General features: G+C 39.4%; 3 protein-coding genes across 7 annotated transcripts; all 3 read left to right on the top strand.

Annotated features, from left to right (window-relative positions):
• Nucleotides 1-6,715: 6,715 nt before the first annotated feature.
• Nucleotides 6,716-76,733, top strand: cspg5a (chondroitin sulfate proteoglycan 5a). Of its 5 annotated transcripts, none has more exons than XM_079240124.1 (5): nt 6,716-7,211; nt 31,307-32,285; nt 49,738-49,926; nt 63,721-63,877; nt 75,696-76,733. In XM_079240124.1, exons 1-5 carry the CDS (start codon nt 7,115-7,117, stop codon nt 75,861-75,863), a joined length of 1,590 nt encoding a protein of 529 aa, XP_079096250.1. In that variant the 5' UTR covers nt 6,716-7,114; the 3' UTR covers nt 75,864-76,733. The 5 variants fall into 5 exon arrangements, with proteins under 5 accessions (XP_079096250.1, XP_079096252.1, XP_079096251.1 ...); XM_079240126.1 differs by having other exon boundaries at nt 63,721-63,799; XM_079240125.1 differs by having other exon boundaries at nt 63,724-63,877.
• Nucleotides 76,734-96,302: 19,569 nt separating this feature from the next.
• On the top strand, nt 96,303-101,754 carry elp6 (elongator acetyltransferase complex subunit 6). The gene is made up of 7 exons (XM_079240155.1): nt 96,303-96,543; nt 96,686-96,764; nt 96,846-96,916; nt 99,060-99,184; nt 99,294-99,501; nt 99,578-99,733; nt 101,551-101,754. The coding sequence occupies exons 1-7, from the start codon at nt 96,490-96,492 to the stop codon at nt 101,674-101,676; spliced, it is 819 nt and encodes a 272-aa protein (XP_079096281.1). The 5' UTR covers nt 96,303-96,489; the 3' UTR covers nt 101,677-101,754.
• Nucleotides 101,755-102,782: 1,028 nt separating this feature from the next.
• On the top strand, nt 102,783-133,321 carry scap (SREBF chaperone). Its single transcript, XM_079240162.1, has 23 exons — nt 102,783-102,913; nt 108,396-108,596; nt 110,098-110,218; nt 110,538-110,695; nt 110,992-111,212; nt 112,492-112,597; nt 113,988-114,160; nt 115,564-115,690; nt 117,304-117,416; nt 117,497-117,591; nt 117,805-117,903; nt 119,652-119,864; nt 120,276-120,661; nt 121,784-121,933; nt 124,739-124,940; nt 125,488-125,603; nt 126,232-126,781; nt 127,008-127,093; nt 127,700-127,782; nt 127,896-128,062; nt 131,592-131,672; nt 132,218-132,424; nt 132,843-133,321. The coding sequence occupies exons 2-23, from the start codon at nt 108,475-108,477 to the stop codon at nt 133,086-133,088; spliced, it is 3,822 nt and encodes a 1,273-aa protein (XP_079096288.1). The 5' UTR covers nt 102,783-102,913; nt 108,396-108,474; the 3' UTR covers nt 133,089-133,321.
• The last annotated feature ends 1,837 nt before the right edge of the window (nt 133,322-135,158 follow it).

Below are 135,158 nucleotides of genomic sequence, written 5' to 3' on the forward strand. Positions count from 1 at the left end.
AATTATTATAACCATGTGCATGTGTGTGCACATCACACTTGCACTCAGAGAATTGCTGCTTGTGTGTCTGTGTGTGTGTGCCACTAATTGTGCATGAATGTCATGAAAAATAGAGAAGGCTAAAGTAGGTCAGAGGTTCACAGCACAACGGGAGATGGTAGATTCAAAGAGATGCAGATCGGCTCTTCTCCTCCCTTCATCTTTTGTCATCTCATCATAGTTATTTGCCTTCCTTACAGTCTTACACAAAACATTATTTTTTTTGTTCAAAAAGATAAGACATGAGTGGACTCATAAAATAACACTGCAGTGATGAGACATTTATTTTCACAATCTTGCTGATTCTAAGATTCACTCTATGCGCTTTGCATTCATTTAGTTGATGCACTCATTATAATTTAAATATTCTTGCTGGAGATGCCAAAGTCTGTTGCTTTGTGCAGATTTACTTTATGAACAAGCCAGATTGAAGAAGCAGGTTTTGTGTAAATCAGTAACGAAGTGACTTGCATGTGGGTTAAAAATAATCATAAAAGAATGAAGTGGCAGGACTATATAAACATAAATTAACAGCAATATCTACCAACCTTTGTTTTTGCCTGTTAAATCACAAAAATACAACTCCTTACATTTTGAAATCCACTTCCATGAGAGTCCTGACTAAGATGGCTCAATCAGAATTCAATGCACAGAAGAGCATTATTCATACAATGCATATTCATTCTATGAAGATAAGCAAAGAAGAAACAATATGCATTACAGACCTAGAGAAAGTAAAAATATTAGAATTATTCATCAGGCATTGCAAGAGAAAACATTAGTTTTCACATTTGCATTAGGTTTTCTTACCTCCATATGTTTATGCATGTTTATTACTGAGTATTTCCAACTTTTCCTATCAACATATATCATGATTAAGCCAAACACTAACAGAGAAACACCATAAAATGACTACTTTTTGTCCTCCTGTAGAACTTAGAGGTGATTACAAGGATGAGACCTTTTTGATCCGTTCTTGAGATTAAAATCGAGCAAGACAATCAAGCAAAAAAAAAAAAAAGTTAAATAACAAAAAACACTTGAAGCTTTTGGATTTGCAACTAAAACAGCCACTTTGCCACCTACAAGAAATATAATATGGACTCCTAAAATACAACAAAGAAAAGGGACCTTAAAGTTTTTCCTTTGTGCAACCCACCAGGCACTTCACAAACACGTATAGGGAGTACTATGAGCCGCGTTTCTTTGTGGAAATTCTTATGTCAGATGCTCCACAGGGTGCAATAATGCAGTGTTTTTCCACATAGAAACATTTTAATGAGCAGCAGCACACCTCCTGTAAATTATGTGCCATATTATACCTCCAGCGCAGTTAGTACGCAAATTATATAAATATCTTTTGAAGTAGGTTAGATGCCAGCTCTGCTCTATATCTTGCTGTTGCATTGAAATAAATTTCTCCCTGAGGATTGTTTGTTTATGCTTTAAGACTTTTGAGGAAAGCTTGTAATTAAAAAAGTGCCACCTGACATTAACATAGAATACTGTGATTAATGTGGGACGTGTATTTATATATTCCGAATGGTGATTTCCATTTAGTTTGTTTGGCACAATCAGCCAGACAAGCTGATCCCACTGGAATATCAATCTGTCTCTACATGAATATATAAATAAAAGGTTATTTCTCTAGCAAAGGTAACTTAGTGCTCTACAGTAAAGCAACCATAACCCCATTATTAAGAGGGACAAATAACTGACTAAACGCCAAATTTACTTTTGTGCCAAGATTTTTAGATAATGTAGGTTGTGAAATAACCGAGATTTATATTAAGTCAGACTGTGGTGTAATCGATCCAGAAGGCTTATTGAGGCTCTGAATGATAACTTACTGCATTCACACTCAATGGTTCACTGTCAATATGAGAGATATAAACTGCATCTATTGCACTGGTTTCAGTGTAACTTATAAAATTATGTTATGTTGTCTTTCAGATCCACTGATGAAAAAAATAAATGCTAGTGAGATACGAATAGTCATATAGAAAGCACATATAGAGGCTTTTCCTGGTTGCAAATTAAGGGAAAAAAACTTTATTTTTTTTTAAAAACCTTTGCAAAATTATTTTAACTTTTATCTACTTTTAGGAGCTAAAAAGACTGCTCTTTAAAGAACATTTCCACACAGATTTGTCCAGTTATGTGCCACAATTCAGCACTGAAAGTTGTATCCAAGATTATATCGTGGGATAAATTGTTTCTCAAAATTTAACAAAGGGACTTTTGCAAGGAGAGAAGAGGACAAAATTTTAAAAAAGTCAATGCCTCTACATGGCAGAACCTGTCTGTTTTCACATTGTTCTGATTTCTAATGTAAAATGAAATGCTCTGCAAAGCAATGACAGCGCTCACCTTTTTGTCTTCTTGGCAAAGCAGAGGAGGTGAAGTAGGGAAGTAGGCTCGATTACCTGCTCAAGAGCTTGCAGAGCAAGCCATGCTAACGAGGAGGGGAGGAATGAAATGTTAAAGTATTCTGCAATGCCGTATTTATGAAACCATGTAGAAAAAGAAAAGGAAAAAAATATACATCTAAAAATAGCATAATGAGAATATTTACTCCTCATGCCCTTTCTATAGGTTGTATATAAATATTCTTGACCTTTTGTAGGCTAGAACCACCTTGATGGGTTGTTCCAACTATTACTTACAGAAGGAGGTGCGCTTGGTTGCGCTTTGGCATTGGGTGGTGTCTGTGTCAAAATTGTTATTAAACTTAGCCAAATGTGGTTTGAAAAAAAAAACAAATCAGTGGGGTATCATTAAGCTTTATTATAAATATTGCATGTATCAGAAAACGGCGAGAAGAAGGAACAAGTGACGATGGACGTAATAAGAGGTTTTCATATTTTAGTAAGCATGTCATAATTCATTATCAGCAGGGAGTGTGTGTGTGTGGGGGTGGGGGGGGGGGGGGGACTATATGTTTTGGGGGTTGCACAACAGTGACTGGCCTTAATCTCTGTGTTGATGAGCACTTATGAACACACATCTACTTATTATTACTGAAGCGGCTGGCCTGAACTGTCACAACATCAGCACATGACCCCGACTAGGATTGGATCATTGCAAAAGGAATTAACCCCAACATGTAAAATGGTACAATTCCAGACAATAAAGATGTTTGCATATGCTGTGTGTGTGTGTGTGTGTGTGTGTGTGTGTGTGTGTGTGTGTGTGTGTGTGTGTGTGTGTGTTGGGGGTGAACAATGAATATTGAGGTCAGCTTGTTTTAATAGAAGACAAGCCTCATTATTGATTCACATCAACCACTTTGTTGCTTGTTAGCAGCTTTTTAACTGTGTCTAAAACCAGCTTCTTCACATAGCTGCATTGTTGCAACCAATTTTGCAAAAGCACAAGAAGTCATTTAACCAGAAAAGTAGTCAAATATTTTGGGTGGCCAACTGGTTAAGCCTTATCTTAGTATGTCAGGAGACCAAACTGTTGAAAGTTTATCCACTTCAAATATTTTGATAAGAAAGGAAAAAAGTTAGCTTAAAGGTGAAGTGTGTAGGAATGATTGACATCTAGTGGTAAAAATGTGTGTAGAAATTATTTCAACTGCATAACACAGCTGCAAATGGATGGTGGCCATCAGTGGCCAAAATTCCTCCAGACATGAACATGTTTTCATCTTCAGGTGGATTCAGTGGCTTCAGGTGCAGCGATGGCAGCACTCCTGGTCCTATGTGTGCACATGCAGAGCTCTAAATGTACACCTGCCAACCTGCCAAATGCTGGTTAAAATTCAACTGGGCGTGTATAAATGTAAACTAGAGCTAACTGTGGTGGGGAGAGCCGAAAGCTTCAGTTGCTCCAGCAAAGGAGACAGGATTTTAGTTTGATTGAACACCATATGGATGATATTGTGTAAAAGATGGAATGGAATTAAATGATAAAGTTATGAATGGAAACATAGTGCATATAAAAGATGGACAGAGCCTCCGTGACATCACCTATTGATTTCTGAAAAGCTAACATGCAGATAATTGGGCGGTTCCCACCATCACCATCTTGGCAGCGTCACTTGTGCTGTTGCTCCCAAAAAAATACAGAAATGGGCAGAGTTAGATCTGAGAGGGGGGCTGTAAGTGTGGGGGTGGATATTGATGTCTATGAAACTCCAACCTGCCTGTAGCTAAGAGCTAACTGAGCTAAACCAGAGTTACCAGAAGCTAGCCAGCGAATGAAGATAGGGACATGCCCCCAATATGCCAAGAGTTTTAGATTAAATTATTTCTAAATTAGTCTATTAAAAAATTAATCACTCCACCCACAGTTGTCATGAAGGTACACCTGATCTATTAGACCCAAAATGTTTTTTTTGTACCACGCACATGTTTATTTCTGCGGTGAAGTTGGTCTTTTTAACATGGAACTCTATGGGAATTTGTTTTCGCTGGAAGTTACCATTTGCACTGAAACATAATGTATTCTGGTTGACATGGTTCTTCATGCCTGCTTTCCTATTCTGGGTTAGCTTTAGGTTTAAGTGCATATGAAAGACATTTTTAGGTCCAATGAAAACACAGCATGCTTGTTCATGCATCAGTTCCACTTTGTCTACTATGTCCCTCATGTTGATGATGCTTCCTGTAGAAGAAAGCTCTCCATCCTTCTGAAATCATGACAAATTACTTGGAAATGATGATAGATGCAAAGTTAATAGAGGTACCAAAAATGATAAATGAGAGAGAATAATCCCTAAGGGTCAGCTTTCATGTGCAGTATAACTAGCGATGAAGTGACAGAGTTCCATGAAAAGCTTTATTAAGTTCCACATACTTATTCTCTTCTTTCTGAATCCCAAAAAGAGCACTGAATGTAGTGACATATAAAAAGATAAGATGTGGAGTGTGATAGGTGAGTCAGCTTTGGCACAAAGTGCAACACAATGAGAAAAATGTTGAAGAGGCAAATATGTGATTTTTGCTACATTTGAAAGGCACCCACATGTATTCAAGGGCAGAAGACTCAAATAAAATGGGTCAAAGAAAAGGTCCATAATGAATTACATCTCCTCGCTACTGTGTCCTGTGTTGCTGTGAGCTCATGTTGGCACACAGTGGAACATTATCAGTCTGGTAAAATCAAATGAAAGCTGAAATGAACCTGAAGCTGACTTGTACGAGTTTTATTAAATCCAAAATGATTACACTGATAAGTGTTTAAAAAAATTTAAAGAAAATTACACAAAAGAGGTCTTTTGGCTGAATTTTTGGGGAAAAATGTGTTTTCTGGTTACATATAATATCCCCAAAAGCTGAAAGCGCACAAATTCAATTTTACTTAAATGGAAACCACCAAAATGTCCTCTTGACCTACTTTTCACAATTCACTGAACACATTTTCTATTTCGCTAAACATTTCATTAAAACAAGCAAACAAATCTGACTCTGCTGCTTCCTCATGCACAGAGAGAAGCAACCAGCTGCAGCTGCTAACATGTGTACATACGTTACCCACATATACATTCTCTTTCTCTCTCTCTCTCACACACACACCGCTCTCTTTTCCTTTATGCTTTTATTTGTGTGGAAGAATGCCCACGACCCCCACCTCGATTACCCCTGGGGCTCTTGGGCATTCATCACCATGTGCATCCCCCAATTTACCCCTACACCATCAACCCCCCCTTCACCCAGACACCCTCTACAACTTCCCTCCACCTACCCCTCCCCTTTTTTTCTTCCTTGTGTCACAATGTCAAACAAAGCCGGTTGTTTTGACGGCATTAGCCGTCACAATTTTTTTATTTTTATCATTATTATATGATCTAAATCTGCTTCGTCCTCCTGACTGATGGAGGGATGAGGAGAAGTGTCTTTTTTTTTTTTTTTTTTTTTTAAAGCAAGTGTGCTCTCTTTCAGTTGAGTTATGGATGAGCAAAACCTTTTGGGAGAAGGAGGTATAGAGGTGGGGAGGGAGGAGGAAAAGGTCAAAAGGGTTCAGGAAGGAAAGAGGAGAAGGAAGAGAATGGAGGAAAAGTGTTAAGAATGGTAAAAGATTGTCAGTTTGAAAGAAGGATGAGGAGGAGAGACAAATCAGAGAATATCATTCAGGGACAGAAGAAAGAAGAGATTCTGGGAAGAAAAGGTTGGAAAATAGTTGTGCTGGAAGAGTTCAAGATGTTTGGGATTGGATGACATTCTTTTAAGAAAAAATAACAATAATGGAGAAAATAGGAGAAAACGTGGGCGTGAAACAGTCGAAAATAAGAGGCTGAAAATGGAGAAAATGTAAAAATTAAAGGCATGATCGAGATATATAAGAAGAATTTAAGCGTTAATGTGAAGAAGAGAGGAAAAGGAAAGTGATGAAAAGCTGAAGGGATTATAAAGGACTGAAATGGGACAATGGAAAAAAAAAAGTAGATCAAAAGTCTTGTGAAGAGCAAAGAAAAGTATAATTATGTATTCTGATAGAAGGAAAAAGGGGGGGGTAAAATTTGGGGAAAAGGGAAGGATGGAGAGGAAGAGGAGGACTCGGAGGAGGAGGGAAGCGTCTTGGGAAAACGAGGGAGGGAGGACTCGGAGGAGGGATGAGGGATGGGGAGGGGGGCGTGGGGGCACATCAACAGTCCTTTTCTCCTCCTCAGATGATGAGAAGGCTGCCGAGCGCGCTGTGCACCGCCGTGCGTTTGTCTCCCTCTCAGCCACAAAGTGCCCGAAGCACCGACCCGTTCCAGGCTCAACCCGGCCAGCCCGCGCAACGGCGTGCGTCTGCACCCCCAAAAGTCCTCCCCGCCTCCACCAGCTCCCCACCCTCGCTTCCCTTCGCCGTCTCCCATCGCAGATTTGTGGTAATGGATCCGTAACCCGCCTCTGTGTGCTCAACTGCGCGGAGTGAAGCAGCGGCGGAGACGCAAAGACCAAGCGGCTATGGAGGAGAAGCGTGGGGAGGCTGGAGTCTAGACTGCCCGCAAATCATCACACCCACCCGTCGGGAATACTTTCAGCAACATTTCTGAACTCTTATTAATATCATTAGTAGGAAGAGGATTTTATCCCCCCCACCCCCCAGTCAGATCGTCTTAGAGTAACATTGCCCAGCAAGGATGCAGAGGAAGGAGGCGAGCGTTTGCGCTGGATGCTGGAGACTTCTGCTGCTGTGGTGCGTCCTGGCTCTGCACTTAGTCCCGCTGTCAGTTCACGGTAAGAAACTGCTCCTCACCGTGCACTTCAATCATGCACGAACATCCACTTTAATTGCTTAATTTTTTACTGCTGCAGCACATCCCCTCAGTGGATTCGGAATACCTTAACACACTCCCACAGAGCAGCCAGAAAGGAGGTCAGTGAGGCTCAGATTGTAGGTTAGGAAGCACTTCACGCTCAACAAATATTAATGAACCCCTGACTGCAAAATTGATTGAATTTCCTAACAGTGCAAATTGATAATGAATGTCATATGATAGAACCTGTCAAGAAATATGGATTAAGTACCTTTTTTTTTTTACATGTGCAAATATTGTCCTGATGTAATTCACTATGAAATTTAACATTCCTAAGGAATCTTGTATTGACCCACATGTGGCACAAATTGAACGATTAAGTCACTGAAGACTCATCTTTGAACACTTGTTCCCAGTAGAGGTGTTATGGAGATGCCACGGGGAACAAAATGGCATGAGCCAAAATTAGGTCAGGGTAAAGACGCAAGTAGACAATATAATTCTTTATGAACACAATAGGAACCAGAGGCAATAACAGGATCTGTGTAAACCCACTGCACGTGTTGGAGACGCAACAAGACATGGTGAAAAGACATCTTTTTTTATATTGTTAATAAGCCACATGGTCAGTCTGCTAAGAATTGATATGTTGGGCAAATAATTGAAATATCTTTTAAAAATAAATACACAGTAAAGTCACCATCAAGTCAACGTTGAATAAGACGGGCAGTGTAAATCAATGTATAGCATTTGGGGGGGTTAAATACTGTTAAACTAACACATCTTGAAGGAATACCAATGGGAAGCCTTTGAGAATGTGACCATAGTAAAAAATCAGGTCATTGTATCAACATTTAGAGCTCCGCAGATATTCCACTGCAGGAATATCATTGGACAACTGTAGATTTGTGACGGTGACGGCGTCCAGTATGCAGTCAACCAGATCCCTGGAGGCGCACTGGGATCCCTGGAGGTGCACAGACACTATTGTCGCACAAAGGCAAGGATTAGAGCTGGGCAAAGATTTGAGCTGGGGGGGGCTGTTGATGAATAATTCATGAAGGAATCGAAAAGGACATTCTCATACACGGAGGGGGGGGGGGGGGGCCCGAGAAACAACAGAATAAATGTACAAGAAAAAAAGAGAGGGGGAAAAAAAAAGCTTTTCTTAAATCTGTCTTTTTAGTCTTTGTCTGAAATTCATTGTCCTCATCGACTACGTTGCTGTCAGATTAATGATGCAGGAGTGTGCATGAAATGAACTCAGTCTGCTGGTATAATCTAATATAATCTGGCTGATTCTTTTCAGAGCCCCGTCTGAAATTCATGGGGCAATGGTTGTATTTTTAGAATACAATCATTATTAAAAACTGATCCTTGAGACCTGAAGATCAGTTTTTTTTTCTGTCAGACAAACAGCTGGTCAAAATCTTCTGATTTAACACCAGATTATGCCACTGCATTCACCAAACCTTATTCCAGTTTTCCCCTCAAACATGATGGAAATGATGGTTTTTATTTTTTAAAAGGCAGGTGCATGGCTTTCTCATTGACTTGAGCACAAAGTGGAGTTTTTAGAGCTGCTTAAAATGCGAGAGGTCGTCAAGGTTTCATGACTATTTCGCACTTTTTCACAAAGCACATCCAGAGTGACCCATAAAGCAGGTTTCCCACTGAAATGCAAGCTGCAATTGTTCTGTTGCACTGATGGAAAAATACAGAATTTATTTTCATCAGCACATATACAAAGTTTTCTTTTCTCCTGCCTCGTGTTTTATTTGTTTCATGGATAGACATTAACATCACAGATTTACTGTGGAACTGAGGGTTTAACTTGTCATGAAGCCATATTCAAAAGTTTTTTTTTTGTCTTTGTGTGTCATTTTAATCATGTTGTCACATGCAATAATACTGTGACTTTAACTGTAATCCAGGCCTTCACAATAAAGGTCCATATGTGAAGGTGAAGAGACGTATTGATGTGTCATTTAGAAAGAATCAAGTCATATTAGAGGATCAAACCTTGCTTTCCTCTGTGGTGTAAAGAAATCCACCTGCCGGTGCTTTTAGAGCTCACAACAAAGCTTGTAATTAACATAATGTGATGCAAATATTTCTTGGATGGGCACAGTAGGTGTCTGGTTTGTGGCTTTGATGGTTTCTCAGCACCATAAAGAAATTCCTCAAAACGTGCTGCAGTTTCGTTAAATATTTGTTCACTAGCTTGAGACAGTTGCAGTCAGTTCCATCATTTCAGGGCGACAGCAGGAATAGCCTGGTCCTTTTTCAACATCCAGCCTTGACTTCTGAACAGCTGAAAGCAAATTATCAGATCTGAGTGATCTAGGTATGATTATAAGACAATTTAAAAAGATATCTTAAACTGTTTTACAAGTCAATCAGAAATTTTTACAGTTAATTCCTGAATTAATCATCAGTGGACAACAGCTAACAATTACACACCACTCAGCAGCTCGGTGTATCTGGAGAGAAGAGATGCACTTGGAGATCATAAAGACATTTTAGATGGAAATTTCTGCATGTAAAATAACATAAGATACCTTCATATAACCATTTGTCTTCTTTTAACTGTTATAGGGGTGAGGGTGGTTGTGGGTGGGCGTAAGGGCACTGTGGATGCATGTGTGTGTGTTTTATCTATTTGATGTAAAGTACTTTGTTTTTTTTGTTTTTTTTTTAAGCACAAAAAGTGCTATAGAAATAGTCTGATTTGATTTGAATTGCATGACAATAATAGTAATAATATGGCATATAAAAATTTTATTTTAGCATAAAATTTTTTTCCCCACTTGTCTTTGTCTTTGCTGCAGCAGGGATTTGCTGTCAGTTCAAGCTCAGGTGTGTGTACAGTAGAACAGAAAGAGGTTGGCAGATCTGGTGCAGACCACAACCTCAGGCTAACCCTTCATCTCCCTCCCATCAGCACATATACACCTTCTCGCTTCACCGGTGAAGTGTGGCGGCGGCAGCTTGCCCCACATCTGTGAATGATGCTCGGACGCCCAAATCTAACAACCCTGAACTGACAGCCTCCAGCCACAATGCATTCGCTCATTTCAATTGTTTTTCCACCGGTGGCCATTTGGAGTCCCCCTTCCGGTGTGTGTTTAGTACTGATGTCACACAACCGTCCCTTGTTTTCTCCCCTCCCCCACAAAGGGTTGAGATGATGGATGGTGTGGGGTAATGGTGCCCTGTCCTCATTTTTGCACTAAAACCCGTGGACTTAAACCTTCTCCCTCTCCGTGTGTCTTCTCTTCTGGCCTGCTGACACATATCTGCTACTTGACATATTCACTTTGATGCACAGCTGGTTAATCTTTAAGCCAAATCCTCCCGCCATGACTCCACTAACCCAGTCCAGTTTTTTTTTTTTTTTTTTTTTTTTTTTTTTTTTTTTAAATGGCGAAACAACAATCATAAAAAAAATTCACTCAGACTTCATCCACCTCCTATTGGTCTCCATGGAAACCCCACACATCCACCAATGCTGGCCAGCAGCACAGTGTCTTCATGTCGCCACTATAATGTGTTCACAGTATGGAATGAATTAAGCTCCAAATCTTGGTTGGATTTTGGCACATGATCATGTTTTTTGCCAAGAAGGATTCCTCTCCACTCATTAGCCACTGATGGGTGTGTGTGAAATCAATTGGTATGTGTGTGTGTGTGTCGTTGACAGTGGGTGTAGTCCATCACTCCCAGCTCTAATTTGATGATGATGTCATTACTCGTTCTGGTGTATTCATTATTTCTGCACAATGATTCAATATTCTCCACTGTGTGTTTGGTTTCCAGCAGATAAGCGCTGTCTGTGCCGACATCGCTGCCTCACATCGATGTGCAACATCGTATCTTACTTCTTTACCACATGTCAGATCTCATCCTGGTGCCTCTCACGTTAAGTTTAAACCCTGCTTCTAAACCTAAACAGAAAGGAGAAACATTAATGTTTGGTTGACACATTTTTACCTCTTTCTTTGGCATTTTAAGCTTTTGACTTCACAAACCGAGTCATGAAGAGCAGCCAGGATGGACAGATAATTGTTTCAGATTGATGCACTTTTTCATGACAGAAACAGTTTCCTGTGATCAGAATAAAGTTAGTTGATATTTCACATATCCTGTACTTGCTTTAATAAACCTTATTGCATCTTGTGTTTCTGTGAAGCCGGATGTCAGAAACTAACAGAATTGTAACGTAACTGCGTTTTGCATGAAGGATTTAAAGCATGTTAAGAAAAAAAAAAGCTGCAACATGTCACTGGATGACAAATGAACATATTCAAGACATCAACTTGTGTTTGAATTTTGCCCTGTGCCAGACGCACGTACTCTTTTGAAGGTGCATTGCATCCTAATGCAGCCAAACTGCCAGCAAAGCTGCTTCATTCACATATTTTTTTTTTATTTTCTCCAGGAAGGAAGTCTGTTAAACTGATCTTAAGAGTCAAATTAAAACTGTGTTAACTTGTGGTCAATATCAGAGCAATTTGAGACTGCTGCTCTGCTATAATTAAATCCAGATTTTTACACACAGTATAAACCGACATACCATTTAAGTTAAAGAACATCTATGCAGTGCTTTTGAGTATAGTTAGTTATGATGATAGTACACCACCATGACAACGCTGCACACTTGTTGCTGCTGTTTGCAGCTGATTGAGCAGAGTGGAATCAGAGAGAAGTGCTCTTTCCAATTTAAAAGCATGCAAAGGTTGCTTGATTAATAGCTAAGGGGGTCTAATAATTAGCTAATTATAGCATCAAGTCCATCAAGTTAGCAACACTGTGTGAAGCCGCACACTGTGTGATATAATCAATTTGCCAAAGTTTTATTCTTTTCATCACAACAGGAATTAAAATCGCATATTTACTAAGACGACAGACCAAGGACATTGGTTTAGTTAATGTATGCAATGCAACAGGTTTAACATAGTCTCTCTTAGCACGCAGCAAGACAGGTAGAGCTGGGACAGTAGCAAGGCTGGAGAAAGTAAACCTTCTGGTGCGTCAGAAGTCACAGAAATATGCAGTTAATCTCAAAACTAACATGCAAAGCGGAACAAAATAATCACAAGAAATTAGGAGGAAACAAGAAAATACAGCCAGAGGACTGTCTCTGCACGTAGGAAGAGATGATTGAGGTCATATAAATACATTTAAACTCTCCATGCTTTTTATATTGATTGTGGGAATGCGTGCTTCTTTAAAGTCATGATACATATTTCCATATATGTAGATAAAAGTGTAAATTTGAGGGAATATGTGGTCTGATTTTAAGCAGTGTTCATGCAAAGATACAAACTATTGATGGGAAAAGTTTATAAGGCGTCAGGGTGTATTATTCACAGCAGCGCTTACTGTGGAAACTTGACAGCTCTTGTTCAGAAACACTGACAATGACTTTGACCAACTGTGACACTTTGTCTCCAACAATTAAACATGTGATGCGAAAAACATTGAAGCATTTTTAGTTCTTTTAACAAAGGAGGATGAGTTTGCATCAATGTTTAGTGTAATAATGCAATACCGTTGATCTGCAAACTCCTTGCCTATTGATCTCACATAAAACAATAACCTGAATTATTTCTGCACTGAAGCATACAGCAAGATTAGCTGTTTGTCATATGCATATTTAAAAGTGATCCAAAATAATAACTTTTTAGCTATTTGTGCATTGAATAAACAAACAACCCCCACTTAAGTTAAGAGTACACACTTGTGTAATTTGCTATATATTATTAGTGTACCTTCCTTTAAACAGTAAGTCAAGCAACAAGACTAAACAGTTCACCCAATACATGATCAGAAATTAAAATATTTGGTCCCATTCCAGGAATATACACCACAAATGTGGATGCATTTCTTCCTGCTCTGAGGAACGAGGATGGACAGAACTAACTTTTAAAGTATGAAACTTGGAATTGAGGTTTTAAAGGAGATTTTCTAATATGAGAAGCATTATTAAAAACTTTAGTGATCCTAATCTCATTTGTAATATCCTCCCACTGCAGGCCCACATTAGCATACATAGGTGGCTTCAGGCTTGACCTGACCAGCTGCTGCTGTCATGAAGCTGCACAGTGAATCTATGGACATTTGTTTGTCCTCATACAGGACAGTAGCAACTCTGCTTATTGTTTTACATTACTGTTACATAAAAGAGAGGTTTTGCTTAAAGGCAACCAGTAGTCCATTAAGTTGTTACAGAGATCTTCAGACACTGCCTGAGATAATATAGCCTTAATATCTAATTAGAATATTTTAATACGTGGAGTTACAGATTAAGTTGATTTAACTGTTTATTGCTGCATAGGCTTTTACTGCATATGCACTGTATGGCTTTTAACCCACCTGAGAGGTGATCTTATTTGTTCTATTTGCTTTTGTTTGTATTGAGTGTTGTATTTCATTTTCTTTTATTTTATGACAATATATTGATTTTATCTGTTTTATGCATTTTTTGCTGATATTTGATATAATGTACAGCACTTTGTAGCTGTTGTTAAAAGGGCTGTATAAATAAACTGATTTGATTTATATGCAAGCAATCTAAAGCTGGAGTTATTTTCAGAGGCCTGGTGCATTCTTTTTAATCTGGTGCAATGAATTGAGGTAAACAAAGTTGTGTTACATTTGGACTGCGACGTGTTAGACCAGGGCTGCTCGAGTGCCACAATCTTGCAGGTTTTGCATGTATCCCGGTTCCAACACACCTGTCCCAAGCTAATCACTCCATTGTGCAGAGCTTCATTGGCTGTTGGATGTATTTATTGGAGGCTAGGTGTGTTTGGAACAGGGATACATTAAAAACCTGCAGGACAGTGGCCCTCAAGGACCAACTTTAGGCACCGCTGTGGTCAGACCATCCGGCAGCTAAGAACAGTCAGAGAAATTTTCAATATCTTAAGCAGTTTCAGATAGTTTGAAAAGCTGGAAAGGGACTCATTTAACACGTTTTACAGGCCGCCCTGCACATTTTCTCCTAATGTAAATGTCTTCCACATTGGAGCTGCATTGGGCCACCTGTTCTTTTAAAATATTTATTCCCAGTGCAGTCTGATTTGAATGAACCTCCTACCTGTACAGAAGGAGACATTTGTCCCTCAGCATTACTCATCTCACTATGTTTTAAACATGAGATCCAGTTAAAACCCTCACACTGAGTGAGCAGATGCTGCAGAATCATCCACCTACACTGATTGTTCCTTGTTCTGCACCTGTAAATTACCACCCACACCTGACCACCAATTCCAGCTAAATGTGTTCATTGATGGCAGTTTACGTAATCTTGACCAGTAAAGGGACTAGTTTATTGCACAAAAAAGACACAGGTTTGGAGACACCATACGGCATCTTCGTGTGTGACTGGTTTCATACGTGACCAGTGATCGATGATGTTCTTTTAGTCACTACTCACACAGTCTGAACTATTAAATCAAAACTCTTGTATTTCTTTTAAAACTTAAAACGTGTGACCAACTTTTTGAATAGGTGTCCTTCGGCACCTTTGCTCATCCTCTATGCTATCATCCTTGTCACTGTGCAGGTGCTTTTTGTTACCTCTCTGACTCACAGGTACGACAAGTGCTTACGCAGGTTGTCCTTGGCAGTGGTCTCCCGGAAGTTGTTTTTTTTTTTTTTTAAATAGTGTTAGGAGAAGGTCATAAAACAACCCTGACAAACTTTCATGAGAGCATTGTGGTGTTCATATCCGTCCTGACTCAAAGAGGATGCAGTATGTGGGCTTTTTAGCAATGCTGAGCTGGCATGTTCCCAAACTCTGGGTGCCCTTGAACAGAAATTTACATGTTTCTGTGCTTCTGTAGGCAAAAAGTGTTTGTGCATGTGAGAAAAAAAAAGAAAATATATTAGTAAGAGGAAAAAAAAACACATCTTTTTGACTCTGTATGTATGGTAGCACCTGGCTTTGCCAGTGTCTGCTTCACAACGGCCGCTTCTACTGCCTATATGCCTTCAAATGCTGGTTTTAAATGAGTTACGTAGGTGCTAGACTTCCTGTGTGTGTTTGTGTGTCAGTGTGTCCTTGGTGAAGCGAGTCATCGAGTTCATACTCGTGCACAAGCTTTTCTTTTCTTGTCTGGCTGCACATGCTCGCTCTTCTACTGCAGACTGTCACATTAGCATTCAGTCGGCTCATCACAACCCTCTGTGAACAGAACGCATGCACACCTGTCATGGCAGCAAACCAGGTTAAGCAGAAAGACAGAAGTCTGGACAGCTCAGTGTTTCCTTTGTCTGATGCTATGTGTTCTTTCTGTGTGTATATGCACATGTATGCACAGTATACGTTCTATAACATGCGTCTTTACATGCAAGTCAAATGGGAGTCTTTTCTTTCCAGTGGCTCCTGTAATATCTGAACTTTGGGATGGATGGATGGATGGATGGATAGATCAATAAAGTAACTAACAAACTGCTAGTTTGTCAGTTAAGCTTATCAGTACACTTAATATATTAAATAAAAAGCTTGTCCACAACACACATATTACACAGAAATATGAACAAAATACACATGTGTGTATAAACAGGGTCTTAAATCCTCTGCAGGTATGGGCTTTTAACAGCGTCCTTAATCTGCTAACTGATACTTTATTCTGAGGTTCAGTACACATGCCAGTGAGAGCCGCAGTGTTTGCTTTATACTCACCATGCCTGCAAAGTTAGACAGAACAGATTGGTTATAATGACACACTCCTCATAATGAGCTCAATCATTGCAAAATGTCATGTTCTCCAACTATTTCTGATTTGTTTCGCAAGCACTCTTTGCTAAAATGACTGAATGAGTTCAGTAGTTGATGTCCCAGATCAGCTTGCTGCTGATTGTGCTGAAGAACGGTGAATTAATTGTACTGTATGGCACCTGAATAATGGTGAAGACAGAAAAACATGGAGTGGGAAAGTTGAAATCCTGCTACTTATTCAGGCTGGTTGATAGCATTTCCTGTCTAATTCCTCTGAAATACAGATTATACATCAAATTAAAACCCATCCCCCCTTTTCTGAAGTGTTTTTTTTTTTTCGGAGGAGGGGCAATGTGACTGTATGCACTGCTTTGCTAAATAAACTCAATAATAAATATTGCAAAAAGCCAGTTTCTACATCAGATTTTCTTCTTTTGGTTTTGGTTTCTGCATTTTTAATTGAATGGTTGTTTAAAAACGAGAAAGGAAGACATGGTGTGTAAATGAGGATACAGGCATAGCATACACAGGTACTTACATAAATACACACATTTATTTTAACCTTCAAGTGAAGAGGTAAAGGCTTGTGTATTTATTGTGTGTCATGTACATATATGTGTGCACATGTCCTGCAAATAACAATTAACACCCTTTTTTAACTTTATTAAACCATATTTCTTCAGATAAGCACAATATTATGCTGTGTATGTGTTTCCTTTAGTGTATTTTATGTGGGTGCTTGCAGATCTTATTTGGTTTGAAGTGCTGCATCAACTCCAGCAAGGCTAACAGTGTTTCCATGGCTACACATCCTTCCTCCATCCCACCACCTGTGGAGTCAGAAATAAAAGGATTTATGTGATGGAAGGAGAAAAAGGCAGACACTTCGAAAGCAGAAAATGAGCACTAAAGAGAAAGAAACGGAAAACCAGAATGAATTGTATAAATGAAAAAGCCGATAGGTTGACACTGTAGAAATATGCAAGCGTGGAGATGAAAGGATGGAATGGCAGGGAAAATAGGAAGGGAAAAGAAAGGTGGAAGACTGGTAGCAGCTGCCAAATGCAGACCTGTGCATTTCTACTTCATATTGACGTTAATGAGCAGCGTTGAGTAAAGACAGAAGCCTCTTCTCCTATTCATTAGCGTGAGTGTGGGAACAGGAAAAAGCATGAGGAATGTGTCCATTTCTCTTGAGGGTCATATGTTTGAAACTCAAATCAATTAAAATGAGTTAAAGAGGCTCTCGCTCATCCATGTCCGTCTGTCTTGCTTAAGGTCGAGTCAGCTGAATCGTTTTTAAACACATTTGTAAAATCATCTCTGTACATCCGATGTGCATGAGCTCACAATCGCCATGGTTATAAGAGAAACCTGGAACAACACTATTTCCTTCACTTTCATCATTATGTCATCAGCATATGGTGATATATTCATGTAAATTAGACTTTAAGATGAAGTCACCATGCTGTCATGTAGAAAGTGACAGCTCAGAGATCCTACTGGGAAAGTTTGGTGTTCATATGGTGTTAACTGGAAATAAGAGCTGGTCTCAGTGTAGTTTCTGTAATCACAGATTTGCTAACTTGTGTGTTGTAAAATACATTTGTTGAGTGTTTTTTGTGAAATCCATTTGTATGTCACAAATTTCTATCAAATGATTTTTTTTTATTTTTTTTTATTTGTATTTTTCTGGAAATTGGGGGCATTTTAATAATTTCATATTATCATGACATGGAACAGCCCTGTGATGGACTGGCGACATGGTCAGTCCCTATGACTGCTGGGATAGGCTCCAGCTTCCCTGCGACCCTTGGACTAAGCGATTAAGAAAATGAATGAATGAATTATATGATGTAAGAATGTTTTGTCCTTTTCAATGCACTTCTAGTGCTGTGCAAAAGCCTTTAAGACAATTTTTCCATTATGCATTTCAATGAAGATGGGAAATGGTTGTTAGGAAAATCACTGCAAACATAAATGGGAAATGTAGTATCCAATAGATTTTATACATTTATCAAGCTTTACAGTCAAAATTTGGCAGGATCTTTTTTTAAACCACAGTCTAAACTCAGACAAGCTTTATTGTAATTTCTTAGTCTTTAGGAAGAGTTCTGTGGTCTTCCTAAATCACATTCAAAGCTATTCTTTGCATGTGGCTGTCTTTTGTTCTGCTCTCTGTCACGAAGATCTCTCATTGCTTCAGTGATGTTGAGGTACAGGCTCTACAGACAAGTCATCTCTCCATTAGACCTGAAAGTGCTGGCCATCTCTCACTGTCTCTTTCTGCCACTTTGTATTTTTTCTTCCTGTCTAAATACTTCAAAGATTTTCTTTCTGTCTTTATTTTTTTTCTAAGAGTAAACTGCATAACATGTTGATATGTCGTTACATAACAGCTGTTTGGGAATTATCAAATAAAATTTTAGGCTCATGAAACTGATATTTGCAGTTTTGCTGCAGGGGATCAAGATTTTTGTTATTAACAAAGTGCTTTAAGATATTATTTCAGACTGGTTCTTCGGACAGACTGGTTCATTACTTGAGCTATATGCATTTATTTAACCCTTCATTGGGGAAGTGACTATTTTTGATCACTTTGTTTTCATTTATATTCGACATGAAATGATTTTTTAAAAATGTAACAGCAGAATGGAGGTCTTGGTAAACCAGAATGACAATTTTAGGTTAAAATTTCTAATTTCAAGGTATTTCATTGAGTGCCCTAAAGGGTTAAGGTTGAATTATTCATAGATCAGTGTTAACAAAAGGAGTAAAAAGAATAACATTTCCTCTAATATTAGCTAGGTACTGGAGTACCTAGTTAGTACAAGAACTGGACTGAAACTAAGTAAAGAGCAGCCAACGTAGAGGTTAAAGGGTTGACTCCAGACTTTTGCACAACACTGTAATGGCTTAAACATACAATGTTATGCATGAAAAACTTTACTCTCTGAATGTTTTATTGCAGTCTGATGTTCATATCTACAATTTTTGAATAAGTAACATTAGACATTCTTCTCTAAAGTTGTAACCTTTAGAAATTAAACTTTAATGGGAACTCCAGGATAATAAATCCAGATGTTGGACTCAGTCTTCAGAGATCCACGGTGAAAGATGTAAAGATATCAATTTCTCACTTTCTCTGCCGCACATTTATCATATTATGACTTAATATCACACATTATGTAGTTTTATGTGAAAAGATTGCACAGTCTAGTGTTTCAACAGGAGTGTGTAAGGCTTTGTTTGTTGTCCACTGTCCAACCCCCCCCCCCCCCCCCCCCCCCCCTTTTTTTTTTTTCAGTCTGGGTCACTAAACTGGCTGGAGGACCTGAATTGTCACAACCAATCAGGTTCCTCTTTATAGTCTGTCAGAGCCAATCAGTGTGTCTGTGGGTGGTTTAGTGACTCTCCAAAATGATCTGGGTTAAACAAAAGACGAGGCCTGGGGGGCGGCGGCACGCCAGCACTGGCTAACAGCACTTGGCCTTGAGGCGCCATCATTCCCAGTCAGTCGGACATGCACACACACACACACACACACACACACACACACACACAGTGGGCCCTCATCATTACAGCCATGCACACCCCTCACCAGAGAAGCTGGAAGTCACCCCGGATACCAGTGGGTTGTGTTGGCAGAAAGACAACACATACTCACGTAAACAAAAAGCATCATGAACAGGCAGAGGAAGGAATCTTCTTATGTAATACTGTTCATCTTCTCATTTAAAGTCTCATTTATTCTGTCGGCTTTACCATATTTGGATTTGAACTGGTCTCTAAAAGAGCCTAGTCTGAGTCCAGAACCATGTATCCACTGGTCTCAACCCAACCCCAGTCCTGTAGCTATGATCTAATCTGCCAGGTCTCTGGCTCGAATTGGAAAGAAGCCATTGTTGGTGCAGCTATTGGCTTGAAGTCCCAATTTCTTCAACACACACATAGAAAACTCTCCATGTTACAGCTCATGTATTCCTTTTATGGAAAAAACAAACAAATCGGCAGAATTCAGAGCATGAGAAATTCACTATGAATTTAATAAATTCGGCATTTACCAGGAAAAGCAGAGGCTCAGAGTTGACTTTTCTTATTGGGAATTTAACTTTGGTTTTTCTCTTTGTTTTAGCTGAAATACTGAGGCAAAACAGATTTCCTTTAATCTTTGAAAAGGCATTTTATTGGTGATATCAAAACGGCTGTATGGTAGCTTCAAACTCAACACATGACACTGTTTTATTTCATGTTATTTACATGGAAACTGCTGATGCTCTGACATAGACAGTCTTTCGTGCAATATAGATAAATAAACATCCTCTTCATGTGCATAATATTGAAAAAAAGTTCTTGACCACTGAAGCAGTTGTGTATCTTAAAACCAAGCTTGTTGATTATTATCCTCAAAATCAAATGAACTTGACTACTTCAGACACATTGTTGCTCATTTTTATATCATTAAGCCTGACTTTTAGCACATTTAATTACAATACTTGTTATGCGTACAGCAAGCATACTAACTTCCTACAGTTTGCATGAGATGGCGTTTTCTACCATCACTCAAGCTTTTAAACACAAGAACTTTAAAAAGAAAAAAACTAAACAAAACAAAAAAAACCCAAAAACACAAGAACTATTGAAAGTGAAGCTGCTGTGTTCTGCAGGAAGTTTTGGAGTTGTCATAGAGCTCCCATTCTGCTTAAAAAAAAAACTGTCCCTCAAAAGGTTTCTCTTCGTTAATCCAATTACGCTAATGAGCCATTGAAAGGGAGACAACTCCACCTAATTGGAGCTCAGTCCAGCGGTGCGCTGCAAGGATTCTGTCAGACAGAAACTACCTCGGTCTGAGAAAATGGATCACCTCAGCTCTGATCGTGTGTTCTGTGTTGCAAGTAGTTCCACAGTAAAATCGTCCCTGATGTTTGTATTGGTAATAAATAGTCTGTTCATATCTGTGCTTGGCATGTTTTAGTAAATCCAGTCTGCCACCACAACATCCAAGGATATGAGCTGACATTGATATGAGAGAAGAATTTAAATTGATGTGAATGTAAAGCCATTCAGTTAAAGCAGTCAGTATTATTACTGGCCATCATCTTTCAAAATGAAAAATAATTTAAAAAAAACGTCAACTTCTGAATTTGAAGCTGAAGACAAATAAGCTGCTCTGACAACACGAGCGGTTGCCTGGACCGCTTTCACAGCAGTTCAGTAAACATTCAGAAATGACCCAGAAGAAAAATAACTGGTGTCCAAAACTTACGAAACCCTGTCCCACTTGGAAAACTGTTGAACTCTTTCATAAGAGAACCTATTGTAGAGTACTGGATGCTGGAAACTATCCAGAGATCCACAACAAATCGAGACATTTTATGAAAACATCACAATTTCCTTTTAAGAGTTTATTCAGATGTCGTACTTATAACTAATGGTGGATCAACACCATAAACACTAAATCTGAGACATGATTTATTGCGTTATAATACTCATACTTAACAAAGTTTTACATCCGTCAAGGCAAAAGGTCATGTTTTCAGCGGTGTTGGTTTGTCTGACTCAAAACGTTGTTGACAAGTTTTGATTGAATTTTCAGGGAATTTCAGAAAGAGAATAAGGACGAAGTGATTGCATTTGATCCGGATCACCGTCTTGGTCCAGGAATTTTTTAAAGGATTATTTTCTATGGGGACATAGATACACTTTTGCTATTATAGCTTTTAACTAAAAAACTAGAATGATTGAGCGTGCAGAACCCTGTCATGCCATGGGGTCAGTCACCTGAGAAAACTCCAAAAGGCCCAACAGACCACCCAGTTACCAACCCCATGCCAATACTCTGATGCAGGGATCTCTAAATCCTGTCCTGCAGGTGTTTAATGTTTCCCTGCTGCAACACACCTGATTCAAGTTAAGTTCATACAAGTTTGTTGATGAAATATTCATTTGAATTGGGTGTGTTGCTGCAGGAACATGTCCAATACCAGTTTGGAGATATGCTCTAATGTGTACTTCAAGCAAATATCAGCATCTATTTTCATCATGAGAATAGATGCCACAGCCTTTAAAATCAAATCAGACCAAATCAAACTTTATTTATAAATCATGCAACCAGCTTTAAATGCTTTAAATAATAAAATACATTTCTGCATATTAAAATAAAGCCTTCATACACCAAAGTATTTATTTAAATACACATAACCCATAAAAATCTCCTTCACACATGCATTCAGAGAAGGAGCAATTACACCCACCTTCTATCCTAAACGAACATGAATTAGTTATTGCGTCTTAACTGAATGTAGATAGAAAATGGTTAATAGAAATAAACATCTGGCTTGATAGGGCTGTGATGAAACTGTATCTTGGAGATCCATTCAAGCCAGGAGCAAGCCCACCTGGCTGCCATAGAGGACACACCCACAGGGGCAGTCAAGACCCAGCCAGGCTTGGGTCCACACAGCCATAGAGCTGCAGTGCAGGACCCGCAGCCATCCCTTAGAATCGTTGACCCTGGAAACACCAAGATGAAGCAAATGGCTATAATAGTCATGCAGGAACTGAAGGAATTTACATTTTCTGTGAAGACTGTTATCTGGGTTAGCTGTTAATGATGTCATCTCATAACTTTCTGATGAGTTAAAAGCTCTAATGACAAAAGTTTCCCCTTTTAAAGAAATTTCCTGGATCCACATGGGGATCCAAATCACTCCCAAAATAGATTAATTTGTTCCTTGTTCAATTTCTGACATTTCTTGAAATTTGAATCAAAATCTCTCCATAACTTTTTGAGTAATTTTGGCATTTGGCAGACTGGCAAACCAACGCTGCCAAAAACATAATCTTTGCCTCAGCAGAGATGATAATGCCCACAGTTATTGGCAAAAAAAAAGAAAAAAAGAAATTACTTTGAATGTTTCTAGACTTATTTGTCCTAGCAAAGCTTTTCTTTTATTTATTTAAAATGTGGCTTTTTCAGTTCAATCCAATCCACCTTATTTATAAAGCACATTTTAAAAACAGAATGTCACCAAAGTGCCGCACAAAGTTGAATATCGCAAAATAAAAATAACACGAAATAGTAATGTCGTTAAAATAATAAAAACAGGTAAAACAATTAAAAATATATGCCCAAAAAAATCATTAAAAGGAACAATAAAGCAAATAAGACACATAGGACCAAAGACCAGAGGTTTTTGGGTTCCAAAACTGCATCCAAGAATGATGAAAAAGTAAAATATTACTTTAGGAAAGTGTCAAAGAAATGACATCTTTGATGCTTTACAGCCTGTTTAGTAGATTTCTACACTAATGATCAGAGGTTTTGTCACACGTGCCTGGAAATAGTCTCAAAGTTAACAACTTTGGAAGATCTGTTCTGCTTTTCTGCTGTGTTTGGAGAAATTGGTAAATTGTAAATCCATCTGCTGATTTAAGCTGAAATTCATAGAGACTGACTGTGTCCCAGGTGGAAAGAATTTTTGACCTATATTTGTTTTTCATTGTTTTTCTTAAAGCCCACAAGGCCTGAAAAACGGCATTGACTTTGGCAGAGTGTGGTTACCCAAAGAAAACTCAGATCACACATTTAGGCCACATCTGGCCTCAAACATTTGCCTTACCCAAAGTCAGGACCTGTACCAAGACCACACAACACTTGCTTGTGGCTTGACTTAGTCATAACCGCTAAAAGTGATGCAAATAGGACTTGAATGCTGTTGATAAAATGATTCCAGTCGACTCGAGAATTTTTCTTTTTTTCTATCACAATCAACATCACTTCCTGGTTTGAAAGACCTGAATTTGACCCAGTCTTGGTGAAAGCCATGAGCGTAACTTGAATATTTTAATAGAAAACAGAATTCTGTAGCATGGGATTGTCATGTTATCGGCTCTTTTTTCATGGCCAAAAACAGTCATTATCATGATAGGAAAAAAAGTCTTAGTTTCTTTTTTTTTCTCTATTTTTTTTAGTCTTCTTTTCTCTTTAATTAACCACAGAAAACTCAAAAATGTTTATAAATGAATATAATTGATGCTGTGTGTCGTGCTCTGAGCCCATGCATCACTCATTTTGCACAGATGTCTCAGTTTGATGTTAGTGATGCTGAAAACCCATCAGAGCTTGCAGGTGGATGTTGGGGTGGTGGAGGGACAGAAGAGTAAACACAATCATGTTTGAAAAGCAGCTGCAATGATGACATAAGAAGCTAGCAATTAATCATGCGTGCAAGGCAGATAGATCATCCATACTGAATGGATAGGTTTGATTTGTGCCATGTAGAATACTATGCAGATTGCATCTAAGCAGTTGGAGATGCCTGTCTGAACTGGCTCACTGGTATCTCTCCATTAACAAGACAACTGGACACTGTTGTTATACAAAAACACTGGATCCAAATTCCTGCATGTTTTCTGTGAAAATAACATAAAAACATCTGAATAAAATATTGCAATATTTTAATTTTAAAGAAGCAGAAAGCATATTTGTGTGCAAATTCCCACCATGCATCTGCTTTTATTGGTATTGAGGTGCTGTCTATGACTGACAAACCAGCAGAAGACTGAACAGATCAGTCAGCAGAACAGAGATAAGAAGGTGACTCTGACAGATTGACATGATAAAAGGAAAAGTCCTCCAGTCTTTCAGGGATCAAGAAGTCTCCTCATGCTTTCTTTCTTTCTTAATCCAGTTTCTTATCTCTCATATTACATGTTGCCATCTCTCCCACATCTTCTTTTTTTTTTTTTTTATCATTTTCATTATTACCTTTTCCTGTTGCTGATCACCACCCCGCCTCTCCTCCCTCTGTCATTTTCTCTGGGTTTGTGGAAGTTATTACTGTTTGCTTTCCAGCTTTTACTTGTTTCAGGCTTTTCGCATCAGGAGGAAGAGGAAGGAGAGTGGGTTGTTTTATTGAAGAGTGAGTGTTTTGCCATCCGGTGTGTGTGTGTGTGTGTGTGTGTGTGTGTGTGTGTGTGTGTGTGTGTGTGTGTGTGTGTGTGTGTGTGTGTGTGTGTGTGTGTGTGTGTGTGTGTGTGTGTGTGAGTGAATGTAAAAGGTAACTTATTTATTTTGGAGTGTATCATAGATAAGTATTGAGCATTTAATCCAAATTTTGGGAGAAATAAACATTTATCAAACACTGAGTACAATTATTTTGTGTATTCAGGACATATTTGTGTGTGTGTGTGTGTGTGTGTGTGTGTGTGTGTGTGTGTTTGTTTGTAAGAAAGAGGGGCAAAGAAACACAGTTATTTTTGCACATCATTGTCTGGCTGGGTTAAACAGCACTGGACTGTGGGTCTGCAGGAAGGATTAGCTTCAAACATGCATCTTGGTGTTGCTGCATCAGAAAACAAAATCCTCACTTTCACCTGTCAAACACTTTAAGTTACATTCTGTCACCTGGCCATGACAGAGAGAAACACACATCCCCGCATACAAATACTTTCATTTACTAGCCTATGATGACTTTCACACACTACACAACTTTATAATCCAGGTTTTTGTTTTTTTTTGTGAGTGTGTGTACAGCAGTGGTGATATATGCTAATCTCACACAGTTAAGAATGGATTCATGCGCCTTTCCACATGAAAACGTTGTCTATCTCACACAACCACTTGTCATTCTTGATACCTTAAAAACACCCTCTGGGGGAAAAAAAATATTTGTATAGAAGCATGCTTTAAAAATGTTAAGTTCCAACAAACTATGTCCTATTTACATATAGCTGCACATTGCTGTGTTCTTTTTTTTTTTTTGTCCCACTAACCCAACCCACCCTGCGTTGGACGACTGCTTTCATCTGATTTTAGTATTTCACTGGAAAGTAAATGTATAATAATAGTATAATCTTTTTAAAGTCATAGTCTTTGTTTCATGATGCTCCAGAATATCTTCAGATGCTAGAAGAGGTCATTAGGTCATGCTTGCACCTAACCTGTACAGCTGTGGAAACAGATGAAGCTCACAGTGAAGTATTGTCTTGCTGAAGTATGCAGCATCTTCCCTGAAACAGAAGGCCTGGATAGATGTGAAATCTTTGCATGATTATCAGGATTACAACATGTTTGGTTTATATTTAACATGTTCTTTGTAGTTTCTGTTTTTCAAGGGATTACTATAAAAGTTTTTATGGGGGAAAAAGTAGTTTCAGTTCTCTGAAGATGCATGTCATCAAGTGGAAGGACTTTTACAAGAGACGTTTTGTGAAGAAGAGGAAATTGCTAAAAGAAAACGTAGGAAGAAGCACACTCAAAATGACCCACAATGCAACCTAAAAAGTAGTGAGCATCGATGGTCAGTTAATGGGACCATATAGACCACAATGCATTGCGGGCAGGAGCTCAAATTAGCGCAAGTGGCGATCGTCAAAGCAGGTAAAAAGAAACAATGATTTTGTATCCATTATTAAACAGATATGCAAAAAAGAAAGAATAAAATACATTATAAGGAAATAATATACTTTTATACAAGTTTGGATTGGATTTGGAATAATACGTCATGGTTGCTGTGGCAACAACCGGTAGTCACTTGATCTGTGACGAAGAGAGAAAATGGACAACTTTGTGTTTGAATCACCAGAAACACCAGTGCACCATATGGTCTGCTATATATTGTAGCCCATTGTAAATGAGGGGAGAGCGACTAGTGTGGATGTTCAGACACAACCGGTAAGATAAATTTCCTGTTTTTTTTACTTTACAGTTTGTCCTGAAATTAGACGTCACATCATGGTCATACAACCTTGGTTGCTTGGTGGAGCTTGTAAATAATCAACTGTGTAAATGGAGACTGACTGAGGGTTGAGGAGTTATTTAAAGATTAAATTCCCGGAGGTTTGTGATCTGAGCTTAACAGCCGCCTGAGAAGATCCTCAGAGATATCCCCACATATGCCATTAGGAGCAGGCTATCAAGTAAAGCTTCTTACAGGACCAAGAGTGCATTTACTATCCACTGCAGGGAATCATGTTGGAAAACTTAACCCCATCCTCTGACTTAACTGTTTGCACATAAATAATTTGATATATTCTGTCAAAGTATGAGGAATCATGCAGCCTGAATAAATTATTTTCCATTTTTAATGAGCAGAGATGATTTCTCTGCAGATAAATTTGGGACTCTTTTATATCCTTGTTGTAATTGCCAGTAGCTACTTTTATTAATTTGAAACTTTACAACCGTCCGTGTGGCAGTCTGTCTTTTACTGTCATCATTATCCTTCATTAGTGTCTCAAATCCGCATTATATTCTGACTCATCAAAGACATAAGCTTAGTTACGACCCCCTTTAAGGTCTCTTTGAAAAGGGCACAGGGGAGTCAGATAAATAGAAATAAAACAGTCCAGTGTTAGGAAAATGTTTTCAGCTGAGAAAAATGGATGAAGATAACCTTCTCATCTTACTAGTGGACCTTCTACATGTTGGTAATTGGTTAATATAAACTCCCATCTTCTTTTTGAAAGACTTGTTTAACTTCACCACCACCCCTCTAACCTGATAGCGAACTGTTTAATCTTACTCATGATGCCCAGGGTAATAAATAAATTGCTATTTATTTTGTGAGAGCGGTTTTGGAAGAGTAGTCATAGATGTGTCAGCTTTTGTACAGCAGTAGCCTAGACTTGAAGGACTACAGTGGTCCCTGGAAATAATGGTTAGAAAAGGCTCAAATAACATGACAGCATGGCCCCCAGACACCTCGAACACCAATCTGATGGAATCTGATTCCATTTGTGAAGAGGAAGTTAATGCCTAAAAGCCCCCCTTCCCAAACCACATGGCCCAAAGGATGCATTGCTAAAGACCCTGTTTCTGACCCTGTCGCCAACTTTTAGATGTTCTTTGTCCATGCCCTGGATGGTCGGAGCCATTTGTCTGAAGAAAGCTGTATAGAAAGCTGTTGAACCTTTAGTGACTAAAGAAAATCTTCAAACTTTTTTTTAGCTAATCTCATAGCAGCCATTTTTCTTCCCACTGCACAGAGGGAGACGTGGAAAAGCTTGTCACAGTATAAAGAGCTGGAATGAAACTTCTGCATGTAATGAGTTATCTGTGAGAATATGTTGCAGTGAACACTTGTAAGTTTTCAGCAAACAAGTTAGCATCAGTCATCTGCAAACAACGTGAACCACAGGACAGGCATCGCATGTGATTATCAAAGTTCGGTTGAGTCTGGAAATTTAGTTTTAGTCCAATATGCTGACCAGCAGAGTGAGGTGGACAACAGGTGTTACGCAGTAACACACAGCCTACTTGTAGCATGAAAAGTGTCTGATTGACTTTTTGAGGAAAAAGTAAACATTACCTGAGTTTTCAATCAAAAGAACGATGATGTTTTAAGTTCAGGTTTTGATGACTGGAATCAATCTAGAGGTGTTCTGCTTCAAGCTTCTATTCTATTCTATTCTATTCTATTCTATTCTATTTGTTTTTTAATTTTGTTTTCCCCCTTCCTACCCAATAATATCACAGATGTTAAAGTACAAAGAATTAATTCCATAATGTTTGTTGCAAAGAACTCTGTTAAGTTCTCCAACTTTCCAACAAATATAGCCATACTGTGGAAGTGCTGCTTGAAGAGCTGAGTCTTCAGCTTGTTCTTAAAAGTAGACAGGGACTCTGCAGAGCGGACAGAGTTTGGGAGATCATTCCACCACCGTGGCACAACAGAAGAAAAGAATCGTCTTATAGGATGAGAGCTAAATGAGAGATGTAATATTTATTGAAACAGATTAGATGTGTTTTGGTATTTTTGGGCATATTTCTGTATTGTAGGTTTCTTTATTAACTTGACAGATGATTACTAGTCTCCTCAGGGACATCGTTATATATTTAGGTTACAGCTTTCTAACAGCTGTCGAGACATTGTTGTGTCTGAGTGCTCCTGAGACCACCACCTCCCCCACCTACGTTGTACCCCCAAATCCCTCCCCTCTCCAGCCCTATAAATCCCTAATCCCAGCTACTTGTCATTTAAGTACATTAGTGAATTATTCTTTTAATCCAAAAGGGGGGCCGACCTGAAGCAGCTTTTTCCATGACTCACCTCGGATGAAGTAATCGATCAGAGGATGAGTATACAACCAGTAGCATCTTGTTTTAATTTGTTTCACCCACCAGACTCCTTGACCTCGCCTAGCTCATCCTGTAATGCTAAAGAGTTTAGCACGTGAAGTAGCTCTGTGGTGTTGGAGTACTGCTGTAGAGTAGTGAGGCTGGAAATGAGTAAATTCAGCCACGTGTTTGTATTTATCACCACACCGCAGGTTTTTTTCTGTCATTCTTCGCTAATATTTGTTGTTTTCATCCTTTCACAGTTGTACCTCTCATTTAGTTTTGGACATACTTGCTAAGATGCTACTAGATAAACCTTCACCAAGCATGAATAAATAAATAAAGATGCAGGTTGAGTTTATAGCGCTCTGCTCAACAAGCTTGTTATCGACCCCCTGATCACTGAATATTTCATTTCAATTACTCAGATGTCCTGGTGGTTTAAGGATTGGTTTATTTTTTACTGCTGGCTGCTCAGACTTTTCATGCAGTTTGAAGGGGTATACATGTTTTATTCTCTCTGAACAAATGTTTTGTACAGGTGTTAAGAAAAAATGTGAGCTGAGACATGACAGGACCTGTGCATGCAGATGAAAAACAAAAAGAAAGTAAATGGGAAACAGTTAAATTGCAGTTTTTCTGCTGATTTGTCCCAATTGTTTCAATAACAAGCAACAGATGCTACTTCTTTATTTCTGCTCCTGCTTTGATTGACCTTCAGAAAATAAAATACCATGCAAAAATTCAACATAATAAGCAAATAATGGACACTATGCATGTAAATTCAGTTTCATTTTCACTTTCTGTGGATTTATAGTAATTATTTTCAATGAATACTTACAATAAAATTATTTCTAACAAGCCTTTTTGTTTTCTGGGAAGCTTCATATATTCATATTAACCTGAAAGAACTGTCGTCTTTACTTCTAGTAGCTTTTATTATCACCCAAATAAGACAACAGCAAAGAAAAGTAATTTCCTCAGTTTCTTTCAAAGATATAATTGCGTCAATTAGTTTTTAAAGGTCACAGTATTAAACTCTTTGGTTAAGGTCACACTGCATGGAAGTGCAGTTAATCTCATGTCATGGTCACATTAGTCAGTACATGTTTAATGACAAAGACATGCTGGTTTTCTGATATTTTCTTTAGATTTTTTGGGAAACGTGCTACACGTGAGTGTAGGATTCTGTTAAGGGAAAAAAAAAAAAGCAGAACCAGCTTCTATCAACTGTAGATATTCTGGTTTTAGTTGATGAAAGAATAAAAAACTACAAAATCACTGATATACACTTCATTTCAGTCCATACCAAAAATGTGGTTTCTTTTCACTTTTTACTGTTTTAGTCATTTTTTCACCAGTTTCTCAATCCCTGCTGATGATGCAGTTGTTGCAGTTCAAAGCATCTGTTTTTCAGCTGTCAACATCTGCTATAAATGCTCTGCACTCGAGCAGTGTGGGGCCTGCGAGGCTTTCCAAAGGTGATCAGTACAAACTGTCCTCTTCCTCGAGTGAAACCATTTTTAGCTCTTTTCCAACACTACTGTGTTTTTCTACTTCAGTTTCCTTTAAAGAGGTTGAAATGTTTGTTGGTTTTCATATTGTGAGTCAGGCAGCAGGGATATTTTAATGGAAGTGCTGAGGATGCTCATCTAAACAGTTTTATTTACTCAACCCAAATTATTAATCCCACAGGCTATGTAAGGCAACGATTTCTTATTATCATAAGTTGCTTTGGATACAGCAGGACTGCGAGTGAGCCGTCTTGAACACATTGATCACTCTCCAGAATGGATCAGTCTGTTTGTTTGTCTGCAAGATATTAATGTCATTTTCAGAGCTTCCATAGGTGAATTTCTGGACAATATGCTCATATTTCAACAAAGCAACTGTGCCTAATCTTGTGGATCAGAGGGAAGTAGCCCGTGATTGGAAAATTAACATGTGCACCCTGTGATGGACTGGCTACTTGCCCAGTGTGTCCCCTGCCTCTTGCCCAGTCATTGCTGGGTAAGAGACCTTAATTAGACTAAACGGTTAAGAAAATGAATCAATAAATGAACATGCGCACCCAAGTTTTGTGTTACCGTTGATGCTGGCATGAGCCAGTGTCGATTAGAACGTGGCTTTTGCGAACTGCTTTCATGTGAGCCTGAATGCTGAACAAAAGAAAGTACACTTGGTGATTCAACCAACAATGAACTGTAGCTTTTGATTTATTTTAAAACCATAAAACAAACTTTATACTGAAATACAACTTCTGTTATTTATTTATTTGCAGGAAATGTTACTGGGACCAATGTGACTGAGCCGGAAAGCACTGTCAATATCACCTCTCCACTTATCAAGGAGGAAGATCCAGTCAAGGTAAATGAGGTCATCGCCACGGTAACTACAATGAGCAGTTCTGCTGCTTCTGACCAGAAAACTACCGTGACCCCGAGGGCAGGCCGTATCCCACGCACCAGTGAGGAGGATGATCAAAGCAGTGGCATGTTTGGTGAAACAGTGGCTCCCACAGTGGAGGAAGTGAGTGTGGCAGCTCCGCCACAGCTCAGCCCCGATTCAGCTGAGACAGAGCATCTGTTGCCTAGCAACCCGCGTAACCAGGAAGGCATGGAGGGAGAAGAAGTGGACGAGGAGGAGGACCGTCTGCCACACACCGACCCACCTTGGATCCATGCCAAGGACACAGCTGTGTTTGACTTGGACCACCTCTTCACCACCACTGCCGCCCCCCCCTCAGTCCCCACTAATCCGTCCAATGTTGACGTCCTCCATGTGGACTTCTTTGACCCTTCATCTCGTGGGCGTGATCTCGATTTGGCCCCTCCCTCTCCTTCATCTTTGGCTCATGAGCTGCAAGGCGGTGATGCCACTTCTTGGGCAATGCCGGAAAACTACGACTACCTTACACCCTATGAAGACGGCGTGTCTCCCACAGCTGATGAATACACCTACAGCACCACAACCGATGCTTACGAGAGCGATGAAGACCTACGGGATGCTGCTGGGTCTGTTCGCTCCAAGCCCCAGATCCCAGGTTCAGGCTCCTTCATTCCTGGAGCATCTTATCCAGGTGTGAGAGCTCCAGCACCAAACGCCCCCGCAGGGGCACCTCCAGGCCTGTCACCCGAAGGATGCCGCGTAGGATACCAGCTGATTAATGGAAGCTGTCGCTCAGCCTGCGACATGCAGCCCAATTATTGTCTTAATGGAGGACAGTGTTACCAGCTGGATGGCGAGGAGATTTTCTGCAGGTAAGACATGGAATAAATCAGCTCAGTGTCAGCAATAACATAATTACAGAGCATACTGTAGTCTGCATACGCAACATAAGTCGCCTCCGCACAACAGTTGATTTTACAGATGGACTGGAAAGTTATTTAAGAACAATGACAGCCTACTTCCTGAGACATGATACTTTATAACACAAACAAAACAAAATTTTTTTTTTGTAAATTTGTAAATTTAATTTGAAATTGTTGAGTAATCCTGCAAACAAACTGATTGCACCACATATTACAGCTTATGAAGGATGTAAACCTAAAATATGTGGTTCAGCAGCCTGGTTTCACATTGTGGACTTTAGCCTTGTTTCCACCAACCTTTGTGTCCTTCGTTAAAACTCAAGGAGGCATCACACCGCCATGACATCAGGCTATGACGTAGCTGACACTGCCAACCGGATAAGAGTGCAGTTGCAGTGGAAATGCAGTAGAGAACAGTCTTTACTTTAACAAACCCCACCAAACCATCCCTTACCAACTCAGACCTGTTGGTGTAAAAGGTTACTTTCTGTCTCTTTCGGGGGGGGGTCTCTGACTAAAGCCACTTCCAGATACTCTCCAAAGTCCAGGAATGTTCTGGTGATACTCTGGAGCATTTGCATGTGGCAATACAAATCTCCACAGCCTTCACCCATGACTCTCTCCAGAGATGAAATGTTTTCCAACTAGTCCTCAAGTAAAATCAGCGGGTAACAGCGTGTGGAAATATCAGCAAAGTTTTTGGAGCATTTACTGCCTGTGGGTGCAAGTGAGCGAGTGTGTGTGTGTGTGTGTGCTGGTAGGAGTTACTGCCTCATTTTCCATTCTGCTTACATGCTAAAAGTGTTGCCTTCCACTTTTAGTATGTTGTATGTAGTATGTTATGTAAAAAAAAATTACAGCATGATTTATGAATTATGTGCTTTCTCCTGTCTTTCTACATCAAAACTCGTATTGCACTAAATAAAAGATTAAGATAAATCCGAATTTAGAGATACAATGTATTTGTTTTATTCTCAAAACATTTACACAGTAAGTCTGAATTTTTAGCTTTGAGTGACAAAGTTAGACATTTAGATATACTGAGTCAGAATGTTTTAAATGATAAAACACTGAAGTAAAAAAATACAGTTTTTGAGATTGTAAGTCAGAATAAATAAGTCTGTATGGATTTTATATAATTCTCTAAAATGACAAAACAAATAAGTTTCTCATGACAAAGATGTCAGACCAGAGTGTAAGTTTATTTATATATTTATTTATTTTATTTCATCATCAAATGGATGGTCTTCTTGTTGTTCCATGAAACTTGTTCTACTTTCTGATTTGAACCAAGAGAATGAAATTTAATCCAAAACAAATGTTTATAAGCATGTTTTGTTAGTAAAAGCTTCCCAAATTTCCATATTTTTTAGTTTAAATTTAGCCTGTTTTTTTGGAGTCACATTATTTATAAGTAAACTCATAAACAATCCTTGTATAGGTTTTGAACAGTGGAACAAACTCAGATAGTCATATACACATTATGAGCTATAAATCAATGCTATTTTCATATCTGGCATATCCACTAAGAGTTCCATGCCATTACTGCAGCGTGACCTCCCTTCCAGGCATCCAACTCAAACTGAACTAATGCCTCATCTCAGGACTCGGTCCAATAAGGTCGTTGCGGTGATGAATCTAGGTGGAGGTCAAAAGTAAAAGGGATTAAGAGAATCATTTATGAAAATATGGTGTAAGCCACAGAGTAGATGCAGCTTTCGTACGAGGCCCCAGCCATCTAAAAGTTGACAGAGTGTGTCTGTGCTGGTTCAGGATTAGAGATGCTGCAGATGGGGGAAGGGTTACAACTGTGGAGGTGATGATGTCCAAAACACAGATACTGAATGGAATATTAAAGAAATAGCATGATACTGTCATGTAGCAACAAATGATTAAAGTTATCTGTCTCTGATAAATTTCATTGTTTGGAATATTTATTTTTAATTTTGAAGAGTCAGTCAAGCTCCAGCTGAGCCCAGAGTCAGGGTCAACGCTGAGCTTTCCAGGATAAAAGATAAAGATAAAATACCCTGAGTGCCAGTTCACAACACTTATTATACCCTCAAAGATATTTCTAAATAAAAAGAAACCTTGTTTTTATGCTCAGTCAGCACATTTGTTAGCTTAGCTGCTTGTCGAACAGTAAGTTTTAATGGTAAAAAAAAAAAAAAAAGAAAGAAAAGGCGCATCTGCTCCTGTTTCTAGGTGACCATTATTTTCATGAGCTGTTTGTTCTTCAACTGAAGAGATTAAATAAAAGTGGATGACACACCATGGCCAATAAGCTGCTTTAGATTTCTGAATTTCTCTTTTTTTTCAGGCTCTGGTTCTGTGAAGGTCACCATCAGGACAGCTTGCGATATGTTGTCAGTGTGAATTCAAATATCTAATGTCAGGATCAAATGTCAGAAAATGTCAGAAAATTTGCGTTATCGTGACAGAATTTGATCTGCTTTTGGTGCTGTTAGTGAAGGATCTGTGAGATTGAGATGGTTGAAAGCTAAATTCTAAACATCATGTGCAGGCATCAGTCTTAGAAAACAAAGATTGGACGTCAAATCAACAATGAAACAGGAGGTTGTATCCAATCCCAAATGGCTCAGGTCCTGCTCAAAGTGTAACACGAGTCTAAATGATTTCTCCATATCAGTTTATCTGATCATAAAACAGGTAAACCAACCAGTCAGTGAGGATATTCTTCCAGTTGGTGTGCAGCTGGGCAGATTAACATGCAGATTTATGCACAGCAGCCAACACAGCCATCACAGGCCCTGATGGGAAAAACAATTAAAATGACTCACTTTGCCTTCACTATTAATGGCATCCAATGAAACAAACAACATCAGCCATCTTTCTGACTCAACTCATAACATAAATTAAAAAAGGATGCTCAGTATGTCAGAAAACATTCAGATAGATCGAATTAACCTGCACTACAGGAGCAAGGTCAGTGATTTGTGTCCTTGGGCAACCCCCATCTGAGGGAAGACCGCAGCATCGCATCTCTGCTGTTTGCTCATTGTGAGCTTTTTAATCAGTTGTTGTGGTCATGACCCTGATCCTAGCTAACCTTTCACCTCCCCCACCCTGTCACATCATGATCCAAATAAAAATTGGGCAGTATTTTTGAGATTATTTTAATTACACCCTTTTAAGTACAATACATCTGTTACTTAAAAAATGTATACTTCATTTTAAATGTTAGGTTAATTTTAAAAGAAAATGTGATGTTAAAATGTCTCTTACACTATACATCAGCTACCAGTGCAAGGCACCATAATAAGGCCACAACAATTCAGAAATTTCTTAGTATTCTTCATGAATTTGCATATTTAAATCAATGTAAAATAATTTAAGTTTCCATTGCTCTTCCTGCACATGAGGGTAATAATTATGTTGTTCCAATTTAAGCGGAGTAGGGGCTTCTTTTGTTGACTGGAGGTATTTATAAATTTCAAAAATATTGATATAGTATTTATAATACTCTTTTAGGTATGTTTTTACAAGTAGAAATAAAAGTTTCTGCATGTTGCTGCGTTATATAACTGCTATCATGGGCTTCACACATGAGGCGCTTGTAAAGTTTGCTAGCCGCTAAGCGCTAGTCGAAGTCTCTGATATGAAGAAAGTCCAGTTTCTTAAATGTTTCTGTTGCCAAACTATACTCCCCTCTGTATAATAATTGTTCGGATAGTCCAGAATGATTTAAAACAAAATCTAAACTACAAAATTATGTCTACTTTATTACATAGACAGATTGCATCCCCAAAATGGGAATTAAAAGCTAATCCAAATGTTTTAAGCTAACCCACCCTGAAAAAGTTTAATGCTGATGCTGTTAGATGTAACATAGCAGCCTTAGTGGATTAAATACAGATGAGATGATATTGGTTTGGATCTGATGAATATTTGGATAATTTGGTCCAGCTCTGGTCCTCAAGGCTCATGATTCTGCAAGTTTTAGATGCTTCCCTGCTCCAACACACATGACTCAAACTAATGGGTCATGTGCAGAACTTCACAGACAGTTGGATTCATTTAATTTGAGTCAAGTGTGTTTGAGCAGAGCAACATAAAAAGCCCATTGGACAGTGGCCCTCATGGACCAACTTTCAAACACCCCTGTCATAGACCAGTCTAAGAAAAGGTTATTTTTAATCACTTTCACCAACAAATAGATGAAGACTTGATCTCACATACTTGTTCAATTTAGACCTGATCATAACTTCCTTCCTTTTGTCCTACCATTTAGTGCTAAAACACAAGTTTTGATTGCGAATGAGACCTCTTGTCACAGAGATGCAGGCACTCTACTACTTGGTTTGTACCAAGGAGTTATGAGATTTAAAAAATTCTTCAGCATAAAATACATCTGGATTTTTACCTATTTTCTAAACAAAAAATGACCAGGCTTCCTTAAAAAAAGGAAAAAAACAGAACGATGTATTCAGTGTAGTTACTGACTGAGCAGGCAGCTGAAATAATCATCACTGTAGCATCAAGTCAACAGATTTAAAGTGTTTCTGACTGCGAGGGAAATTTAGAGCCATGCTAAGACAGTGAATTCTGCAGAACTCTTGCAAAGCGGACAACATGATCCAGATATTCAGGGCAGATTTTCTTTGGCTTCAGTCAGCAGATAGTAGCAGTGATGAACCTCCTGAGAGTAAGTCAGAAAGATACTGAGAGGCATTTGACTGCTGGGCAAGAGTATAATATGGGTCAATGGAGCGCTGGCACAGATGAGGACCAATATGTTCCTATGCGTGTGTGTATGATTACACGTTTGACTGCATTTGCATGCACATGTGAGAATGTGAGTTAATATGAGTGTTGGGTGTAGATTTCAGTGTGTGCTGGCGTGTGCAGCCGAATTGAAGCTGCCTCATAGCCCAGTTCGATTAGAGCAGAATAAATGTTTGGACCTTAAGCCCTCTGCAGTAAAACACACAACCCTGTCAAGTGCTGTTTACTGACCTCAGACCAGCCTGTCGTAACTCTCTTGTACAGACAGAAACATGTACCGGCAGAACTGGGAGGCTTGTATTTCTCAATGTAACTGATTTCAGGTCCCAGAAATCAGCTTACAGCTGTCTTCTTCCCTGCATGGCGTGCTTGAACTACAGCAGAATGACAAAACAAATTAATTTAATGACACAATATGCATATATTTATATGGAAACGGACATTAAATACACCCTGCTACAAAGAACTCAACAAGAAATCATTTCATATGGTTCTTACTTGTACATCTCCTCAGTCACAGTCACAGATGAACAATTCTCTCCCTGCAAATCACCTGCTGATGGCAGAGTGTTTCTAGGGGTAATTTATCACTTTCACACTCTTAAGTCGTCTGCTTTTAAATGCATGGTTTCACTGTTCTATTTGCCAGCCTCGTTACATCTTAACTTTCCCAAAAAGCAGCATTTTTTGTTTTTTTATCACCCTTGCCTTCCAGATAATCACATCTTTGTTAGTCTTTGCCCACATTTTCAGTCTAAACAGGACTGACTTTCTAGGAGCTCTGCCTCACATGATGTCATGTAGCGCACGGTGTTTGAGTTTGTCTATGCTGCAGACTCTTGCCAAAGATTTTTGGGGACACTTTTAATATTTGCTCCTTTTTTATAAGTTGCCAGTTCTTTGTGAAGCTTATATGCATGTAAATGCTCTGCAGAGTTACAAATAGTGCCAAATAGTTATTTTTCATACGATAAAGACTGTTTCTGAACTGCTTGAAACCCAGGTGCAACTATTTATACTAGAGTGTAACACCAGACAGACAACATTAATTACTTTCAGCACTTACAGCATCAGTATCAATCATTAAAACTTCATTACTTGTGGCTTGTTTTGATGGTTATGATGATATTCGCAATGCCCATTCATGGAGCCGTTGTTTCCCTGCAGTTTACTTCGGCTGAGAAACTGCAATTGACTGCTTTTCTTTTCCCGGCCACAGCATCACATTACAGCTGCACTCTGCTCTGCAGCACAATGTCACACACCAGTAACTGGATATCAACGTTTCCAACATGTACCATAGCTGATTCATTAGAGAAAGGCAAGACGTTATCTGAAGAAATGAATAAAGTCAGATTGACTGTTAAGAGTTGGACAGAGCTCAGAGAAGAGAAAGAAGCAAGATGAATGTTGAATAAGCACATTTTTGTCAACTTTGACGTCTGACTTTACAAAGAGCTGAGAAACTAAAAGAAACAAGAATAGTTTCCATATTAGGTTGTTTCAAAAGATTTGAAGCTGCTAAGAGAACTGCGTAGTGAACAGCATGATGGCCTTACAGCATAAGGTCACTGGTTTGAGCCCTGGCTGGGGTGAGGTTCGTACAGTGGCCTTTCTGTGTGGAGTTTGCATGTTCTCCCTGTGTATGTGTGGGTTCTCTCCAGGTACTCTGGCTTCCTCCCACTGTCCAAAGACATGCATGTTAGGTTAATTGCTTACTGTAGATTGTCCCTAGGAGGGAGTATGAGCATGAATGGTTGTCTTTCTGTGGACTGGTGACCTGTCCACGGTGTATCCTCATCCTGGCTCCAGCTTCCCCGCGAGCCTTAATTAGACAAAACAGGAAGGAAAATTAATATTTTTAAACAGTTCAATTGACTACATGTCAGTATATCTTAGCTTAAGCAGCTTCTTTTTTTTTGGCAACTGTTTTGGAAATATTCTCCCAGATTTATTCAAGTGTGTGACTGCAAAAGGATGTGGAGAAAAAAAAAGGCAAATTTTGTGTGTAAACTCAAATAAAAACAGAAGTTAAAAATCTTTAAATAATACTAAGAAAAAGAGAAAATATTCTCAACAACATGAGAAAGAAGAGAAGACATCAACTCTAAACTTCCATCCTAGCAACCACAACAATGATGTGATCTCCAGCTTTTAGGTATCTATGGCATCTCCGGCGCTGGCTCCCTTGTCCCTCTGGCCGATGGAATCTGACAGTCTTAGTATCATAAATTGCTTCCTTCTCTGGAGCTGCAGGACTGAGGACCATATTCGGAGAGAGAGATGAGGGAAAGCGTCAGTGTGTCAGAGAAGGTGTTTAAGTTCAGTTTGGGATCAGGATAGAGAGAAATGAAAGGTGAAGGAAAGCGAGAAAACTAAAAAGAGAGTGAAAGAGTGATCAGGAGAAAAGAAGGAAAGATACGATCAAGAGGAAATGAAAGAGAGAGAGAAACAGTGAGAAGTGGACAGCGAGAAAGAGAGGTGGAGGAGAAACCGAGTGAGAGAATGAGTCAGAACTTATAACGCTTGCCAGTATGGAAACGACGGAGCCGAGCCAGGTCGAATTTATTGGTGTGTGTGTGTGTGTGTGTGTGTGTGTGTGTGTGTGTGTGTGTGTGTGTGTGTGAGCGAGCCTTGCAGCTTGATATAATTAAGAGAAGCTTTGAGCACCAACAGCAGTTTGCATCCATTTAAGTTTCAAACACAAAACACATAAATGAAATCTCAAAACAAAAACACAAATAAATCTGTACTCTTGCTTATGGCCGTGTTTGGGATCTGATCAAAGTCAAAGAGCACGGGGTGATGGCATCCGGCCAGGGGTCAAACATGGGGGGGTGGGGGGATTTATGGCTGCTGAGAAGGCCAGAACTAAGAAACACTCACACAGTTTGTTTTTGCCAAAAGAAATCTGGTGTACATACTTAATCAGCAACACACACACACACACACACACACACACACACACACACACACACATACATGTACAAATTAGTTTTTGGACTCTGTTCATGTTGCTGTACGTTAACAAAGTTTTGACTGCTAGGTTTGTGAGGATGAGTACAAATACTTACATGTGCACACACTGTGTTTCCATTACATTTTTTTTTTTTGCAAAATAAGAGCGATATTTATAAGTTTCAACAAACGATTGTGTGTTTCCATTGAACAGTGTTTATCACATAAGCCTCTGAAGGATGAGATGTTATGAGAATCACGGCTTGTGCAAAGGTAAACGGCCACATGAAATCTGTTACTGGATGTAGTGTTGCATCAAAAAAAAAAAAAGAAATAAATGGTAATGATATAAGCTGTGTAAAAAAATATATATGGACATTGTAGCTCTAACAAGTTAAAGCCCAACCGAAGTACAATTTTTACAAAAGTCTTGATAAAATTAATGGTTTTATAAGAGTCATCTTTTACAATAGACTGTCTGAAATTGGCCAGATCAGGTCAAATATAGTGCACTGTATGAAATGATTTAATATTTGTCAGCAAATCAGCTAAATGCGTTGATTTAAATGGAAACAAATGAATTTGGGGCTAAAGGACGTGACTGCTGAGAAGACCTGGATCTGAAGCTGGTCCATCCAACAAACCTTGGAGGAGCTGGCTTGAAGCTTGAATTTCCCCGCAGGGATGAATAAAGTATCTTTGATTTGATTGATTTGAAACCTCATAAAAATGCATTAGGGGCTATAAACAGAAAGTGACCCCTGCAGCCTTGATCCACTTCAATTTAACAGTTTGAGTGAATTTAGATGAATACATGTGTGTCTCTCTGGGGAGCAAACGGAGCATCTTCTTTACTAGAATCCTGCCAGAGTCAAACTGAGCACATCCTGTACGTGATGCTTGTTGTGAAGCGCAACACTGGATGCATCTTCAAATCAGTAATTGGTTTGCAGTTTATGGAGTAGCGGCTGCTCTCCTGGGATGCAGAAATGTATGTAATTAGGTTCTGGTTGCGTTCAGTGCATCTGGTTGATGTGTAGATCTCATTTCAGGCTTTAACAAGCCTTACTGTGAATACAGTTCATCACCTGGAATGGTGAAACTTAGCACAGAGGTATATCTGCAGAAAATGATATGGGAATGTGACAGGCAAACAGAAATGAGCTAAAATAGCTGTTTATATTGTACTAATGAGAGACAATATGCTTTCCAGCAGCCTTGCCCTGTTTTTCATTTCATTCAGCATCACAAGATGCTGTTAGCGAGTTTGGAGAGACATAGAAGATCATTTGTTCCATGAGGCTTGGAACGGTTCTTTTTATTTGCCACTTGAATTAAACCCTAGTAAAAGAGTGACTTTAGCCTACAAATGTCTGAAAATATCTAAGCATTATTATCCAGGTTTGAATTGGTTTGGATTCTTCTAATGACAAATGGGGAACACAGATTACATTGTCATGCTTTGAACGGAAGGATTAAGCATTTCTGTTGATTGAATGGTCCGGTTTTAACCCCAATGTGGCTGCTAATAAGGTTAGAATAATTCCATCTGCATAATGGATGCTGTTATAGCTATATTTTATTTAAGGTGGCTTGTTTTAGATGTCCTGCGACTCTTCATTGGACCAAGTGATTCGGATAATGAATGAATGAATGTTTTAGATGTGCTGCAGAGGATACAACACCACGAAGAAATCTGGGGATAAAAAAGCATCTGGTCTTAAATAATGGAGCAAGTGTGTTTTTATATGGAGGTGACCTGGATTTATTAAGATCAGTGCTTTACTGTACATGACATCTTTTTCTTTATTTACGGTTTTTAATTATGACATTAAGACACCGTGAAGAAGTTGCAACATATGAAGACCATGTCTTCATACGTGGTCCTATTCATTGATAGTATCCCATCTGATGTGCAGTATATCTACACATGCACCGTAATTCAGCAGACGATAAGATGCATTGTAAATTATTTCTGTTTTAAGCTAAGATATTTAATAAAGAAGTTATGGATGTACTTAATGTCTGTTCAGCCTATGTAAACTTTTATAAGAAATTTGACTAATGAACCTAAACCAGACTAAAGACACCACAAATATGGAAAGTTTTTCTTTTGTTTTTCTGCTTTCACACTTCCCAACTTCTCCTAATTACAGACTCTGTGTTTGTTTTGTTTTGCGTCAAAATGAGCCTGAACTGACTCAGGAACTCTGAGGTCTGGAATCTGAGGAGGATTCATCGCTCCATAAGATCCAAACATTTCTTTTTGACAGGCAATTTTCCATGTTGAGCATTTCTGATGAAGCTTCAGTGAGCAGAGAACTGATCAGCTGAAGATCTGATGCACCTGTGTCAGGTTTTATTTTCCAGATTTAAAAAAAAAAAAAATTTCTTTAAGTCATAGTTCCTTTTTTAGGCCTTCTTCTTCTTTTCCTTCTCCTTCTTTTTCTCCCCATGTTTACAGTTTCCTCAAGATGTTTTAAGTACACACTGCAAACCATGCTGAGATATGTTTTTTAACTAATATATGTCTCAGAATCACCTTTATATTCCTGACAAGCTGTTTTTATTTAACGCTTTTTTTTGTTGTTTGTGAACCAAAGTAAACAAATTCTTCTCAAAGTACAACATGAAATCATCTGCAAGCCCATGTTTCTGTTTCCTGCAAAAATGTGATTCATTTAATTCAGTCTGACACCATATTTTCCCCTTAACACCCACACCCCTCATGCAATCCAGTGGAGCCTCCACCCACTGACGTAGGGGGTAAAATCATCCAGTTTTCTGGTGACACCTCTTAACTGGAAACCAGTCACAGCTATTTCTCATGAATTCTACTTCACTCTAATTTGAGGACACGTCTCCTTTTCGATGAAAGCGTGTGATCTTTTGTTCAAACGAAACAAGGAAATGAAAAACTGTTATCTTCTATTTCATTTAATTATCTAATCTGATGAGATCATCCTTTTCCCTCAGCCTTGTAAAATCTTTTTTTTTATTTTTTTTATCTTGCCCTCGTCCTGACCCCAGATTTCTCTTCTCCTCCCAAAGCTCTTGCAAAAAAGGGAAAAAAACACAAAAATCTTTTTTATTGGAAAAAGAAACTCGAGAGGCTTTTATGTCAGCCCTTGTCAGAGTCTGTGTTTTTGGAGTTTTCATCTGCACAGGGTTCCCTCTCCCCTCCTCTGCTGGCCTTTCCTCCTCAAGTCTTACTTAGAAATTCCTTCCTTGCTTTTCTGCATTTCTTGCATGAGAAAATATGTCTTGCTTTACGGAAGAAATGTGTAAAAATAGTGATGTTTTTATGCAAATCAGATTTTTATGCTAAAATATTCAGTAAGCGCCCTCCTGTCCCCTCTGCTGTCAGCTTTCTAAGTCCAGCCTTCTGTTGGTCATTTATTCTCTGACCGTCGGAAGACCTTGTTATAATACATTCCTGCTCTCTGCTTGTTTTCACTCCATACTGTAAAAAAAATACTGCTTCCCCCTCTAGGTAAAAATGAAATATTTAACAGAGAGAAAGCCCTATTATTGCACAGGCAGTGAAATCCCACAGCTTTAACACTTCCGTTAGAATCCTGTGTGGGTTCGCTTACCTCTCGGGCATCCAGTGTGCTGCATGAGCGAACCTGTCCAAATTCTCCTGGTATAATCTGGTCTGGCAAGGCTTGGATTTACTGCTGCAGGTCCTGGATCTGTCAGTTCTGGAAAGGTTCTCGCAGGGCCTCATGGCTGTCCCTGGTTTGTCTTTACTCTCCTCCCTATCTCATCTGTTCTTACCCTTCATGTGTCCTCTTCAGAAAAACCAGCAAGGTGTGAAATGTGGCCCCATCTGCACTTTGTGATCCTCTGCAGGTTAAATTACTGTAAAGACGGTCTTCTCTCTGTCTGTCCAGCTCATCCTCTGTTGACCCAACAGGTCAGCCTATTTAACACTCTGGGGACGCCGGCATCGTCAGCGATGCCAGGGACCATGTTGGGTTTAATCGAGCATAGCTTTCGAACCATACAAGATAGAAACTTACTTTTTTCCCCGTCTTAATCGGGAGACTCCAGGCTTTCAGACGGTAGTTCCGGCATCACTGTAGCCCATTTATAGGTGATACAGTGTTGTATCAAAATAGGTGTTCCAATCAGAGCCTTTGTCTTTGGTGCATGACACGTGTTTGTCCAATCAGAGCCGATGATGCCTCAGGAAGCGCCTCCAAACAGTGTCAATCACGATGCATCGGCATCATTAGCAGTCGGATAGTTTCCTTCTGTATTTACAAGGCCGATAAATTATGAAAACAGCTTTTACGCACGCATACCATGCGTAATTGCTCAAACAAACATTTGCATTACTCAAGTAGTTTATTTCAACATAAAACGACACAACGGCGTCGTAACAGATGTATAACTCGGTAACAGATACAGTGTGCAGCTGACAGTGATTTCGGAAAGCTGCGGCGCTTCAGTCCCCTTCAGTACTTTTAGTCATGCTTTGAAATTATAATACTCTTTATTTCAAGCAAAAGAGCCTCATTTACATAGCAGTTTATGATATCTCAATTCAAAATTTAAAAAAAAAAAAAAAAAAACCAAGGTATCGGACATTATGGGGCATTGAAAGGTGGTGTTTGTTAGCATTTAAACTAAAAAAAAAACCAAAAGTCAGGTTTATTTCTCTAAAATACCATTGGTCCCCAGAGGGTTAAATAAATATTAAGAGAATTTGTTTATGTTACCGTATTTTCACGACCATAAGGCGCACCGTACTAAAAGGCGCAGTCTCAGTTATGTGCGCCTTTTCTGTATTTAACACATGCATAAGGCGCACCTGACCATAGGGCGCGGGTTTTATATACCGGTACAATCCACGCCCACACTTCCCCCTTTAACATTCTCAATGCACACAAGCATACAAGTATGCCTTTTTAAAAATAGAGCGGGAGCAAAACCGAGTTTGGTTGTGCTTTATTTAAGTATTGATTACAAAGTAATAACATTTTTTAATCATCAATCAATCATCAATAGGCGTGGGCATGGTAAAACACACGGATAAAACAAGCACATAAGTGTGCGTATTTAAAAATAGACCGGGACCAAAACTGAGTTTGGTACTCACATATTTTTTTACCGGTAACCGTCATCAGTCAAACCCATCAAAGTCCTCATCCTCTGTTTCTGAATTGAACAGCTGCGCTAAATCTCCAGCAAACATGCGAGCTTCACTTTCTTCACTGTCAGAGTCACTTTCCGTGCCGTGCGACTCCTCTGAAATGATGCCGGCTTTTACGAAAGCGCGGACAACAGTGCCAGCAGACACGTTAGCCCAAGCGTCTTTCCTCCAACTCGGGCCACCTTGCCTTATGTCCACGGAAACTCAGCTGCGTCTTCTTTACCTGTCGGAGCTCGTTTTCAATCTTCCTCCACTTGCGAACCATCGATTCATTAATCTTAAATTCTCTCTCGGCTGCTCGATTTCCATGTTGCTTGGCGTAGTTGATGGCCTTCAGTTTAAACTGTGCTTCATAAGTGTGTCTTTTTGCCATTTTCAGGGTTGTTAGAAAAAGGTTTTCTGCATAACGCACATACCTGTTCTTATATATGCGATCAACGCCCACACTTCACCCTTTAACGTTCTCATGGTGTTCTCTATACGTCCGATTACAACAACAACAACAACACGCACACAAAGGGCGCACTGCACTATAGGGCGCGCCGCACATTTTGAAGAAAATCTAAGACTTTTATGTGCGCCTTATGGTCGTGAAAATATGGTATATTGTTGTGCTGCCCCCAGTGCTAATTCTGCCGATTCCAGATCGAGCTGCAGCCTTGCTTGATATGCAGATAGCCGGTAAAAGCCGTAATGATGGTTTACCAGTGATGGTTGTGGGGCCTGGCCTGGATTTGTTGAAGACTTTATAGTGGGAAGGAATCTCACAGGCCTTCTCATCTCAGCCAGAGAAGAGCTGAGTGCCTTTGAAAGGGTTTGACGGTGCAAGATTTTTTTTTGTTGTTTTCGTCTGCAATGAGCTTTGTTTCCTTTTGGAGGAGGAAGTCCATTTTTGCAAAGACTTTCTTCAGCCGAGTTTGACGCAGAATTTTCCTTCCTTCCTTGGATTTATCTCAGTTTAACAATAAGGCCTCAAAAAACATTGAAGTGGACGTGCTTTTTACTTTGCAGTGTTTCCATCTTGATATAAAATAAACTACAAAAGTAGAGCTGCACAGACTGAAAGTGGAGATGTGATTCAGCAGGAGGCGCTTAGCAACATGAAGGAGGCAGTGACAGAGATGGGGGGGGGGGGGGGGGGGGCAAGATGGAGACAGATGAGAGAGATGGGCTGTGAAAAAAAGAAAACACATTTTGAAGACAAGCAGCAGGATGGGGGTGGATGGAGGGAGCAAAACGGGAGATGAAGAAGGAAAAAGGAATAGTGAACTGGCCGCTAAAGCAGAATTTTTGTCTCTGGCGGCTCATCGAAGGTGCCTGCCTGTGATGGCATGACATGTCAGCAGAGCGTCTGCTCCGTTTGCTGCTCAGCTGGGTTGCCATGACGACTAGCACATCATTCTTTCCTTTATGCATTCCCCTCTCTCTCTGCCTTTCATTTCCATCCTTCCCCCACTCTCACCCACCCTCCCATCTCACACTGACTTACATAAACCTCTTTGTATGAACAGTGAAACACTCGGAGTGCACTGAGGTCTCCTTGAAAATGTGATATCAGTCTTCATCGCGTTTTCTCTCCTTCTCCTACACTCTCAAGATGAATCCTGGATGGTTGCCAGTGTTTCCCCTCAGCTGGCAAAATAAAAAAGGACTCAGGAAGCATTCAGGAAATAAAAAAGACCTGTGAAAGAAAACTACTTGGCATGTGGAGAGCGTAGCTGCAGCGTGCACACACCCCAACACCTTCATTCACTTTACACTCCTTCAGCTCCATGTGTGTGTACATCAGATGTGCAATACAGGACAAATAGAGTGGGGCGAAGCAGAGGATTGCTTTCTCCGTCGTTAATCAAAGCAGAACAGTTTCACTCATGTAGGCAGTGAAGTCAGCACAGTCTGAATTAGTTGAACCATCTGAAAAATGTCACTTATCACACACGAGTTGTTTTACTTGCTTGACAAACATGTTAAATGATTTTTGTCAGTAAAATTCAGAGTGGAAATGGTTGTGTAAGCATCTGGGGTACGGCTGCATTGTAAGGGTTAAGTATAGGTAACGTCTGACGACGCTCATCATAGGCTGCGTGGTGATGTAGTGGTTAGCACTGCAGCCTCACTGCTAGAAGGTTGCTGGTTCGAGCCCTGGCTAGGTGGAGGTTTCAGCAGTAGCCTTTCATGTGGAGTTTGCATGTTCTCCACATGTATGCATGGATTTTCTCCGGGTGCTCTGGCTTCCTCCCACCAACAAAACATCTGGGTTAGATTCATGGCTTTGGCTAATTGATCACTTCCCACATGTAAGTTGGATAAAAGTGTCATCCAAATGACTAAAGAATATAATAGAAGAATCATCAAAATGCTTTTTCACACCTGGCTTTCAAGCTGGGACTGATTTTCCTTGTCAAAGTACAAAATCTAAGTGAGCAGACAAGGTTGACCCACTGGTGATGCTAATACTGTAACGCTGTCATATTGTGTGTAAGCTGTACTTCCTTTTACATAATATTCTTCTTTGTATTATGACACAGGTGCTTTTATGGGATGGGAAGGGAGTAAACAAAACAAAACAAAAAACCTCAAAAAAACAGAAGCATCCTTCATGGCAGGATCTGCGTCCAACTGGACAGTCCACTAGCACCTTCCTACGATGTCCTCTACTGTTTGATTTTGTGCTTGTGTTGTTCTCACTCATATGTAAGTCGCTTTGGATAAAAGCATCTGCTAAATGACTGTAGAATAGAATAGAATAGTATGCTCCAAAGAGAAATGGTGGCAATGACTTTATTGTGCTGGTAAGGCACAACTATTGTGTCTTTCACTCCATCTTCTCTTTCCAGAAACTTGATATTTGTGTCCACAAAAGAGCTTCCCGTCTCTGTTCAAATATAAAAAAAAAAAAAAAATTTCAGTGGCTTCTAATAGACACACTTCATATCATTTGTTTAATTTGTACACACACCATTTCAGAAAGACAGATAATGCATCTCATTAAAAAGTAATTTATTCATCTGTGTGCAACATCTCTCCTGGTTGCTTAGCAACCTCTCGAAGATTCCCTACGCGCACCTCTAGGCATCACCACGGCACGCATTTTCCTGCAAAACCACATTTTGTGTTAAGTAATGAGCTTAAGGTTTCCATACACAGAGCGTTCCCCTGTGTTTAGCTGATTAGTTAAACAATAGCAGTTATGTTACACACAGACATTAGAGTAGCATCAGTCAAACCTGTTTCTATAACTCAAACAGCTTATGAAACAATCAGGAACACTCTTTCCAGTTGTAGATGTAACTCAGTGGACAGGTTTTGGTTTGATCTCAGTCCACTTGTTGAAGTGTCTTTTTGCAAGATGCTAAAGCCCTGTAGCTGTCCTCTTAATAATTTCCTCCAGATTAAAGTATCTGCTGAATATGTAATGAGGGGGCGTCCAATGTTTGGTCCTTGAGGGCTGCAGTCCTGCAGGTTTTCCTGCTCCAACACATCTGATTTAGTTTCATAGCTCTCCTCAGTAGCTTGTTGTTTCAGCCTGTTAATGATCCAGCTTGAGCCAGTTGTGCTGAAGCATCTAAACCTGCAGGACATCAGTCCTCAAGGACCAAACCTGGACATCCCTTGATCAATGGAAATGTAAAAAAAAAAAAAAAGAACATTACGGTTCAATGAAACATTTGAATGTGCCTTCTGTCCATAGCTACTTGTTTCCTCTAATGTTACAGGGAAGTTGTCACTTACTAGCTCTATATACTCTCATTCAGCAGTCTGATTGATTTGCCATTTTACACGGCAAACAGTGTGTAGACAAAGCCATCTGCCTCTGTGCTTTCTGTCCCCAGGCGGACTTTGTACTCTGCCAGACGGTTATGAAAGGAGCATGGGACTCAGATGGCGGTTTTGTGTGTGTGTGTGTGTGTGTGTGTGTGTGTGTGTGTGTGTGTGTGTCCACATATGTATTGTGTTAAATCTTAAAAACACTAATGTCTTTTCTGAATGTGTAAGTTCGACTCCATGTGTGCGTTTGTGTGAGATTGCGAACATGTTTGTAGTCGGAAAATCACCTTGGGACATTTTCCTTTTTCACTTTCTATTTTCAGACAAGCAAAGTGAAGACATTATATTTTCTGAACAAAGCGTCAATCAAAACCTGCTGGCGACTTATGCACTAGAAGATAACCTAACACTCAGATTTATGTAACATGCAAGTTGCAGAATGTTATAAGGCTTTTCTGAGCTCATGGGAAGAACTGTTTTACATTTCACACCAAAGCAGTTGCAGTTTTCATTAATAAAAAGAGAGGGAATCACAACAGCCACAACAAGCTAACAGTATTAAAAAGACAGTTGACTTTAAAAAAGAAAATAAAAACCTATACATGATTTTAATCTATTTATTACAAATGTCCTCCAATCGCATAACTATCCTTTTCCTCAGTTGTCCCCCATTTTCCTTTCCTCTGTTTCTTCCTCTACATGTATCATCACATTTCATTCCACATCGCTTTATTTAATGTCCCCATTTCTCTTTCTTTCTTTTTTTAGGTGCAACGTCCAGGACTACATCTGGCACAAGGGTGCCCGCTGTGAGTCTGTGGTCACGGAGTTTCAGGTGATGTGTCTGGCCGTGGGTGCCTCAGCTCTGGTGATCCTGCTGCTCTTCATGATCGTCGTCTGCTTTGCCAAGAAGCTCCACGTGCTCAAGACTGAGAACAAGAAGTTGCGTAAACGCAGGTGAGGCTCCCATCAATCATCTGAGTCGTTTTTCTACAAAGTAAAAAAAAAAAGGTTAAACATTATTTCCTCTTCACCTGGCAGGTAGATGGAACAATTGATACTCTGTAGAAAGGTAAATGACATGGTAAACAGCATCCTTCAGGCTTTTTGTTGTGGAAAATAATTACCAAATAGTCTGGATAATTTGGAAAAGAGTGACAATGGTTTATTAAAATGAAACAAGTACACAAACATGTGCATTAAAGAAGATGAAGACAGTAGTTTTAGGGTTGAAACTGGAGAAACCATTCAGGTTTGGAGGAAAGTCTGTATCTGTCAGAGTTCTGAAGCGGTTCGGACCACAAGGACCTTGTACATCCTGGCTCCATGAACGTGATCAAAAGTGACACCGTCCTTGGGACAACTTGAGATATATTTCTCAACCTAAAGTTACACATCATCATTGTCCATCTTCTGCCCAGATCCCTTTTTTGGGGTCAGGTTGCCATAAATGAGCAATGGAAATTCAGAAAACACAATCAGAGCTAACACATTGATGTGCACATGCAGAATAATGATGCTGAGCGATACCAGTAAGAACAGAATATAAGAGAGAAAACAAACTGGGAAGTTTCCATTTACACAAATACTGTACACAGCAAACCTTATCTTAACCAATTATCAGAGACAATCATAATAATGTCACAATATGATGAAATATTCAGCCATTTAATATACAAAGTTTTCACTATTTATGATGAGATCAAACAGACGCCTTATGAACAAAATGTCATTCTTAAATAAAAGAAAAAGATAGACTTTTCTACAGTCAGCTCGGTGAATAGATGACCAGAGGCAGAAATCTTCCCGAGTGGGACTTCATTGTAAATGTAGATTAATGAATTAAAAAACAATGACTAAGTTGACATACTGGCATATATAAGAATGCTCCAGATGAATGAACAGCTGCCTCACACCTATCACACCTCTAAAGCTCTTTTCACACATTAGACATGCAACATTAACATTTTTTATCGTCTCTTACAGCGAAAGCATTCAGTCATTCAAACCCTGGTCACTTTCCTGGTAATGTTCTCACACTTTATATAAAACATGCCTGTGAAAGTAACACAAAGAAGAGCATGAGCAGACAATCAGCTAATGTTACTATTACTATTCATATGAGATTCAACTGTGTATGCAGTCAAATAAATACTATATAAAATACATTAAACAACGTGATGCCTCTCCATAACAGTTTGCATCAGCGTGCCAAGCACAATATATTTTAGTTAAGCAGTGATGGCCCCTGGAAACAGAAGGAAATGACATTTTTCTTGTCATTTAAGCTCATCAGTCAGTCAGTTTCATATATACATAAAAATTAAATGGAAACACAGTAACAGCACAGCTGTTCTAAACTTAAACAAAGATGTTTATTGCAGTACACTGTCTCGATCCCATCCCTGCTGAAAGGAAGATAAGCTGCAGCATTTTCAAGTTTTGTAAAAAAAAAAAAAAAACAAGTTATTTTGCTATTAAAACTAATCTCAAGCTAAAAAAAACCTGATTCATTGTGCTAAACCAGAAATGCCCATGCAGCGCCAGTCCTCATAGGACACAATCTTGCAGGTTTTCCGTGCATTCCGGCTCCAACACACCTGACTCAAATGAATCAGCCACTGTGAAGAACTTCATTGGCTGCTGGATCCATTTAATGGAAGTCAGGTGTGCTGAAACAGGGATACATCAAAAGCCTGCAGGACAGCAGCCCTTGAGGACTGACTTTGGACACCCCTGTGTCAACAGAAGTCTGGATGGATTTGTGCGTTGGCCAGAAAGCGGAACCTACATTTACAGCTCATAAATCGTCTCTCATTCATTTGACTTATTCTATTGCTATAATTGCAAAAACATTGAAGGAGGAAAGTTTTGACATGGGTGTTACTCCTTTGTCTAATAATGCAATCTGTTTGGTCCTCTGAACAACATATAAGTCAAATTAACTCACTGCTGCTGTGTGTGCCTGTCGTTTAATGAAGCTGCAGCAGCTTGGACCGTGTTTGCAGTGATAAACACGTAAATGTTACTTGCTGTGACTTTGTCAGCTTGCCATTTCATAATGTTACAGAAAAGAGATTAACTGACACATGACAACAACATGTGAAGCTTCAACCAGATTAAAGGAAAGGATTGCATGTGTGAAAAGTGCTAGCAACTCACTGGTTAATATCTTTTTTGTAGTTTTCTTTACATTTGTGGTTCTTTTGCTACAACACATTTTTTCTGACATAATAAACTTCATATGATGTTGCACACAGATTGATTGCAGGTTCTATCTGTTGCAGGTGCAACAGATAGGAAGATTGCTTGTAATTAAGGATATACCGATACCAGTGCCAGTATCTGCTCAATACCAACCGTGTGTACTCCTACTTGGTATTAATAAAAGTGTACCGATACCACACTTGTCAAGCTAGCGCAGATGTGTTTGATAACATGCTTCCGACAGGTTTTAAAAGAAATAAATGCCTTGATTGTTAAAATGTGACATTTTGTGTTACAAGCAAAATCTTTGTTTCAAAACCACACATTTATAGTTGTATTTAGGTAAAATGTGCCAAATCAAAATAAAACTTGTTGAAATTGTTGGATCTGTAATGTTATTATATTTGTATTGGTGAGGTAACTTCAGAAAGGATGGGTAATTTATTACAACCTAGCGAATTAATAATGAATGAACATGGTTATAACAGCAGTAATAACCATAGTCACAATAATGTTCACACAAACAGATTTGGTATCGGCAAATATCGGTATCGGCAGATATTCAAATTTCAGATATTGGTATTGTATCGGAACTCCCATAAAGTGGATCGGTGCATCTCTACTTGTAATTAAACAAAAAGTTCATGTTGTCTTATGATGGCAGATTTTGGCTCTTTGAGACAAAGAAAAATTCTGAAAATGTTCAACTATTGAATCTGACATTAGTCTGTGTGATTAAACCTTTTGTCCATGATCAATGTATCTCTTTTCATCAAATATAACATGGGTTTTCAATAATAGTAAGAAGTGTCTGTTAAATAAGAACACAAAGTCAGTTGCGAGTCTTGTTTTAGTGTCATGTTTCCTCCGGGCTCCACACAGTTTCAATCAGTGGGCTCATTTGTTAAAGTCCAAAAGATCAATAAACAAAAACTAGGAACTGAAGTGTTTAGCCTGCTCAGAGGTATTTTATTGCAGCATTATTAGTCTCAGTGACAGATTCTCAGCCACATGACTCCCCCATCGATGTCAAATTTAGAAAACGACAGTGGCAGGCTGGTCGATAAAGAGATAATAGAGAAAAAAAAGTTTGGTTGAGTTCAAATTTAAAAGGAGATGAACAAATAAGGCCTCTGGACCCAAAAACCTTAAACACTCCTTGCAGTTCAGTCAGTAAGTGCACAGAGTCCGACCTTACAGGGGAAAAAGTGTGGTGCATTGTATTGAGTAAAAATCTGTCCAAACTCTCACTGTGTTTAAAAAAAAAAAAAAAAAAAAAAAAAAAGCATTGTTGATACAGCAGGAGAAAGAATATGAAACATACATTTTCAGCTATGAGTTACCACCCTCAGCACACACATACACACTTTTCTACTCACCATCATTTTCACTCCTGCTTCTCAGCTCAGGAAAGTTTACTGAACCTCTTTAAACCCCATTGCTAACAAATGTAACATTTCATTTGAAGTGCTCTGACATTTCTAAAGTATTACTACAGAATTGGCCCAGCAGACATCTTGCAACCCTTCAAGAGGCTTAATATCCTGGTTGGAAACAACATAACTACTGATTAGAGGAAAGCTGCAGCTTTTAAATTGGGGTGTGTTTTGCAAAAGAAGCTGCGTTCTTTCTTGAAATTCTTTATCAAATTCAACATTTGCCATTAAATCATGATTAAAATGTGCTTCATTCTAAAAAAAAAAAAAACATATGACAACAGTTGCAGAAGTAAAAAAAACAGCTTAATTTTCAGGAAATACAAAAGAAAGGGATGACAGTGCAAACAACAACATATGTCCTTCACAGGAGTGGAGCGAAACGAGTTGGGAGGGGCTGCTGAGTAGAAGAATCATTTCTCACAACAGTAACTTGTCACAGCTACATTTCCAAGGAAAAATGACTCAGAATGATGGAAGCAATGGAGGTTCAGAGTCTGATTTAAGGACAAATAATTGAAGCAGCTGCAGCACGAACCCTGTAGCAAGAACACAATCACTGATCTGATGTTCCAGCAATATAAACTAGTATCAAAACATCAACCAAAGTCATTACACAGATACTAGTAGACGCATCAGGTTGTGATGCTTCAGTCTGAATCGTTTCCAGGTTTGTGCCTTCGGTGGGGATGGTGGGGGGGTTAATAGCATGAATGGCGGCACCAAGCCTTTTTATCTCACATGCACACATGCATGTTTGAGGATTTACTTAAATATTTGGGTTTGGTGATACTTCCCACTGTTTATAGGTTATTTTCGAGATCTTTCCAGATGTTTCTGGCCACCTGAATGAAAACACAGAGAATCCACCGGCAGCTTGAAAAAGTTTTTTCTTCTTCTTTAAAAATATTTCTCAATGTGGAAAACATTGAAAAAAGAAATCACATAAAACACTTTTACTCTTTAAGTTAAAAAAAGTGCAAAATATCATAATACTATGAATAAAAATACTGAACTAAAAACTAAAAAAAACAACTAAAAAAAAGAAAGCCTGTTAACACCCACTAACGCCTGGCTTTTGAGTGAAAGGAAAAATTGATCCCAAGGTCAAAAGTTCCATAAAAAGTGGAAAGAGAGGTTAGAAGATGGTGTTTAATCCCTGCTCTTAATTTTCTGCCTTTCCATACAGAAATCCCTGGTTTAAACCATGTCCTGCACAATCTCCTTACACTCCATTTTCTTTTATATTTTATCTTCACTTCAGTTCATTATAGATTTTCTGCTTCACTTTCACCCAACTAAAGACCATCACAGACTACACAGTTTAATACTGGTCACAACGTCACATGACGCTAAACAACTGCTGACCAAAATGTTCTCATCTCATCATTTTAAAACCTGGATTGTGAAACTACTAAGTATTCAACATATTTGCAACAATATCTGCATAGTCTTGGCTGGAAAACTCTCCGTTTCCAACCCCAACAGAAGCTTTGATGCTGACCGAAACGGCTTGCAGAATTGCAGGGTGCAGGTCTCTGGACCAGGTCGGAACACATTGTAGCTTCCAGAGCACCAAGGATAAACATGCTACTCCTAGGATGAGATCGGCCATCTTTAACAACTCTAACAGTGTTTGAAAAGCCCCATTTAAACACATTATTCTTGTATAAAAATTGTATTTAAAGAGAAAGTTCTCCTACTATCAAAACAGAAGTTGCCCTAAATCATCATCTTATTTAGAAAAGTCCAGACAAGAGTTGTCTCTTACCTGCCAAAGAATGGTTTTGATGATGATTAAAATGATAAATAATGTTGGATTTAAGCCCAGATGAACACCTTTGGGAGATGTGTATATTTTAATCAACACTATCCTTCACTGGTTCATCAAATGAGTCATTGAAAGAGCGGTGTTCAATCTCTCCTGCAGCATTCCCGGGAGTTGCTGAATCAATGCTAAGATTAATTAAAACAGCATGTAGTGGTCCAACTCCTTATAAAGATATTTTTGTTCAGTTTAATCCTTTTTGGCCAATCTTTGCTCCATAAAGGACATCACAAACTGAGGCTGGTTGGAATCCAGGCAGAGAGCAGAAGAGAGTACATGAAGTTAAAAAAGGAAAGAAAATACACAGGTGAGGATGATGAAGAGAGTCTGTGAAGCAGACAGTGGGGAGACGAGACAGAGAGGACAGTGTGAGGAAGATGAGTGAGTCAGATGCAGGTGGTTCAGGAGGAAAGGAAGAGGAAAGATGTCGAAGAGAAGTTGATGGTGAGCAGCTGGCAGAAAACCAGGAAATGCAGGTGTGCGATGAAAGTACGATCTATGACTAATAAGGAAACTTTTTTTTCTATCAGTCAAACATTGTTTTGTAGATCATTAAACTTATTTATTGTCATATCGTTTAATCTTTTGATTGAACAGTGTAAACATTTCCTCTTATAATTCCCACAGTGATGAACTTGGTTGCTATTGGCCAGATGTACAATATAAAAACTTCACATTTGAGAAAAGATGGTAGAGAGAACTATTTTCTTTCTGTTGATGAGTGAATTATTGTAATCAATCAAATGATCAGCAGGGCTGTGGTCACATGCATGTAAATGACAATACTGCACTTAGGCTGCAGTTTCCTTGTTAAAGAATTCAGATGGTAGCACAATAAAATGCACCTTTTAAAGTTTAATGTGTTTAATCGGTTATTGGAGAAACTCTGAAGAAAGAAAGAGTGGTTCTAAGTCATATGGAGTGATTTGTGGGTCCAGTAAAGCTCCACCATGACTGTTTCCAGAAACAGGATAGACATCATAAAAAAGCAACTTAAATGCAGAAAAGTTGAGTTTAATCAGTTTAGGTTCAAAATATTACAAATACACATTACAGTTAATATAGTTTTGAAATATACAATGTATCATGTGTATGTAAAAGTTAGACACACGTTTCATGTTAAAAAGCACACATATCCTCTTAGGATGATCACATTCATCAATGCTTTTGTTTGCTTACAGTCTTACAATCTAATGATTAAATACATTAGAATTCAAGATTAGAGTTTTGCAGATGAACTAAGAAATCCCTAGTTCTGTTTGTAGTTTTAATTCCAAGAGGGAATACGGGAAATAGAAAAAATAACAAGCTTAAAATTAAGACATTTTGTGATTTAGAGGCAGTGACAAGAGCATTCAAGAGCTAATCATCATTTGGCATTTCCAACGTTTGTTTTTAAGATTAAGGTTCAAGAAATATAAAAAAAAAAACAACTGTTTATCCTTAAAAGGTATCAAAAAGTGGTGAGAAATGTCAACAAACATGAAAATGAGATAATAATGTCAGCAAACATGAAAATGGGAAGTCAGAAAACTGTACAGCTACGATGAAGCAATAAAACATTTTCAGAGCATTAAGTAAAGATTTCTGTGGTGAATTCAGTATGTTGAGAGAACAGACTCCCATGACAGACGGATTGAAGGGCTGGGAAGATTATACATGAGTGGGTGGGGGTCGTTTCGGCATTGCTTTGCCATTGCCTGTGTTTTCTGTTGCTATCTCCCTGGCAACAGAGCCGCTGTGGATGAGCAGGATCGGCGATCCAGCACCGTGGATGCAAATGTGAACAAGAGAGTGCCGAATCCTCATCAGCAGCTCCCACACTGCAGGGTTTATTTTTAGCTCTACAGGGAGGGTTAGCATGCTAGTCATGGTGGGGGAGATTAAGCATGATGATGAAGACGATGGTGAAGAGGAAAAAAGTGGTGCAGTGAGTTGTAGCTTTAACGCTGGCGAGCAGAAACGTTTTAAAAAAAAAAAAAAAAAGGGTGATGTCATCAGTACCCTGGATCCAGCTGAAAGTAGGGCAGTCTGAACAGGAGGAGGGGAGGGAGCGAGGAACAGGCAGAGGAGGGGTTGACCTACATACAGCTGTGCGACCTGAGGGGTGTAAGCAGCAGGGTGCATGCAGCATGAGAGACAACACTGCCTCATCAAGAAATCGATGAGGACTGAGAAGGAAGAGGAGGACAGATTAGAGGAGTAAAAACAGATAAATAACAGGAGGAAACTGTTGCAGGAGGAAAGAAAGAGTTTTAGATGAACAAGAGAGAGCTATTTCACAGAAAGAAAATCAGCCTGACACATTCGGAGGAGTGTGTGCGCTGCTGAAAAGGTTCATGAATACATGAAACTCCCACATTCCCCATCTGCTGTAGAAGCGTTTCTGTGCCGCAGTCGAGATCAGACAAGATCCTGATCAAGGATGGAGGCAGAGAGAAAGAAGGAAATGCTGGATTACATGACAGCAAATACACATGTCAAATTAGACATGCCCAGTTCTGGATCTTTAAACTGAGCAGTATGCTATTACTGGCCAAATGAGTAGCCTTTAGCAGCTCAGATGTTACATATGGTTCATTACTTCATTTATTCACTATAGATGCAACAGAAACAAACATAATCTGATAAATGTTGTTAAAAATAACCTGCACTCTTATTAATCTGGTTTATAAAACTTATGTATAGAATTAAGATGAGGTAAAACTAAAAAAGAACTGAATTTACTTCAATTTAATTATCTAATGTTGAATACAGCACAATTAAATAATGATGCATGGGTTTAAGAGAAAAGATATGCTTTAATTTCTCTGATGACAATGCTGAGTGAAACAAAATGTTTTACATCAGCAGCTGAGTACTCCTAATGTTGATTTAGTTCCAACTTGTTACTCTTAAAATGTTTTAGCTTCAGTTATAGAAATCAGTTTGCTAGAGTATTTTTTCTTCATTTATAACAATATTTTTAGCCAATCATAATAATACACTTCTTAAAACACAGTTATTAAGAGATTAGGATTTGGGGTCCTATGGGTCCCATCACAAGTTTGCAGGCGTAAGTGGTCCAACTCAATCTGTTGGTTTCCTTATATATCCCTATAATAAATTGGCTTTCATTATGTTGTTTTTTTTTCCTTTCTGGAAAGCATCTTGAGATGGCATTGGCGTGATTAGATGCTATATAAATAAAGTTGAATTGAATTGAATTGAATTGAATTGAATTGAAGTGGTTTCAGCGTTGCTGTGGGTGGTAAAAAGAAGCCATAGGCCCCACAGTGTACCTAGCAAGTATAAGTACTACCCTTTCTACTGGAAGATTCCACTAAGGATCACACAGTTTGGCTATAATTGCTAAATTTGTAGGGTGTAAGCAAAGGCTATGAACATCCTGACAATCCAGGGCATTTGGTTGATTCTGATATTGCAGCAGAAAACAATGAGAGCAGACATATTATATATGCTGATTTAAATGTTTTGCTGATGTTGATGTATTTACTTCTTGTCAAATTGGCCCTGAGACTGGACCTACTGGTTACTAGCATCTTAGAGCTGTAAACGGTTAGCATTCATTTCCGAGGACACCAACAAAATGCTTTAAACAAACAGAAAATGCACAACAGCCATGATAATTATGCATACACATAAATAAGAGATTATATTTTAAGATGAAGGGTGGGATAAAAGGTTCAGTTCACTTTCCTCAGTGGACACTAACAAACAGCTCATTGCCAGATTGGAGTGAATCTCACAGTTTGCAACTTGATACTTTTTTCTTGAGTTGATGTGGTTTCATTAAAGTGGGGCTCCTGAACTTTAAAGGATCACATCTTGTCTCTTCTCAGAGCTCTTTATAGCCAGAAAAAGTCAGTTTGTTGGCTCTTGTTTTTATTTGGTGAATCCGCCATGGTGCATGTTGCGAGCACGTGACATGATGTAAAGCAAAACACACCTACTAAATGATGCTCCAGGTTGAAACACAGTTATGAAGTGTGGTTTCTCAGGTCTGGTATACCCCAGTGCAACGACAGCTTCAGGAATGTGCTATATGAATGTCAGTATGCCTTTTAAAATGAGTCTGAGGCTGAGTTCTAAGGTCGGAAACCTATGTAGCAATGTTTTAAAGTAAGCATAATGTTGGGTGACATTTTCCCCCAGTTTACCTTGTACTTATTTTTTACCTTTTGTTTACTGATTCCTGTTACTTGCATGTGATTTAGTTGCTTTACAACACATGCATTGATTTCTTATCATGGCTCCATCTAGCATTATATTAGGGTGTCAGTAAACGTTGATAGTTTGTTGCCCCTCATTGTTTTTTGTTGTTTTTTTAATCACAGCTGCATTTTGTAGTTATAAAGAGCTGTGTTTGTTAGATGATTCACATTACAGGGCTGCATTAGAGCTGGGACCCTGTATGACTCAATAATAAATCTCATGGGAGTGGGTGATGGTGTTAAAAAAAGGCAACTGGAGTGGGATTAGGGAAACAGCCCCACAAAGAGCTCTATTACAGAGTGGTTCACAATAACCAAATAACCACTCTGCTAAGGCTAAGAAATTAAAATAGGAGTTGTTCATAGAATCTGTTGGTCTTTTAAATCAAAATATTGGACAATCCTGCTTCATTGTACTTACACATTGGTTATGTGTGAGTATCATATCAGTCCCTATTTGGTTATAAAACAACCTCCACCAGTTTGTCTTCATTAGACATGAGTTGTAATTCCAATGGCCTCTTCATGGTACTGGTAGTGGTTTAGTGGCACTCCTACAGCTGTTTTTTCCCAGTGCTTAAGTACTAAAAGTAGTACTACTATAGCAATTGTAAAGCCGTACCCACCTGAAGCTCTACAGTACAGTAATTAACATGTCATATCTCGTTTATTGGTGAAAATGATGTAAAAAGTCACGTAAGAGTACATTTCACACTGTATGTGCAGGATTATTAACAAGCGGCCAAAGCTTGCTGAAAGGGTGCAGAGCGATCACAAAATCTGTGATCAAAAATGATGATGGGAAGCATACTTCTCTCTCCCTCGTTGCCACTTCATCTTTGATAGTCATGTCACGTCGCTCATCAAATATAGATATGGAAGCTCAGCATGCAGATCAGAGAAACAGTAGCTGTTTGAAAAGAAAGTAGATCACGGCCTCTTTAACTATACATACGATGGGGGAGCAAAATGATGATGGGAAACACATGACATCTCAGGTTTCCTGAGCTTCTCTGAGTCTTAAAATGTTCAGAGTTAAAGTTTATATGACAGACATTTTACATATGAATAGGAAGGCTTATTAGGGAGGGAGAAAAGAAACAAAATCTGTGTCATTCCCAACAAAGTTGTCGTCTCATTTGTCTGGAAGACAAACGTCGCTTTGCTTTGAGAAGTCTGCAACAAAGGGGAACACACCTCAAAGAGTTCAGTCTGACTTAGTCTGAAGGGAAGTCCTGAAGTTTGTTTCCTCCTGGGTGGAATGATAAAAAAGTCCCTTTTTAGTTGCATTTTTTTAAGGCAGCTCATCAAAATTTCAGAAGAGGATCCTTTTGATGGGACAGAGCCTGAAATAAGGCTTTTCTTCACACAAGAGCTTACTAAAAATAATATTTTATTATAAGATTTCTGGTCATGTTGGAAGCCAAGAGGGAGTGAAATGTTATAAAGTCTATTTTCAGAGGAGGATAAAGTTGGGTCAATGCTCTGATGCTGCAAGCATGTCATTATTTAAGGCTGATTTGAGTCATGTCAGCTGATTCAAAAAAAACTTGCAAACAATGTTCCTCCTTCACATCTGTCTGAAGTTGTTAAAGTTCAATAAAGTTTTTCATTTAGAGGTTTAAGATGTGACGGTATTGAATTCAAAATCATCCCTGTCGGTAATGTGTTAAATTTGTTCCATATTTAAGAGTGCAGATGTTACCTTTAGACAGGGTGTTGTCTTGGTAATATGTGTTGGGAGAAATAAAAACTCTTTGAACCTCAAGTGAGGGAACTAATTTTTCCCAAAGTAAAGCAAAGAACTTGCATGAATATAACGAGGAATAATATTTTTAGTGTCCTCATGGGGACATACACAATGGGGACCCACCGCAGTCTGCAGGATTGCTGTAGCGATCACCTGTCTGGGGGGCTAGAGGGGGATCCTGCATTGCAACCCAATGGATCCCCAAAATATCATTTTGCTCTCAACAGAATCTGGCCAGATGTTCATTATCTTCATCACGTTTCATTTTATTAGTATTTTTATACCTATGTTCAGTTAAGAGACAGATAATAGGAGTTAAGAGTTCTTTATGTCAAACACTTTGTATTGCTTTATGGCATGAAAAATGCTTCATAAATAAGTAAAATTCAAACTTGAATTTAAGTACAAATAGCAAGACTGTCCCTTGTCGTTAAAGGGCAAACTGAAGAATAGATGAAGGTTGCTGCAGTGGCTGTAGGGTGACGCTTAGCTTTTGGCTGTCTTACAGATTTTGTCTTTGGCATGCAAGCCAACGATGAGTCATGATTATTCTTATATAGCTGAATATAATTGTGTCGACATTGACAGTTAATTAACATATGAAAATTTTCCACTGCAGACTGAATGGTTACAAACCCATAGAAATGTCTTTTATTTCCAGTCCTCACATGCCAGCAATGCACCTGTTTCAGATTAATGGATCTTCTCATCAAGTTCTTTGCAAGCCTGTTAATGAGATGTTCATTTCAACCAAAGTTAAAGTTTGAACGCCTACGAGCCTACAAATCTCCATTTTATAAAAGGGATAAGTAGAATTAAAGACCACTTAAGCTCTGTTATTCTTGTATTTAACTTCGGATGAAGCATTTATTTCCCCTAACTTGAAACTTTTTACCATGTTACACCTTCAGTATGCGAAAGGATGTTTGAAAGCAGGTCATGTTGTTCAATTAGTCCATTTCTTTTTTTAATAAAATCTTGTCACCTGGCTGCTTGTGCTCTAAAATCCACTGAAAGCTTTCTGAAGTAGTGTTTATTTTCAGATCACGTTGCAATTGGACAAACCAAAGTTTCCTACAGTTGTTGAAAATTTCAGTCCGCACATGCCAAGAAACATATTTCCTTAAATTCTTGCAGATTATGCACATATATAATTATAGTGGTGTGAGGATTTTCTTTTTCTCAGTTTAAATCGAGCTTTTCTTACAAACTAATTTAAAGAATTGATTTTCAAAAGTCACCTCGGAAAGCAAAAGGCAAATCCCCCAAACATAAAAATAGTTTGTCTTTTGTTTACTTTTCTTTTTACTCACATTTTCAATTGTGACCTTACAACTCGGCCTCACAGGAAAATGTGTGGTTTGTGTGCCCAAAATATTGCATTATCACAACAAAGCCAGGCAACTGTAAAATAAAAAAACTGTACCCTTGTGTTTATAAATATAGAACCATAATCATGTATTTTTTTTAACCCTTACCACAAGCAACCACAACTTACAGTGAAGTAAAAAAAAAAAAAATCCCGTGAGCCATATTGTGCTACGATGGCTTGAACTTAAGTGATTTTGTGTTTTTTTTATGTTATTGATGTGCAATAATTACTGTAGAAAGTTTTACATAATGCATTTTATGCACAGCTTGTAATGTAATATATAGACATGAAATATTTTCAGATCAATATCAGTGTTAAATCTACAATATCATGTAAAACTGCATGTTTCATGCTGCGAATGAACGTTACAAACATGTAAAGCGAAATTTTGCTGGATTTAACTGGAGTTACTATGTGGCCTGTGTGTGTGTGTGTGTTAAGATACTAGGTCATTTTAAGTCATATGTGTTGCATCACAGATGAGTTGCTTGTTTTGTCTGACCGTTCTTAAGCAAAAGTCAAAATCTTGCAAATTAATGCTGCTTTCTTGCTTTTTCTCCCCACTCTTTTTTTTTTCTCTGAGAATTCCCTTCCTCCTACCTTTTCAACTATCATTCCCAATTTTTCCCTCTTCTTCCTGTCTGTTTCTCCTAATTTTTTTTATTTCCCTCTCTCTAATTTATCTTTTTCACCTGTTCTATGCCTTTTTGGATTTTCTTCGATATTAACTTTTCGCTGTTTCTGTCACACATCTCATCATTCTTCCTTTTCCCTTCTCTGCCTGGATCCTCCTTGTTATCTTGTCTTAAACGTATTGTCTTAAACGTACTGTGCTCTTTTTAATCATTTCTTTTTAATCATTTCTCTTTGCTGTTTTTGACCTTGCCCCCCCCCCCATCTTCTCTCCTCCCCCTTCAATCTCCTCTATCACCCCCGATGCCCAGCAGTAAGTACCGGCCTTCATCGGAGCAGCACAATGATAATTTCTCGCTGTCCACCATCGCTGAGGGCTCCCACCCAAATGTAAGGAAACTGTGCGACACCCCTCCTAACGTCCCTCATGCCCGTGCATTGGCTTACTATGATAACATTATCTGTCAGGTAACGTGGTTCTCGCCTCTCTCTCACCCCTTTTTCTGCATCTCCCCCTGAATCCCGCCCGGGCCCTTGACTCCCTACCAAATGCATGGGCATGAGTATTCTCTGATACTCTAGGTGAAATGCTAAAAGAGGGTGGATGGGAGGGGTCAAAGTGCAAGGATGGATGATGGAAGTTTTTCTCAAATGGTTGAGGAAATCCAATACTGGGGAGATGGGAAGAATGGTTGATGAAAGTCACACGTAGTATTTTTTTTAGTTGTCTACAAATCTTTAAAAAATTTTCTTTCTGTTTTACAAAAAGTGCTCAAGTCTGAAAACTATAAATGTTCATTGGGGGACCTGAATGTGGTAACAATTACCTCTTTGTTTAACTTCTTCTGGCGTGTGGAAGTCCACAATTTGTTTATTGCTTAAGCAATTCACAGGTGTATTATATCGCACAAATTCAGCTTGAAAAATTCTCAGGAGGTTGTTTTTGGACTGCATACATCAAAACAATCATGCATGGGGTCCTTGTAGTGTGTAACCGCGGCAACACATGATGATCAACCCTTTTATTTTGATTTGGTTAATTGATTTAGCCTCCTAGGTTATCGATCCAGATTTACAGGTTGCAACACAACAACCTTGTTTTTCACAAGCGTTTTAGAGTAAGAAGTACTAAAAATCTACCACTATGACATTCACTGGGCTTACAGACGTAGCACGCATCTGATCTGTGGATGGAAAAAGGGCATAAACACATACAAGGTTAGAGGTTAAATTCTCCCTAAATCCATGCTGACTGAACATTTATGGACTGTCATCCTAACTTAGTGGCCAGCCTTTTTGGCTTCAAACCAACCATTATGAGAGAAAACTCCTTGCTGTGACCCTTCCCCATCCTGTCTCTCTTTTTTTTTTAAATGTGCTCTTTCTCTGATCACTTCATGCATCAGTATGTCATAGCATGCCTGCTCTGTCGCTAATATGTGCCACCCGGTGGCCATGTCAGCCATCACGGCGCTGCTTTGCAGTCTGTTAAAACACTATGTTTAACAAAATGTCTGCTTGACTTGTTTATCCTGAAAGTGGGTGACGAAAGCGGGAGGGATGGTTACAACTTGTAAGAAATTATTTATTTTGTGGGGGGGAGGATTGACGTCAGAACCAGGTAAGCTAACTGTGTGTGGGGTCTTAGCAACAAATGGTGGCAGTTATCAGGATAAACATCTGAGATGCAACGTCTTGCTGCCGCCTGTAGGTGGCAGCAGAGATCCGACAGGTACCTGACTAACTGAAGCATGGGTAGCTCGTAGCGCTAATGCTAACGTTGTAGCAGCATGGGTAGTTATAGTGCTACAACTAAGACAAAGTTTGTTTTTGTTTTCAAATTTTAAGTATTTTAAAAAGTGTGGTACCACCTTCTAACAACTCCATCAGTAGTTTTCTTCACTTTTTAAAAGTTTGTAATCATTGACCTTGTAAGTCTCATTTCTTTCATGCAGTAATTTTGCATTTAGTTCCTTTAGGGGCAATTGTGTCTCACCCATTCACTGTAACCACAATTAAATGCCATTTTCATCATCCTGACATGCATCAAACCCCAAAACATGCACATGCACATAAACATGTACAAACACATGCATCACTTCCTAACAACATCTTAGAAATGTCAATCTTTTTAACTTACTACAATGTACAAATCCAAACTATAGAGCCTTTGTAGTACATTGGATTGAATAATATCTTGGGTTGTAAATTGGATAAAATGTTTAAATTAGAAACACGTTAAGATACTTGGGTAGTGTGGATGTATGCTGTGCAGGAGGAGCATTTGGCCAATGCAGCACAAATGTCTGATGCCACTTTTGCAGAAAGTGTGCGAAAATGTGGCAATAATGGTCAAAAAGGGTTAAAGATAAATCAGCAATGATAGGAATATTGATATCTTTGCAAATATTTATGGTTGAGTTCACACATATTTTGGTGAAAAACTGTGAAGATAGCTATAATAAGAGGATAAAAGGTTCTATTCTGGCTTCAGTTTGGATATTTTTTCCTTTTGTTGTCTACAAGCAATGTAAAAGTACAAGTTTCAGGCTGCTTGTTATTTAGCCAACATTTAACAAACTTTGCTTTTCAATGATTACTTTGTAAACGATTAAATAACTGGTTTAAACTCTGCAAATGTTTATATAATGTCAGCAGGTTATTTAAGATTATTTTTAAAATAAAAACAGTCCATTTGCTTGTCTCATTTCGCTTTAACTAGTGTAAATATCCTATTTTTGCTGTTTTCACAAATGTCAATATTTTAAATTTAAAACACATTAATATAAACCTTGGTCAGAGCATGTGAAAATATGAATGGTAACAAAATTTCCATCTACTATTCAATCTGAGTTATTTTATGACAAGTTTTCCATCTGTAAACAAAACTCATCTGAGCATATAGGTGTCCCCGGACCCAAACCAACACCAGCTTTTCCAAATAAATCCAAAATACACCTTCTAATAAAGCAAATAACCTCAATTTTCCCACAAACTAACAACCTCACCAGAAATATCTAAACCTGTATGTGCTTTAGTGATGTCGACTAACTTCCAGGCAGTCCCAGACAGTCTGTGTTTGAATGGATTTCTGGAGCCAGCAGGAACTATCAGCTGGCAAACGAAAGGAAGTCAAGTTACTTCTACTACTGGTCTCTGTCTCCAGATCTCTCTCTGTTATCTCTGTCTCTTCTTGTCTCAAACCTTTCCTTCCCCCATCTTCTCTTCTTACTTTCTGTCCACTTCCGGTTCCTTCTTTCTCTGTCCATTCCTTTCTGTCTCTCTCTGAGGATGCCTTATATGGTTTTTGAGGAGTATAACCCTTTGCCCCATCCCCCTCCCCCCAGAAAACCATGAGCAGATACACCTGGGAGTGTAAGACCAAAGAGGAGTCCGACTGTGAGGTAAGACCAAATTCCAAATGCTAGATGGTCCCAACTCCCCCTCACCCTCCCAAACAGCTCTCATTGTTACTGTGGCCCTGTCAGTCACCCCTCTCAACTATCAGTGGATCAGCCTGAACCTCTCTCCCAACTGCCAAATAAAGAAAGAAAGAAATCCTTGCAATTAAGCATGACGTGTTAGTGCTGAATAGATGTTTAGAATTATGCCCATTCATAAGGATTCATTTTGAGCTCCAGGTGGGAAGCAAAGAAACACCATTGTGGGTTTTCAGCACCTGCCTTTACACACCGAACTTTAGTTCATTTACAACAAGGAAATCCAGACTTTCATTAATAATAGCATTAGTCCAATTTAGCAAATGAGTCAAAGTTATTTTAATCTACACTCACTGGGTTGGGTGAATTTAAAACCCAGAGTCGACAAAACTCCTAAAACATATGTGAATAGACTGCAGAAGCATATGAATGTCAAATAAGCTTGTTTAGAATTCACTTCATTTTTATACTGAATAATCTACTGAACTGTCTTCTAAATTAGATTTATTATGAAAGACTGATTTAAGTAATTTAATTTAATTTAATTTAATTTAATTTAATTTAATTTAATTTAATTTAATTTAATTTGTATTTTCATCTCATTACCTTATGGAGATAAATAAAACATTTCAGGAGTACCTTTTTATAAATGGCATTCAAATTTCCTTTTTTGCCCCTTTTTTGTTTTATTCTTTTGTTTGTTTATTTCTAATATGAGCTGCTTTAACCACAAATGTAATGTCACTGTCAGATGGAAACCTTGTCTAAAACATGTATTTTGTTGCATACTTGCCAATGTAAAGTGGAGGTTAGTGAACTGGATTACATTTTGTCAAGTATTCAAAAATCTGGTAGAATTAATGTCTTTCCAAACTAACACAGATCATTTGAAAATGGGAACTTTAATCTGCATTTGCACCAATCATTGTCATGCAAACAGCATTTTTGTTGAAAACGTATTTAACATTAAAGTAAAATGTCAATTTTTGGATAAAAATTCAAATACACAGCAACAACCTTTCTCCATAGTTGAGAGTTTAAAAAACTCAGTTTGAGTTTGACTCAGTGTTCCTGGCTATCATCTCACTGAGACATCTCCCCAAGTTTTGGAAAAACATCTCGGCCTCCTAACATACTCACTAGTTTCTTCGTAAATGGCTAGCTTGGTTTTGAATGTTTAACATTTGAGCAAAAAATAAAAAAACAAAAATGATTCTCCTGCTATTTTAGTTTTGATGACACGACGAAAGATTAATCCCCCCACTGAGCACGCTATCTCCACCTACTGGCACAAAATCATTACGACAGTGTTTGGAAGCTTTCTTTGTTATCTTCAGTTCGGAAAGCAAAGGTCTGACTGATGCGAAATATTAGGAAAACAAAGAAAAATACAAGTTTGGAGAAAACAAACAAGTATTGCTGTGAAAGCGTCAGTTGTGATCTGTTCATGATTTTTGGTTAAATTAGTTTTCGATATGTCTGTCTGAAAGGAAAAAATCCTCCAACTCTCCATTCTAAATTTTCTGACCCCAGCTGTTTATATTTGCCTCATAAATATTTTAATATTTGTTCTGGAATAAAACCTGGAGCTCGTGGTTCAACCAGTATTTTCCACTGATTGTACAGATCTAAAGACTTTCAATAACTTTAAGAAACAGGGATAATTCTGGGATATTAAAAAAGAAAAACTCAGAGATAGTGCACTGCTGCTAAAAGCCAAATATAAAAGTAATACTGTTCAAATAAACTCAGTTCAACTTTCTCTAAAAAGAAAGCATTTGAAGAAGCTCACACAAATCACAGTATGAAAAGTTACACAGATGGATTAAATTACAGATGAGTGAAAATGTCATTTAAATATACTTCAAATACTATACATTAAAGCAACATTCAGCCATAAAAAGACATAAGCCCATGTTCAGTCTTGAGGCAGAAAGATGAAACCATTTCCAACACACACACACACACACACACACACACACTCTCTCTCAGAGGTCGGGAAGCAGGAAGAAAAATAAATAAATAAATAAAACAGACATCCACCAATCAAGACACTCACAACCACAAACCAATTATTTCTACGCGGTGACACAAACAGCAGTTGTGTGTCCTGCAGTACCACAATTCTTTGTGTTTCATTCACGCTGAAAGATTGAACCCACTTGTCCTCCATCTTTCCTTCACAGCAATTCAGCCGAGTGTAGCCACACGCTCTCCTCTGCTGCAAAACGATGAAATGGAATTGTTTTCCGTCAATACTAAATAAATTCACCAAAGAAAGTGAATTGGCCGGCAGAGCTGGCTGTAATTTTTTAAGAGGATTTCATTTCCATTGACTGGATTGACGCTCAGTGACTTATCACATCTGACCTGACATGAAGTCCAGACGCTGCTGGCATCTGGTAAAACTGAGCATTTCCAAAGACTGTTTAGCATCTTTTAAATGGATATGTGATTATTATCCTCAATGCAATGAGAATGAATGTTGCTGTGATTTAGAGCCACCAGCTTCTATGATTTGGCACAGCACTGAAAAGATGTGTTAACTGTTCTGACTTATAGGTTGGACTTTTTTATGGCTGCACTGCTGTTGTGCTTCCTATAAATACACAATGCACCTCTGAAGAATGAAACAGAGTTGCGTAAGAATAGCTAAAAGATTAACTAGACCAGGATTTAAAGTGAAGGGCATAAGTTAAAGTAACAGGTCATGAATCAAACATTTTTTTCTCACTGTAGTTTGCTATAATGATATGCAGATGTACTTCTATAACCTAGTAAACAACCTATACTCTGTAGTAAAGTGAGAAATGATCCAAACAATAGGTTGCTATAGTACAAAACATTCTCAGTTACTCTTTGAAGACTTGTACATATTGTCCCTTTTCCATTAGTATCAGCTTGTCTCAACTTAACTCGCCTCGACTCGGTTTGTAGGATTTCCCACGAGGCTTTTGTACCCGTTTACCGGTACTTTTTGTAACTCCACAGCCTAGGTTTTAGGCGAGCAGAATTGGGTTGTGTGTGACGTCGCCAGACTGCATGCCACTATTGGTCAGGGGCTCTGCCAATCAGAGGTTAGGGTCAGGGAGTGACATCACTGTTAGAGCAACTCCAACTCGCAAGTTGTTTACATTACGTGACAAGTAATGGCGCAACAAAAGTCTGTTCCGTGGTCCAACACTGAGGTGGAGACATTTCTTTGCTTGTTGCTGAGGAAAGGATACAGAAGGAACTAGATGGAGCGACACAAAATGGAAAAAATCTACCAGAGCTTTCTGACTCAAGGGCTAACAAAAGAGTTTTCAGCAGTGTGGAGAGAAGCTGAAAAAGCTCAGAAGGGACTATCGGCCGGTCAAGGACCACAATGGTCGGAGTGGATCAAACAGACAAGACTGGACGTGGTTCCAACAAATGGATACAACTTATGGTCAGCGACCGGCAAGCCACAGACCAAGTAACAGGTTGCCTCTAGGTCATGTGTTGTTATTGAGCTTGTCATGCACAACACTGACATCACAGTGATTTCACACAAACCCCGCCCATTTCTGGACCTGGTACTAAATTGTAATGGAAAAGAAACACGACCAAGCTGAGACGAGTTAAGTTGAGACAAGCTGAAAGATGTGTCTTAAACTTGAGAACAGCACAAGACACAACCAACCCTACATGTCCAGATTCTGTCACGTGGTGGTAATGTGTTCGGCCACTCTGCTCCCCTCTGTTACAGTCACACAACCACAAGTTCCTTTAAAATCCAGGAAGCATGTGGACTGCTCTAATATAGACACGTAAACAAGAAGCAGCAAACATCACTCTGTAAACACAAACAAGGGTGTTTGCATGCATTGTGGCAGGATATACACAGATGCCCACATACACACTTTCCAATCTAAATATTTTAATGTAAAGTGAGCCAAAGTATTAACCACTAATGCTTACACTGTACAAACACAGAGGTTAATTTGCATCAAGGGTAGCGCTCACTAAAAATACTCAATCCAGTTACAGCCAGCGCATGCAACATTATATAGTTGTACATTCTGCAGCAATCCTGTGACTGCCTGAATGTAAGAAGTGAAAAAAGGAAAGGAAAATCTTATTTCGTTTTCATAAAAATCAGACTGCAAAGGATGTGTTCTCATTGATTTTATAAAGTCTGGATAGAAGTTTTTTGCAGCACTTGCAGTGAGATACAGTCACGTCCAGAATGATGGAGGTAATGAGCAGAATCAGTGCAGCTACCAGCAGCTTGTTGTGGCACTCATAATGAAAAGAAACAACAAATTTTAACTAGATGCCAACATAACATCTGTTTGCTCTTGATGCAGATGCCACACTCACCTGGAAGAAACAGGCTTCTCTGAGTGGTAGTTGTAGAGCCAAAGAAGTAAAAATAAATAAATAACCAAGTGAAACAGAGGTTTTTAACATGCTGTATCAGTTGTTCTTGTCTTTATTTAAGGCAAGTAATTGTGTTTTCTAAACCCAGTCATCTCAGGTCTCCTGAAAGACAGCCCTCACTGTTTCAGCAACTCTACCATTCATCTTATTTAGTGTTTTTATGTTATCAGATACTCTGATGAAGATGGAAGAATACCATCTAGACCACAGGTGTCAAACTCCAGTCCTCCAGGGCCGGTATCCTGCAGGTTTTTGTTGTCTCCATGCTCCAACACACCTCACAAGTTCATAATTAGGCTGACAAGAAGCTGCTGGGTCCATTAGATTAGAATCAGCTGTATTGAAGGAGGGAAACAACAAAAACCTGCCGGATACCGGCCCTCGAGGACTGGAGTTTGACACCCCCTGTAGACATTCAGTTACGCCTATGCCAGGGTTATTCAATTCGGTCCCACAAGGGCGCTGGCCCGCAGGTTCTCAACATATCCGCGCAACACACCTGACTCCAAATAATGAGTCATTGTGCAGAACTTAATTGTCTGTTGCAGCCATTTAATTTGGGTCAGGTTTGCTGTAGCAGGGATACATTGAAAACTTGTCGGGCTTGTGGGAAAGAGCTGAATGGCCTTGGCTCATGCTAAAACTGTTGGATGTTAACCTTCATTTTTCCTTATGAATTGTATCTCATGTTCTAGCTTGTAACATTTAGGGCTGGGATATCTTGCAGTGCACAAATGCGTACACGACAGCGTTCTGCTACGTTGCTGTGTATATACTTGCAGCAAACAGAAGCATGATGACGGCAAAACGTTCAATACTGGATGTCACCACTAGGGGGCAGCACACTGCACTTGGACTCTGAAATAGTGAAAAGGTCGATATGCCAGTCACATTGTATTTCCAGGACATGTCTGTAAACAATAGCTTACCAATCTGTTGTTACGGCACGAGTGTTTGTTGCTGTGTAATGTGGAGGAAAAATCATAAAGATGCATATCACCAATAGATGTCACCAAATTCAACACACTATAACTTTAAACTATCCTGGTAGTATTTTTTTGTTTGTTTGTTTCTATATGCAAGGACAAAAATGTCATGATAGGACCACAGAATGTTTCAACGCAACATTTTAACTAAAATTTTGTGATGGTATATTAAATTTCTACAGGATTTTGTTAAATAACTCTGGTCTTTTTAAAGAACTCAGAACTTCTAATATATTGAAATATAGTTTCCATGATATGTTACACACAGAGGTGTATAGTTCAGGTGCCATAAAGTAAACGTCCTGCCATGTTTTGGATCTACTGATGCATTTAGAACAGGTGTTTTCACTAACAGGCTCATCTACCTGCAGTAGAGCTGAGCTAATTAAGTTCTGCTGGTTGGAACAGCTGCCAGACAGAACTTTTACTTTATGGCACCTGATTATACACCTCTGGTTACACATCATAATTTCAGTTTGATATGTCTGAGATATACACTATAAACACTGGCCATTAGTAACACAATTTAATATAGTCAAAATAAAAAGATGATCTTGAATTTTTTTTAAGAAATTCACCAAATAGCAGTTCTGGATAAAGAGAAGATGGCTTTCAAATGTTGCTAATACCAAATTGTCTAACTCGTAACCACAAAATGGTGGCTAAGGTCAAAATTTCTATCCTTTATGCAATGTTTTTGCAAAGAAAAAGCAACTTACCAAACACATTTATCTAAATTTAATCTGTTTTTCAAACAGAAAAATGTGTTTTTACATATATTTGAGAGATGTGGGATAAAAATAAAATAGTTTGCTTATTCTATGCACTCAAACTTCTTTAGGCACTTTAAGCAATTCGTGTTCACACATTAAAATTAACATAAGATTAATTTTGTAATGCTTGATTACATTGTCTCACACTGAAACCAGATTACAATCCACAACATGACAAACGGACATCAGGAACTCACCATGTGCCTCCATCATCATCATCATCAGAACCCTGTATATATCTCTGTTCCCGCCCCCTAAATTTACTCCCACTCAAAAGTCCTTGTGACTCTGTGCTCCCACTCACTGCCCGCACCCCTCCACCCCTGCGCAGCAACAATGAAATCCAACAAACACAAACATTTTCCAGTTTCATGCTGACGGGAGGACAGAGGGCCCCTATCCCGTAACCATGGAAGTGACATACCCACACGTCCTGCCTGAAGTTACTATCTAGGCCAACAGCCATCGGGTAAATCCTCTCACTGCTCTTCCTCTCTAAAAGTGCCATTGACTTCAAATGCAAACATTCAATTAGGGGGTGTTTGCAAATGGCACAGGCCTCAGGGTCAGGGCCTGTGTGTCTGAGTGTGACAATGAGTGCATCTAGATCTCTCCATATTATGCGTGTGTGTGTGTGTGTGTGTGTGTGTGTGTGTGTGTGTGTGTGTGTGTGTGTGTGTGTGTGTGTATGGGTGGGCTTTCTCCACTGTGGTAGTGATTGTGACAAAGAGGTGCAGCCCCAGGATGCCTCAGTGCAGCTGAGTCGATGATGCCATGCAAAATTAATGGGGATAAGAGACTGGAAAACAGAGTTAAAATGGACTCTGCAATCAATTTTCTCCATCTGACCTTAATTAAATGCAGATTAATTCAACTCTGAAACCTCTAAACAATGTTTTCTCCTCTCACAACTGTTTGGGTATGTATGATGGTGGTACACACAGATAATCAGCCGGAGTGGACTGTTTACATGTCTTCATTTTGGGACAATGAAAGGATGATGGAAACGGGAGGTGTTCTGCATGAGCGATCATTACAGTCTGTGGGGTGCATTATGAGGGTCTTGCATGTGGATGTGCATGTGGTTTCTGAGTTGCCTGGGGGGGGGAGTTGTTTTCGCTCATGCAGCTCACCTCTGTCTCCTCATCCAAACACAACATGCCATCCAAGCATGATGGTTTTCAAACAGTGGAGCATTCAGACCACTGAAATGGCTGCTACCAAAACTGTTACTGGCAACAGCTGCATTTTGATTTTCATCAACATCTTGCAGTGTTTAAAGGATCTTTTCTTTTCAGATTTAATTAAGTAGACAACACAGTGCATCACAAAACAAATCCTTGAACACTTTTCTTTAACCAGTGATAATAGGTATGGATTACAGTGTTTAATAACCATAGATACAAAATTAGTGAGATACTCTCACGCCAACAAATATTGTGTTTAAATACTCACAGTCATTACCAGATTCTGCAGGTTGAAGTAAAGTGTTATCCACAAAGCATTTAAAGTTATTTTTTGTTTCCATTCACTTTTATGCATGTCTACTTTTATACAAATCTAAAACAAACAAAAGTATATATGTCAGCCATTGTCTTTAGTGTCATACTTTCATAGGAAATCAACAACATTCTGCAGTGATTTAAATGTTGATCAAATGTGAATGGAAATTAGTGCTTGCAACTAAAGATGTTAAGATTTGTAGTTGAGTAGATAAATGACATTAAAACCTTGGTCATTCAGTGCATGTGGTTAGAACATTAACATCTGTTTTGATGCATGAAGCTCAATTACCTGCATCGATAACATTAAAACTTTATCAAAGAAAAGTTGATCTCAGAGTTTTAGAAACTGTCTACTACCAAATTAAAAAAGAAAAAATAGAAATGTTTTGTTGGAAAACAAGAAATTAAAAATAAAAAAAGGTAAATGCAGTTCCACATCAAAGTTTAAGCTAGGTTTACGTTGATAAAACTTTATGAAATTGAATCAGTCACATTTTAGTCATAAAGCAGTTTTCATACATAAGTAGCACAAAGTGTTTTATGTGATTAAAAACAACAGCTTTGCATAAAGAGTTTGCATAATAAATAGAACTTGATGATGCAACTTTGGCTGATTGTTGCAACTTGTCAAAAGTGGCAAAAACAGGAAGAGCTGCAGGGAGGAGTATGCAAGAAGGACCAATACTTTACTATCTGTGTAAACCATCAAAACCCAGTTATGTGGCAAATTTTATAAACATTACAAAATCATATAATATGACCGGAAACAAAACTGATCAGATGAAACTTTGTGTAGGAATAATTTCCTTTCTACTCCTGTGCTACTCCTGTGATGTATCAGTGCATTTCCTCAGTAGCAACGCTAACTCTTTATGTGAAAGACTGTAGTGAGCCCAATGTCCCTCACACACCAGTATAAATGGTAACGGTGTTGATGATGACCAGTTCTGCAATCATAATGGCAACTTAACCCCTCATATCTTGTTACATAAAGATTAAAAACTTCCTAATTTGGCACAGCATGTTATCGACTTTGGCAAGGAGTCTCTAGTTTAACGGTGCGACTAATCAGGAAGGTCAGTGATGCATCTGAAAATGAATATAATAATTGTTGCTGTTGTTCTAACTGTGCTCTATGCCCTCCTCCCATCACTCCATCTTTACCCTTTCTCGGGTAGGATGATCCTAATTCCCAGAACAAGCTGGAGGATCCGGTGAAGGCTCCGCCCAAGGAGGACGACTCCCTCAACATCCACAACTCTCTGACCCCCAAACATGAGAATCACAAGGTCCTGGGCGAGGAGAACTCCTCGGAGGTAAACTCACTGCAGAACAACATGATGTGAAACAAAACAAAACGCAAAAAAAAACCCTCAGCAACCCGACAACACCACACAGAAAACAAGAAGTTGCACTGGCAATGGGAGTCCGTAAAACCTCTCCCTGATTTCCGTTCATCTGCCGCCAAGTGCGCCCGCCAAACCAATCAACTGACCAACAATCCAGCCTACCAACGTACCAGCCAGCCAACACAATCTGCAACCGTCTCCAACACGGCAACACTGCCACAAGCGCTTTGGGTCGCTGCTAAAAAAAAAAAAAAAAAAAGAAAGAAAAAAAGAGAGAAAACAAAAAAGGAAAACACTACCACCACCGCCGCCGCCGTCACTGCTCCAGCTGAACGTAACCCCACCCCTTCCTGCCTCAACCTGCAGCTTCCTGATGACACCCCATCACGTCCAGCCACGCCCCTTTTCTGAGACCCGCCCCTCTCGTTGATGTCACTACTCTCCCTTTTTTTTTTTTTACCTAAACACACACACGCACACACACATAGGAAGCATACACATGCTGTGAAAAGAAGACAAACCCATGCATAAATGTGTACGCATACATACACACACCTCCCCTTCCCTGCCTGCATCGGTGTATTTTGTAAAAAATCAAACAAAAAACAGAAGTTTAAAACGTAAGTAAAAACGTCATTGTAAAGAAAAAATAAAACAAAAACAAAAAAAAGTTAAGATAAAGCTACTGAGAGGTTTTTGATGTTTGTCAGACTAATCCAGTGAATATGTATAAATATTGGGAAAAAAAATTTGCTTGGATTGAATCAAAAGAAGCAACACAATGTGTCTTGGTTTTCATTGATGTGATTTCTAATCCTTTGATGTACTTTTTTATTTGTTTTTTTGTTTTAGTTTTTTTTTTTTTGTACTTTTTTGGGACTTTAAACACAGAATAAACAAACGAGATTCAGTCAGTTGTTGAAATAAATCTTTTTAACATGACCTCTCTGGATCCTGTGTTTTCCTCAGTGTTGTCTCCCCCTTTTCTGTCCCCCTGACTTCCAGCGCGCTCCGCATGGCTTTGAATGCAGCTTCTTCACTCCTTGTCATACATGTGCTTCCTTGCTTCCAGTCAGGGTTAGCCACAGTTTGATCATTTTATTACTGCTCAACAATCAACAGTTTGTTTTCTGCAGATTATGTAACTAATTCTGGCTTTATATTGGAACTTTTTCTCTTTTCCTGATTATCAGAACACTATTAAAGCATATCACACCACATCATGGATCAAACTAAATGGCTGTAACTGGGTGATTCACAGCAAAATACCATCATAAGTGAGGTTTAGCATGCATACAGTAATGTGCAAAAGTCTTGAATCAACTCTTTTTGTCTTAAAAGTTAGCACTCTTTAACAAGCTTAATCCTTTGAGCCTTGTACATATTTTTAGGACTCTTCTTGGAAATTACATACCCAGAATGAATTCAGGACACCTCTGCAACTATTTGGTTGATTTTGGAATTGGTGAAGAATAAGTAATGATAGCACATAGCATAAATTTAAAAAAAAAAAAAAAAAACCTTCAGGCTTGCCTAAAAAAACACCTTCAGAATTAATACAATATCCCTTTAAAACAATGCATCTGTATATACATCCATCCATCTATTTCCTGCTACTTATCCGGGGTCGGGTCGCGGGGGCAGCAGCCTAAGCAGGGAAGCCCAGACTTCCCTCTCCCCAGCCACATTTGCCAACTCTGCGGGGGGGATCCCGAGGCGTTCCCAGGCCAGCCGAGAGATGTAATCCCTCCAGTGTGTCCTGGGTCTTCCCCGGGGTCTCCTCCCAGAGGGACGTGCCTGGAACACCTCACCAGGGAGGTCCAGGAGGCATCCTGACCAGATGCCCGAGCCACCTCAACTGGTTCCTCTCAATGTGGAGGAGCAGCGGCTCTACTCTGAGCTCCTCCCAGATGACTGAGCTCCTCACCCGATCTCTAAGGGAGAGCCCGGCCACCCTGCGGAGGAAACTCATTTCAGCCGCCTGTATGCGAGATCTTGTTCTTTCAGTCACGACCCACAGCTCATGACCATAGGTGAGGGTAGGAACGTAAATCAACTGGTAAATCGAGAGCTTCGCCTTCTGGCTCAGCTCCTTCTTCACCACGACAGACCGATGCAGACGCCGCACCGATCCGTCTGTCAATCTCACGCTCCATCCTTCCCTATCTTGTAAACAAGACCCTGAGATATTTCAACTCCTCCACTTGAGGCAGGACCTGACTCCCGACCCGGAGAGGACAATCCACCCCATTCCAGCTGAGGAGTCATCTGTATACGTGAATGTCATTTCTGCAAACGCCAACAAAAAGGAGAGATGTTTAGGTACACTCAGCATCTTTAGGAATAGTTCTCCAAGTTGTTGAAGGTCTGTGTTTTTTGGATGTTAGTTTGTTTTGTTCTGTTATCTGTCAACATGGCTTCATCAATGTCGAGGTCTGGTCTCTGGGGAGGATTCATCATACCATCAGACCTGTTGCAACAGTCCAGTTTCAGTCCAGTTCTTGCATCATTTGGCAGACCTCTTCGCTTCTCCCTACTTCCCTTCTTTACAAATGGCTTCTTAACAGCCATCCTTCCATGGAGACCATTTCTGATGTGATCTGAGCAGCAGATGAAACAACTGAAGGTTCAGATGCATCTATTACCTCCAGTGTCAGGTCTTTGTTGGACTTCTTCCTATAACTGATGACAAACTGCACACCATGTTGAGATTCATCAGGTTTTATGAATCTTTGGGAATCACTTTGTTGGTGAAAAAATGTTACTGAATGGGGCTTAATACCTTGACTTAAAAGAAGTGTAAAAGCGGGTCTTTAAAAGACCTTCATAAACCCCGGAGAGCTGCTCAAGACCACTTTAAAAGACTCCAGTAAGTCTTGATGGTTGCAAGAAAAATGTAAAGTGAATGGTTTTTTAAGACTCTCATGAATCTCATGCCAGACATGTGATGTTTGGCCTGACCTGATCCTGTCTAAATGGTTGATATGAACTTAAAAGCATCCTTTAAGACAAGGATCTTCTATCCTGGTTGTCGAGGGCCAGTGTCCTGCAGGGTTGCCTGGTGTCCCTGTTGGAACACACTTGATTCAGATAAGTTCAGTACAAGTCTGCAAAATAAACATAGACTTGAATCAGGTGTGTTTCAATGGGGACACTTGGAAAGCCTGGAGGCCACCAGCCATAGAGGACCAGGATTAAGGGATCTGGCTTTAAGATGTGCTTAGGATGCTCGCTAACCCATCTAAATATCACAAGGCGTAGGATTCGTTAGTGAAGACAAAATGTACCCACTCCTAATGTTGAAATATGAAAAGAAAAAAAATGTTCCCGTTTTTTCCAAACCAAAAAGGCCAAACTATAATAAAGACTGTTTGACACAAAATTTTTATTACTAATGCAAGAATCTAATGCAGGAATTGGACCCATTTTTCAAAGAAAAAGGGAGGAAAATTAAAATTCAGAAAGTTGATATGACTGTGAGGTTTTCCATCTTTAAAGGATCTGCTGTTAAAGAAATTGTCTTCAGAGTACATAAATCATGACAGTAAACAGAGGGAACCAAACCGCTGCTTCTGCATGTTTCCTGTCTCCAGAGACGCTTACCCCGTTTCCAGCTGGACACACACATCTTGACATGCTCACACTTGCAAATAAATAGCACTTTTGAAGGTGCTTTATTCAAATAAGATGAAAAACACATCTGCTAAAAAGGTTTAAGAACAAAACAAAAGGTTTATCTGAATTATTTAACAGCCAAATTCAAATACTTTACAGTAGTTGCTGGTTGGCAGTTTTTTAATAAGAAAAAGTTTCAATGTTCAAGAGATACGGATTGAATAATCCTCTCCTTTTTTTTACCTGGAAATATAGGAACGCTTGTGTAAATGTACTTTCAAACACACTGTGAGTGTATGTGCACACGTCTCCCGCACAATTTTCAGCTCTTTTCTGGTGAATTTGTTCAGTTTGGGATGCTGAAATGGTAAAGTATTACTCAGAAACTCACATTTACATTTATGTTTGTAAAAACATTTGTCAGTTTCAAGTCAATTCAACTTTATTAGTATAGCACCACTTCACAACAATGTTGTCACAGGGCACTTTACATACACGAATCAACATAAACATCATTTCAAGCCAATTCATACATATCCTATAATAGAAACCAACTGATTGCATTGAGTCATGACTTCGATCCAATCACCCATCCTGAGCTGTACGTGGTGACAGTGGGAAGGAAAAAACTCCCTTTTAACAGTAAGAAAACCTCCGGCAGGGCAGCCATCTGCCTCGACTGGTTGGGATGGAGACGACAGGAAAGACAGATCAACATGTACAATTACACTCATTCAGGAAGACCTGCAGAAAAAAGGAGAAATAAGTTAGAGATGGCAAAATTGGCATATCTTTATTCATTCATACATTAGAGAAATAGAGTGAGGTATTTCTCAGTGCATCAGGTAACATCCCCATTGCTACATAAGTAATGGTTGGCTAGACTACCCATAACTATAAGAGCAATTAGCATAACCTGCTCATACACAAACACACACTCATACATGAAACTTATTAACTTTTTTGCTAATCTGAGTAATTCCACAAGTCATTTCAGTTCAAATCAGAAAAGTATAGAGGAGATAAGTCAAGGTAAAGACTGAGTCATCAGTTTGGAAAGACAATCCATGTCGCTATGAACAGGCCCACACAAGGTTTTGAGTCATTTTCTACGAGCCTCCAAATGATTAAAACTAGTAAGCCGAGTTTAATATCGTTCCCTTCAAGTTCTTTAGAGAAAACGTTCAAGCCACGTCTGGTTATTCAAGGCTCCTAAGGTTGTTTAAGAGGACTGGCTTTTATTTTTGGCTTTCCTGGTGTGTCTCAGTTTCTACAAGATGTGTCTAAAATCCAATTGTTTCAAGTCTGAAGTTGATTCAAAGGTTCGCCAAAAATGGCTCAAATGAAACTTCAAGACCATCAAGGTAAGTCTTAAATCAATCTTTTAGTCATTTAAATACTATAAATGCTGTTTCATTCATTCATTCATTCATTCATTTTCCTAACCGCTTAATCCAAATCAGGGTCGCGGGGAAGCTGGAGCCTATCCCAGCAGTCTTTGGCCGAAAGGCAGGGTACACCCTGGACAGCTCGCCAGTCCATTGTAGTATAAAAGCTCTTTTGATTTTATTTTCTTGGATTTTAATTTTTTTTTTTTTGTCAGGCCTGTCTTTGCTTTTACATAAAAAGATGCATTAAATAATTCATACCATGCGAGTTGCCTGCATTCCAACATCCAAATCTAAAGTATACTTTTCTAATCCACCTGAAACAAGTCTTGGCTCTCTGGTTTAGAAGTGGGCTTTAAATTTTAAAACACAAACTGGTTCCCACAAGCACACACACATTCTCTCAGAGCTGATAAACAGCAATGAATGTATCTGCGAGGAGGTTGCAGTGGCTGCAGCCCTTTGTCGGGTTTCTCCTTTGGGTTTGGTGCAAAAGCGGAGGGTTAAACAACAGCATTGTGGTGGATCCTTCCCATGGTGGGGTGCAAACGGTTAGAGGTGGGGGGAAGGTTTGGCTGCCTTTCCTTTTCTTCAGATAAATGAGCAAAGGGCTACGGGTGCATTTCAGCCCCTAGAAGGTGAAATAAAGGACTTTTTATCGCCACAGAATAGCAAACAGCAGTAGGCAGGCTACAAAAACAGCAACAACGATGATTATCGCTCTCTTTATTCCCATCAGCCTGTTACACACACTCACACTGGTGGAGGCTGGCACATGATTGCACATGCTCAAACACACACACTGACACCAAAGGAGGGTCGTTTGAATTGAAATGAGTGAAGCTAGAAACACCAGCGGACGCCATGGCAACAAGTGGGCATTACCGACAGAGAACTGAAGCAGAATGGGGGGAGGTGCCACCGTCCCTCTGAGAGCAACGTCTTTATGTGCTTGTTTATATGAGTAAATGAACTTTCCACACATTACGGTGACTATGAGGTCTTTATCTGTGCTGTTACATATATTTTGCTTGACTGTGCTTCAATCTTTAGGGATTGGCTGTCAGGCAAACGTTCAATCAAGAAGAGCTTTGTCTCTTTTCTCTGGTGGTGTTGAATGAAGACAGGAATTTAAATACGAACAAATGTATATAAATTCTTCCACATATACTTTATAGCCACTCGGCTTCCACAAGGTCACTGACAGAAAATAAAACTTTATTACCCCAGATACGCTGTGTTCTATTAAATGAGCCAGCTCAAATGTTATCAGTTTCATAAATGTCTCATGTTTAATCAAAAAAAATTGTTAGGTTGCTTGCTTTTAATTGATTTCTTCCTGCACATTGTGTTTACAATGGTTGCATCTGTGTTTACAAATAAAGAAAAAAAAGAGTGGATCACTCACAGAACCAGATGACTGATGTTAATTCCCCTGGGTTAGTAACCCTGCCCCGAGGTGTTGGCACACCTAGTCACAAAGTAAAGCTAACTTTTGACTGTTTGAGGTGTGTTTTTTTTTTTGCCTTTGTTTTTGTGGAAAAAGAGCTAATTTAGCTGCTTCAGATGCTAAATTTATATTTGCGTGATTACATACTTGTGTCAAAATATACTGGTATTGATTATTTCTGAGATAATACAAGAGTTAAGATCCTCATGATTTCATATCAGCAAATAAAATCAAAACATTATTGAATGTTTCTTTTAATTACCCCAAAAAAGTCTAAGAACAAAGCATGTATAATTTCAAGTTTAACACAATAACATGGATGTCATTCATACATCTGGCATGTATGTGGGTGTGGTCTCTCAGTACGGTTTGCATGGCATGAAGCAGATTTGAGGGGACACTGGTGCAGAGTTAAAAAGTTTGTAAATGAAGTTGTGGATGCATTTTTAAAAATTACTGCAAAGTTATTGGTAATAATCACATTATCCTCCAATTTCAGACCAAGTTCAAATAGCTGTGTATACATGATAAAGAGCCATTATTAGAGTTTTGTTACTACAGCAGGATTAGCTACCCAAGACAAAAAGTATGTCTTTTTGTCTGTGTTTTTGTTGTTGTTTCTTTTGTTGTTGTTCTTGTTGTATTTTACTGGAGAAGATGATGAGCCACAGCAGATATGTAATGTGAAAGAAAGCAGGCAATGAACCAGACAGGAGTCCAGATGTAGGCAGAGATGGAGACGACTGATGGAGATGTCCTTTACAATCAGGTGGAAATGGGGGAGGGTTACATAAATAATGGTGTAAAGTCAGAATATGTACAAAAAAAGCTGCCAGACCAGAGTTATAATGGCAAAAAAAAAAAAAAAAAAAATGAGCGTAACAGGAGTTGTATTGAGTTTCAACATAGAAGTAATGAACACAGTAGGAAAGAATAATAAAAGCACATTAACAGAACAGTTCTTCCTTTTTGGTGTAAAAGCTTCATTTTGACACTGGCACGTGCTTTTTCCAAGAAGCATTAAGATATAATGTAGATAATAGTCACTACTACTAATAATAATTATATATATACACATAGATAGATAGATAGATAGATATGTGTGTTTGTGTTATGTGAAATGAAAATCTGCAATTTGTATGCAACACTCAAAGGTAATAGCTTTCGAGGCATGAGATTATGTCACTTTAAACGTGTCTGTCGTTCTCTCAGAGTTAGATAATAAAGTTAAAGGTCAGAGATTCAAAATACTCCATATAGCGTCCAAATAACCGTGACGAGGTTGATAGCGGGAGCTTAGAATATATTAAAGGGATTGCTTTTAATCAGAAGCTTGGATACAAACATCCTAACACCCCATCCGTCTGAGTGAAGACAGAAAGGCGTTGATCCATATTCACTGCTAAATGACACATTATCACCATGGGAGTGTGTGCAACTTCCATGTCCGTTAAGCTTTAAAGCAGTTTCACTGCATCCCTCTGCATCTCTTTTTTCATCTTTTCATTCCCACTTATCTGCTGCTGGCAGGGATTTTATGCCTCTTCAGACAGAGGGCGTTGTTGCCATGGAAACCCAGTCTGAAAGTACACTTTTAGATCCAAACCCTGTGACCTCTGACTTCTTCAACTCACACGCACACACACTCTCTCTCTCTCTCTCTCTCTCTCTCTCTCTCTCTCTCAAACAGTGATGGATGAGGCAGATTAACAGACTCTTTTGCAGCTTTACTGTCGTCTAGTAATAAACTGTAGACTATCAGAGCATTAAAACTGCTCTTAGCTCCACTTTCAGGCCAATGTTGTTCTGTGCATTCTGTGCAGACAAACCTAATCCCACTTTTTTTTCCCCACACTTCAGTCCAGCTGTCGCTTACTGGGCTCAAAGCACAAGCACAGACAGCGGAACTGTCCCCATCATGCCCCTGTTTAGATTTGACTTTTTAGTCTCTGACACTAATTTCATTTTTTCAAAGTGATGGCTCTCAGCAATCAGGATGATGATAATGCATGATTGAAAAGATTTTTTGAAAAAGGTTTGAGGTCAACATTTTTTTTTAATAGAATTTTTATTTTTGCATTTCACAGGTATCAAATCACATCACATCATCACCATCTCTGCTCCCCGCCCTCTGACTAACCATTTTTCAGCTCTTTGTTTTGTCTATTATTTACTCACACTTCTAATGAGTCATTATAATGAGTCAATTATATCAAAATTAGAAAAAAAGTATTTTTTAAAAAAATGATCTAATAATTTCAGAATATTTGCAATCACCAAGTTTGTTTTTATATTTCATATGCATCGCTATAGTTGCCAGTCCATTTGTCATCCATTGTGTCTTTTCTTGAGTTGACCGTTTCAAGTAATGTTTTTTCTTAAACTTTAAGTTTTGAGATCTTTTCATCTGCAACTCATCTCCTGTTGCACGAGACAATTTTGGATCATGCATGAGCTGTATCCTGTACCTGCAGTTGATTAAAAAGCAGCATAATGCTTTCTAAATGTAATGAAGAAGATGGAGGACAAGTGGTAAATGGAAAAAAAAAAAATCAAAATTACACAGTAACCTGAAAAAAATGCACTGAACTACTTTCACTTTCATCCTTAATGACATGCAGGTTGTTCTTTGCAGCTGGCCCTTAAGGAAAGAAAGTATGAGGGTGTGAAGAGAGAGAGGAGGTGCGGTAAAAGAAAGGGACAACACGGTGAAGGCATGTGAAGATTATATTTTTCTCTGCTGCTCCAAGTGAGGCCAGATGGGACCTGGGATTCAGCGGCAGCCAGTGATTGGCTGACTGTGTGGTGGAATGATGGCGTTAGAATCCTGAAGTGGCTTCTGTGATTGGCTGGCACACACAAGTAGTGGTCCATGAAGAAGGCATGCATACTCAAGTGCACATACACAGTCATTCATGTAGAAATATAAAAATGCTAAAATGAACACGAAATGTATAATTTTAGATTAACGTATATTTTAAATGATGCATACATATATGTGTGTTACTGTGTCATTAATAAAGCACAAGTGCTGTTTGAATGTACATGCTGCATAAAGAATCCCACCGTGACTTACAAAGCTGTCTGAAATGCAGGAATTGCAACCAAAAGAAGCAAAGACAGAAGCCAGGGGATGGGGTCTGGAGAGTATTTTTTACTCCCTAACTACCCCCCACTTCTCTGTCATACTAAATGAATCAGTCTGGCACCGTCTGGTTTACTAATGAGCCACTGAGGAATGCTAGTGATCCGAACAGAACCCTCTGGCTTCTTTCTGATGGAAATCTGGTGATACGTTGCTGGTCCAAAGCAGAATAACTTCTCCCACTCCTCCTACACTGCAAGTGTGTGAGGGACTGGTTTGGCAGCAGGACAAGCATGATGGCAGCAGCTTCACAGGGCTGAAAGTGATGTGACCCAACTGCGTGCCCCTGAAGAGATTGCTCGCTGATGAAGATGATGATGAGGCCCCTGTGACTACAGAGTCTTGGCTTGTGCCTTTCAGTTGCAGAGATTGTTTTGTATTTGCTAAATAATAGGTTGCCGTGACATTTCATCTTTAGAAACTCATCTTTCAGTGGAAAATGTAATGTGTTATCATGTGAAATATGTTATTTCTTCGTAATTTCTATTCATTTAAGTAGGTAATTGTATTTTATTTTATCTTTGGCAACTGCAAATCCTCACGCAAACCATAGTTCAGAGTCTATATTAAGCTTTTTCTGACATAAATGTGTTTTTTCTGGTTTTTACTAGGATCCAAAGGGGATTTCTGGGTTTTCCTTGAAACCATCATACTAAATTTCCAATCCCCTGGTTTTCAACAAAATAACCACTTAGCTAATGACACTCACATAAATTCTTTGTTTACGGTTAATCCTAAAGTACAAACAGGCTGGAATAGGCAGAAAATGTGACTTCTGACCACAATAACGCTTATTGTGACATTAACCTTCGAGTTCAGCCTCAATTTTATGGCCTTTTGGTACATTTGAAAGGAAAATCAGAGCAATGTGTATAATTATAGGTTGAATTTTGGACTAACCTTACCTACCTTGTGATTGTTTATAGAGACTCTTAGCTCTAACTATCCGTCCAAATATTTGGAATATTTATGTATTTTAACAAAGCTATTGCTGAGTAATGATCTGAGGTCAATAAATAAATAAAAAAAACTTATGAATGACAGTAAATCTGGGAAATGAACTGTCCTGTACAGCAGGTATCTGTTATGAGTCTCTACAACCGGTGGCCATTAAATGGCCATTAAATGGGCAGCTAATTGGGATCCTGATAAAACAAGAAACATTGACGGGGTCTTTGCAGGCTGACTTGTGAAGCACAAACACAAAGTGGGAATTTCAGTGAGTGATTGATGAGGCCTGTTTTTCAAATGTGTCAAAGATCCTGTTCAGGACCTACTTACAGTGACAATAAGGTTGTTATTGCTTCATGAATCATTACATGTGTAGTTTATGTATTTACTTGTCCATTTTCACATCAGTAACCAGTCTCTTCCTGCACTGCAAGGTGACCATCAACTTGGAGCTCTTCATCAACAAGAGGACTAAGTTAAAGCCTTCTGGAGGAAATTTTGCAAAATATGATGTCTACCTCTACAGGATGCCTCGAACCAAACCACGGATGCTCCAAGTGCCGAAAGCAAAAGCTGTGAATGGCCCCAGTAGGGTGAGACGGCGAGTGTTGAGGTGGGAGGATGACTTATACCCGCCGTCTCCTCCTTGTTCCATCTGCAGCCCAGTCAGTACTCGCTCACTACCGGCTTCTGTAATCAAGGAGCATCAGCAGCCCAAACCGTGGACACTTAGCTCCTATAACCTCTGAAAAACTGATTCCAGAGTATCCTGTCCTGGCTAATCGTGAAGATGTCTTTTAAAAAAAGAAGCTTTTATTCAAAGAAAGTAAAATTCACATAATTTATTGTGAACATATTGTGAGATCCTTCAGACTGAAGGCTGAGTAAAAGTGTTTCTATCGAACCAGGACATGACAGCCTGGTCTGCGGGACAGTTATGGACCACAAAGAAGGGGACGCATGCAGGGAACCACTTCTTCTGGAAGCTGACTTGAATTCTGCATTCCCAAAATTTGGGACCTGAAAAGGACTAAATGTTGAGGTTCACAGTCTCATAGCCTGTTTGAAGTTTGGAAATGAAATCATTTTGCTTATTTGTGCTTATTTGTTTACATACTGAGGCAACTATTGCCCAATGACATAAACCTTAACACCAAGCTGATATCTAGTCTGTAAAAATGATGGTGATAAAATGTTATATTTAATATAACATATTATATTTTTTATATGTAAAGTAATAAATTATCTATATAATTAGCTACCAATAATTAAATAATAATTAAACTTGGCACAGAAAATGAGAACATTTCTGTTTGGTTGATTATGTCTATTTCCCTGTTTTAAATGGAACAAGCATAAGAAAATGGATGGATGGATGGATGGATGGATTAAAGACTAAAAAAAACAATCTTTACTCTGATAAGAGATCTTTTTTTTTTTTCCAAGAAGCATTGTTACAATAAAAAGATAATCCACCAAACACACATTTTCTCACTTTTTGTGCTTAAATATGCCATTTATAGAGGTGATGTTTATGCAAGCTGGTTGTCTCAGAACAATTTGGTGCTTTGGAAGAAAATAAAGATAAATAAAGTAAGTTGAATTTTTTAAAGAAAAAGCATCCAAGCAGACACACCAGCCTAGGCATAGTTATTTATTTATATTTTAATTTATTATTATTATTATTATTATTATTATTATTATTATTATTATTATTATTATTATTATTATTATATGATAATATAATATTATACTGTTATTGTTATTATTATTAGTAGTATTATTTTCTGATCAAAATAATACTGAAAAAGTCCAAACTATATGATGTTCACTGAATAACAACTATGTCATAAAATAATATGTGTTAAAACTTTGCAATAGTACCTTTGATTTGGTTTTACACTTGTACAAACCCTTCCCATCATTACAGAGCTTCATTTTCTGCTTTTTCTGCAGTCTTGAAGGTGTCTTATCGAGCACTTGTCCTTGTCTTTGTTGGAGATGTGTTTTGCATCATTGTTCTGTTGATATAACAAACAACAATCACACTGGGATCAATCCAAATGGGATGACATAGCAGCTGAATTCCTGCAATTAAAAAGAAATCTTCAGCAGGACCAGTCCCACACCCTCACAACTCCCTTTACATGGCTCACAGTACAAGCAAATACCATCTGCTTACTGTGTTTGGCAAAAGAGACAGCAGCTTTCTTGGATCTGTCACCCTAAAACTGATTCTTTGGCTCCAATTAGCATCATGTAGACATTTCTTTACTGTGGCAGGACAGTATTGAGGTATACATGTCACTTAACTCATGTAGACTTAAACTTCAGGTGTGACGATTTCAGATGTTGGTAAATCTGCAGTACAGGCGGGTATTTACCAGCTTGTCCTGAGAGGACTCAAGAGAACTGGTTTTTATCTTTGTGTTTTATTGGCATTCATTGACATTTACGATTTAAAGTAAAGCTGCAGTCTTTCTTTGAGCAGTTTTTGACATAAGTTCTGCATTGGTTTGGTAACCTGTCCAGGGTGTACCCCACCTCTCGTCCAATGATTGCTGGGATATGCTCCAGTTTCCTCACAAACCTTAATTGGACTAAGCGGTCAAGAAAATGGATGGATGGATGGATAAATGGATGGATGGATGGATAAATGGATGGATGGATGGATAAATGGATGGATGGATAAATGGATGGATGGATGGATGGATGGATAAGTGAATGGATGGATGGATAAATGGATGGATGGATGAATGGATGACTGGATGGATGGATGGATGGATAAATGGATGGAAGGATAGATGGATGGATGGATGGATGGATGGATGGATGGATGGATGGATAAATGGATGGCTGGATGAATGGATGGCTGGATGGATGGATGGATGGATGGATAAATGGATGGATGGATGGATGGATGGATAAATGGATGGATAAATGGATGGATGGATAGATTGATGGATGGATAAATGGATGGCTGGATGAATGGATGGATGGATGGATGGATGGATGGATGGATGGATGGATGGATAAATGGATGGATAGATTGATAAATGGATGGCTGGATGAATGGATGGCTGGATGGCTGGCTGGATGGATGGATGGATGGATAAATGGATGGATGAATGGATAAATGGATGGATGGATGGATGGATGGATGGATGGATGGCTGGATGAATGGATGGATGGATGGATGGATGGATGGATGGATAAATGGATGGATGAATGGATAAATGGATGGATGGATGGATGGATGGATGGATGGATGGATGGATGGCTGGATGGATGGATGGATGGATGGATAAATGGATGGCTGGATGGATGGATGGATGGATAAATGGATGGATGAATGGATAAATGGATGGATGGATGGCTGGATGGATGGATGGATGGATGGATAAATGGATAAATGGATGGATGGATGGATGGATGGATGGATGGATGGATAAATGGATGGATAGATTGATAAATGGATGGCTGGATGAATGGATGGCTGGATGGCTGGCTGGATGGATGGATGGATGGATAAATGGATGGATGAATGGATAAATGGATGGATGGATGGATGGATGGATGGATAAATGGATGGCTGGATGGATGGATAAATGGATGGCTGGATGGCTGGATGGATGGATGGATGGATGGATAAATGGATGGATGAATGGATAAATGGATGGATGGATGGCTGGATGGATGGATGGATGGATGGATAAATGGATAAATGGATGGATGGATGGATGGATTCATCCTGTCATTTCACATTCAGTTTTCTGTCACCGAACACAAATCACTTTTAAAACTCCATTCAGACTCAACATATTCAGAAACCTACAAGGCCTGATGCGTCTTTTTCTTTTTGCTTTTTGTGTGTAAATCTGGATGATGTACAAATCATCCTGCTCCCAGGAGTCCAGCACATTAAAATGCATTTCAGCACATTGAAGTAAACTTTACTCCAAATTGTTTCCTCATTGTATTTTTAATAAATATGTGCTCAGATTTATAGCAACACTTCAATAAAGAAAAAAGATAGTCAAGAGAGCTTTTTTTTCCCTTTTTTTTAAATGTGTCAGTATTATCTTGTTTACACATGTAAACAGGGTAAGTGTTTTTATGCCAGGATGGCAGAAATAGTGCAGACTTTGCTTCTAGTGTGCAGAAAAAATGCATTTATTTCTTTACATAGAACACAAATGAATATATTATACACTGTCCCGTAATGTCCAGAAATCCAAGACTGGTCTGCCTACCATCTTTAAACTATGCTGGGTTACTAATGGTTATTACACCCAGAAAACACATGAGTGACTGCAGGAACTTGTGATCTTGTATTACAGTAGAAACTCCAACCACAGAAGCTGCAGGAATCCTTCAAAGAGGTGGAAACAGGCATCTATGATGCTGTGCCAACATTGTACCAGAACAAACAGGCAGCTTGCCAAGAAACTGAGTGGAAGCTGGATCTCTCTGCATCTCTGCTACATTTTCATGGACAAATATTTCATCTATCTGACTGGAATCATTCTGAGCAGAGATTCTAGCTGATATGTTTATTTTTGTTCTGATTGGACGTTTTTTCTGATCAAATGTGTTTCGTGGAAACGCAGCTAGTGATGATTCTCTGAACTCATCTCTCTCACATATGACTCAGCAGTGTCTAGCAATATGGATCACCACAGTTTTCATCATGTTGGACTTTGTATATATCCACTGGAAAGATTATTTATTCATTTATCTATTATTACTGACAGACTAAAGGCGTTTTATCTTTAATTTTGTTGAATGTAAGCAGCTAAACTGGTGGGTATAAACGAAGTAGATTCATTTTTAAGAACTTTTTCTATTCATAAAAAATGGATTGGTTCTTCATGATGTTTGATGTGAACAATGGTGATCACCACGACGATGCTGGCTTGAATCATTGTTTGACTGCAAGTATCATTTGTTGATTTGATATTTTACCTTTAGTCTCACACCTTTCAGTGTGACATGTTCAACCTTAGCGGACAGCCGTGTAAAACTGACAACTCAAGAGGAGTATTTATCTGCTTGACATGTTTTGGCTAAATGTTTGTGTAAACCAAGGAGAGTTTGGATGCTCATATGAACTGAACCTTGAACAGAGGCTATAAATATCCCATTTCTACAGGCTGTATTGATATGAGCTGACTGAAAGAGGTGGTCATGAAAACACCTGATGAAGCTTTAATGTGTCATTTATTTATGGCATATTACACAAAAAAATATTTCATTGCAAAAAAAAAAGAAAATCTGGTTTAGGGAATCTTACAGCTTTGACCATATTACAAATGTCACATTGTGCAAATTAATCAAGTTTAGTAGGTTTAGAGCTACAGAGTGCCATCTGCTGACTGGAAACAGCATTCGGGAGGATTTCTATAAACCAAATAAAAAAATGATCATGTCTAGTGATTTATGTCCAAGTTTCCTTATTTTAAGCAGAAACACAAACCTCCCTTTACGTTTAGACGATGAAGTATTTTTATGACAACACGTCTACAACAGAATTCAAATAATTGCACAAAGACAGTGCATCAAATGCTGAAGCAAGAAAAACTTACAAGCGCCTGTTTCACATTACCACTCGTTTGATACACACTTTGAGCTGCTTAAGGTCTCTTTACAACATATTCTAGAGGACAGATCTGTACAGCAGGCAGGCCAGTTTACCAGCAGGATTAAACTGGAGCTCATGCTGACATAAAGTGTCTTGTTAATAAAAACACACAGTTTCCTGGAAAAAGTCAAACTTCTCGTTGGCACCAATTGTATTTTCACCAAACATACGTCCCAGCAGGGATGGAGTCTTTGTAGATGTCCAGATTACCCCGCAATTATTAATGTGGCCCTGTTCATAGTTTATAGTGTTGGGTTGATAATACGCCAGATGGAGAATTTTTTTGTTTAATTTGAAAGAAGCAACATCTGTGTTTTGCAAAAAGAATTTCAGATTTTGACCCTTCAAATGACAAGACTCAACTGAAGTCCATCTTAAATTATCCTGGACTAGAGACAGTTTTTGTCTTAAACTTTTAACTTGTAATGGTTAGAAAAGGTGTTCAATTCAATTCAATTCAATTCAATTCAATTCAATTCAATTCAATTCAATTCAATTCAATTCATTCCGTTTCATTTCATTTCATTTCAATTCAATTCAATTCAATTCAATTCAATTCAATTCAATTCAATTCAATTCAATTCAATTCAATTCATTCCATTTCATTTCATTTCAATTCAATTTAATTCAATTCAATTCAATTCAATTCAATTCAATTCAGTTCAATTCAATTCAATTCAATTCAAGCTTTATTAAGTACACAGAATCCCGGTCCATAGAAATAGAAAAAAAAAAAAAAAAAATCACATGGAAAAAAATAAAATGGTGGAAACAATAAAAGGAGAAGTGCAATGCAAGAAGAATTACAAATATAGGCAGGAGTGCCAGTTTTTCCAGATATTAGGTGGGAACCTGACAATGCTAATCCTAGGACAGAACAGAGCTTGTACAATATCATTCGACAGTCTCAGATCTCTGCAGATGATTCCATAAGTACAATGTCTGACAACAGCAGCACAAGTTTAGGTACCCTGGAACAACAGCAGCACAGGATCTGACATTATTGCTCACAAACATCTGACTGGCGCTGCTGTGTCTTGGGATTTCAAGAGCATTCTCAGAGAGTCGTTGTATGCTACTGTTAGGGACTGCATGTTCTTCTTTTTGTTTCTGCGCCATAAGTGTGCCGTATACAGCAGTGGCGGATTTAAGATATTTGGGGACCCAGGCAAAGGTAGGCATGAGGCCCCATGGTAAATATTGCACTTTCTACTCCACTGTTGTATATTATTTGCATTGCTAACAAACATCCAGTGTAAAAGTCTCTTTGCTGACTGAGAGGACGGTGTATAATGACAGGGAAGGGTTGCTTTACTCAATGGTACGAACTGATCATTTATCGTGACGAGTCATTCTTTAAGTTACAGATCAACTCACTGACCGCATCACAGGCACACACACACACACACACACAGATCACATTAGGTATTATTGCGCGGCTCTATATACCTGAAGGGGGGGTCCCGAGACGCACATACTATAATAATCATTTTGCTGACAGTTTAGCGAATGCATTTTAATCAAAAAAAAATTTTTGTTTGTAGAAAGTAATAAATAATCATAAGTGTAAGACAAGTTTTATGGGGCCCTAAAGAGCTGGGGGCCTTACGCAACCGCTGAGTTTTGCCAAATGGTAAGTCCGCCCCTGATATACAGCTGTGAGCAGAATCTTTTGAAAAGCATCATTTTAACATCGGTGGAACACATGTAGAATTTACGGGCTAATACATTAGCCTGACCATAGAGGTCACATCGCTGCCTATGCAAATCTCTATCATCCGAGAGGTCACCTGTGATGTTTCCGAGGTATTTCACCTCTTCTGTCACCTTAAGAACATTTCCACTGAGATAAAAGTCGAGAAAAGCCAACTTCTGGTCCTCTTCAGTACTCATAGTTGTTATGTGGCTTTTTAGGGCATTGTACTTAATGTCATATTCAATACCGTACAAGGAACAGATATTCAAGAGCATCTGCAGACCTGCATTATCAGGACTTATCAACAACAAGTCATCTGCATACATCAAATGGTTACACAGGACATTTCCAACAGTACAACCAGTTTTACAATCATTGAACTGGACAGACAGAGCATCAATATAGATGTTGAACAGAAGCGGTGACAAGATTCCACCCTGACAAACTCCATTACTCACTTTAAACAAGTCAGAGACAGAGTCACCCCATTTCACCATCATTGTCTGACAGGAATACCAGTAGATAAGTATTCTTGTTAGGTACCCTGGAACACCTCGGCGTATGAGGAGTATCAAACAATTTATCATGATTAATCCGATCAAATGCTTTAGAAGCGTCCAGAAAACACATAAATACTGTGGACCCTTGGGTGTGATATTTATCCAAGAGTTCCTTGAGTGCAAAAATGCATATATCTGTACCATGCCTATGCTTGAAGCCAAACTGGTTGGACGTGGTGTACAAATACGGCTCCATAATGACTCTTTCTAATACTTTAGACACAGAACTTGCCATTCCTACTGGTCAGTAATTATTACTGTCACTAAGTTTACCTGTCTTGTCCTTTATCACAGGAACCGATACAACAGACAGTATTGGTTCCTGTCACTGACAATAGTTTTCAGAAGTGTGCCTGAGCCCATATATATTGACGCTGCTGGATCTGAAGATCACAATCATTTCTAGATTACAGCTCTGTCCAGTCTTGTATGTGCAAATAAACAAAAATCAGAAGTCCCATAATAAAATATTTTCTCTACAATGAAACACTTCAGTGTCTCAGAGCATCATAGCACCTTTTTTTTTTTTTCTTTTTTGAGGAATATGGATGATGAGCAAAAGTAGACTAATATTTCTTTATTTATATCTTGCAGTTTTCAGCATTCGTACCCACTCAAGCACAATTTTTTTCTTCTTTTTTAATTTTTTTTTTAGATAAACACAGCCTGTATAGCATTAAATTCCAATATGTAATATTTGTTTAGCCTGAAAGCCATTAATAGTCTAAAATAATGTATATGAATTATCTTGAAAACTTGTGAAGACATTTATTTAGTATTAATATTTATTAATTTAGCTGTGAATTCATATAAAATATAAAGCCACCAATTCCACTAGTTCACTTAGCATGAAAGAACTGCAGAATTGTTGTAATATGTGAATTATTATATAATAGTATAAGGTATTATGTAAAGGGTGACCTGTCCAGGTGTGCCCTGCCTCTTGTCCAGTTGCTGCTGGAATAGGTTTTTAACTTCCTGCAACCCTGCATTGGAATAAGTAACTATGGAAAAAGTATGGGTGGCATTATTTAAATTCCAAAATTTAATTGCTCTTAAGAAAAAACTTTAACTGTGGAATCGTGGGGAAAAAAAACAATTCAGGTTGCCAGTCTGAATTTGTCGTTTTTAAATGACGGTAATAAGTTATTATCACCAGCAGGTGGCGCTAAACTTAAAATAAACCAAAGGAGAACATCGAAGAAGTTTCATTAGTCTACAGAGATCGTCTATAAACAAAAGCCTCTCTGTCCCACTGATCGCCTCTCATATATCTAGTAAATACGCTTAGAAGGGCTTAAAAAATAATAAGCAAAATGTGATTAAAGTAGAATTAAGTATGAGAAGATCTTTTGTTATTCACAGTTAATGATTAGCTCTTACATTTGAATTCTGCAAGTGATAAGTAAGGTCTCAAACTAGAACATTTATGCTAAATGTGGTTCTTTAAGTACTCTTCCCATTTTTAAAAATGCTTTTTAAATTAAACATATTCTACATGTTCATAGTTTATACCTAATTATAAAATTGTATAATTCAAGCACTAAAAAAGTACGAGGTATCATATGTTTATAGTTCATATAGGTATTATATAGATTTAATCATCTACTTGTTGTTGTTGTTGTTGTGACATTAACGTATATAAAGGAAAGAAAACTTCACTATCCAGAGACTTTCATCAGAAATGTTTTTTTTAAACGAAAGAAAGAAAGAAAGAAAGAAAGGAAGGAAGAAAGAAAGAAAGAAAGAAAAGAAAGGTAAAAAGAAGACAAGTTAAGTCAATATTAAGACAGGAATATCAAAAGGCCAGTTTGCTAACATTTTTTTTTTTCTTTAACTTCCAATAGTTAAAGTCGTCTCTTGGAAATAAGATTTTGTTTAAATGACTTTCTATTTAAAATTCTTACCCACCAACCCGAAAAGGCGCAGAGTTGGACTTCTTTCTACAATAAAACATCTTTGACAACACACGCTGTAGTTTCAAGCTAGCAGGTATCAGACTGTAGCTTCCAAAATCTTTTCATAGACAGCAATATTATTTTTTTTAAACTTTTTAATACACAATAAAAACATTTAGATTTGCATCTCCACACAACTTATTTCCATAGTGTTGTATTAGTTTCCTACAACCCTTTGTCTTGAGATATTTATGATGAGTTTTTCTGGTTAGTTTAGCGATGTTTACAGAGCTTAACAGTATCCTGAACATCTCCCCGGACAGCTTCACACGGGTAAGAATGAAATGTTTTTACATTGTTTGTCACGCTTTAATTTCATACTTTTCTTCAGTGATATACAACGCATTGTCATTCATGTGAACTTCATTGTGTTTACAGCATTTAATATCATCCTTATTTTATTTAATATTCGCAGGGAGAGTTTATCTTGGTGTCCGACAGACAGAGTGATGCCTCTTTCCTCATTCATCACTTCCTCTCTTTCTACCTTCGAGGTGAGCTGCACCACCTGTTTGTTTCTCATATTAACTGTATTGTCTTTAAATGTGACAGATAATGTCTGTTTTTTCTTTTAGCCCGTTGCAAAGTGTGTTTTCTGGGTCTGGTTCAGTCCTTCAGCCATTACAGCGCAGTTAGTCAAAGACTGGTGAGTCTCTGGTCATCCTAATCCAGCTGTTTTATTTAGTTATTACAGATGTGGCATAAAACTGTTATACTTTACAGCTGAACATCTGGCCATGTAAAACACTCTTTCACTAATTATATAAGTTGTTTTAATTCATTAAAACTTTTTTGGAGTCGTCTTAAAAATGACATCTCTAAAATAAATACCTGTCCAAGTCTCAATGTATGAATCAGTGTCGACAGCGATGACAGGTCTAGATGAGCTGTGGTGCCTGGTGGAAGACATGACCCCCTACAAAAGAGCTGTAAATAAAAACAGTGGAGCATATAAGTAATTTCCTCAAACACACGTAATTCATCTGGCAATGTGGCAGGAGACCTTGCTTGTTCCTAGTCGGCGTTGTCTAAAACTTGGAACAATCATGAACAAAGTGGGAAGGTTACTGGTGAATGTGATCATTTAGGATACATGTCACTGTCCATTGAGGGAAATTCATTGTGCAATTGTGCAAGATGGCTGAAATGTCACACAAACAAAGTGTGTGACATTTCACACTAAGTAGAAAAGAAAGCGACCAAAGAGCACACATTACAACTCCTCCCCCAAGCAGCTCATTTCCATTGTGAGTTCCATTCTATATTATAGTTTCTATGTTAATTTTAAACTGTTGGATTCCCAGATACATTGATAATGAACCTACAGTGTCTTGGGTATGTTGCTTGTTTTGTCTTCATTTGTTCTCTTACAGTAATAAAAATGCCAAAGATCCTCTATTTTTTCCTGTTGTAGATTGTAGTATAAGGAATTTCTGCCAGGATCCAGATCTGTCTTTGATATCTTGTAAAACCTGTCAGGAACTTGTCCTGTATTTTATTTTCCAAGCATCCTGACCATTTATTATGGAGTTACATGCATATTTAATAAAAATGATCTTCTTTGCAATGAGAAAGAATCTTTTAAAAAATCCTTGGATCCAGATGGGGATCCGGATCACGCCAGAAATTAAATGAAATCTGAATTGGACCGAGATCCATTATCAGAAAAAAAATTAATCAAGTAGTTTCTGCTTAAAGTTGCTAACACACAGACAAATAAATGCCAGAAAATCATAACTTCACCACCTCCTTGGGAGAAGTAACAAAAAATACCACAGTACAAACATTATAAATAACACAAACCCCACAATAACATATACAGCAATAGATAAATAAATAAGAAGATTGCACCACCTTATATTCACATTAAAATATACAAGGATATTGCAAAAATTAAGAACCAGCTGTGTAAAAGTAACATAAATAAAGTTATATAAATTTTAAAAAAAAAGAGTCACTACCACCAATATAATGTAGTGCATATAAATACATAACCAGACAATCATTGATGTTTTGTTTGGTCCAACAAAACGTGAAAATGACTGCCTCCAAATCGCAAACATAATTCCACAGTTGATGAAATATGGTTGATGGAGTGATGAAGATCAATACCACTAGTGATCCATTACTTTTGCACAGCATGAAGGTACCGTATACATTCAAAGTATAAAACATTTCTCAATCCATCAGTTGCAAGTAAAAGCATCATGGGGTTACTTTTTACTATAATAAAATATTTTATTGTCAAGTAAAGGTTGGTAAATGCTGGGTTTGTTTCCTGAGCTCCTACAACCTCTCTGAAGTGACAAGTAAAGCATTTTGAGCTCAATCTAACTCTACATTTATGGTCCAGATGAAGAAAAACGAACCATGACGGAAATCTGTCCAACAAATCTGAGCTGTCAGCAGCCGCAGGAGAAAAGTAACTGATTAATGGAAAAACTTGGTTTTTTTTATTGATAAAAGTCCTTTCCAGGGAGAATTCAAGCCATCAGGAAAAAGCCTGCGGAGCTGCTGCAACATTGTACTAATATTGATCTTTTTTTCTTTCAATCAATTTCAGCCTGAGAAAAATTCCCATCAATTAAAACAATTAGATCCTTTTTTTTTTTGTTGTTGTTTCTTCAGGCTGATCTGTTATTCAACTGTCCTGCAGTGCAAATTATTGTACAGTGTATGAAGTAAATATGTCTGCAGTTATATTAGACAGCTTGAGTTCTGGGAGTATTTGTGTCTTTTCTCACGTGTGTGTGTGTGTGTGTATTTGTGTGTGAAATGTGTGGCTTAAGGGTGTCAGCTTAACCCAAGCGAAGGAGAAAGGCCAGCTGATCTTCCTGGAGGGACTGAAGGAGTCGCTTTCTATTTTGATTCCTCAAGAAGGAAACCCAGAATGTCAAGCCATGGACTTTCTCAGGTTTGGGAGAATAATCCGTCTCCTCGCTCGTTTTTGATTTAACATTTACAGATTTGTTGGCTTTTTTTTTCTTTCATCCCTCCCATCATCTCCACCTTTATCTCCTCAGGAACCCCGCTGTTGGCCTGCGGAGTCTGTATGAGTTTGTTCGCTCCAGTGTGACCAGTTTCGGTGGTGGGGAGGAAGCGGCAGAAGATTGGGGACCTCCTGTGCTGCTGGTGGACGACCTCAGTGTGCTGTTGAGTCTGGGCGTCAGCGCTGGAGCTGTGTTGGACTTCAGCCACTACTGCAGAGCCACAGTCTGCTCTCAGCTGCAGGTTTGACCTTGAAAAACAGAATTAATTACCATGAAAGTAAACGGATCAATCATTCTGACTTTGACTCGTACGACAGGGGAATATGGTGATGCTGGTGCGGTGCAACGGCGAAGAAGAGGGGGATGGAGATGAAGGCTCAGAGCGGCTGTTGAAGGGCCTGACCCACCAGTGTAGCCTCACTCTTCATGTTCAGGGTCTCCCGACCGGCTACTGCCGGGACATACATGGACAGGTGTGAGACATGAAGCTTCTCTGGCTTTGAATACAAGAGGCACTTTTTACCTCCATACTTGTTAGTTTACTGATACGAAACCACAGATCTCTAACGCCGAGTCAATATTCTTCATTTCCCATCCAGCACGACGAGCACTGAGCTTTCCCTCTGAGGGTGTGTCGATCTGTACAGCAAAACACTTCCACTCTTCTTGATGTCCCTGTCCTGTTATTTTTTCTGTTTCTACACTACTATGTCTCCCAAAAAGGACAATAAGGACTAGGGGTGGGAAAATCGAATCGAAAAATCCAGTATCAGGATTTTTTGCTTCACAATTTAAAAAAAAAATTTTATTAAAAAGAAAACAATTCTACTTTTTTTAAGATAAAAAATTGATTTTTTTTTCAAACTAAAAACAATAATAATCCATTGTAACTTTTTTTTTTTCCCATTTTATTGATCTTTTTACTCGTCTTCTTGGGTATTATAGCAGCAGAATGATGGTCTGGCTACTGTGTTGTTTTTTCCTAATTAAAATCAAGAAAAATGACTAGCAAAAAAAGTTTTGAACGTTTTTTCTGTTTGTTTTTAGTCTAAAAAAATCAGCAATATCAAAGAATTGTGAGAATTGCAATTAAAATCAAATCAGCATTCAAAAAATCAAAACAGAATCAAATCAAATCGGGACTAAAGCATATCGTCACACCCCTAGTAAGGAGGTTGTTTCACTGTTTTAAAGTCCACCTCCAGCTGCATGAGTAAACTCTGCATAGCTAATTGATGTAATTGATGAATAATTAATGATTAACTAATTCTGCAGCAAGATTTTCACTGTAATCTTGAGCTGTTTTATGCCATGGACCTTTTCTAGTCAGTGACGGCAGCACTGTGGACAGATGTGTGGATCTGTCGGTTGGATCTGATACCAGATCTGTTTAGAAACATCAGTGTTGGAGCTAAAAGGATTAGTAGTTTCTTCACCACTGCTTGCGTTGAATTAATAACATATCACAAATGTTTGTTTTGTTTTCATCTATGTCTGAATGAGAAAGTCTGACATGGTATCTAAATTGTGATGAGAGATACTCTTGTCAGAGATTATCTTCAGGTTTAAAATGCATCTCTGTTGCAGCTGTTTCCATTTAAAGGGAAGAATCTAAACTCCCTCTAAAGCTTCATCTGTTTATTTCTTCATGAGATTACCTTCATGTTAAATGCCTTAGATGTAACTCAGCGTCTTTGCCTTATTTAGCATGCATTGACCTGTGGATATGCAAATTAGTTTAGCTGTCATTTGCACCGTTTACCCAGTTAAGCTGCTCAGCCTCATGCAGCTGTGGCTCGGCTACATCGGCATACAGCGGTGGATGTGCTGTTGTGTGTGTGCGCTGTTAAACTTGTCCCTGCAAAGAGTGAACCAGGATGCAGCAGAGCCCATTTCCAACCCATCATAATTGTAAATGTGGCCTTGTAACGGTACTTCCATTGAACTCATTGGCTGCCAGGCATTGTTGTAGCAGAGAACCCAATGCGTTTTGGAGGATTTTGGCTCATCTGTCACGACTGCCTAATGTACAGGGGCTGATTTGGTCGGGTGCATGCGTTGGGGCGTCTTTGGGGTTGCTCACTCAGAGCGCATTTACAACATGTTGGATGTGCATTCTGGAGGTACATTTTGGAGTAGTTTTGACGTGCTCCTAGCTAAATCGGCTTTCCATATACAGGAAGCGCAAAAGTCGTCTTTGGGAGACAATGAGTTGATAAGAGATTAACCAGTGCACATGCCATTATATTTGGATATGGTATTAAGTGTGATAATTCTCCTTGTTTTATAGGTGGAGGTATCCTGGAGGAGGAGACAAGGTGATGGGCAGCATGCACAGAAGAAAATCTTTCAGTTCAAGGTCCACGACAAAGGAGCATCATTTTTTGCCCGTGGGACGTCTAGTGCTGTCCTCTGATTCCATCTTTCAGCATCCACCTTTGGCTCTACTGTATATTACAACTAATGGGACACTTTACCAACTACATTATTATAACCAGATATTAAAGATGTCATCTGGACTAATTTTAGGAAATACAGATTGTGTGGAGGAGAAACTATGAGATATTGATGTCTTATTTAGAGCCTGGCTTGTGATTATCAGCAAAACCACAGATTTAGGTTATGGTTAATTTGTTACATTTTGAGGGAAAACTGAGAAACTACATACTTAACATACAAACACACACTTCCTTTCAGCACTCAACAGGATGTGAACATCTATACTCACCTTATTCAATTTAGGGTCAAAGTAAGGCTATGATATAAACAATAATTCTTAGATTTTAAGGCTTTTTAACACATAAAAACAACATATTTGTTATTAGGGGTGGGGAAATTGATTTGATCATTCACTCATTCATTTTCCTTACCGTTTAATCCAATAAAGGGTCATGGGGAAGCTGGAGCCTATCCCAGCAGTCTTTGGGTGAAAGGCAGGGTTCACCCTGGACAGCTCGCCAGTCCATTGCAGGGCCACAAACAGACAAACAACCACTAATGCTCACACTGACTCCTAGGGGCAATTTAGTTAAGTCAGCCAATTAACCTAACATGCATGCCTGGGAGAGAACCCACGCATACACATGCAAACTCCACACAGAGAGGCCACCAACCAAACTTTGCCCCAGCCAAGGCTCAAACCAGTGACATTCTTACTGTGAGGCCACATTGCTAACCACCATGCTGCCCCATGTGTGAATGTTTTTATTTGTTTTATTTTGAACATGCAGATGATTTCTCAAAATTATGGGACAAAACATTTTAGTATTTATTTAGTAAGCTAAAACAAAAAAAGAGAGAGAGGAGGGAGACCAAAACGAAAATAAATGCCAAGTAACTTGACTATTTCTACTGTGAATAGTTGGAAACTGTGCACACATCGAAACTGTGCACACATCAGATGTAGTTATTCCAGGTGTCCGCTAGAGGTCGCTCCGTACCTGCTTTCCACTTTGCGGGTGAGAGGTCAAAGTGGAAAGGTCTCGCTAGGATTTGACAGCCAGTAGATTTGACACGGTCCTCCGCATGACAACATTATTACAAGGACCCAGTCTGTAGCGGATTTACATAATTAGGAATAACACGGCAGATGAGAGTCAGTTTATCTAAGAAGACCGCAACGATAGTGACATTTGGAAATCCTTTTTGCCCAGGTATGCGTGAATAACCCGCTAGCATTAGGTAATCTAGTTAAATGGAAAACGTGAGTCTGGTTAATTTTATTGTCTTAAAGTGATAGTTTCTGGTATACTTTGAAGAAATATATGTTTCAAATTTGGTAAATGGGTTACATGAGCCCCCAACTTTCCAAAAGAACATGTACAAGCTATCGTTTTGCTAACTTTAGCTCGGGTTAGCAACTTGCAAGCTAACGTCACTTTTGCAAGATTGATTTGTTTAAAGGTTGTCTTTAAAGTTTCACAGTAACACGAACAATGATTAGGTTTTGGTCCCCTCAGTCTCTCAAGGGTTTCACACAGTAAGCTTAAAAAAGTATAATAGTAATAATAATAAAAATGGACAAAAACGAGAACTGTTCATTGGTTAGCATGATTGCTAGCAGTGTTAGTCTGTAGCTCAATGCCATAAAAAGTTGACTTTAGGTTCTTAAAAGGTGAATTATGACTATATCAAACAGGAACAACTGCATATTATGTAAGACTGCTTTTTTTTTTTTTTTTTTAAGTGCTCATGTTTACTAGTTATGTTTTATTATGGGGACGAGAACAGGTACATCACATAGTTAACGTTATCAAGCTAACTAGCTGTATTGTCGACTATTATTTGTTTTATTTGTTCTATAATTTTGACACCTGCTGTTAAAACACTAGTTTACAAGTAACTCCTACAAATTGGATGAAAATCCACGCGATAAACGGTTGTTTTGTGCCTTGGTGCGTCGTGGAGTTAATGGAAACCTATTGTAAGAAATGTTTTAGGTCAAGACCAGATGATTCAGTCTAACGTGTCTTGACTTGTCTTTTCTCCGAAAACCTTAAGAGACAGGTTGTTAAAACGTCTCAATATTATTGTTAAACAACTCTATTATTGTTAAACATCTGTCTGTGGAAGCCTCTGTGCCAGCTTGATCTAGGCAGGTGATGTTGCAACATGGTTGCGTCATATCAGCCAACCCTACATGTGCTTACTGTCTTGGGGAAGCTTGTTAAAACATTTTTTAACTTTAATACGCTTTATATAGTAAATGCACCTTTGGGGAAATAACAAGAACGTCACCGATTGCAATGCTTACTTTGAGAATACAGTTGTGCTCATATGTATTCATCCTCTTTCATTAAAGAAAAGGCTGAATTTACAACAGTCACTCAAATAACTGGAGACTTAAAAAAGGAACAATAACTAAAAATTTGCAAAAAAAAAATAATTTACTAATATATAGGACACTGTTTTTTCATTTAATTGAGCTGAAGAAAGACAAACAAACAAACAAACAAATTGGTCCTGGACAAATTAGAGCACTTTTCTGTTGAACAGTGGGACAAAATACCTGTCAACAGGTGCAGAAGTCTGACTGAGAGGAACAGAAAACACCTGACTGGAGCGAAAACATTAAAGGATTGTTCAACAAAATATTAGTTTATGAGTGATGTAATATGTGATAAATTATCTTATTTGTTTGCTTTTAAAAAAATATGTCTATTGAACCAGAGTTAGAAAATAATGTAATGTTTTATTTATTATTACTTTAGTCAATTTCATCTTATTTTACAGGCAGCTGTTTTTTTTCATTCTTTAATGAAAGGGTATGAATACATATGAGCACAACTGTATAAGGGTGATATTGTCCAGGCATATTTATTAGGCCAGTGAATTAGTCAGTATGTTGTCATACATCCCGAAATGCTTGTGTGGAAATAGTCTTTTTTTTTTTTCTTTTTTTTTTTTTTGTTATACATCATTACCATATGGTTACTGATTGACAGAATATTCCTCCTTTTCTTTAGTCATCAGCGCTGCTTGGAAATGGCAGAGTTGCAGCTCATTCACTTAGATTTATCTCTGCAGTTGCAACAGCACTAGTTGTTTCCGCTGATCTGACGCGCATGCTTCAAAATTATGTAACTATGTCACTGAGTTTTGATGCAATTATGCTAGGAAGAATGAATGCAGCCTAAAGTTGTGTGGAATGTCGGGTGGATGTTACGTTTGGTTGTACAGTCAATCAGTTGCATGGTACATAAAGTTGCTGATTATGCCGCTGAAATCTGTGGAGACTGAAAGGTTTTTCAGGTTGAATAGCTTAGGAAACGTTGAAAAGAGGTAAGTTTATAGTTTTTGCTTTTTTGAAATGTCCACATTTTTGTGCTTTTTTTCAGTTGTACAAAAAAGAAGACAAATTTTTTCTAATAACTCAGCACACGGGCTTCTCACAGCTACGTTCTAAGCACGTGGCTTTGGAAATCTATCTCAATCTGTAAACCATCTGATTAAGCCATAAAGACCCATAATGTTCTTCCTAATTTAATTTATTCTAGTAGTGTGAAAGACCATTGCGTTATTGCTTCTGTTTGCCAGTTAATGTGCAGGTTTTTCACATTGGAAACATACAGATAGTTATTATTTGCAACACATGAACACAAAAGCTTTGATACTATGGACATTCCACATGCTGCTGTTGTGGAGATTTATGTGAGGTTTGCTGGATTTTATCCTAGATTTGTATGTCTTTGTCACCAGCCGTGGAAGCCTAACACATACTATCTAAACAGTTTCCAAACAACCACTGGTCACGTGCCAAAACGTGTGAAGAGGACACAAACTCACTAGCCTGAGACTGCTGCTTACCAGCATTTGGCTGGTGTTAGACTTAGACTTAGACAGACTTTATTCATCCACAAGGGAAATTCTGTTGTCACAGTAGCTCAGAACATTTTCTCGAAGTTTGTCTTGAAAAGCCTCCTTCAGCTTTGCCTTCGCTTTTTGAGAAGTGAATGTCTTGGCTTCCTATAACCGGCATAATGAAGTGTAGGCTGTGGCCAGAGGAGGAGGGAAGCAATGGGAGGTGGCCACAGGGCCTGTGTCCTGCTTGTTGAGTTTCCGATCAGCTCAATCCCGGATTAGTTCACTGACGGAGATGCTGCTGAGCCTTTGCCAAATCAGGCCTTACAGCTGCACCCATGTAACCCTGCAGCACTTAGTGAACAGGACTGACAGCCGAGAGATGGAGGCATTCATTCAGAGTTTTCTATGAATGTTGGCAAGGCAGCGGCCGTGGTCAGAACCGGGTTTAGGGACGACAGTCCTTCACACAGAGTGGAAAGGTTTTACTTCAAAAGTCTCTTTTGACCTCTGCAGAACCCATTGTGCAAGCTTGCTGGGACGTTGCTCTGTTTACTGTATAGAGTATTTATAACAGCAGATCAAGGGACTCCTGAGGAAAATTCCTCCCAGGGAATGTTTCCGTTGCTCCCAGGAGGACAAGCCAAGCAGTCGCACACTCTGCCTGAATCAGGAAGGGAGCACTATGTCAACCACAAGGCACAGATTAAGCTAAAAAAACCAAGTGCTTCTGCTTTCAGGGGACGTAAACAGGTGCGATCCAGAGAGATAAACTGGCCTCCTATTAGCAGGTATGGTCTTAAAAAGTAGTGCAAGTTTGCTGTGATTGACCCAGTTGCTGGTTTTATGTTGTGACATTGATAATAATAGATTTTGTTACTATTTTGTTATTTTATTACTTAGATGGGTGAAGCTAGAGCGAATCAGCAGAATTAGGGCACTGAAATTCAGCTGCAGTACTGTTTGCTTGCCAGGAAAGCCAGTTAAATATTGTAGTAGAGTGCAGAGTAACCACAAAGACTGAAAGTCAGCACTAAACCTGAGTAAACAGAGACAAGAGCTGAGATTGAGCAGAGAAATCAGGATATGGGAAAGTAAAATGTCTGGTTCTGTTTCAGCTGAAGTGAACCACCCTCAAGGAGAGTATTTCACACGTTGTTTTAAGTTCAAGCTGACATATCAGTGTGCACTCTGTTGTCAAGTACACCAACATTACCAAGTCATATATGCTTTTGAAAAATAAAAGTATATAATTGGATTAAAACTCACTGACTTTTAGTTTAATAAATCTGCATTGAACCTGGTGCGATTTATTGTCCAGATTAAGGATTTTTAACGTTTCCTGCTATTTACTTATGAAGAAGTTAGTGTTGTATTTTAAGAAAGCAAACTAATTCTAGTTTCCAAAGTCAGAATATTTGATACCTTTCATTATAATATTATTAATTTAAATAATTTTGGATTTTGGACATATTGGTTGATTCAAATGTCAAACTGAAATGTCACTGTTGGCTATGAGTTAGAAAAAAGCCTTGAACTCTTTTAGATATCTGCTTAAGTGAACAAAGTAAACCCTGTCATTCTTAGTAGTTTCTTAAAGTTTTGTCACTGAAATATTGTGCATAATACAATAATACATCCATGATACTGTTTATTGAGTATGATCAAAGCCATTTCTTAGCATTCGTAATGAGAAAACTGTGTTTAGCAGTGTTTCTCAGCTTCCTGATGTAAAATGAAAAGCATCTGTTTTTTTTTTTAATTCAAAGCCATGCAAATCTTTACACTTAATTCAAGTTAAAATGTATAAGTGTTGGTATTTCAGTGTGGTGTTTACTACTGTTTACACAGCAAAGACCAGTAACTTGAATATTTTTTAGTATATTTGTCTTTTTTATTTCAAGTAGACTCTGGGTCCAAATTGTTGCTTTTATGCTCTTCTACATGCAAACACATGCTGTTTTCTGAATAAAGGAAATGTGGAGGTTGGTTTTTTTTTTTTTTTCCCCAGGTGTGATCTGTTTGAGTTGGATGCTTTCTGGTGTGGGGAATGTTTCCACACTTTCTGGCTGCTGAATGAGATGTGTGTTTAAGCGCTATCCAGCATGTGACCACAGTAGGAGCTGGTCTGAGGGGAAAACACGCCAACAGTGTCAGCAGTGTGTGTGTCAAGAAGCACGTTAGCTAATTTGGCTCTTGGGACATAGTAGATGTGTGTTTCATATGTAGAGATAATATTCTTTAAAATATATCTCTGGTTACAGTAACATGCTAATATGTTTATTGACCTTGTGTTTTAAAACCTAAAATAGATATAATTTAATTTACAAATGCTGAACTTGTTGCTTCATATTTAAAACTTTTGACTGTTGAGGTCGAAATCTATATTAAAAAATAGACAATCTGCAACCAAAGGATTTGCTGATTTTATTTTCTTTCTGTAAATGTTTGATATTTACATAAAATAACAATCTTTTACAGAAATAAAGATGTCTGGCATTTACATAATTCTTTGTAGTTTTTTTTTTTTTTTTTTTTAAATTGTCTTGTCCAGCATTTAAGCAAGCAGACTGATGTTCTGGATGCTGTGTTCTGCTGAGCAAATTTATTTTGCCAAGGGAGCTTTTATAGATATAATGATCCACTTGTATTTCTGGATTCTTATTTTATTTTTCTATTTGTTTTGGATAATTGTTCGTATTACAGAGTTTATGCTGCTGGACCGGACCAGAGAGGATAGAAAAGGAACAGAAAGAGGACAGAAAAGAATAAACATAAATTCTTCATGTGTTTCAGTGCTCTGTTAATAATCTGTTCATTCATGTACACTCTCAGGTCCCTGGATGCGCCGCGGCTCACAGTCCTCGGCCGCCCACTCCTTCCTAATGGCCGGGAGTTGACCACGCCCACCAGAATGACGCTGCGTGAGCAGCTGAGAGAGAAGATCTCGGCGGCTTTCTACCGCCATGGGCTGCTGTGTGCATCTTATCCAGTACCCATCATCCTCTTCACCTCTGCCAGCATTCTCACCTGCTGGTAGGTGTCCTGTGATGTTGCACTTACTTTTCAGTTCTACAAGTTGGACATTCACACCCACTTAACACGGTGCAACTTCCATGTAAATAGAGAAAAACCGTCTTGTCGCCTGATTGTGGAGAAAAAATTCACTTGCTCAGTAATTTGAGAAGCCCATCTGTGCACACATAGCTCCACACTGAAACCACCACATAAACATTGGCCTTACACGTGCACATAACAGTATCTACCCCTGCTCAGTCACCGGTCATAGGTCAGGACATAGATCAGAAACTTGCCTGAGCTTAATCACTGAAGGCATTGTAAAACAATCGCAAACACATACACGCACCTGCTGTGTGCTGTCCTTGCAGCACTTAACAGCAGGAGGGCCTGGCCAAATGGACGACTGACCATCGCCCTGGGGGAGTGATAGGACAAAAAGCCTGAAGACGGGACTGTTAAAAGAAGGATTGGGGCAGAGGGCTGTGAGAAAGTGGCCCTGTGAGAATGGGATGCCTGTCCCTCCATCTGCCTGTCAGGAGGGGGGCTGGCTCAACACAAAAGGAGCTTTTGTGGAGGTACAGTGACCTAGGAGAGTAGAGGGGGGCAGAGGAAAGCATGGTGAAGAAAAAAAAAAGTGAGTGGGGAGATGTTTCAACTAACAAGCACATGTTGAACAGAGAAGTGTTATTTGTAAAAGCATATAAAATGACCATTCAGTGTCTGTGGGCGGATGATTAGAATCAATGCCAGTGACTTAACAAACACTTAATCAGGTGCTGTTTTCTCTCTTCAGATCTTCTCTAAAGAACTGTGTTAAAACAAGAATTTCCTATTCAACCTCAGTTTTCTTCCTATACTAATAACCTCACATTGTACATGTACGTTGCCAAAATAAACCATTGAAAAAAAGACTAGTTTAGCTACACAACTAATCACAGCTCATCACACAGGGGTTGATGAGGTGATTTCCAGGAATATAAATAATTCCCTCTGTGGGTTTCCAGTGCAAAAACACAAAATCTTTCTGAGCCTGTCTTTCTCTGTTTGGACCAAAGTAAAGGCAGCTTTAAACCCATTTCTGGTTTTGCCCAACTCCAGTATGACGATGTAGACTTCACACACACACACACACACACACACACACACACACACAAACAAAAGACAGTGAATTTCTGTTTTTTTAAGGACCCACCCATTTCTTGGAGAAAGAGGGAGCAGGTCTCTCCAGTTGGCACATTTGATTTGATCTAACAGGAAAAGCGAGAGGTGGTGGTTTCATGTTCTCAGAAAGTGTTGCAACACAAACTGGGAAGCCGTCACCTCTCCCATGAGAGGGAATTCTTTCTATTGTTCATCCTCTGTCTTATTGTGCATTATGTGGTTTATGTGATAAAAGTAACTAAAATATTTGATTTGTTTAATTATTTTGGCGACAGAGTGTAGATTGTCCTTGGATTGCTGATAGCTCATCAGATCTGACATTTTCCCTCTGACCTTCTCTTTCTTTCTGTTCCAGCTATCCGTTACTGAGGCTTCCACTGCCTGGGACAGGTCCTGTAGAGTTCACCACAGGGGTGCGAGACTACAGCGTCCCTTCCCATGAGTCTCAGGGAGACCTGGGAGAAAGGCCTGACTGGGTAACAGTTTATAAAATAAACGCCTTTCTGTATCTTTACAGTCTCTGACCATTGTTTTAATTATTGCTCATGTCTGCTGGATCCATTTTGTCACACTAAAAACAATTAGCTTAGGTTCATTTGATGAATAATAAAACAGAAATGTATGGTTTTTTTTTTATATAAGAATGAAAATAGAACTCACTGTCACAGTTTAGGTATAAAAAAAACAACAAAGAGCAAATAAGCCATGTTTTAATGAGACTTATACATCCTGCCTTTCATTTTTGTGTTTCTGAATGCGTTCCCTACATGTTGGTGCTTATTTCTTTTGCTGTAGTACCGGGGCCCTCCTGTTGCGTACATCCAGCAGGTGTTGGTGAAAGCAGCGGTGTCTCCGTGGGACAGCAGCCTGGTGCCGGTGGATGTGTTCCGGTCGCCCCTGGGTCGGGTCTTCAGCCTTCTGGAGGAGATTCGCGACCATGTCCACTCTGACAGGTATACTCATCCTCATTACGAGATGACAGGAGGTAGAAGAAGTGGTTAAATCTTGCAGCCATTCTTTAATGTTTACAGAAAGTCCCAATGAAATGTAAGAACTTTGTTTTACATACGTTTAAAAAGGAAACTTTATGTTTTAGTTGTTGAGATTTAGCTTTTCTGTTCTCACCGATATTCTATCCATGCGTAGCAATCATTGAATTATCTGTCAGAAGTCACTGAAAAGCATCCTTATCTCCTGCTCAAACGCTAGTAACATTTTCTCTTTCTTCCCCTCTATCTTCTACCGTCAGCTCTGGCGTTCGTAGCCTTGAGACACTGTGTCTCCAGGTGACAGACCTGTTTCCGGGGTTACGGCGAATGCAGTCGGTGCTTCCAGCACACGGCTGCCTGCTCGTCTCTCCCGGCAACTACTGGCAGAACCAGCGGGAGCTCTTCGACTCAGATCCCGACCTTCTCAAGACCATTCAGAAACATGAACCGAAAGGATTACACACCTCAGCAACACTGCGAGGTAGAGATCAGACACTCTGACGATGATGTTATCCATCAGTCATCTGTTAATTAGTCACTATATTAGTTATTCTCTGTGAAGCCCCAATTAAATGCTGCTCTAATGTTTTGTCAGAAGACCAAGCTCGTCCTGAATTATTGACATTTTTAAGTTTTAATATGAAGAACGTCAGTGTCATTTAATGCATCATTATTGATTAAGATGGCAACATCCATGTTTGTAATAATCTAGTTTGCTCTGTTGACATGCAGCATAAAGCTGCAGGATAAAGTATGTTATACTTTCTTTTGTTTGAAGTAATCTGTCATCACTCAACATAAACTATGGAGATTAGAAACTAAGAGGCTTTCATGTTTACAATGAACAAGGTGTTTCATTCCAGGGAAACTTAGTGAATTCTTTAAAAACTTTACCCACTGACACAGTGAACCAAGTCATCCTCTGTGGCTGCTCAAAGCCAGCTCAGCATTTTGCCTTCCAGCTCAAGTGATTTAGAGCTGGGAAGCTTATTCTACAACCAGAGTCCAGGGACAACTTGGCGGCCAGATAAAGTGGGGGGAAAAAAAAAAAAAAAAAAAGTGGTGTAGTTCATGTTGCTGCTGCTCGCGGTGATTTGGAAACACTATGAGATACATCCCAGTGGCTTTTCAAAAGAGAAGAACCCAAAACTCCACAGCACCTCTTAGTGTGAATTACACTCAGTAAGACACTAGTATGACAACAATGTATTTTGAGGTGATTCAGGTATAAACACAGGTGTCACCAAATAGTTTTGAGAGTGATTCAAAACTTTTCCACTCTATCAGAGACTGATACCTCCACAGAGATTTTAGAGCACCTGAAACAACAATTAAAGGGAAATAGTTGTAACTTTACAGCCCTACTTCATAAAGCACAGGTGTCCAGTGCCGGTCCTGGAGGGCCGCTGTGCTGCAGGTTTTCCCTGTGTCCCTGTTCCGACACACCTGGCTTTCATGCAACAGATCCAACAGCCAGTGAAGTTCTGCATAGTGGCTTATCCATTTGAGTCAGGTGTGTTAGGACAGGGATACGTAGAAAACCTGCGGGTTTGTGGCCCACGAGGACCAGAGCTGAACACTTCTGTCATAAAGGAACTGGTTGCCATAAATGACTGAGGAAGTCTGAGTTGGAGGTATGATAAACTTGCTTGTGTTTTGCTGGTGGATGACAAATGTTCACGTTCTGAATAATGTTATTTAAGTCAAAATGAAGCACTTTGTGTTTTTACAAATCATATGTGTGTGTGTGTGTGTGTTAGACCTGCTGTTTGGAGTGCCTGGAAAGTACACAGGCGTCAGTCACTACAACAGGAAGAGGGTAGTGACATATACCATCACTGTGGTGCTGTCCAGCTATGATGCAAGGTGCGTGTGTTTTTTTTGTTTTTTTTTAGTTTTAATTTATTTATTTTCGAATGAAATAAAAAGATAAGAAAGGATAATATATGTACATACACCCACGTATACATACATATTCATACTAAAGAAGATGATAATATTCATAAAAATAAAATGATTTCTCATCAGTTCAATAATTAAATAAATATAAGAAAGAAAAGGACTCAGGACGAGGTGTACACTTATTTGGTATTCCCACCCCTTTTTACTCATCTAGTTTTATATTCTTTGTCGCTACATGTCACAACATACTTATTCAATTCACTATACATATTTACATTCACATATATATACACACACACACACACATTTACATATACATACATACCACAGGTCTCATGAAACCTTGATTTTTATTTCTTAGTTGTATTTTTTTTTTTTTTTTTTTTTTATCTGCTATTAAACCTGTCTTCTGCTCGGCTGGGACACATGCTCTAACTGGAGTGAAAGTAGCAATAGCAACAGCTGCTTTGTATCCCATGAAAGAGAATTTAATCATAAAGGTTTGTCAGAATGTCTCATATTGGTTTTTGTTTTTAGGCAGTCGCCATCAGTTTTAAGGCATCAGGTCATCAAGCACAACAGTTCATATTCAAGAGATATGTCTGAAGTGAAGTAATCAGATGGAAAACATTTTAGTTATTTTGTCAAATATTTGTGATTAAGGTTTGAATTATATGTTCATTTTATTTATTTTGTTATATTCTAAGGCTTGTTATACTTTAATATAAAAAAAACATGAAGTATAACAGCCAAATTAAAAATCTGTGCTGGAATAAAAATAATATAAATATCCAAATTCTTTTTCCTATGATTTCACATCATAAAAAAGTGTCAACTTTTGCTCTTAGACAGCTTTATAAATGATGGCAAGCAATGTGCAAAATGACATTTCTGTCAGTTTGAGCCAACAACTTTTACTTGATCATAATTATCTTAAATATTTGCCATTTTCATTCAACTGGTCATTGTGACAGGCCTGGTTTTCTGAAACTTAAAGCCCATATGTGCCTTGTCTAATGGTCTCATAGGCATCTTAAATTTTTGGTTCTTCCCATTTAGCTTGCAGAAATTTGTGTATTTTGGCTGCTTGAAATTAATTTCTGTCCTTTATGCAGCTTATGTACGGTTTAGGAGCACTTTGGTGTCCCCACTCTGGTCCAGACTAAAATACAAGTTTGCAGTTTACAGTGTTTGAGTTATCCAACACCAAAAGGCTTCCCTAATGAGTTCTTTCCACCCACTGGATTAAAGTTATCTTTGAGAAGCCTCAACAGGTCCCATGTAAAAGCAGCTCTATTATCATCTAATAACTTAGTTGGCTATACACGATGATGATTTTGATGCCTCCGTTCAGGTTCCTTGGCAGCTTGCGAACCCGTTTGAAGCTGCTTCACCCATCAGCCAACTGCAGCCTGAGAGACGACCACATGGTTCACGTCCACTTCAAGGAGGAAATCGGCATCGCTGAGCTCATCCCCTTAGTCACCACATACATCATCCTGTTTGCATACATCTACTTCTCCACACGTGAGTCCAGCTGCCTGAATGGCTTTTCTGTTGTGCCTTTTCAGTCTTAATCTGTTCCTTGTTTGCTCACCTTGGTTAACATATGTGAGGTACCATTGATTCAGAGCCATGGCTGCTGGGCCTTTGTGTGTGTGTGTGTGCGTGCGTGCGTGCGTGTGCCAAGGTTGTTCCTGTCTGGTGCAGGGATTATCCTCATGCTGGAACATTGCACACCTCTGTAAGAATGGCCCCAGCAAAACCCTCAGTGACTTGCCAGCACAAACATTACTTCAGGGAACAAACACACACACTCTAAAGTACTCAAAATAAATACTCAAACTCAAGCTGATTACTTGACTCACGTTTGGCTTTTCCACATAAACGTTTTTTTTAATGTTCTTAGCAAAGCCAATAAAAAAGCTTCTTTTTTTTTTTTTTTAATTTAGGATTCATAAGAAATAAAATTTAAAAATCATTTATTTTATATATGTTCTTTGTACTTCGACGGTAATTTCTTGTTTTCTTCTTTTTTCCCCTTTAAAGCTTAAGAATACTTTACTGATGCTCTGCAGCTCATGTGGTGGAGCATGTGTCCTGCAGGCAAGTTCTTACTAAAGAAAATTCTGATAAATTCTCTGTCAAAAAAAGATAAAAATAAAAAAAAAGGCCCCCAAAGAGGAGACCTTTTATGTTCACTACTTTTAAATCACATTGTGCAGCCAATTAATTTTCCTGTGTAACATTCTTCCAATTTAATATGTTAAAACAAGGCTTCCTAACATTTAGTTGGATTATTCCTTTTCTTAAGCATCATTTCTCCCCTCATGTCGTCCAACAACTGGCTAAAATCCTAAAACACGCCTTTCCTATATGGGGGAAGTTCCCGAGATAATTATATTAGGTCACCAGACAAATGTAAAAATCCCATTTATCAAAAAAAATATGGGGACTTTTATTAAGGCTGTGAAAATAAACACATTAATGCAAAAAGACTAATCTACAAAATTAATGTAGTATTGTATAAATAATAAAGTTAGTCTACATGAAATGTTAAAAATCCAAATTTTGCATTATCTCTTCCAGATAAGGTGATTTAGGGGTATGGGTGCTTTTGTCACGGCTGTTTCAAAATAAAAAAAACACTTTACCCTCCTTATTTATGAAGATTTAACCAGTTTCAGGCCTCACGTGTACAGGGTGCTCACAAGCACCAGTGTGTTTTCTTTGGGGGTTTGGGAACCACTGCTTCATGAAAGTGATGTATTTCTGGGTCAGTTTCATGATGTAGCAACTTAAATTTGAGTTTGGCAACAGATCTATGAGAGATAAAGTCTCTATAACAGCCTCAAACTTAAAGATTACCATCTCTTTACACGGCTCTGGTATTTAATAGGTGATAAGTATGTTTCCTCTCTCTTTTGCAGGTAAAATTGACATGGTGAAGTCTAAGTGGGGCCTGGCTCTGGCAGCTGTGGTCACAGTCCTCAGCTCTCTGCTCATGTCTGTGGGACTTTGTACTCTGTTTGGACTGACACCCACACTCAACGGAGGGTAGGAACACCCACATTCTCTACATACTTCAGTTAAGATCACTAAAAGATTTGTGTCTGCACAGTTGCTGGTTTATTTGCAATCAGGTAATGATAAATGTCTGTTTGTCTTGTCTGTTTTATGCCCTTTTACACTTCAAGCCAGAGATGTTGGACAAAGATTTAGTTCATCTGCTTAAATCATCGAAATTTCATGTTAATGAGGTTCGAAGTATTTAAAATATTTTAGATATATACATATTTTGTTCAAACTGTTGCATTTAAGCTGCCGTGTCACCCTCAGAGCCATGTCTGCAGCTGATATGTTATCATTTTTTATAGTCTTTATTGATATCCAGATGTTTCCAATCAATATTTACTGCCCCTGCAGGCTGTTAGAGTTACATTATCTCTTACCTCGGTTGCAAAAAGACAAGGACAGTTTCACTAGTTCACTTACTCATGCACAACCACCAACACACCAGATTAGGTACTTCCTGCTTCCTCTATTGATTTCACATTGACTTTTGTTAATGTTTACAACAAGAGGACAAAGAGTCCGTTTTTTTTTTTATTGTTTATTAAAAAAGAAGTAGTGTGTTGAAGTGGGTTGAATAACCTTATGGGGCGGGGATACAGCACTGTTGACATACATTGGCTGTCCAATCATTAGAGGGTTATTAGAAAGCAGACCTGGCGTGACATTGGCACACTTGCTGTCCAACCACTTACTAAGATCCATGCAGGTCTGCCGTGGGTTGTGCTTGTACTGTATGCCTACACAAACACACATCAGGGTCAGCATGACCAAAAGTACGAATGCTGGAAGGACACTTGGAGGACATGGTTCTGTGCCAAGGCCAAAAAAAAACTGTCATCATATTGTGGGATGGAGAATGAATGAACTCTTTTCTCAAACATATTTTCTCCCTCTAAAGTTTCATTAAAGTGTCAGTGTCACTGACAAACACACACATTCCCACTACACCTGAAGAGCAGCGCACCACTCATTCTGATCAGTCATTAGCAAGGCTGCTGAGTTAGTGGCGGTGATAGGCAGTGTGAGTGTGTGTTTATTATGTGCTGTGTTACTGTTGAGTGTGTATGTGTGTGATGTAATGTGTAGAGCTGTTGACTCCTTTGTGACCCAGTTATACACTTACTAAAGCTCAAGCTTATCTGTACTCTCAAACTAATCTGTCTTCACACTTTGTCAGCAGAGGAAATTCCCTGCAGACATCTGCCAAATATGATCAAATAGTGTTGCATGTAGTTGATAAGTTCCTTGTTCTGGCAGCTGATCTAAAGAGATCGTTCATTTGTAAGGTTGATTAGTGAACTTGTGTCCAGTACCAGCAGTCTAACCATGAACAACACATCTCAGTATTTGTGTTTTGTTACTGCACTTTCTTAAATACAATGACGGCCGCGTGTGCCTCATGTTCATTCTTGTATCTGTGTAACTGCAGTTCATTTAATGGTCTGTTTTTATTTTTTCCATTAGCTGTTGCTTTGTTTAGCCTCTGAGTTAGGAAAGTTTAAAATTTAGTAACTTGTATAACTTGTGATTGTTGTGTTTGCTCTAAATTATTCTTTATTTATTCATGCGTTTGTTTTATTGTGGTCTTCCTGCAGGGAAATCTTCCCATACCTCGTGGTGGTAATCGGCTTGGAGAACGTCTTGGTTCTCACCAAGTCTGTGGTTTCCACCCCCGTCGACCTCGAAGTCAAACTGCGCATTGCTCAGGGTAGGGGTTGACTGGTGTACTTTGTATGAAGCGAAAGATAAAAATTTCATCCCCTTAAATTTTGCTTGTTGTTCCTTAAGGCCTTAGTAACGAGAGCTGGTCTATCATGAAGAACATGGCCACTGAACTGTGCATCATCCTCATTGGATATTTCACTCTGGTTCCAGCCATTCAGGTAAGAATGTTTGACTCTTTTGCATGACCAAAGAAAATATGATTGTTAAACATAATTTTTCTGCCATTTGCAGAGAGAAAATGTATTGATAAACTAAGAAAACAATGACAAATCTATAATAATAATGCTACACAATGTTGCTTCTTGCTAGGTTTACATTTTTAGCACTTGATTAGCCATTAACCGGTGTAACATAGTTTCCATGCTCTGCAGGAGTTCTGTCTTTTTGCTGTCGTGGGGCTCGTCTCTGACTTCTTCCTGCAAATGTTCTTCTTTACAACGGTGTTATCCATAGATATCCGCCGCATGGAGGTAAAACTCTCTCATTCATATCTTAGAACTTATTTTACTTATATGTTGAAGTAACATGTATACTGAAGGCTAGTTTTCGTGAACCAATAAAATGGATGGATTACTGTATTACATATTCTTTATTTTGTTTTTTGGTGTGTAAATTATTTGTGGGGCCACAAACCTATTGAACTCCCAGTGATCATCAGGAGATGACACAGAGAGAACAGGCAGAGACAGGAAGCTGCTGGTATTCATCTGCTGACGACAGAAACCTCCATCTGTGCAAAGATGAGAATAACGTGGGGCTGCCGCTTATTAAAGGCTTTCTTATGCGATACAGAAAGTTTATGAGTGAGATTTCAGCAAAATCCACTAACTTGTGAAACTGAGGAATTGAATTTATTGTTATAATGTCATCTGTAGGAAAATCTTGGAAAAATTTCTTTAGGAATAGAAAAGTGTGGACGGTTTGTTTCAGTCCTTTCTGTTGTTGCTGTAAGCATATCACAGGAGCAGGTTGTCTCCTGGAGATGCACTTTCTTGGCTGGAAATGTACGAGATGAGGTGCGGAACAACAGTTGTCAAAGGGTTCACACAGGAGGAGTTCAGGCTGTTGAAATTGTGTTTTCCTCTCAAGTTGACAGTAACAGATGAGACTCCCCATAGCGCTTATGAGAGTACTCCATGTGTCTGTATGTGTCAGCAAACAGAAAGGACAGACTCTGACCAGCAAATGCACACACGGGTTACAAAAGCTCTGGAATAACACATTTATGCATGGCCTCACCTGCTGACCGCAGAGATTTTACTGTCAGCTTGGACGGAAAATCTCCACAAAGTCTTGAGTGAAAGTTGCAGACATGTGCATCATAAAGGCGTTGTTATCAGAGATAGGATACTTCAGTCTCCTGTACTCTACTGTGCATCTTGATAGAGACTGAGGTTTAAGAAGCCCTTCAATCGCTACGCTTCTTTGCAGATTTCTTTATTTATAAGTCATATGTTGAGTCGAACGGGAACTTTTAATTTCCAAAAAGTATCTAAGTACTTTTTAAATAAAAAAGCTTTCAAATTTCTTAATGTTGTAGTTGGTTGTATACGCTTTAAAACAGACAAATGTGGCATATTGAGCAAGACTTGCATTTGTAGAGTGGAGTAAATCGTTCTTGGTGGCGCCGACATAAGGATCTTTTTTTGGTTTGTTTGTTTTTCTTTTCTTAGCTATTCATTTTAAGGAAAGATATGGAATTTCAACATAATATGGACAAACATACATATCTCTCGTTTCAGGAGAAAATATAAGGCATTTAAGAAATGAGGTGACTTCAGGCATAAATGTATGAATCATAACGGTATTACAAACAGTACTGTTCTCCCACGTGAGCCTTTCTCCTTTAAAACCTCTTAGCAAAATGTTTGATTAACGTTTCATTGTTTAGCTTAGTGCCCTTCTTAAGAAGCATTAGCACCATAATCCTCTTGATTTACATACATGCATTAATAAACTTTTAATCATCAGAATATTGTGAAATATGTATACAATATGGTTTATAGGAAGTATGAATAACAGCAGAACACATGAAATGTTATCAGAAACTCTACTTAGAATAATGGTTTTCCCGCCTAACGCTCAGCCTTAATATTCTGTAATGATGTAAAACATAACATTGTCTTTTCAGTAAGTGACCCAAATTAGTAAATTACTTTAATATTATGATGATAAATCCAGTGGCATCTCTGAATAAACTACGTTATCTCACCGTCAGCTGGCCGACCTGAACCGCCGCCTGCCGGCTGAAGCTGGTCTCCCCCCACCAAAGCCAGGCCCTCTGCGGACACGCGAGGTACCCCCTCCGCCACGACCCTCCCCCCACACCATCACCTTGCAGACCCCAGCTTTTAGGAACCTGCGGCTCCCCAAGAGGTTGCGTGTGGTTTACTTCTTGGCCCGCACACGCCTGGCTCAGCGCATCATCATGGTGAGGCCAAAGATTTAGACTTTTCTGCTCTACTTTCTCTCTTGTTTGCCATGTTTTTGTAATGAAGTCATTTTTCCAGTTTTATTGTCATGACTACAGACAAACAGGGATGTTCTCTCTATAACTGCTATTGGGCCTGATTATTATTGTTAGAAAATAAAAACTAAATTAAAAATTAACAGAGCTTCATGATTTCTTTTTCAAGACAAACTCACAGTCGATTGTTTTAAACTGCAATTTACTGAGATGGATGGTTTTAAAATCTTATAACAATAAATCATCTTTAAAAAATAAATTCTCAAGGACAAAGACACACGTTATATTATTTATAATTCTAAAAATAAATTTAAAACGTATACAGATATCAGGTAAAATGATTTAGTCAGTTACTGAAAAGTTTTTCATTACCAGGCTGGCACAGTGATCTGGATCGGAATCCTTGTCTACACTGACCCGGCTGGGATCCGCACCTACCTGGCTGCACAGGTGTCTGAGCAAAGCCCTCTGGGAGATCCTGGAGGAGGCGGGCTGCCCCCTCCCCTGGCGGTCGCCCCTGTTTTTCGTGGAGCAGATCCCACCAGTACCTTGAGCTTCCACCCTGCACCAGATCCGACTCCTTTACCTGAGAACCAATCACAGGGCCACCACGGCTCAGCCCAGGCAGGGCCTCTTCCACAGGCTCCACCTGAGGGGCCTCAGATCACCTGGGGGGCAGAGGATGAAGAGGGATGGAGGAGATTGTCCTTCAGACACTGGCCTTCACTCTTCAGCTACTACAATATCACTTTAGCAAAGAGGTGAGAGGTGCAGATTTGTTTTTAATTGTTCCTAAAACTCAGAGTCTGGGAAGACAATTTATTTAAACCTCCACTTATTAAGTCTATCCTGAAAATATTAGGCTTTTGCACCATTTTATTCAAAGGAAAATATTCTGGTAGTCTCATACAATATTCACGTTTCCATCAGATAAATTATTATTGTAAATTTTAGAATATCTAATGCAGTATCTTGCTTACTCTACTTTTAGGATCCCTTACCTTATCATTGCTTCCAAGCACAAGAAAATGGGTGGACTGGTTCTCAGGGAAAAATAGTGACTGTAATTGAAATATCTATAGTTGTGCTCATATGTATTTGTCCCCTTTCATTAGAGAAAAGGCTGGATTTACAACAGTCACTCAAATAACTGGGGGAAAAAAAAGGAACAATAACTAAAAATGTGCAAAAAATATAATTTACTAATATATAGGACATTGTTTTTTCATTTAATTGAGTTGAAGAAAGAAAAACAAACAAACAAACTGGTCCTGGACAAATTAGAGCATTTTTCTGTTGAACAGTGGGACAAAATACCTGTCAACAGGTGCAGAAGTCTGACTGAGAGGAACAGAAAACACCTGACTGGAGCGGAAACATTAAAGGATTGTTCAACTAAATATTAGTTTGAGTGATGTGATATGTAATAAATGATCTTATTTGTTTGCTTTTTTTAAAGAAATATTTCTATTGAACCAGAGTTAGAAAATAATGTCATGATTTTCATAAAATTTTTAATTATTATTACTTTAGTCAATTTCAGCTGTTTTTTTTTTCCCTTCTTTAATGAAAGGGTATGAATACATATGACCTGTATTAAGTGGGAAAATTTCCCCCCAACTTTTCAGATGTTACTTTGACTTTGCATGCTTGTCATCTCTAAATGAAATATTAAAGAAAAGACTGAAGACATTTCTACCATTTACTTGTAAAATAAAAAGGACATTTCCATGAAATTCTGGCATTTGTTGCAGGAAAAGCTTGTTTCCATCAGAGTTGTATAGACACCTGCAGCTTTCTAACTTGGTTTTAAATATGGAGAGATCCATTCTTCCTGCATCATATTTGCATCATATTTCACATCCTTTCCTGTGTATTTACAGGTATATCAGCATCTTACCCGTCATTCCTGTCACCGTTCACGTTAGCCCTCAAGAGGCCATTGAGACACGTCACCCTCAGGACACGAGGCATCCTCCTCCATCCATTCCTAAGGTTTCTGCAGATTTACAAACGGACCTCACCCTCTACAAGTTAGTTCTGAGAAACACACAAACATCTTTCCACTCAGACAGAGATTTAAATCACCTTTCAGTCTTTCTGATGTAACCCAACTTCCTTAAACTTTTAGAAGAAGAAATGATGCGACACAATGACACTTGTAAAGGGAGTAACTGTTTGCCAACTAATCCTTCTTAGTACTTATAGAACAGAGTGGATTTTTTTGGTACTTTTTTTTTTTTTTTTTTTTTTTTTTAAACGTGCATTTTTAATCACAGAGCATTAAAATGCTCTTATAGCAAATTAATTAGTACTGGGTCATAACTTCAGTACATATGTTTACTTTAATGACAGAAATATAGCAGCATCTGTTAGAGAAACCTGTTCTCTAACCAGCTGTGTTTTTGCTTTTTTTCCCCCCTTTTTTTTTCCAAAAGCTAAACACTTCTTAACATAGTTATTAATGCAGTAATGTGTCATTAAAGTTATGGTTTGTGTGAAGGATTTTATGTCTGTAAAGTTTACAATGTTTAACATCATAATACACTTAAAAAAGCACATTTTAGTCTTGTTGAAAAGTTGCTGTACCTTATTTTTCTCTTGCAAAATGCCATAAATTGAATTTTTTTTTTTTTTTTTACATTAAAAAAAAAACATAACTGTTGACAAAAAGAAAAAACAAACATTCACATGTAGGTGAGTATCAGCAGGGTTCAGAGCTATTTAACAACCCTGTCCTAGAACAGAGTCCAAGGCACTTATGGGGTCAAGGCCATGGGTCTGAGTGTAACACAGATTTAAGGCCAACTGCAAGCAAATACATTGGCTGATGTTGGATTTCTTTTTAGATGATTTCTTTATAACATATAAGATTTAAAGATGAAAATTCTAGCTTAAACGTTCTATATTTGCTTTTAGATTAAAAAAATAAATAAATAGAGGAGATTATACATCCTTCCCTCCACATAGCTCAGTGTTGCTGGACTGATGTGATCTTATCTTTTGTTCTGTTTCTCGGGCTCCATCTATAGAAAAGAAGGTCATTTGTTATCTCTGCCATCAGCAGGTATTTACTCTCCCTAACTGGACAAGCCTGGCTGGCAGGTTGCTTACAGAAGCTGCTGATGACATTTAGGTGTGTGACAGTTAGCTAATCCTCCTGAGAAGTTTTCGTGTTACAGTCCAGTTAGGCCTCTTCTTGCCTCTTAAATTGTACACCTGAAAACACTAAACTACATCCTATATGTTTTGATGAAGTTTTCTTTCTACTGTTGTTAAAGTTGCTTTAGATTAAAATTAATCTTATTGATTGTCTTCAAGTTACTGCAGAACACCATCGATAAACCAGGACAATTTTTTTAATTGTTTAAAACAGTAATCATTATATTTCCCTTTGGGAATTATTGAATTTTCCTTTGGGGATTAATAAAGTATTTTTAATTTAATTAATAAGGGGTTCATTTGGGTTGCTGTGAACCACATAATAAGAATCTTTTTGCTTTAAAAGCAATCTTCTGCCCCGCTTTGTGAACATATACTTCCCTCACCAGCAAGCGCTGTCTCCATGGTAGACTTTTCTTTGTATTGTGTTATATAAGGCAATAAGTTGTGCACTGAAGTGGAAGCTCTTCCTTTCACCACTACACGAAGGCTGTTAACTGTAATTGGGTCAAGGTCATGACCCTCACAGTTGGATAGAGACAGCTGAGTTTAGGTGACCCTGAGTCAGATGAAGGCCAGCGTAATAAAGATGTGAGAACTGGGTTCGCTGCAGTGAGGGGCACACATCCTGGTGTGATAACAAGTTGAAAACGGACTTTTAATCATAAAAAAACTCAAACATAGTTATTGGATTTTTATGATTCTTCTTATCACAACTGTCATGATTAATCTTTTCACATAAAGTGGAACAATGAGCCCCATGTTGCTGTATTGCAATGCTTGTGGGTTTTTGTTTTGCAAGTTTACCATGAACTAGAAGTATTAAGAACATGAGGTATGTGCATACATCCGCATACACTGGCTGATTTGATTCTCTTTGGTCTTAGATGTAAAGTGACATGAACATGTCTGCCTGTGGCCTCTTTTTTTTTTTTTTTACTGAACAATGTACAGAAAAGCTAATTAAAAAGGTTATTTTTTTTATTTAAATGTAGTTATTTTAAATAGCGAAGGTGACATCATCTCTGGCGCATCCCAAAATGGACTTGTACTCATAAGTACCTTATTTCTGAGTCACTTAACTTCACAAAAACATATTTATCCTGGGGCTTCCAATGTTGTCCGCAGGCTGGAGTCCTTATGATTATAACTATATACTACTGTGTAGTATATAGTTATATATATCACGATAATACCACTCACAGCAGTGAGGAAGGTCTTAAATGAAATGGGTTATTTGTTTTCTAGTATTCTAGCATCAGTATATCCCAAAATTGTTGTCACAAGGTGAGTTTGAGCATTAGAAAAATTGATTTTAAGCAAGGAACATCACACCTGTGTGGCAGATTTCATCATAGTAACTCCACATTCCTCAGCTGATGATGGAGCAGGCAGACTATGCTTGCACAGATTGTCAGATCAGCACGGACCAACTAGCTCTGAAATATGTTTGTTTAATCACAGAGCTGCTGTTTTCTGTCATTTACAATGTGTTTTTTCAAAGAGGCCAATCTACATGTAGAAATCAATGAAACTTGAGAGCTAAGAAACGGCTAACATGACTACGTATGTATGTTAATATAAGTGAAATTAAAGTGTTGATAATGCATGAAGGTCAGTGTTGTTTCAGTGGGAAAAGTTTATTTGACACGTCTATCATCTCTGCTCATCTCCAGGGTGGCAGCTCTGGGTCTGGCTGCTGGTGTTCTGCTCGTTCTCCTCCTTTTCTGTCTTTACCGGGTTCTGTGCCCTCGTAACTACGGCCAGAATGGTGTCACCCATGGACGGCGGCGTCGAGGTGACCTGCCCTGCGATGATTATGGTTATTCACCACCCATCAGTGAGATCTCACCACTGCTGCTGAGGGGCCACAGTATGGTGAGGAATAACTCAAATGGTACTTTTTATCTGATGTTACTGTACAGTACCGACTCGGTACGTATTCCCCCTGCTGCCTGTTCCCTTCCAGACGGCACCACTTCAGCTGTTTATCAGCACAAAGACAAGACACACAGCATGTTTTTTATATTACACTGACTCAGCAGAAGCTTTTATACAGAGTGACACAGTAATCAGAAAAGTTACTTGAATTTTCTATACCTTTTAGTAAAGAGGAGTTTCTGCTGTTGGTGATTGTAATGACTAGACCACAGAGCTCTCCATTAGAGAAGCAAAACTTCTTCTGTTAACAGTAAACATGCTAAAATTTATTGGTCATGCTTGAGTCAAATATGTTTAGTTAAATATATTTATGTTGTACATTTTCAGCTAGATTTGCAATCCAAACAGGCACAATACAAATGAACAATATAAATGAAAAGAATTATGCTGTGATAAATGATATTTGTATTTATTGAAAGAAAAAAGAGACAGGGGCGAAGACAGCAGAAAAAAAATCAACATGATGTACTTTTTCTGTTCACAGGACATTGAGTGTTTGGCCAGTGATGGGATGCTGCTGGCTAGCTGTTGTTTGGCTGGACAAATCCGCGTTTGGGATGCCCAAACTGGGGACTGCCTCACCGTTATTCCAAAGCAGGGGTGAGACAGTCAGACTATCTGACTATTAGCTTTTTACTAATCTTGATGACTTGGATAGCTTTACAACCCAGGGAACTATTTGTTACGCCACATATGTTTTCCCCCGCAGTGGTATGAAATTCTGTGCTGAGGTCCAGATGCTACTTTATAACGACTTTATAAGGATTAACCAAATAAAATCTGTATAAATTTAAGAAGAATGAGAATGTAAATAAGAATAAGTAGAAAGACATCAAAATGTATTGCAGGTTAAATTGCATGAAATTCTCCAGGCAACTTTAATTACTCCCATTTTCCTGGCCTCATCAAAGCTGCAATGGGCTTTAAAAAGTACTATGAGGATGTTTTTCTCCCCAGAACACCCAGATTTAGGGGATTGTTCTACTCTGACTGTGATAAGTTTCATGTTGGAGCTTAAACTCGTGAACATTTTAGATTGCTCCTGTCCTCAGTGCCTTATTTCCAACTTTCTGTCCCAATCTTTCATGTTTTATCTCCATTACAGCTCATAAAGTCTTTGTTTTTTAAATACCTTAAGGATAAAGGAGATCTTCTGTCTGCAAAAAGCCCCCATTATGAATAAAAATGAACAGAAAGGTACATTTCTGACTGCATGCTGTCTCCTCAGGTTGAGACGGAGTAGCAGCAGTGGCTGCTGGGATCAGCGAGATGGCTTAGAAGGGATAAATGGAGCTGCAGATTCCGACTGTTTAGGCTGTGAAGGTCGAGACCCCTACATCACTGGTGACATGCTGTCAGAGGTCGAATGTTACCTGGTGCGGCGTCGCACCACGCCTGCCCGGCCGGCTCTTTTCACCGACCAGCCAGATCTGACTCCACTCATTGACACAAACTTCACCTCCCAGCCACCATCCCTCGTCTCCACTCCACCCAAAGAGGGTTTTGACTTTGGAGGTTTGGTGGAGCGAGCTTACCTGGAGCACGAGCCCCCATCCCCACCTACCTACCCTTCTCCTCCCTCTGCCTCCTCCTCACCACTTTCAGGTGCTCAGCTCCAGAGAAAACCGAGTTTAGGAGATTTAGCTGGGCCATCGAATCACCAAGAAAGAGTCGCTGGAACTGGAACACAGGCAGCAGCAGACTGGGAAAGCTCCGTCTGGGCCATGGAGCTGAGAGGAAATCTGATAGCTGCTGGGAGGAGCAGCGGCAAACTGGAAGTGAGTTTACAAAAAAACAAAAATAAAAAGCCTGTTTCGGAAAATGAGTGTATAAATGGCCTCTGAACTAAATAATATCCTGAAACCCAACTAGTACTCATGTGAAAGTTTAAAACCTCCTCATGAAGAGGTACGTCATGTTGTTTAGAGACGTAAACTGAAAGCCCACGTCCGACATAAATATCTGACACATCTAATTCCTGTAAACTGTTGGATCTGGTTGCAGCTGTGGGATGCAGTAGAAGGGTCACTGCGGTGCTGTAATGAAGATGGAGTTTCTGGGATCACAGCTCTGGCTTTCCTCAACAACAGGTGCAGAAAAACATGATGCATCATTCAGGACTCTGCTGATTTTTAGATTTATTTTTTTTTTGGTCTGCAGCCATTTATCATTTACTGTAGTTTCTGTTTGTGTACATTGTGAGGCGATTCTCAGTGCTTCACATAGGAACTTCTACTAAAACCATTCTCAGTTACTCTTCCCTTTTAAGCCAGGGTTAGGCAGCTCCAGTCCTCCAGTGGTGTCCTGCAGATGTTAGGAGTTTCTCTGCTGCAACACACCTGGCACACATCTGACCCAATGAGCAGACTTGTGCAGAGCTTGACACCAAACTCCACACAAATATGCTAATTAGCCATTGATTTTAATCAGGTGTTGCAGCAGGGAAACTCCTAACATTTGCAGGACTCCACTTGAGGACCGGAGTTGCCTACCTCTACTTTAAAGGATGGCACTTACATTCGTGCCTATCAGAAACACTTCCAACACTGTAACCATATTTACCATCATACTTTACAGGCAGACAGCATGAGTGTACAAATCACTACACTTACTCTCATTTCTTATTTTCACTTTCTTACTAACAAGTTTTGTGATGTTCCATGAGGATTGGAAAGATGTTTTTACTCTCTCCTCAGGATTGTGGCAGCTCGGCTCAACGGGTCTTTAGATTTCTTCACTGTCGAGATAAAAAAGCCTTTGGGTCTGCTGCAGTACAGAGGTAAGATTCAGACAGTTTCTTTACCGACATCAAAATTCAGCTATAGGGGAAAAGCAAACATGAAAAAATTTCATCTAAGTTATAATGAACATGGGTATGTTTGTACCCTGAAGGCACCCCCGGGCGAGGCAGCATGCCTCCGTCTCCCTGTTACAGCAGCGAGGATGTGATCAGCTGTCAGCTCACGCGCTCTGTGCAGTGCGCTCACCAGAAGCCGATCACAGTGCTGCGCGCAGCCGCTGGCAGGGTAGTCACCGGCAGCCAGGACCACACAGTCCGGGTAACAAACTTACTCACCTTACAACAAATTATTTATACATATTTAACAAATTATCTCGCTTTTCAAATGCACCCGTAAAGATAGTAACACATTTAACTTAGACAAACAATAATAACAGGGTTCCATCCATCCATCCATCCATCTTCAGCCGCTTATCCGGGGTCGGGTTGCGGGGGCAGCAGCCTAAGCAGGGAAACCCAGACTTCCCTCTCCCCAGCCACATTTGCTAACTCTGCGGGGGGGATCCCGAGGTGTTCCCAGGGCAGTCGAGAGATATAATCCCTCCAGCGTGTCCTGGGTCTTCCCCGGGGTCTCCTCCCAGAGGGACGTGCCTGGAACACCTCACCAGGGAGGCGTCCAGGAGGCATCCTGACCAGATGCCCGAGCCACCTCAACTGGTTCCTCTCGATGCGAAGGAGCAGCGGCTCTACTCTGAGCCCCTCCCGGATGACCGAGCTCCTCACCCTATCTCTAAGGGAGAGCCTGGCCACCCTGCGGAGGAAACCCATTTCAGCCGCCTGTATGCGAGATCTCGTTCTTTCGGTCACAACCCACAGCTCATGACCATAGGTGAGGGTAGGAACGTAGATCGACTGGTAAATCGAGAGCTTCGCCTTCTGGCTCAGCTCCTTCTTCACCACGACAGACCGGCGCAGAGCCCGCATTACTGCAGACGCCGCACCGATCCGTCTGTCGATCTCGCGCTCCATCCTTCCCTCACTCGTGAACAAGACCCCAAGATATTTAAACTCCTCCACTTGAGGCAGGACCTCACTCCCGACCCGGAGAGGGCAATCCACCCTATTCCGGCTGAGGACCATGGTCTCAGATTTGGAGGTGCTGATTCTCATCCCAGCCGCTTCACACTCGGCCGCGAATCGCTCACGCGAGAGCTGGAGATCACGACCAGATGAAGCCAACAGGACCACGTCATCCGCAAAAAGCAGGGACCCAATCCTGAGGCCACCAAGTCGGATCCCCTCAACACCTCGGCTGCGCCTAGAAATTCTGTCCATATAAGTTATGAACAGAATCAGTGATAAAGGGCAGCCTTGGCGGAGTCCAACCCTCACCGGAAACGAATCCGACTACCGGCAATGCGGACCAAGCTCTGACATCTGTCGTACAGGGACCGGACAGCTCACACAAGGGGGTCCGGTACCCCATACTCCCGGAGTACGCCCCACAGGAGCCCCCGGGGGACACGGTCGAATGCCTTCTCCAGGTCCACAAAGCACATGTAGACTGGTTGGGCAAACTCCCATGCCCCCTCCAGGACCCCAAAGAGGTTATAGAGCTGGTCCACTGTTCCGCGACCAGGACGAAAACCACACTGCTCCTCCTCAATCCGGGATTCGACAATCCGGCGGACCCTCCTCTCCAGGACCCCTGAATAGACCCTCCCAGGGAGGCTGAGGAGTGTGATTTCCCTGTAATTGGAACACACCCTCTGGTCACCCTTCTTAAAATGGGGGACCACCACCCCAGTCTGCCAATCCAGCGGTACTGCCCCCGATGTCCACGCGATGCTGCAGAGGCGTGTCACCCAGGACAGCCCCACAGCATCCAGAGCCTTAAGGAACTCCGGGCGGATCTCATCCACCCCCGGGGCCTTGCCGCCAAGGAGCTTTTTGACCACCTCAGTGATCTCAGCCCCAGAGATAGGAGAGTCCACCCCTGAGTCCCACCAGCTCTGTTTCCTCATCGGAAGACATGTTGGTAGGATTGAGGAGGTCTTCGAAGTATTCCTTCCACCGACCCACAACGTCCCAAGTTGAGGTCAGCAGCTCCCCACCTCCACTGTACACAGTTTTGATGGAGCACTGCTTCCCCCTCCTGAGCCGCCAGATGGTGGACCAGAATCTCCTCGAAGCCGTCCGGAAGTCTTTCTCCATGGTCTCGCCGAACTCCTCCCATGCCCGAGTTTTTGCCTCGGCAACAGCCGAAGCTGCATGCCGCTTAGCCCGTCGGTACCCATCAGCTGCCTCCAGAGTCCCACAGGCCAAGAAGGCCCGATAGGACTCCTTCTTCAGCTTGACGGCATCCCTCACTGCTGGTGTCCACCAACGAGTCCTGGGATTACCGCCACGACAGGCACCAACTACCTTACAGCCACAGCTCCGGCTGGCCGCCTCAGCAATAGAGGCACGGAACACGGCCCATTCGGACTCAATGTGCCCCGCCTCACTCGGGACATGTTCGAAGCTCTGCTGAAGGTGGGAGTTGAAGCTCGCTCTGACAGGGGACTCAGCCAGACGTTCCCAGCAGACCCTCACAACATGTTTGGGCCTGCCAGATCTGACCAGCTTCGTCCCCCACCATCTGCGCCAACTCACCACCAGGTGGTGGTCAGTTGACAGCTCCGCCCCCCTCTTCACCCGAGTGTCCAAGGCATGTGGCCGCAGGTCCGACGATACGACTACAAAATCGGTCGTCGAACTGCGGCCCAGGGAATCCTGATGCCAGGTGTATATATGGACACTCTTATGCTGGAACATGGTGTTCGTTATAGACAATCCATGACGAGCACAGAAGTCCAATAACAAAACACCATTTGGGTTCAGAGGAGGGGGACCATGCCTCCCAATCACTCCCCTCCAGGTCTCACTGTCATTGCCCACGTGAGCATTGAAGTCCCCCAGCAGAACTATGGAGTCCCCAGAAGGAGCACCCTCCAGCACTCCCTCCAAGGACTCGAGAAAGGGTGGGTACTCTGAACTGCTGTTCGGTGCATAAGCACAGACAACAGTCAGGACCCGTAACCCCACCCGGAGGTGGAGGGAAACTACCCTTTCATCCACCGGGGTAAACCCCAACGTGCAGGCACCAAGCTGGGGGCTGATGAGAATGCCCACACCTGCTCGGCGCCTCTCACCATGAGCAACTCCAGAGTGGAAGAAAGTCCAGCCCCTCTCGAGGGTACTGGTTCCAGAGCCCAAGCCATGCGTCGAGGTGAGTCCAACTATATCTAGCCAGAACCGCTCAACCTCGCGCACAAGCTCAGGCTCCTTCCCCACCAGAGAGGTGACGTTCCACGTCCCTAGAGCTAGCTTCTGCAGCCGGGGATCGGACCGCCAGGGTCCCCGCCCCTTGCTGCAGCCCAGCTCACATTGCACCCGACCCCTACGGCTCCTCCCGCAGATGTTGAGCCCACGGGAGGTGGGGGCCCATGTAACCCTTTCGGGCTGAGGCCGACCGGGCCCCACGGGAAAAGACGCTTGCTCTCGTACCCCACCTCCAGGCCTGGCTCCAGAGGGGGGTCCCAGTAACCCGCGTCCGGGCAAGGGAACATTCATGCCCAGGTTGGTCGTCATCATAGAGGTCGATGAGCCGTGCTTGGTCTGGTCCCTCCCCTAGACACCTGTTTGCCATGGGTGACCCTACCAGGGGCATAAAGCCCCCGACAACATAGCTGCTAGGATCTTCGGGACGCACAAACCCCTCCATCACGATAAGGTGACGGCTCAGGGAGGGGTAATAACAGGGTTAATCGAGTTATTTATGAGTCCTGACTTTGTGTGTTGGGTAGATTTATCGCCTGGAGGATTCGTGCTGCCTCTTTACCCTTCAGGGTCACTCTGGAGGGATCACAGCCATCTACATTGACCAGGTCAGTTCTTTACCCTCCTCTCATACTATAATATTATTTTAATATTACTGTTACATGATGAAACGGCAGCATACAGAGATGAATCTCACGCCACCCTGTGTCAGTTTTGAGTTGTTGGTTATATGAAACTGACTGAAATGTTTGTGTTGTTGGGTTATGTGAGAAGTACTTCAGTAGTTTTCTTGATTAAAAGCAGCTTTATTCATTCATTCATTCATTCATTTTCTAAACCGCTTAATCCAATTCAGGGTCGCGGGGAAGCTGGAGCCTATCCCAGCTGGCTTTGGGCGACAGGCAGGGTACACCCTAGACAGCTCGCCAGTTCATCGCAGGGCCACACAGAGAGACGAACAACCACTCACGCTCACACTCACTCCTAGGGGCAATTTACAGTAACCAATTAACCTAACATGCATGTCTTTGGATGGTGGGAGGAAGCCGGAGTACCCGGAGAGAACCCACGCATACACGAGGAGAACATGCAGACTCCACACAGAAGCAGCTTTAGTCTTAAATAAATCCTACTTTTTATGTGTCCACCTCAGACGATGGTTCTGGCAAGCGGTGGGCAGGACGGTGCCATCTGCCTGTGGGACGTCCTGACAGGAAGCCGCGTCAGCCATGTCTACGGTCACCGTGGCGACGTTACCTCTCTGGTCTGCACTACCTCTTGTGTCATCAGTTCAGGACTGGATGACCTCATCTGTATCTGGGACCGCAGCACTGGGATCAAACTGTACTCAATACAACAGGTACTAGCGGAGTTTAAAGACTCAACTCCAGATTTTTGACACCATACTTCAGGAAATCCAGATAAGCAACATTTGTTGTCTATAAACTACATACATAACTCTTGCTATAAACAATAACAACAAGTGTATAATGAATAAACTGTATACTCGTCCAAATGAAATGTGCCAAACTAACAGGGTCCTTGCAGGCTAAACTTGGCAAAATTATTAATGTTAAGCTTTTTTTTTTTTTTTTTAGCTTATTATCTAACTGCTTAATAATTAGACAGACTTGCCCTTTTATAAAAACACGATGAATATTATCTTTACTGCCTTTTAGGATCTCCATTATTCAGGTTCATGTCCATCAGGAGATGCACCACATTAGATATTTGATTGAACATGGTTGTATTTCTAACTGCGGTGTTCTCCTTACCAGGAGGTGGGTTGTGGGGCCAGCCTGGGGGTGATCTCAGAGTCTCTGCTGGTGACTGGGGGCCAGGGCTGCGTCTCCTTCTGGGACCTGAACTTTGGCGACCTGCTGCAGACCGTTTATTTGGGCCAGAGCAGCGATGGTCAGGGGGTCCGGCAGCTGCTGGTGCTGGACAACGCGGCCATCGTCTGCGACTTCGGCAGTGAGCTCAGCCTGGTCTACGTACCTTCAGTGCTAGAGAAACTGGACTGAGGAGGGTCAGAAGCGGAAGTCGGTGGGGACACTCAGAACATCCACTTTAAGACGTATTTTTGTAAAGCAGTGAATGTCATGAGCCTGGATGTAAAGAGACGGAAGCGCTGACACCAAGCGGTTATGTTGACGTTAACGGCGATCGTGGGAGGAGTTGGAGAAAAGCTGGATGCCTCTCACATAAAGAGTCCACCTCTGTGCTTTTAGGGTGCATGTATGTTTATTTTGTTGCGCTGCCCTCGATGCTGCTGACATGGGTGGGGCTTCACTGTGATCCCACCTGTCTGGTGAGGAAGACAAAACGGTCCCCTCCTATTTTCTTTATTTTTTTTCTAACATTCCTGCTGTGCTGTTCACTCAACAGTGAATCTGACAGCTCTGCTGCCTGTTGGGAGTGAACTGAGCAGTTGTGTGAGTGCTTATAAAGTGTGTGTGAGGGAGATCTGATGATTACTGTATAAAGTAAACCTCCAGAGGGGGGATGTTTTTATATGTATAAATCTATTATTTATTAGCAACACATTTTTTGAGTAACAGTTTGTTTATAAATGGCTAATCCAAGTTCTTAAACTTAAATATCATGGAGAGGAAACAATGAAGATGTTCAGCAGTGCTGGTTTGGAGTTGGTTGATTTTAATTAACCTGAAACACTGAAGTGTTTGTTGCTATGGAGTCGTAGGAGGCTGCAAGTTTTTCTGATTCCTATTCATTTGCTTCCTTGTTCTTTTGAAATTTAACCTTTTTAATTAAAAAATAATCATTTTATAGCTGGTTCATCTCACACTGTTAATCCACAATGCAAAACAAGAAAGCAGCTGAAACTAACATGAACCCAAGTTTGTTGATGCAATTTTAAGCATAGCTGATCTAAAACCTTTCTGGTTTTTCTGCAGCTATTTATAAATGTAAAGAAAGCTTCAATTTAACATATTCATAAATATTATAGGAGACAAGTAGCAAACCGTGTTAAAGCTTGCAGTATATTTGGACGGCCAATGAGAAACTGTAATTTCGTTTCACCCCAGAAGCCTTCAAAGCTCCTCGTACGCATTTGTTTAATGTTCCTTTCTTTAAATTGCATATCAAGGAGAAATTTCCAATTCCAGTATTTATTTCTTGGCTTCCACAAAAATCCTTTTTTTTTTTTTTTTTTTTTTTTTTTATAACTTATTTTCAACTATTGTGTACAAAAACTGACAAGCATCACATTAACCACACATCACTCATAAAAAAAACCCATCTCACATTGTCTAGGTCCTTGTTGCTCCAATAAAACAGCAGAAAAGTCACTAAGATACTAAGTTTGTCATACTGTAACAACTGCATTTGAAACAGAAACATAATTATTTGTTACTTTTAGCAGCTTTTTTTCTATTTAATTCCGTAATCAAGATGACTTTTTACATTTTTCTACTGATATTTTAGATGTCAGACCGATTAGAGTGGTGGCTTTGGTCGGCTCAACTTTTTAATTTCCTCAAGTCCCTCTTGAACTGTTTTTTTTAAAGTGCGGTGAAGCAATGTTGCCTTTTTATTGTGGTCTTATTGTTGAGGTCAATCAGTTAATCCATGATTCAGAATACTGGTGGTGAGCAAATGAAGTAAAACAGTGAGGTGGTCTCAATCCGAGAGGAAAATGTTTGCCAAGTTAGAATTGAAGTGGCGATGGGTCAAATAAATCTCCATTGTACATGCCTGAACTGAACCTTTTTACTCTGGATATCTGTTGACAGAATGTAATCCAGAATGTTCTGTTTTTCTGAAGCGTCCATCTACTGTATCTCCATCTACTGAATGTAGTCTCGGAGGATGTCTTGAAAGAAATGTGAAAAAAACAGCTACTATTCTTCACAGTATAGCATCACAGAATGATTCAGTGCACTGCAAACCTGATGCACAGGCTCACACGCGCACACACACACACACACACACACAAAGCACTTTTACATAAATCAGCCTCCACACCTGAGAAATAAATGTAAGCAGTTGACAACAGTACTGGTTCCTCTGAGATGCAGTAAACATGTTTACAGGAAACGAGCAGCAGAAAATTGAAGTTTAAAAAAAAA

This window comes from Telmatherina bonti (genome assembly GCF_933228915.1).
Source record: "Telmatherina bonti genome assembly, chromosome: 5".
Lineage (NCBI taxonomy): Eukaryota > Metazoa > Chordata > Actinopteri > Atheriniformes > Telmatherinidae > Telmatherina > Telmatherina bonti.

Bases quoted from the DNA above. Each gene is read 5' to 3' on its own strand.
- cspg5a (XM_079240124.1), top strand. From the start codon at position 7,115: ATGCAGAGGAAGGAGGCGAGCGTTTGCGCTGGATGCTGGAGACTTCTG. The intron at 32,286-49,737 runs GTAAGACATGGA...TTCTTTTTTTAG, and splicing joins GGCGAGGAGATTTTCTGCAG to GTGCAACGTCCAGGACTACA. The intron at 49,927-63,720 runs GTGAGGCTCCCA...CCCGATGCCCAG, and splicing joins AAGAAGTTGCGTAAACGCAG to CAGTAAGTACCGGCCTTCAT.
- scap (XM_079240162.1), top strand. From the start codon at position 108,475: ATGACGCTGCGTGAGCAGCTGAGAGAGAAGATCTCGGCGGCTTTCTAC. The intron at 115,691-117,303 runs GTAGGAACACCC...GTCTTCCTGCAG, and splicing joins ACACCCACACTCAACGGAGG to GGAAATCTTCCCATACCTCG. The intron at 125,604-126,231 runs GTGAGACAGTCA...CTGTCTCCTCAG, and splicing joins ACCGTTATTCCAAAGCAGGG to GTTGAGACGGAGTAGCAGCA.
- elp6 (XM_079240155.1), top strand. From the start codon at position 96,490: ATGTTTACAGAGCTTAACAGTATCCTGAACATCTCCCCGGACAGCTTC. The intron at 99,185-99,293 runs GTTTGGGAGAAT...TTATCTCCTCAG, and splicing joins CAAGCCATGGACTTTCTCAG to GAACCCCGCTGTTGGCCTGC. The intron at 99,734-101,550 runs GTGTGAGACATG...CTTGTTTTATAG, and splicing joins GCCGGGACATACATGGACAG to GTGGAGGTATCCTGGAGGAG.